A 144,179-nucleotide genomic window follows, 5' to 3' on the forward strand; every position below is an offset into this window, starting at 1 on the left:
AAAAAAATCATTACAAACATTGTACATATGATGATCTATAACAAACATAGAGTAATGCATGCAATAATAGAGTATTAGAGTAATAATACATCTAATAATAGATTTTTTTAGACTGATAGTACTCTTAGTCTATGATCTAGTGAACCAGTATCAGGATGTATTTATTGATAGATACTATAAAGCACTTTTGTAAGTCACTCTGGATAAGTGTGTCTGCCAGATGCTGTAAATGTAAATTTAATAATAACTGGATATTGAAATAACTGGAAATTACAGTACAGTATAGTAGCTGACAATTACCTTTTATCCTACAATTTGTCCTGTCATTCCTACTGGTCTGACCGCTGCTTTTCATCCACGTCCACCTAATGTTCTGTCTGGCTATACAAAGTGGGAAAAATCATTTTGCTTGATGCAACCACCCTATGTATGCCTCTGTCCACACATGCAGCATCAAATGCTTCCAACAATGACATGATGGTCATAAACTTGCAATCTCCAGGCAGAGAAAAATTTCAAGCAGAAAAAAAAAGGTTGAGGAAAGGGGAGTAGGATGCGAGGAACTCCATCAAAAATCATGGGTGTGTGGCAAGCCATTCCCAGATTAGGTATAGTGAAAGCTAACATTGTTCCAGACAACTGCATATTTTTGTAAGTCATTCCTGTCCAGCTCCCTACCATTCTCAGGATTTAGATCTATGTAAAGTGCATCTAAGAATGCTAGGAGACATTGTGTGTTCACAAGGGATCGCAAGACCCTTCAGCGGGTAGTGAGGACAGCTGAGAAGATCATTGGGGTCTCTCTTCCCTCCATCACAGACACTTACACCTCACGCTGCATCCGCAAAGCCACCAGCATTGTGGATGACCCCACACACCCCTCACATTCATACAACTCTTCACCCTCCTGCCATCTGGAAAATGATACCAAAGCATTCGGGCCCTTACAACCAGACTGGCATTCTTCCCCCATGCCATCAGACTCCTCAATACTCAGAAACTGGACTGAAAGAACACACACACACACAAACTGAGGGACTCATATGCAACTATTACAGAGGGTTCAAACATTCACTGATGCTCCAGAAGGAAAAACATGCATTAATAGCCGGGGGGGTGAAAACTTTTGAACAGAATGGAGATGTGTACATTTTTCTTATTTTGCCTAAATATCGTATTTTTACCGCCCTTCAGAGGCTACAGAAGATAGTTACATGTTTCCCAGAAGACAAAATAAGTTAAATTTACCCTGATCTTCAAATTCAAAAAGTTTTCACCCCCCCCGGCTCTTAATGCATGGTTTTTCCTTCTGGAACATCTGTGAGCGTTTGAACCTTCTGTAATAGTTGCATATGAGTCCCTCAGTTGTCCTCAGTGTGAAAAGATGGATCTCAAAATCATACAGTCATTGTTGGAAAGGGTTCAAATACACAAAAAATGCTGGAAAACCAAAGAATTTGTGGGACCTGAAGGATTTTTCTGAAGAACAGCAGGCAGTTTAACTGTTCAGGACAAACAAGGGACTCTTGAACAACTATCAGTAAACAAAAAAAACACAGCTGTGGATCATTCAGGTAACAACACAGTATTAAGAATCAAGGGTATGTAAACTTTTGAACGGGGTCATTTTTATAAATTCAACTATTATTTTCTCTTGTGGACTATATGTAAACATCTTTTATGTGAAATATCTTATTCAGGTCAGCACTAAATAAACAATAACATGCATTTTGTATGATCCCTCTTATTTTGGTAAAATAATAAACATTTTGCAGATTCTGAAAGGGATATGTAAACTTTTGACCTCAACTGTATGTGCTAACTGTCTGTATATGGTTGAAATGACAATAAACTCCACTTGACTTGACTTCTTGTAGGGCCCAATGCTGGTGCCCACCCCATACTCTGATACTGCAGTACCAATTGTAATGTTTCCCCATGCTGGCCTGGAACATCCATGTGGCTCTGTGACCTATGATGTTTCATCCATGTCTCCTGACTTTGTTTAGGTTGAAACCTGCTCCACCTACAATCACAAAAATACACAGTCTTTTAGCTGCCTCCAGCTGCATCATTCAGTACCATACATCATACAGATCAAATCTTAGAATACTATTAACACACACACACACACACACACACACACACACAATAGAATTTAGACAAATTGTGAGAAAATTGAATCTCAATACTAAGCAATAATCAATTCATCTCACATAGCAAACCCATATCACTAATATTTATGCATTAGATTTATTTGACAGTTTTGCCTATTGGCTGTACTATTTTACATGTAAAGATTTAGACAATGATTTTCAATTGTGCCAAAGCAACTGAGAAAAACTGAGAAAAAAAGTCCAGTGCCACTGTCTGACAGTTTGACATAACAACAATTTGTTGACAGACTTGTGTTGATTCCAAGCTGATAAAATGGAAATCTGTTTCTGAGTTCTTGAATTTTTGAGTTCTTTATTGAAAACTGTGTGTACACATGAGATTTGTAAACACATAGTGTATTACAAATGTTCTTTGTAAAGATTGTATAGAGAAGAAGTTCTCTATTGTATAGAGAAGAACTTTTGAAAGACATTTTAGTAGTCTATTAAAGATCGTATAAATTTAATTGCCTAGGCCCTTGCTTTATGATGTTGAAAATGTTGAGTTCATGTCCGCACAATGAAAGACATAAGGGTAAGCATGTTCTAAAGGTCTGCAGACTACAGTAATAGCAAATGTTATTAAGGGGTTAAGCTATTCTTGAAATACAGTAATAGGTCTCTAATATAAATATGTTAGTGGAAAATAAGTAATCAATAAATGACTGTAAATTTCAGAAAAGCAATAATGAGTCATATTTGAATTACTGCGATATGATGTAATATTTATACACAGTAACTGTTCTGTAAATAAACACTACTCTGCTGGTGAAACTGCTGCCAGATAATTACTGTAATTTTACAGAATTGTTTTTACAGTGTATGTCTCTATACTGAAATGGCAATGAGAACTGTGTTAATGTTTTCCACGTGTGCTCATAGTCAGGACTGCCAAGACTCTAGCATGGGCAGAAATCTCCAAATTTAGAAGAAATATGAAAATTGTCAATTGTGCCTTCCAAAGCTGGAAAAACAGACCCACCTCCAGCTTGAGTGCTCCTCCCCAGCAGCAGCACTTTCCAGATCCTCTCCTACACACACACTGGGTCACTGCCTGGGGTCATGGAGGCTCACACGCATGGAGCCAATCACAGTCATCTGGAGGATTTCCCTTTTACTTGCTATTAATGTATGCCAGCCTCTTGCCTCATATAAGGTAATAGAAAAGTTTTTGCTCCCCAAGTGATGCATCCTTCAAAAGAGAGGTTTTCTTGGGAAACTCCCTCAGTAGGGACAGTAGACAGTAGGGTCCATTTGAAGTGCACAGCTGCCATGGTCTACTCTTTCACATACTTCCACTAATGTCACATTTGTCCAAGCAGCAGCACCCTTCTGCCTAGGCTTTGTGTCGAAGACAGACCTTTATAAATTCCCTTCTCTACCATGGAACAGTCTAAGGTAAGTTTTCCTCATACACATCACATTGCTATAACTTCTTTTATTACCCAGCATGATTTATAGTGGTAAATTTATATTTTAAATTTGACTTTGAGTATTTTTTTATCTTATTTACAATATTTTTTTCACGTGGCACTTGGAACCATATCAGGTATGTCAAGCTTGCAAAATCACTAAAGCCATACCATTAATACGCTTGAAGCTGTGATTTAGCACCTTGACTTCTGTAGGTTATGGATCATTAGTTCATCAGTGTATGTATAAAACAAATTCATACAACCAAATACATCAAGCAGGTTATGTATTGTATCAAGTAAAAGTTCTAAATCTAAATAGATTTTTATTAAAGAAGTAAAGGACAAAGCTATAATATAAATGAATTGCATAAATAATATGAATAAAATATTTAATACTACATAAATAAAATATACTACAATAAAATATATAATACTACTAATTATCAAAGTTGTATGGGAGTCTCCACCCTATCTCATCTAGTCCAAGTTCAGAAAGTAAAATAGAGTATGAGGAGGACAAGTAGAGCACAAACAGTATCAGCTTTCTACTGTGCAAGCCAAAACTTGATTCTCTCAAAGAAAAAAGGTATATTAGGAAATGTTGCTTAATTAAATTGCTGCTGTCAAATGACAGTTAAATTATAGTTTAATGTAACTTCTTGAATTTTAGTGATATAATATGTATTGTTGAATGAACATGTGTGTGTATATTTGACAGATTAATAGATTAGACAGTGAGGTAGAGGAAGTTCATGAACTGGAAACTATGAAGGAGAGAGAGGAAGCACATTATTTTCCTAGAAGTCTGGGATCCATCAGAGCCAAGTGCTTTCACATGACCCAAAAGCCCCAGTTTTCCCTTACTGTCACTTGCCCCCCTTCTCAAGCCCCTTCAAATCCCTGATCCCAGGGTCACGTTCACATGAACAGAAAGGGGACTGGGGTTTTCATTTGGGATTTGGGATTGCCCAAAATCTTTAAATGACACCATCCCAAAATTAAACAAATGGCTTAGAGCCTAGGATTAAGTTATGTGTATATGTTTTGGAATGTTTCCACACATCCAGTCACTGCAAATTCTGATTACTTCCATTTAAGGAATGTGCTTAGGATTTATCCTTTTTTAAAACAATCTTCTGTGATTCTATCATTTCAGCATTGATTTTTAGAGAAAGGTTTCTCAAACAATAGGTCTTTTATTTCAACCCAATGTTTTTTTTTTATCAGTGTACAATAAGGAGAAGTAACAGATAAACCCTTGAAATTGTGATTTAAACTGAAAATGAGGTGGACCTTGTCATTAGTATCAATATGTAACAATGGAACAGAGCTTTCAAAACCTGAGAGACTGGGTGCCTAAGAAAGGTAACAGGGATTTCTTGGGCCTCCAGTTAAAGACAGCTACAGATCACACAGAAACAGACATCAAGTAGTTATTATTGATCCGAAAAGCAAAAGTATAAGTGTATTAGATTAAGAAAACAGACAGTATAGCTGTGGCATTATAGTACATATTATCCCCTTGAATATGATAGAGCAAAGAAAGAAGTTTTGTAACTAACAAAAGCTAGTCCACCACCCTGTACCCCTCATGTTTCTCGTTCGGATTATTTGTGGAGATGAGGAGAAATGAAAAATGACCTTAAAAGGCAATGTTTGCATGTGCAAGCACATTTGCTCTACATTATCAGCACAGTGTCTGTGACTATGTAAACACTGTTTCTCCCATGTTGGTGGAGGTGAGCACTTTGCAACAAGCCAAGTCTGAGACTTGAACAGTAGTAAATCTCATTTACTATCTGTCTGTCTCACTTTCACACACACACACACACACACACACACTTCCAATCAAATTCTTTCTATTTAGAGTAGCTGTCTGTATACTATGTTTGCATGAATGTGTGGCAGACACATATCAGTAGTTCAAATTCAGTTGTCTTTGTACACTACTAGCAACCAAAAGACATTTTATTTCCACCTTCAGCCATTATTGTATATTACTAAATAATGGAAAAGAATCTTAATTACCAAATATAATTGATATTGATGATGAAATAAATTACATTTGTTCAGCATAAGCTGTTATGTAGTATCTTAGTTTTACACAACATTCTTGCATAAAATATCCCAAGAACTCACTGTAGGAGTAGGAGTTAGATAAAAGGATATTATGTATATAATAGGGCTTATTTTTTTAAATTATTATTCTTGTTTTATGATATCATCCAGCATCTTCAAATATTCATGAAACTCAATCATGTTGAGTAAGACATCACTACTTAGGTTTGTTTATGCTTATGGTCAAGCCACATATGAAATGTCAGGTATAATGTTTTCAGTAATGCAATTATATAACATTTACCCCTTTGGCAATGGTCATAACTTCATTTCTTGGCTTTGCCATCACCTTTGCTCCTTTTTGCCTTTTATGTCGTACTGCAGCAGACTGTGACTAGAAAAGGGAATGTATGCAGTCAGCACAAGGAGACAGAAGGGGAGGGACAACTACGCTTAGAAGTGACAAACTATCTGCTTCCACAATCACTAGCCATAAGAGGTTGAAAGAGTGTTTATCACAACCACAGCTACATTTTCCATTATCCCAAAATAAGATTCCTTCAGAATTCCTTATATGGGCTCAGAGAGACTCCAGATGAGGTAGCCGAGGCAATCAAAACCTCCTGTGTCTTGGAGAATGCTCAAAAATAGCCCAGGAATTTTTGTGTTGCTTTTTTATTTCAATTTTTGCTCTTTGGACAAAGTACATACTCTGCAATTTGTGCAAAATATGTTGTTTATATCATCAAATCTAGACTATTTACAACGCTTAGTTAAAATTTTAACAAATGATATTATAATTTTATGATGAGTTCTTCTCAAATGCAGGTATGACAAATGCTTTCTTGTGGACCAGTGCAGGCAGTGACAAGTCAAGATGATGGAATAATGTGCTGCAACTGTACCCATGGTATTCCACATACCAACAGTGAGTCTGGCATGTCAGACTCACTGTTTGTCTTTCACCATCATTCTGTCTCTGTCTCCAAATCTCTCTCTCTCTCTCTCTCTCATTCTCTCTCTCTCTCTCTCACACACACACGCACACACACACACACACACACACACACACACAAAACTAATAGCTAGAATTAACTAACTGAACTATATATTAACTATATTTTAGAACTGACTAAAAAGTGGCAAGAATGTATAGTCCAGTGGTATTCAACTAAAATTAGACTATAAACATGAAAAAATAAATCAATTTAAAATGTTTATGTTTTGTTTCACAGTGGTGCTTCATGTTACTGCTGGTTAAGGAGCCTTGCTGTTCTGTGGATTGTTAATTCAACATTATGCATGCCTAGTGCCGGGAAAGTGAAGACCCTACACATGGTTTGTTTGTTCTGTGGTTCGGTGAAATATAGCTCACGAATTTACTTTGGTTGTGCCACTGCAGCTTATAATAAGTATTTTACTGTTAATTTTTCTAGATTACTACTTTTGTGTTACCGCTTTTTGACTGACAAAGCTCAGAGGCCTATCACAGCTTTTAATATCCTACAAGTACAAAAAATGGAATCAGCAGAGAGAAAAAGTGCCCTACAATGTGTGAAGAAGGAAGAATGAGAAATCAAACAGATATAGTATGTATTCAGCCTGGGGTTACTGTGCCCATTCTCTCAACATTCTCAAGGATGAGAATACATTTTATCTGCACAGAAAATGAGTGTGAATGTGATCGAGTCCTCAGGCCCAAGGTGCAGTGCTGCATCTCTGGTCAATTGGGAGTCTGAGATGAAGCACTGTAGCACGGGAAGAGGGACACTGCTACTGTAAACACACATCACCATTCGTATTAACTTTTTATTAGCCAAATTTAATAATAAAATGTAAATTAAATATCTTTAATGTAACTACTGTAACTTTTTAATTTTTAACACATTAAAGAAGATCAGTGCCCAGAATAGATATGCATTTGTGGCTCAATAAGGATCTGAGCTACTAATCAGAAGGTTGAGAGTTCAAATCCCAGCACCACCAGCTGCTATTGTTGAGCCCTTTAAAAAGCCCATAACTTTAATCTGTTTGGTTCAGTAATTCAGCTTGGATAAAAGCTTCTGTCAAATGAATAAATGTACAATGTTTTATAGATAGTATTTACCTCTTGGTGATTTCCTTTTGTCTAATACACACTTTCTTCCCTGTCCCCGGGGTCCAGTTTTCCCAGGAATCCCTTGGGAAATTACAAAGGGGATTCCTGGAAATACTGTTCTTGGGGGTGGGGTTAGACATCATGAATGTCATTTAAACTGTATCATATAACATTGTAATTACTTGTTAAGTTTGTGGTTAACATGGGATAAACAAACAATGTACTGTACATGCAACTGTAACTGTAAGTCTTCTCAGTATTTTGTTTTAAGTATCTTGTAATACAAATATTAACCGAATGTAACACTCTTAATAAAATTGTGCTTAATTCAAACCATAGATGTGTTGAAAGAAAGCTTATCTATCAAACTATCTTAAATGAGTTACTAATTGGTCTCAAATTTAAAGCATCATACTAAAGATATGGCATGTCAATCACTAATTACGGAAATCTTGGAATGATTTTGTGAATGAACACAGTTAAGCTTAAAGTGTTGCAGACACAAGTAAAAGTTTTTAGCCAATTGGCGTGCTCAGTCGTTGAGCCGGGACAACATGAACCTCAGCCATTCACTCTCCCCACGCTTGGGGTGCGCCAGGCTTTCAAAATAAAATTGGCACTGTAGCATAAATCCTTCCAGAAAGAATTCAGTACCCCTGTAGAGAGCTGGGGTGAGCATACATTGGGGAAATTGCATAGAGCAAAATTGCATAGAGCATTGAAAGAGCATAGAGCTGTGCTAGCATGGCTATCTGGTGCTGTTGCTCTCTGATGAGGTTGCCCTGTGTCAGCAATACCTGATGCCACTCCAGATTATCTGCTGCATCCTTGTTCAGGCGAAGTATTCTGTCAAGTGGCAGATACAGACGCAAATGCAGGTACACAACAACTTTATTTAGAAAGCTTACAACCAGATCCAAAATGTGAGGCAGAGACAAAGTCAAAAAACAGGCAATAGTCAGGTGATGTGCAAACAACATAAACAGGGCAAGGAATAGATCAAAAACAAGAAACCAGAACTAGATCCAAAACCAGAAAGACTATGATACAATGAACTGTTCAGTAAAGACTGGTACGAGAACATAGAGAGTATCCTTCTCAATGAACAAAGAAACACACAGGCTTAAATACAAAGACTAATCTAGGGGCAAACTGAAAACAGGTGAAAGTAATCATGACACACTAGGGAGACAACCAATGACAAGACATGGGCATAGACAAGACATGAACCAAAACAACATGCATATGACAACATAAACAAACACATGACAACACGGAAGTAGGCGCAACAGTGCTGAGAGCTGCGATGTATGATGAGAGCAGCAACATGCAGTGTTCAGTGAGAGGGGGAATACGTGACACATTTGAGTTGGGCAGGACTATATTTTGTAGGGGTGACATCAGGTCTACCAATTTACAAATGAAATTCAGCCATCTCCTAACTTACTCCATACAGAGAAACTGAACTGGCTTCTTTCCTGCTCACTTAGCCTCTTTGTGCCTCAGTGACCATGAGCAAAACTGCATCTGGTTAGAACTTTTAGCATTTTACATACACTGTTTTAGTGTAGCAGTTTATATTGTAATGGTAATAGTTCACCATTAACATTTTGAGGAGCCAAGACTTCAATTTCTGACAAAGTCTCATGTTACAAATGGAAAAAATCTTTTGATGAAATAAACAAAATGTCTGACCTGGGAAAAATGATCGACTGAAACATGAGCTAATAATGAGAAATTTGGCTAATATGCCTGATTTTGACAGCCTATTTCTTGGGCGCTGTAGATCGCAGAGGCGTGGGGGTGGTGTTGCATGAAAGCTACTCAAGTGCTCTTTTTAACCATTATAAGATGGTTGTGTAACCATATAATCTATAATGCATGTTGGTCTTTGCAATCTGGAGCTATCGGGCTATCGGCCACTTCACAAGTGCAGATGATCTTGCAGGCTCTCCACAAAAGTACACAATCATGTACCAGCATTCTCTTATTATATTTTAACTCTATGGTTTGTGCAGATTGGGAACACTGGGTTTAAACAGTGCAATTGCATTACATGCATAATTAACGGAATGCTGATATCACATATTTTCACAATGCACATCATCACATTTTTGCATTGAGATGCATTGTCACAATGTATTGTTACACCATTACTAAGAAGTAGCAAAAGACATCAAAAACTGCACAGCCTTTAATGACAGGGCATTCTGTCTGTCTTGATCCAGAAGTTCAACAGTGACATCTGTTTAAATTCTGCCATCAGATGAAAGCTCAAGCAACATCTCCCGTTCAGCACAGATCAGATCGTCAGGCATTCCTATGATATCAAGAGCGAAGAGGGTCCTGATCCACTTTGGTGTGTTATCAACTGGAAAATACTCTGAGAATTGTTCTTCCAATGACAAGAGACAACAATCAAACCATATGTGTGCAAATACAGAGGTATCATTTGGCTTGATTTTAATAACAAAAAGGTGCAGCTTTTTCATAGCACTGTCTACACAGTATACTGTTAATGCCATTGATCCTCACTGCTAGGTGGTGCTATTGAGTAGAGTTAGAGAGATTGAGTAGGAGAGATGCACCATGCAGACACAGTGTGAAGGACAGAGTTTTCATTAAAGCCAATCTAAAAGCATCTGCCATCTAATTCTTTATCTTTTCAGCTTCTCATCACAACAAATTGTCAACGAGGCAGTCTGTATTCATCTTAGTCAAGATGACAACACTTAATTCTCCTTTTCTGGAGCTTGCTTTCCCTTTATAACATGGACTAAGATGTTTCACAATTACCTTCTTGTCATGGGTGCCACTGAAGATGCTTGCTCATAGGAGAGAAAAAGGGCTTTATTGCTGCATTGTCTGGGAACAGAAGGGCAACACATTTTCTACACCCTACCAGAGGATGTTGGAGAAAGAGGTGCCACTTAAGAAACTGCTATTACTGCACTGAGTAGCCACTTCATGCCAGCTGTGAATGTAGTGATGGAACGTCATAATTTCAGAAAGCGTTTGCAAGGTGCTGCTGTGACTCCAGCTCCAAAGTCTTCAGCTGCACAGCCATGCATATGCTTCCACTGTGACTCAGACAAGCACCTAGCCAATGCAAAAGACTGCCCAGCAAAGAAGATGGTATGTAAGTACTGTAACAAAAAAAGACAATTACATGGGTGTGTTGTTCTGCTCAAATGCATAACCTCAGAGAAATTAAATTCCCTGAAACACTTTTGCTAGTTAAAGGGTCAGTGTCAGTCCTGCCCTGATACATTTATGATTCAAAAGGAAGCCCCCTGCAACCTGCAACTGTGCGACTGGTGACATAATCCTATTCACCTATTAATGTGCTTGGTTGAATGCCAATCACTGTCATTAAAGATAGCATTACATGTGCTGCATCATTCTTCATTGTGGAGTCAGGAACAGCACTAACGGGGATGGACTTAATATCTGCCCTTCAGTTGTGCATTGAGGTTAATAATGTTCTGCCTGCTTTGCACCCTAGCTCACCTAATTCTCCTTCTGCAATGCCTGTGATGCTGCTGTCCACTACCCCTGCTTCTTCCTGCTGTGGTCTGCATGAAATTTTTCATGCACCGAGTGAGACAGAAATTGTGACGTATTCCCCTCTCTGTGTGAGGTGCTGTGTCAGAGGAGCTGCAGTACCTTCTTACTGCTGGTGTCAATGAGAGAATCGATGCCTCATCATGGATTTCCCTTATTGTAGTAATCCAGAAAAAATCATAGAATCAGAATGTGTGTTGACCTTCAGGAGCCTAACAAAGCAATTATACTTGATAGCCACCCCCTATCGCACTACTTTCCACACTATCAGGATCTACTGTTTTCTCTACTATTGACTTAGAAAGTGCTTATCATCAGGTTCCACTACACCCTGACAGCTGTGACATTACCCATACCTTCATTAGCAATAATGAGTTATTTCGGTTCTGCAAGATTCCATATGGATTGGCATCTGCCCCAACAGTTTTCCAAAAAATTATGTTGATAATCTTGAAAAACATTCCAAATGTGCAGAATTATGTGGATGACATCATCTGTTTTTGGACATACTCATCAGGAGCATGACACAGCGTTAAAGAGTGTGCTAGTGTGGCTCAATGATGCAGGCCATCTGGTGAATGAAAAAGGTATTCAGCCAGATACAGAACACCTGCAAGCAATAACACTGCTCTGGCTGATGCTGTCTTAATGTGACTCGAAAAGGAAGACTGAACTGTAGCCTATGTGTGAAGGGCAACTTGACATGAGAAAAACAAGTTCATTGTTACCAAACAGCCTCAATTCCTAGGGCTTAGAGTTTGCACATAACTATCAGAAGAAGAGTGGAACAAACACATCGCCTAGGCAGGCTTCATTAAGTCTGTCTAATAAATTTAGTTTTTATCAGGCTATGCAGAAGACCTTGGGACTTTTAAGATCATGCATTATGATCAGCTGTTCAGTCTTCGCTCTTGAGACCGACCTCCTTTATTGCTTGGGTCTTCCTTTGTAATAAAGTTTCTTGCTGATTTTGAGAAGTTTTGGTTTCCTTGCTTATCCTCAATCCTACGTGTGAGATGGAAAGTATTGTCCATGACAAATTTGGCAAGCCAGCCAGGAGGGCAATAATCCAGAGGAGTGGGACTGAGTTGACTGCCCAGGCAGGGGGAAGACTGCTGGCCACTATAGGGACAAAGGTAAGCAGAGCCGGTTTTATCAAATCCTGCATTAGTAGTTGTAATTCCCGTGTAATGTAAATGTAATTTTTTATTTAGCATTTATGTGCTAATTACATTTTAATTTTTAAGCTAATTAAATTTGTATAATCAGCACAGAAGTTTTAGCATTTTTTATTTTGAGTGGGTTAATGCATTGAATTTTTAGCATTTTTCATTTTGAATGGGTTAATGCATTGTTTATTTGCTATCTGAATCCTTAGCATTTTTCATTCTAAGTAGGTTAATGCATTGTTTATCTGCTATCTGAATTTTTAGCATTTATCATTCTAAGTAGGTTAATGCATTGTTTATTTGCTATCTGAATTTTTTGGCATTTTTTATTATGAGTAGGATAATGCATTGTTTAATGATAATGATTTTGAGTGTTTTAAGTAAACTTGTATAATCAATACATTTTTTAGCATTTTGAGCTAAGTGTTACTTAATTGTATAATCAATCATTGTTGCTTGTTGGATATCTGAAATTTAGTATTTTTCATTTTGGATGTGTTACTTAAATTGTATAACCAGTACATTGTTTGTTGGATATCTGAATTTTAAGCTGCATAACTGTGTGTATGTGTGTCTGAGTTGTAGAGTGTGTAAGAGTGTATGGACCTGATTATTGATGAATCATAAAAGTGCTGCTGTAAGATTGTAGTCAGCTGGGTTATAATAACAAATAATTGTATTTGATAAAATACAAATTTGTCTGTTTAAAGGATTAGTGAAAATGTCATTTTTATTCTTTGGCTTATCACAATTTTTTTGTACTGTAGGTGGCGCTTTGTGTCTGGTCATGGAAAGACTATTATAATAAGTAATGTCAGTAACATCAAAAAGAGAGATAGAATTAAAACAGTCCACTAGAGGACAAAGAACCCATTTTTGGCTAGAAAAAAATTGTTATAAGGATGGAGTGGTGGAATATCAGACACCAGAGGACATAAATAGTACATTGTGGAGATTTAGTGGTATAATCTGAGAAAATTGACAGCTGACAGACTTAGAACAACAGGAATGTTTTTTTGTTATGGACATTGAGAGAAGTGTGGACTGTAGGGAACCTAACTGATATCTTAGACACTTTACTGCAGAGTGAGGTTGGAGCTAAGGTCAGATTACCCATATAGACTTGAGTGACACAGACTGGATATAGACTGGAGTGACACAGAGAACTGTAGTGACACTGACCCAACACATCACAGACATTCTAGCTTTGATATCAGACCCCTGTCCCCTTCCCACTTATAGGTGAGATCTGGATCACCAAAATATTTGTTAGTTGGAAAAACAGACTAATGGCTATCCTCAGGACAGGCTGTAGGAGAAAAATAGGAGAAACTGTAGAAGACATTTTCTGTAAACTAATTCAGTTAGGCTTAGGGAAAAATGAAGACCTCGTTGGAAGTTTTTGATAGCCATCCCTCAGAAGAGAAATATACCACTAAGCAGAGTAAAAATGGACAGCCAAGACTAAGGGTGTTTCCAACTGGCCTGAAAATGGCACGTTTGACCCCTCATGCATTGCAGAAGTTGTACAGTTTATAAACAGTAGCACTTCAAACCAGGAAATGCAGAGAAGAAGCTAAAAGTTTTACAGTTCTGGACGGACAAAGCTAAAGAAAGGAAAAGGATAGTTGAGGAAAAGACAAAAGAGGTGGGGTTTTTGAAGCCAGATGCACCAACTACACTGACAGGAACACCTCGGATATCCGCACCTCGTTATAAGAGTGTCTATCCACTGATAAAAGAAGAAGAGAGACTAGAACTGGAAGGAGATATGATGTTTAAAGGCATGGTAAGAATTGCCTGAGACTGTCCACCCAGAAGTAAGGGAGTGAAGGAGTTTACACTGTACCATTTTTTCTCTTTTCATCAATAATTTTTCGCTATTGTCTTCATTTGTTGTATTTTTCACTTTCCCTTCTGCCACTTTTTTTTTTTTTTTTGAAGCACAGGATGTTTAGTCATTCTTCCCCTGTCATTAGTAATAGCTTTATTTGTGATAAATATATATTAGTTAGCTCTCTGATACAGAAGATTGCAGCATTAGAGGTGCACATCCAACCTCTAGAGAGGGATAGCAAGAGCAAGAGCTACATAAACATATCTCTCCACCCTAATAGAAGATAACAAAAATAATCCTAGACTCTTATTTAATACTGTAGCAAAGTTAACTAGGACTAAGACCACCGCAGAAGCATGCACACCAACAATATGAAGTAATGATGAGTTGATGAATTTTTTTAATAACAAAATTGAAAATATCAGGCAAAAAATTCAGACTATTAATTTAAAGCCAGACAATTTGATAACTAATCATGCAGATGACAATATAACCATATCATATCAGTAATTAGAATGTTTCACTCCCCTTTGAGGGATTGAAATAATTTCACTAATTTCCTCCTCAAAATCATTAGCTTATGTACTAGATCCCTTACCTGCACGTTTCTTCAAACAGATAATACCAGAAGCAATCCAACCTCTTCTAAAAATAATCAATTCTTCCCTTAGCACTGGCTACGTACCAAAATCTTTTAAGCTAGCAGTTATCAAGCCCCTGAATAAAAAACCTAACCTCGTCCCCTGTCTCTAACTGTAGGCCGATATTAAACCTACTCTTTATCTCCAAATTCCTAGAAAAGGCAACATGGGGGAACATGCTGTGTCCAAGAGCAATCACACGATGGCAGCAGAGACACAGCTGGTGAGGAAGACAGTGCCTCTACAGATTATACAGACAGTGAAGCAACAAATGATGATGAAGAGAATGAAGACCTTCATGTAACAGAGAGGAAAATTAAAGGATTAAGGCAAGAAAGAGAAAAAGAGAAAACAACTATTAAGTGTCATGAGATCACCAAAGGGACACTGAACTACACTTCTCATCAGCCCCAGCACATCACATTTTCAATCAGGTGTCTCGTTTCACCTTGATTAGCACCACTATATAAGTTCCTGGTTTACGGCATCTCATTGTCAAGCTTTTGTTGTTGTTTGCATGTGTTGTCATGTGTGCCACAGTCTTTATTGTAGCCTGGATGTTTTTGCCTTATTTCCACGGTTCAGGTTTTTGGTTCTTGTTTTCATGGGCTTGGCTGGTTTGTTTGTATTTTCCACAATAAATTATCTGCACTTGCATCCATCTCCTCTACATATCCCTGACAGAAAGCTTGATTGAACATTGGTTGCAGCGGATTTTTCACTGTCCAAGAAGCCCTCCTGGAGAAGAACTGCCTGATGGCAAAATTTTTTTTTGAGGAGGGGGCTCAACCCAACTAGAACCATCTCCCACCCTCGCTGCCCCGCCTCCTTGCTCCGCTGAGGACGTCACTCTGCCTCCTTGCTTTGCAGAGGAAGTCTCCCTGCCCCTCTGCCCCACAGATGACACTATTACAGCTCACAGTTGCACTCATTCCATGGTCATAAGGAGTAAAGCTCAAGGGCTTTGCTGATATGAAAGGAATGGCAAGCGACCTACCAAAATTAGAAATGGGTGGACAGGACTGGATAACCAAGTTTGAGGCACAAACAGCAGGGTAGTGCCTGGCTCTTAGAGACATCAAAGCCATGCTGATGCTTGTCGCAGGAAAAGACATGACTAAAAAGGTTTTCACAGAAGCCAGCCTGTCAGCAGTTATTAACACCATCATAATCACCATGATGAGAAACCTTTTAAAATGCACAGGAATGCATTGTTGGACGTAATAAGGGAACAATGCCCCACTGAAAGGGACCCGTTAAGATTGGAACACTGCAAGCTGTCAGAACATGGAGACATCCTGGATTTCATCATAGATTTTCATACCAAATGGAAACAACAGACTGGTGAGCCATGGGACCATAGCAACACAACGAGAGCACTGTCTCTGGCTGAAATGAACAAGAAGGAAAATAAGAAATCAACTAACATGCAAGCTGTCGTGGTACCATATACTCCAACATCAGAGGAGTTGCATGATTCAGTAACCCCTAATACCTCTCCAGTAACCTCTAGTACCACTCTAGTAACCCAATACCATTCCTAATGCAATTAATACCAGAACCCCTAATACCATCCCTGATATTACCATCCCTGCCCCTGCACCTGTCCAAGTCTACATACAACCCCAAAATCCAAGGGGTTACAAAAGGAGTGCAAGCAGAGGTCAAAGTTCCAGTGGATGATGCCGAGGGAGGAACTACAATAACAATAATGGAGGAGATCAACTGAGAGGCCTCCAGTGCTGGGGATGTAAACAGTTTGGACATATCCAGAGAGAATGCAGTATGCAGAACGTCTCCAGGTTACGTATGTAACCATGGTTCCCCGAGGGAACGAGACGCTGCGTAACGAAACACTATGGGAACGCCCCCGCGTGACCGTGCTCTGAATCATGTGTCTAATCCGTCCAATGGATGGGCGAGACGTCACGGGCGGGGTGACGTAGCGACCCGGAAGCATAAAAGCCCGAGCGGCGAGCCCTGCGTTAGCTTACTGGAAAATGAAGCAAGCGCTGCAGGGACGCCGGAAGTGTGGCACCGAGACGCAGCGTCTCGTTCCCTCGGGGAACCATGGTTACATACGTAACCTGGAGACGTTCCCCTTCAGGAACTCGAGCTGGTCACGAAACGCTATGAGAACGAGTATACCCACGCCGCCAGACTTACAAGTCCCTGCCTCCAGGAGGAGGCAAGCCCAAGGACAGAGGAGCCGGGAGTGGCTCGCGTATCTAGGTCATAAAACCTGGCAAAGGTCAGGGGCATGGACCATCCCGCCGCGTTGCAGATGTCCTGTAAGGACACACCTGCCAGAAAGGCCTTAGAGGCCGCCACCGCTCGGGTAGAGTGAGCCTTGACCCCCAGGGGACTGGGGAGACCAGAGGACTCGAAAGCCAGAGAAATGGATTCTACAATCCACCGGCTGAGGGTCTGCTTAGAAACAGGAAAACCCCTCTTAGGGGGACCAAAGCACACAAGCAATTGGTCCGCCTTTCTCCACAGGGCAGTTCTGTGGACGTACGCGTCCAGTGCTCACACTGGACACGTACAATTGAGCTTCCGATGGTCGGGCTCCCTGAAGGGAGGAGGACAGAAAGCCTGCAGCACGCCCGGCCGTGGTGCCGAGGAGGGGACTTTCGGTACATACCCCGCTCGGGGGTACAAGAACGCTTTGGCCAACCCAGGCACAAAGTCTATATAGGAAGGGGCCACAGAGAGGGCCTGAAGATCCCCCACTCTCCTAAGAGAGGAAATTGCCAAGAGAAAGGCAGTTTTTAACGTCAGAAGACGATCCGAAATCTCCTCTATGGGCTCGAAGGGGGGTTTGCAGAGAGCCTCTAAAACCACGGCCAGGTCCCACGAGGGGACCCGAGATCGAGCTGGAGGTCTGATCCTCAGCGCACCGCGGAGGAAACGTGTCACCCAGGGGTGTCTGCCCACTGATTGGCCATCGAGAGGGGCGTGGCAGGCCGCAATAGCCGCCACGTACACCTTCAGGGTGGAGTGGGTCAGCCCCGCGGAGAGGCGGGCCTGCAAGAACTCCAGCACTGTACCAACTGGGCAGTGAACAGGGTCAAGCCGGCGGTCTCCGCACCAGGAAGTGAAAAGTTTCCACTTCAGGGCGTACAGTTTCCTCGTAGAGGGAGCTCTGGACTGGAGGATGGTCTCCACAACCTCGGTTGAGAGACCGGAAGCGCAGAGTTGTGCCCCCTCAGAGGCCACACCCACAGCTTCCACAGCTCCAGGCGGGGGTGAAGATGGCCCCCCGCCTGTGAGAGGAGATCCCTCCTGATCGGAATCTCCCATGGGGAGCCGTCTAGAAGGGAAGTCAGGTCCGAGAACCATACTCGGCCCGGCCAGAACGGGGCTACTAACAGTAGGTGAATTCCGTCCCGGCGCACTCTCTCCAGGACTCCCGGGAGCAGAGTGACCGGAGGAAAGGCGTACAGACGCAGCCTCGGCCACGGCTGTACCATGTCATCCAGTCCAAGAGGAGCTGGATGAGTCAGAGAGAACCAAAGGGGAGTGTGCGACGTCTCCTGCGTCGCAAACAGATCCACCTGGGCTCTGCCGAACATACGCCATATGAGCTCCACAGGGCGTCCGCTCCCACGTTGAGATAACCAGGGATGTAGGCTGCTCTCAATGAGAGGAGCTTCCCTTGGGACCACACAAGGATCTGGCGTGCCAGCCTGTAAAGGGGGCGCGAACGCAGACCTCCCTGGCGGTTGATGTAAGAGACCACCGTCGTGTTGTCGGTGCGCACCAACAACTTTTTCTTAGGTCTGGGAGAAAGTGTTTCAGAGCCAGAAACACGGCCAGCATCTCCAGGCAGTTGATGTGCCAAGTGAGATGGCGGCCGCTCCCCAGACCACGGGCAGGACAGCCACTCATGACCGCTCCCCATCCGGTGAGGGACGCATCCGTCGCTAGCACTACGCGGCGACCAGGAGCTCCCAGGACTGGGCCCTGAGACAAGAACCCAGGTTCTTGATCATGCGGAGCGGGTTTCCTCTGTTTCGGGAAAAACCCCTTAGTCTTGAGCCACCACTGTAGGGGTCTCATGTGCAGTAGGCCAAAAGGTATCACGTTGGACGCAGCTGCCAATAGGCCCAGCAGTCTCTGAAACTGCTTTACAGTGAGTGACCGGCCTACATTCACTCTCGCGACCGCTGTGAGGACCGACTCGATCCGAGCAGGAGACAAACGTGCCTGCATCGTAGTCGAATCCCACACGACACCTAGATAAGCGGTTCTCTGAGCTGGAGAAAGCACGCTTTTCTCGGCGTTTAGTCTTAACCCCAGTTCCTTCATATGGGCGAGAACGACATCTCGATGCCGAGCCACCATCTGCTCTGAATGAGCTAAAATCAACCAGTCATCGATGTAATTCAGTATGCGGATGCCCTGTAGTCGCATAGGAGCCAAGGCAGCATCCACGCACTTCGTGAAGGTGCGGGGTGGGAGTGCTAGGCCGAAGGGAAGAACCTGATACTGGTAAGCTTCGCCCCCGAAAGTGAACCTCAGGAACTTCCTGTGAGGGGGAAGGATGGAGATGTGGAAATACGCATCTTTTAGGTCGATCGTGACAAACCAGTCCTCGGACCTGATCTGAGACACGACCTGAGTGACCGTAAGCATCCTGAACTTCAGTCGTGCAACTGAGAGGTTCAATTGCCGCAAGTCCAAAATGGGACGCAGCCCTCCCCCCTTCTTGGGAACAATGAAGTACCGGCTGTAGAACCCGGACTCTCTGTCGTGAGGAGGGACCACCTCGATGGCCTCCTTCCTCAGGAGAGTGTGTACTTCCTGCTCCAATACCAGAGCCTGCTCGGGACCCACCACAGTCGGAAGAACCCCAGAAAAACGAGGCGGAGGCGAGCCGAACTGAATTCGGTAGCCTCTTTCTACAGTACGCAGGACCCAATGAGACACATTCGGCAGAAGTTTCCACGCTGCCAGAAAGCTCACTAAGGGAATCAGTCTCTCGAGACTGACCTCTGGTGTAATAGAAGCGGTTAGCTGGGTGCCCTGAGCCTTAGCACCCGAAGGGCCGGGCCCAGAGCGTCGTCGCGACTCCTGCTCCCGCCTCGGGGGAGCACGGGAGGCAACGCTCTGTTTTTGGGCCTCCCTGTAGGAGGGGGCCGTACATGGAGGGGGCTGCCCCCGCCCAGCAGCCCCACGAGCTAGAGAGCGACGGGGGAGGAACCGCTGGAACGCCGCTGCCTGAGCACGGGCCTGCTGGTATCTCTCGACAACGGAGTCTACCGCGTCGCCAAACAGGCAAGAGGGAGTAAGCGGGGAGTCCATGAGCACGACCCTGTCCTTCTCTTTCATATCGGACAGGGTCAGCCAGAGATGCCTCTCCGCCGCCACCAGGACTGCCATAGACCGACCGATAGCACGGGCGGTCTCCTTGGTGGCGCAGAGGGACAGATCAGCGGCCCACCTGAGCTAGCTACCTGCTCAGACGTCATCTCCCTGTGCTCATCCAGCTCTTTAAGCAGGTCGGCCTGGTACGCCTGGTGTGCAGACACGCACCGGCCTGACGTGCTGCCGTGTACGCCTTGCCTACCAGCGCTGAGGTGGTCCGCAGCGGCTTGGTAGGCAACACCGGAGCCTTCAGGGACGATGCAGCAGCAGGGGACAGATAGCTGGCTAGCGTCTGTTCAACACTGGGCATCGCCCTGTAACCGGAGTAGTCCAGCCCCGCCACATTAGCGTAATGGGAGGAAGTGGGGCTGAACAACCGGGCTGAAAAAGGCCTATTCCAGGACCTCGACACCTCAGTGTGGAGGTCTGGAAAAAAGGGCAGGCTCCAGGGCGGAGGTGGCGGCCTACTGCGTAAAAAACGCTCATCCAGCCTAGAGCACTGAGGCTCAGGCCGTGTCTCAGCGGGCCAGTCAATGTTCAGCTTGGCGACTGCCTGCGTAACCACCTCGAGCAGCTCCCTGTATTGAGGAGACTGCGGCTCTGGGTCGACGCTCTCCACATCGACCTCCTCGGAGGACGATAGGTGGAGAGCCAAGTCCGCTCCCCGGGGGGAAGAAACCGCATAACGTGCTTCCGAACCCAGGGAGGGGACAGTGGACCTGGAGGGTGAGGAAGGAGAAAGGGACGGGCCCGTCTCCATTCCCTCCGCCAGGTCCATCTGCGAGCCCCACGAGCGCAACCGCCGCTCTGCCTCGGCAGAAGCGGGGCCGGCACCGCGAGGCACGCTAGTGAGGGCTCCCTCCTCAAAGAGAGCCCAGCGGGAGCGGAGAGTGCGCAGCGGTAAACGCTCGCAATGTGCGCAGCCGGCTCCCTCGAAAGCCGACTGAGCATGCTCCGCTCCCAAACAGGCAACGCACAGACTGTGTGTATCCCCGCCCGTAATATATCGCGGACAGGGAGGAACACACAGCCTGAAGCGCTGCCCGCTCTCGCCCTTAGTTTTATCTTTGGCCTTTGGCATGCCGCCGATAAAACACAAAATAGACAGAAAGACAAACAATACACATAGAGCGCTTGCTGAAAACAGGAAGCTAACGTGGGGCTCGCCGCTCGGGCTTTTATGCTTCCGGGTCGCTACGTCACCCCGCCCGTGACGTCTCGCCCATCCATTGGACGGATTAGACACGTGATTCAGAGCGCGGTCACGCGGGGGCGTTCCCATAGCGTTTCGTGACGCAGCTCGAGTTCCTGAAGGGGAACTGCAGAATTGGTCAGCAATCAGTCAAAGACCAAGATGGACAACAACAATATCAACAAATTGGCCCGGCTCTCGATGCCCCAACCTCAGTGGCAGAGCCAGTACTACTATGATGGAGCACCCTGGAAATAGGGGTGCCTATAGAATGCCGGTGACCCACTACCAGTGAACACATGCACCTGCCAACTACCAGTTATAACCATGATTAAAGAACAAGAACTCCCCATCCTAGCTGGGTTAGGAGGCCTTTCCTGGTAGATACCGGATACTGGTGCAACCTATTCTTGTATAAACAAGCTTAAATCAACAGTAGAGCTTTCTTCTAAATTTGTACAGATGACTGGCTTCTCAGGACCACCTCAAACTGTCAGATTTACTGAGCCCCAAATACTTGTAGCGGAGGAACAAACAATAGTGTCACCCCTCTTATATGCCCCAGCATTGCCAATTAATATCCTATGGAAAGGCATTCTCAGCAAAAACAACACAAAAATTTAGTGTAAAGCCTCAGGGCTAACAGTGTCTTTCAAACAGGATGAGGCCAATATGGGGATGTACTTTTTATCTCCAGACCTCAAACACAACATTATACACAAGTATACTGGTTTGAATTATCTGATGACACAGAGCTGAGAAAAATATGGACGAGTTGGAAAAACATTGCATACCTGCAAGGTTATCTGGAAAACCCTGTACCATCTGCATCACTCCTGCATTGCACTATGAATTCTGACTCAAGAGACTATCAAAAGGAATACAGTCAACAATGGCAAGAATAATGGGGCAGTAAGCTACCTCTAATGGATGTAGTGCACGTCTATCTGAGACCAGAAGGCATTGCCTTATCTGATGACGCAGAGCTGAGAAAAATATGAAGTTGCAAAACATTGCATACCTGCAAGGTTATCTGGAAAACCCTGTACCGACTGCATCAATTACAACAAGTTTCTAATTACAAGACTGAATTATGTAACGTGAACGTTATCAAGTCACACAGTACAGGTACTACAACTACAGTATTTAAATTAACATGGTTTAAAGGGGTGCGCTAGAAAAGCGTACCGTATGGGTAATGTGGTCGCTGTAGAATGGCAACAATCTTGGTTTGTGCCTTAGCTCAGGTGGGATTGTGGGTTCAGTGTGCCTTTTTCCCGTGTAGAAAGTCGATTCATGTGTGCACGTGTAAAAATGAATATCCTTCCTCAAAGTAGCGTTGATTTCCATTTTCTCCTTTCTTGCCAAATGAAACTTTTGTTCTTTTCTTAGATTTAAATTACATTATATATTTAACACAGAATTAACATCATTCTCTGATAGTGTCTGATAACTGTTAACTGCAAGTTTAATGTCGTGATTTCGAGATCCACAATAAAATATGAATAAAAAAATTATCTAATAATGGACACAAATATGTAGCAATACGGACATTGGATAGTTGGTCAAATCCACTGACAGCATGAGTTTAACGCAGCAGATCATTATTTTATGTGCTTTGTAAAAGCACATTTCAATGCACTTTAGGTATTCACGAGATAATGTGTACATAAATATTACTCAATTCAGTGCGCCGATTTAAATATTACTCAATTAACAGTTGTGAGATATAAAGTGACAATTGCAGAGGTGCCCACTCTCACGCATTTACTGAGCCAGAAAACAAGACAATAGCGCGAGTGCTTGTGCTGTTTAATGCACTTTAGAGATACTTTTCTCCAACGCATAACTTACATTTCCTCTTAACCTGTAAATATTATGAATTAAAAGTCATACACATATTTCCACTTCGCAAAACAATTTGTCATAACAGCAACAGTCGTTGTTAAATGCGCGTGCATGTGTGTTAAACAAACGGAGCCCAAGACCGAAATGAGCACAATAATATTTGTTGTAGGACATCAAATTTAGTCAAGGAATGTTTTTTTTTTTTTTTTATGAAACAGTAACTGTAATTCTACCTCTGAGCTGTTACGTCTTAGATTGTGCTTTATGAAAATGAACGGAAATGTACAGAAATGAAAAACTCCCAAGCAAAGAATTCAGTGGATAAAAATGTGGAAAGACATGCATAATGAACATAACTATAACTCATGATAAGAGGTGGTGGAAGGAGAAATAAGCTATTTAAATTTTTCTGGAGTAAAATATGTTAAGTGAATACCAACGCAAATATAGTTGCTGTGCAATTTATTTGCTATTTTGTTTACTATATTTCTAAAGTCCGTAGCCCTCACTGAGTTTTTTTTATTCACATACATTTTGAATTCATAATGTGTACATTATTTAAAAATTACTCAACTCAGTGAGTACTACTCAATTCATAGTCTGCAACTGCAATAGTTATGAAGTATTAGTCCTAACCATTTTACTGTCTTGTGTGAAAAAATGAGTTTTTAATGCACTAAAATTACCTGCATAATAATGAGATGGAATTGAAAAAAGCAATGTGCTTTAAAATTACCATCATAATAATGAGATGATTACAAAGATTCGTGATGTGCGCATTTGAAATAAGTAAATTCAATGAGCTTTTTTTTCAGCGGGTGGACTTCAGTGTTCACTTTAAACCAGTTTTTTCAACAGTAAAACTGTAAAGAAGAAAAGAACTAAAGTTTCCATTGGCAAGAAACGAGAATTAATTCTAAGCTACTTAGAGGAAGGATATTCATATTTACATGTGCACACACGAATCGACTTTCTAAACAAAAAAAAAAACAAGCCAAACACTCACCTGAGCTGAGGCACGAACCCAGATTGCTGACATTTTACAACAATTACTGTTGCGCTATTCTACCACACACATTTTAGCTATGTTAATTTAAATACTATAGTTATAGTACCTGTACTATGTGACTTGATCACTTTCATGTTACCTAATAAATCTTATAACTAGAAACTTGTTTAAATTAGGTTTAGCATGAGCAATGCAATCATGTTTTGATAAGAAACATAATATTTTTTTTGTAAACCACACGTAATATTTTTTCTTTTCTCACCGACTGCACATTCCATGCTTGTTGCAAAACTGTCCTGAGAGAGGTTCACAGATCCGCTGGCCAAACACAAGCAGATCATGGGCTTCAGTACAAGAAACAGCACCGTTTGCTTGGAAAAAGAGTATGCTGTATACAGTATATGTCCTGGCAGAACTACTGTATCTGCTAGCAAGCTGTGTTTGTTCAAATGAAACATGACTGCCCCCTACTGGTCTTGTTTTTCCTGCACCCGCATGAAAAAAACATGATACCCACATGATACCGCATGAAATTGCAGGATCCCTTTTCCTTTGACGTGCATTCTCAATGGCCACATCTGTACACCAGACTCCCCCAGGGGTACTGTGAAAGTCCAAGCATCTTTAATAGGATGGTGAAGGAAGACCTCTCGTTCCTGGACCTAGAAAGGGAGGATACTCTTGGGAACCAGTAGGAAGCTGGCTCCCAACAGAATTGAACCCATGCTACAAATGCCTAAACGTGTTACAAAGAAACAGCTATTCTCTTTCCTGAAAATGACAGGCTTCTGCAGACAGTGGATTTGTGACTATGTGGCCATGAGCAGACCATTACTGGACATGATTAAAGAGTCAAAGCACAATCAGATTGTCTGGACTACGAAGTGGATGACATACAAACCTAAAACAAACAGCACTGGCAGTAGCCAACCCAGACTACACCAAATACTTCCTTTTGTATGCGGCCCAAAAGAATGGCTTTGTGAACGCTGTCCTAACTCAGTGGGACCCCCGACAACCACCCAATTGCACACTTTAGTTGTCATCTCAACTCTGTCGAAAGAGGCTTTCCCCATGTGAAAGATCTTTAGGAGCCGTAACATTTGCCTACAAGAAAGCTTCAACCATTATAATGGGCACCCCTACTACACCCCTGTACACTACCCATGGACTACATGCTCTGCTCAACTAGTTTGTAATAGCCAATGCCAGGAAGGCGAGCTATGAATTACTGTTGAACACACCTGAGCTGACATCAGAAATGTGCAGCTTTGTCAAGTCTGCTTAAAGTATGATGACACCCGCTGAAGGTACCCCCCATGACTGCATCAAGACTACTGAGAAATTTTTTGAAATTGCGACCTGACTTGTTTTGCAACTGCTACTGCGAAGTGTCAAATTGTTCTTTGTGGACAGCTCTTCATTTCGGAATGGCGACCAGAGATATACAGGGTATGCAGTGGTTGCCCCGGTAGACATACCAATGGGTTTGAAGTGGTCCTATCTGTACTACTTTCACAACCATTCTCAGTTCACAGAAGTAGCAGCAGTTACAGCTGCTTGCAAATTGGCAAGGGGGAAAACTTGTACCAACTACACTGATTCCGCTTACGCCTACAATGTGTGTCACGTGTATGCTGCCATATGCCGCATGGTTGATGACAAGCCCATATCACATCTGAATGAAATCCAAGAACTATTGTCAGCCATTCATGAACCTTCTCAGTTAGCAATGTGAAATGTGCTGCACACAAGACTTGAGCTGATTTTAACACAAGGGGTAATCCTGCTGCAGACCAAGCTGCAAAAGCCACTGCTAGACATGAATCTGTGCCTGTGAGGCCCGGGAGTAGTAGGTTGCAGTAGTCCAGTTTTGAAATAACAAGAGCCTGGTCTAGTAACTGTGTGGTATGATCAGTGAGATAGGGTCAGTTTTCTTGATGTTATACAGAATGAACCTACAGGACCATGCAGTTGTTGAAATGTGGTCTGCAAAGTTCAAGTGGTCATCAAAAGTCACCCCAAGGTTTCTGGCTGTCTTGGTTGGCTTGAGTGTGGTTGAGCCTAGCTGTACGGTGAGGCTGTGGTTGATTGAGAAGCTCTGTGTTTGCCAAATTAAGCCTAAGGTGCCATTCCTTCATCAAGTCTGAGATATCAGACAGGCAGGCAGAGATGCGTGCTAAGATCGATGGCCTGGAGAAAGTTGACAGGAGGATTCACAGTGTCAAAGGCAGCAGAGAGGTCAAGTATGATGAGGACAGATGATCTTGAGGTTGATCTTGCTAGTCGTAAGGCTTCAGTGACAGAAACAGTCTCTGTGGAGTGACTGCTTTTGAAAGTCAGACTGCTTGGTTTCCAGGAGGTTGTTTTTTTTGTGAGAAAAGTGGAGAGTTGTTGAAAGCTCTTTCAAGGGTTTTGGACAGGAAAGCGAGGAGGGAGATAGGTCTGTAGTTGTCATCAGCAGCAGGGTTAAGTATTGGTTTTTTAAGCAGCGGGGTAACCCAGGCCTGCGTATATGAGGTGGGGGAGGTGCCTGTGGAGAGTGCTGTGTTAAAGATGTGAGTGCAGGTAGTAGTGTGGGAGACATGGCCTGAAGAAGGTGAGAAGGGATGGGGTCTAGAGGACAGGTTGTAGGACAGCTAGAGAGGAGGAGCTTGGAGACATCCATCTCTGAAGAGGGGATAAGGAGGAGAGTTGAGAGTTGCATGTAGGAGAAGCATGTCTGTGGGTGTCTGGGGTGGAGAATTTGATTCCTGAGTGATGTAACCTTGTTGGCAAAGAAAGTGGCAAAGTCATCTGCAGTCAGAGAGGTAGGGGAAGGGGAAGAGAGAGACAGAGAAGAAAGGAAAAGGTTGTGAAGAGAGTATGGGTGTTAGTAGAATAGGCAATCTTCTCCTGGTAGTAGGTGTCTTTAGCGGTGGAGATACTGCAGGAAAAAAAGAAGAGTTTGGTAATTGGTTAGGTCAGTTGGATCCAAGAGCCAAGGGCTAGGGCATGACATGTGAGCTGGTCTGGAGGTTTGGGGGCAGATGCTGTCAAGAGAAGATTTTAGAGTGGATAGCATAGCATGTCTGTTGCAGTATTTATGTCCAGTGAGGAGAGGTGGCTATTGGAGAGAAGTGAGTTTGTGACGATGGAGGAAAAGTGTGTGGGGGAAAGGGAGCGAAGATTGCAACAAAAGTAGATTAAAGGTCGAGGCAGTTAGGGGGGTGAGAAAACGAAAGAGATAAAGCCTTTATTGAATAGTTTTCTTAGGTACAGGGGCAGGTCTGGAGGGTTCACAGGCATAGAGTGTTGTGGTGAACTGGGATGCTTGGATGCTGTCGCCCCCCCACTCTCACACGTTCACTCAGGTTTGTCGACGGTGGAGTGGCTGGCTGCCTTATGTCCCAGGGTGCCCTCATGTCTGTGTTAGCTTCTGGCTCTCCCTTTTAGTTATGCTGTCACAGCTAGTCCTGCCGGAGTCCCTGCTTGCACTCTGCATGCAAAGTACATTGTCCTTAACCATTAGAGGACAAAAGCTTACCTAACAATCTCTCCCTCTCTCTCCATCTCTCTCTCTCCCCCTCACTCTCTGTCGAGCTACACATGCTACTTCTGAGATGCCAGTGATCCTGACCCCTTTTGCTCCTCCTCGCTGCCTAACCCATCCTGATGCCCCTTCTGCTCCTCCTCGCTGCTTGACCCACCTTTCTTCCACATCTCAGGGAGTTTTTCCTTGCCACAGTCGCCTCTGGCTTGCTTATTAGGGATAAATTCACATATTTACAATATATTTTTTGTGATACAATACATTTATTTCTGTAAAGCTGCTTTGTGACAATGTCCATTGTTAAAAGCGCTATACAAATAAAATTGAATTGAATTGAATAAAGAAATGTCAGAGGTGTGAAGTGGAACAATAAGAAGACTGTGTGTGGTGCAGTTACATGTGAGGATGAGGTCAAGCTGTTTGCCGGCTTTGTGAGTTGCTGGGTTGGGGACCTGCTTGAGGTCAAACGTGGGCAGGAGAGCAAGAAAGTCAGCTGCGTGCAGTTTGTCTAGAGGAGTTCCATCATTCGGGATGGTGGATAGCAGCATGTCAACCTCTTTGTTGAACTTGCCCAGTTGACCTGGAGGATGATATATAACGATAAAGTGCATTTTGGCAGGGTCAGTAACAGTAATAGCATAAAAATTCAAAAGAAGTATTGGATCAAGTAGGAGAGAGATATGTAAATTTCCATGTTTTGGAGAGAAGAAAACCAGTGCCACTCCCTTGCCTGGTGGCATGGGGTGTGGGAGAAGTTGAAATTGGAGTCCACAGCAATGGGTGTTGCATTGTTCTCTGTTCAGATCCAGGTCTCAGTCAGAGCCAGCACACTGAGGTTGGAGTGGGTGGCAAAGGCAGGAATGAAATCAGCCTTGCTAATTGGCAGTTACATAGCCCGATCAAGAACGAGAAGGAGTCTGCTGAGGCTACCTGCAGACAGCATAGGTTGTCTCTTGACTCTGTGCCTATGGTAAACAACAGGGATGAACTGATGACACGTTAGCAAGTTTACAATAAAGAGTAGGAGAAAAGGGGTAGAGAAAGGAAGAAAGTGCTACTTAGCAGAGTGCTAAGCAACCATATGTAATATCATATCAACCACTTGGCAACACCCTAGAAACCATCTGGGTTAGCATTGCAACACCTAGGCTGTTGCCAGGTCATTGCTATGGTTACTGGGGTATTACTAGGTGGCTGCTGCTGCAAGTTGGTTGCTATGGTATTCCAGGGGGTTGCTAGGTCATTGATATAATATTTCAGGTGGGTGCAAGGGTATTGCTAGGTATTTGCTGTGCTATCCCACCTGGTTGCTAGGGTGTTGCAATGCTGACCCACACCTAACCCAACATTAGGTGTTGCAATGCTAACCCAGGTGGTTTCTAGGGTGTTGCCAAGTGGTTGATATGATATTACATATGGTTGCTATGGTGTTGCTAGGTGGTTGCTATGCTTTCCCAGCTGGTTGCTATGGTGTTGCTAGGTGGTTGCTATGCAAATCCAGTTGGTTGCTAGGGTGTTGCTAGGTGGTTGCAATGATATTCACATTCAATATTGGTTATTGTCATCACAGCCATATACAGTGTGCAGTACAAGTGAGATTAAATAACATTTTCCTGGACCCAAGGTGCAAGATACATGTATGACATACACAGTGCTGACATAAAGAAAGTGCAACAGGAATAAAAAGCATGCAGGGAGGGTGTATGTGAAACAGTGGGGGCAGTACTGCATAAATACTCATACACAGAGGGGAAGTAGAGCATAAACACACCAAAGACAAAGAACAATTAACATAGCAATAAGACACTGAAGTAACCAAAGGTCCATAGCTGTGACTAGAATGAAATTTAGTATAAACAGTGACAGTGCTGTAATGGTTGTGATAGCAACCTGAGAGTAATGAAGTTTAAGGGACATTGAAGTACTGTAATGAATCAGTACAATCAGTGTCTATGTGCTGTAAACAGTACATCAGTATTTACGTCAGCAGTAAATTAACAAAGTGATGTGCATCAGTATAGACTTAAAGTGTCTGTGCTGTGGAGTGGAGGGTGTTACTTTGGGGGTGACGTGTGTAGAGAGGGGCAGCACAGGAGTCTGTTCAGCAGTCTGACAGACTCGAGGTAGAGGCTGTTACCCAGTCTGGCAGTCCTTGAGAGGATCCTGCAGAACCTTCTGCTAGATGGCAGAGGGGCAATTAGATTGTGGGTGGGATTGTCCACAATGCTGGAGGTCTTATGGACGCTGAATGAAGGGAAAATGTCCTGAACAGGGGGTAGAGGCATGCCGATGATGCATTCAGCTGTCTGCACTATCCTCTGATGGGTCTGGCAATCAGAGATGTTGCAATTCCCAAACCAGACAGTGATGCAGCTGGCCATGATACTCTCTGTGGTGCCTGTAGAACATGGTGAGGATGGGTAGAGGGATGTTCGCCTCCTTCAGGCACCGGAGGAAGTGCAAACACTGCTGGGTACACTTGTCCTGTTCCAAATGTGTTTTCCCATGCTTTCAACAGACTTAGACTTTTTTGCTTGTGTAAACCAAGTCTAGTGTGTTCGCTCCTCTGGTTGCAAAGTCAACCTGTTGGAATAGTTTTGGCAGAATGGTTTTCAGGTTTGTTCCAGCTAGATGCTAGAGTTTTAGTAGGTGGAACAATGAAGTTTTTTATTGTCTTCAGTATATCTGAGTTACGAAGGGCTCAAATCAAATGAAAGTAGGACCAACAAAACCTTTCCTATGTATTCCTATAAAAAAGCATTTTGATGCATTGCTATGTGGCAACCTTAATTTCCTGGCTCAGTGTAAAAAATGTTACCCGTGAAAATGGAAAAAAAAATCTAATAAAATAATAATAACTAGAAGGCTAAAGTCTATGAATATTGATGTTGGCTTGACAAGGCTCACTAAACAATATGGGAGATGGTTGCTTGGGTGTTGCTAGACAGTTGCTATGGTATTATTGGATGTTGCTAGGTGGTTGCTCTGATATGCCAGGTGGTTTCTAGGGTGTTGCTAGGTGGTTACTACAGTATCCTAGGTGGTTCCTATGATGTTGCTAGATGGTTGCTATGCTATCTGAGCTGGTTGCTAGGGTGTTGCTAAGTGGGTTGTATCTTAGTCTGGTTGGTTGCTAGGGTGTTGCTAGGTGGGTGCTATGCAGGGGCAGATTAATGCACAGGCTATCTTAGGCTCAAGCCTAGAGGCCTAGTGCTCAGGGGGCCCCTGTTTAATCAGCTGATCTTGTTTATTAGTTGTTTATTCAATAAAGACTGTCAGCACTTGCATCGGACACCCTGGATTTGTGACAGACATTCTATGAGGGATACTTCAAATAAATTCTGGAAAATATGGGGTGCATTTTCCCAGTACATTATGGGGACCAATTTCCAGCATATAGACGATTACACATAGAATGGTTTGGGGTACCAATTAAAAGTTAGTTTTCTGTTCTGTGGCGTGAGTGGAGTGATCTTTGACTGACTGACCTTTTTTTTTAAAAAAAAAAAAATCAGTATTATACTGTATTTAATTTTTTTATGTGTTTTTTATAATCTGCATGTTTTCTGTGTGTTTTGTTTGTCAATCCACGTAACTTGTTCTCTTGCAAGAATTTCTCTGTATTAACATAAATTTGTTTAAAATAATAAACAACTATAAACAAATCTAATTTAGCAAAGTCCCCTTGTGCAGTTTTTTAAATTTTCCATAAAAGCAGCAGCATCTAAATAAAGCTACAAGCTTTTTTCAATTCTGTTTTCTCATTAGTTTACACATACATAAGGATGTATTTGAATTCGAATACGGGTACACGATTTGGACTAAACAGATAATATGTTCTAAACTAATACAAATACAGATACAAATAGAAAGTTCACTTTTCATTTAAGTTTAGAAAGTTTGCCAGAAAACCTCACATTGAGACTGTATGTGTACATCAGGACTGTGATCCCACAGGATGAAACAAAAATAGTCATGCGAGCACAAAGTTTTAACTTCCATGCACAACTTGAAAGGCACAGTGTGTGGAGCTCCTGGGCAGGATTGCCAAGTATAAACAAAAATTCCACCTCAACTACAACTCAAACAAAACTGCACAAAAAGACTTGAAACCAGCCCAAAACATTCATCACTTGCTATTTTCTATTTTTCTAAGTATGGAAACAAGTTAATAGTGATGGGCATTTCTGATTTATTTATTGAGCTGCCACTCCATAAAGCCCACGCAGAGCATGTATTGGGCAGCATACCTCTGCTATAGCCTCCCAAAATAATAATTTAATTAATTATTACACATGAATAGCATTTTGTAAATAAATGTTTCCTTCTCTTTAGTGTTTTAATTGGCCCTATTTTTGTTGGTGTGTTTAGATGTTAAATTGTTTTAAGTTGTTTTGCAGGTGCTGGAGACCATGGGCTGTATTCACAAGAATCTTAGGACTAAAAGTCCTAAAAACTCCTAACTGGCTGATCCAGGAAAAACTGTTTAGAAAATGGGCACATTAGTCCTGAAATTAAGACTCCTGTTTTTTTACTCTTAAATTAAAGCATTTTAGCACTAAAAGCGGGACCTAAGCCTACAAAAATGCTTTGATACTTCAAATGACTCCTTAGTCACTAAGATCTGGTCAGTCTAAACAATCCGGCTGCTGTTGTTTAATGGCACAATCAGAGTCATGTATTTGATATATATTAAAAGACAACAAGCTTTACAAAAGGTATTTTATGGGAACTGCATATTTCAATGATTGTGGAGTTGTAGGGGTAGTCACTTCACCTATTAAATATACAGTACTGGGGCAGCTGGTATAAATGTGCTAGCAGGGCTTAACCCCCTGTCTTTCGAAGATAAAAAGACAGATATAAAAAAGGTTTCATTTTTGGCATCCACATCAGTCTTAAAGTAGATTATTTGGACATTTTGTGGAACCGCAAAAAGCACCCGTCATGCAGACTGTTAGTGACATTCAATTCAGGTAATAATGCAGGGTGACACACTCCCAAGATTTTGTGTGTTGAAGAAATATTTTTATATAACATATAAATATTTTTATTAAATATTTGTATTTAATATTTATATTGACTGCTTTGCTGACGCATCTGTAACACATCATCAGCAGTGACTGAGAAGGCGCATGTGAAATACAGTAGCGTGTGTAATAAACATGAACGAGGTGGATTATTTACTCTATCATCATATTTTCCCTGCAAAATGCGTTTGGAGGAGAAACTAAAAGTAGATGGACAAAGCACACATTGTCCACTGAAAGTACAAATTAAGACAGATGACAGAATTGTCCTCGATGACACCTTGTGATATAATGCTTTGCTCAGGACTAATTGTTTAATTGTCAAGCTATTGATAGATATATTATCCATCTAATCTAATATCATGACCAGCTGCCACTCTGTAATACTGGGAAATCAGTTTACACAATTGTTGTTATGCAGCAAACATTTCCTTCAAATATTATCCACAAGTAGTCAGTTACATGAAACAATAAATGCCCAATAGATGGCTATGCTGACAATTTATTAGACATGTGAACATTTAGATGATTCTTTTGTTTTTCATTTTATTTATTTTATTATTTTATGACTGCACTGGAATTTCATTTATGACTTTACTGTGCAGGCCGCTACTGCATGGGCGAATCACATATCCATCCATATTTATATTCATTCATGAAACACTCCATTATCCGAAACTATTTGGATCTTTGCAAACCGGTGGAATTAAGCCTTTCTGGGCATCAAATTCTAGGATACATCCATATTTTAGCTGTGTAAGCTGGAGTTTACTGTTCCATATTCAGCTCTTTTCATGCAGTGCAAAGCAATCAAAATATTTAATTTTGATTTTGTAGGTACATTCATGTAATAATATCTGGAACTGATAATTGACTTTGGAAACTGAGGAGAATTGTATACAGTAAACATTACAATTTGAGAGGACAAAAAGTAGAAACATAATATAAAAAGCATTCATATAGAAAGTTACACAAAATCTTAAATAATCTATTTATGTTTACTAATCTTAAATGTAGCTGCAGTTCATGACTAAGTCTTTATCTCTTTTGCAGGGCTACCCTCATAATCAGGCATTTACTGTCACTAGGTCTGCGGTCTAGTGCAGATTGTCAAGCAAATCCTGAATGACCAGCACAAGATCTTGAAATGTGGGCCGTTCATCTGGTTTCTGAAATGAGAAAGAAAGGCTTGTATCAGTCACCACCTCCTTTGATTTTTTTTAGATTTTCATCAACCAGGATATCTCTGCTGTTTCAAGATAGCCTCTTGAACCTCTGTACCTCATGCCAACATTTGGTCATTATAGAGTAGATTCTGTCATTGGCCATCTGAGGGCGATACAGTCTATAGCCAGCAGTAACTTCATGCACTATCTCGGTATTATTCAGACGTTCATATGGCATTCTACCTAGTGTGTAGACTTCCCACATTAAAATACCTGTGGAAAGACAATTGCATTATTTTCCTTAATAATCCTATTCATTCAGCATATATATTTTGAAAGTGTGACACATACTAACCAAATGCCCAGATGTCTGACTTGCTGCTGAATTTGTGGTAAAGGAGTACTTCAGGAGGTGACCAGCGTACAGGGAACTGTGAGCCAGCAGAGCTAGTATATTCATCATTAAGGACATACCTATAGTAAGAGAAAGTACATTCCTATCAGTTGAAGCCTAAAGAGTGGTGTTTTATGAAAAGTACTTTGGAGGATAGTGAAGGTAAAAGGTGAATTTTTTTTTACCGTGACAGTCCAAAATCAGTCACTTTAACTGTCCCATTTGAAGCCACTAAACAATTTCTGGCAGCCTAAAATGACAAATCATAATAGTTTCCATACCACAGTTCAATTTTAATTTTTTTTTTTTTTAATGTTGCTGTGATTTTTGTGATAAAACGCACAAGGTCTCTGTGAATGTACTGTTGGGATTCTAGGTAGGCCATTCCTTCGCTCACATCTTTACACATCTCAAGGAGCTGAACAGCAGAGGGGTGTCGCAGGGACTCCCGTAGGTAGGTCAGTAGGCATCCATTGGGAAGAAACTCCGTTACTATGTAAATAGGTCTTTGTTTTGTGCAAACACCATACAGCTGAACTAGATTTTCATGATGAAGTTTCCTAATTTTATAAAGAACAGAGGTATTAATTGTGTGTTGGGGTGTGTGTGTATTAATTTTATATTATATTTTATATATATATATATATATATATATATATATATATATATATATATATATATATATATATATTACACTCACCAAGGACTTTATTAGGAACCAGAGAACCTACTCATTCATGCAATTATCTAATTAACCAATCATGTGGGAGGACAAAGATCATGGAGATATGGGCCAGCAGCTTCAGGTAATGTTCAAATCAACCACCAGAATGGGGAAAAATATGATCTCAGTGATTTTGACAGTGGCATGATTGTTGGTGCCAGACGGGTTTGAGTATTTCTGTAACTGCTGATATCCTGAGATTTTCATGCACAACAATCTCTAGAGTTTACTCAGAATGGTGCAATAAGGAAAAACATCCAGTGAGTGGCAGTTCTGCAGTTGGAAATGCCTTGTTCATGAGAGGTCAATGAAGAATGGCCAGACTGGTTTGAGCTGACAGAAAGGCTACAGTAACTCAGATAACTACTCTGTACAATCGTGGTGCGTAGAGAAGCATCTCAGAATGCACAAAATGTCAAACCTTGAGGCAGGGGAGCTACAACAGCAGAAGACCATGTCTGGTTCCACTTCTGTCAGTCAAGAACCTGCAGTGGGCACAGGCTCACTAAAATTGGACAGTTAAAGACTGGAAAAAAGTAGCCTGGTCTGATGAATCTCAATTTCTGCTGAGGCACACAGATGGTAAGGTCAGAATTTGGCACCAACAACGTGAATCCATGGACCGAACCTGCCTTGTATCAACAGTCCAGCCTGGTGGAGGTGTTTTAATGGTGTGAGGAATGTTTTCTTGGCACACTTTGGGCCCTTTACTGCCAATCAATCATCGTTTGGATGCCATAGCCTATTTGAGTATTGTTGATGACCATGTGCATCCCTTCATGGCCACAATTTACCCATCTTCTAATGGCAACTTCCAGCATGATAGTGCACAATGTCACAAAACAAAACTCATCTCAAACTGGTTTATCAACATGACAAGGAGTTCAGTTTTCTTCAGTGGCCTTCCCAGTCCCCATATCTGAATCCAGTAGAACTCCTCCGGGATGTGGTAACACAGGAGATTTCCAGCATGTACGTGCACCTGAAAAATCTGCAGGACTTACGTAATGCAATCATGTCAATATGAACCAGAATCTCAAAGGAATGAATCCAACATCTTGTGGAATCTATGCTACAAAGAATTGAGGCTGTTTTGAGAAAAAAGGGAGGCCCTACCCAGTATTAGTATAGTGTTCCTAATAAAGTGTTCAGTGAGTGTATATTCTCTTATTAAAAATATGTGACAATTTCAACTGACTCACATCATGACTTTAGCCTCTTCAATGAAATCATCCTCTGACATAGAACCCTCTTTGATCATTTTGATGGCTACGTCATGCCGACCCTGCCACTTTCCATACTTAACAACCCCAAATTGTCCATTGCCTAATTCTTTAATAAAAGTGAGTTGGCGGGGATCAATCTCCCAGACTCCTAAAGTAGATAAAGGAAACAATTTCTTAGCCTCTTAGAATTTAAACATTTAATAAAAGATCTAAAAATGCAGGTATATTAAACCCACAAAAAGAATTGAATTTTATGATTTATAAGCTGATTTGTGAAAGCTGAGCAAAGCCTATTCCAGTTAAAATACAAACTCACCATAACCCAGACCTGCAGTGGATGGAGCGTTCTGAGCTCGATTTGACACAATGTATTTTAGTCTGCTCACCAGTCCTGAAGCCACAGCAGGAATCAAACAACTGTTCATAAATTAGTCATTTAGAAAAGTGCTTTTGTATGTGAGTAGCATGATCAGGGGTTTTACCTGCAGCATTGTGCTGGTGGTAATTGATGAGGTCTGGAATATTACCGAAATAATGCTTCTCTGCCAGGTAAAACTGTCCTTGTTGAGTGGTTAATATGTTGTAGTGTCGGCAGCTGCCAACCATTTCTCTGAAGAGAGACCAGAAATACTACTGCACTCAGGCTACTCTAGATAAATTGGATTAGTTGTCCAACCCTGTGCATTATGTAACTGAAATTGGCAAATTGATTAATATATGAAAAGAACAACATATGCAATGAGAATATTTTGAGTGGAAACATATGGGGACACTGTATAGATTTATTTAACACAGTGACCCTTATTAAACTTGTGAACGGTCAAATTCCTTCATGAATTCTAATGACAATTTCCTAATTCATTAATATTTGGTGTATCTGGTGTAACTATAAAACTTGTCTGGTTAGATTGTGTGTAAAATTGTGCATACTATTCTAATATAAGCAATAACAATAAAAATAGCAAATAACTTTGATAATCAAAATTGCATGAATCTTATACTAAAACATGCTTTAGGAAATGGGATTTAGTGTTAAAATGAAATTTGTAAATGTGAGACAGAATGCTCAACCATACAGTCAGGTCCATAAGTATTTGGACAGTGACACAATTTTCGTAATTCTGTCTCTGTACACCAGCACAATGTATTTGAAATGAAGCAATCAAGATGTGATTGAAGTGTAGACTTTCAGCTTTATTTCAAGGGCTTTAATAAAATATTGCATTAATCGTTTAGGAATTACAGCCATTTCTTATATTTTCACAGGCTCAAAAGTAATGGGACAATTGAATAATAAGCAGTTTAATGGCCAGTGAAACAATAACAAATTAAGGAGATAAAAGGTCTGGAGTTGGTTCCAACTGTTTGCATTTGGTAGCTTTGTGGTCCAAAGAGGTGTCGATGCAAGAAAAGAGGCCATTGTTAGGCTGAAAAAACAAAACAGACCTATCAGAGAGACAGCAGAAACTTTAGGAGTGGCAAATCAACAATTTGGTACATTCTTTAAAGAATGCACTTGTGAGCTCAGCAACAGCAAAAGGCCTGAAAGACCACAGAAGACAACTAAAGAGGATGGTCACAGAATTCTTGTGAAGAAAAAAACCCCTTCACAACGTCTAGCCAAGTCAAGAACACTCTTGCGGAGGTAGGCTTATTATTGTTAAGGTCTACAATCAAGAGACACCTTCTCAAATTTAAATACAGATGTAAACCACTGGCAACACTAAAAACAGAAAGGCCAGATTAGACTTTACTAAAAAAAAAGAAAACTCTAAAAAACAACTTGTACCAGAATGATGGGAAGAGAAGAGTATGGAGAAGGAAAGGAAGGGCTCATGAAGCATAGTAAAGCATGCTACATCATGTGTCCAAAGCATTCTACATCATGTGTCAAACATGTGGAGGAAGTGTTATGGTATGGGCATGTATGGCTGCCAATGGAACTGGGTCACTGGTGTTTATTGATGATGTGACTGTTGTTAGAAGTAGCAGGATGAATTCTGAAGTGTATCGAGCTATACTTTCTGCTCAGATTCATTCAAATGCTGCAAAACAGATAGGACAGCGCTTCACACTACAGATGGATAATGACCCAAAACGTTCCCTGAAAGCAACCCAAGAGCTTGGAAATGGAATGTTCTTAAATAGCCAAGTCAGTCACCTGACCTCAACCCAGGTGAGCATGCTTTTCACTTACTGAAGACAAAACTGAATGCACAAAGTCCCAAAAACAAGCAGCAACTGAAGGCGGCGGCAATAAAGGCCTGCTATGCCTTTAAAACTCAGCATTTAGTGATGTCCATGGGTTGCAGACTTCGGGCAGACATTGACTACAAAGGATTTGCATCCAAGTATTAAAAATAATCCTAATATTTATGATTTGTCCAATTACATTTGAGCCTGTGAAAATGGAAGGAAGATGTAAAAAATGTCTGTAACTCCTAAATGGTTAATGCAATATTTTTGTTAAACCCCTTGAATTTACATTTACATTTATGGCATTTGGCAGACGCCCTTATCCAGAGCGACTTACAATAGTGCTTTGAAGTCTATCAAAAATACATTCTGATATTGGCTCGCTAGGTCACAAACTAGGAATACCATCAGTCCAAAACTCTGATGGGGAGGTGATTGTTTTTTTTTGTTTTTTTTTTTGTGAAAGTGCTAATTTAAGTCTTTAGACGTCGTTTGAAGGGACAGAGCCACTTCAGCACTGATGCTGTGGAAAGCGCCAGAGCACATGGCTATGAGGTGGAGTGCCAGAATAAAGCATGGCTGGCGGCCAGTAATGCAGGCGGCAGCTCCTCACCCTCACCAAGAAGACAGGAGAGTATAAAAGGTGAGAGGTGAGCAGGTTGTGCTCGTATGGTAGTGCCGACTTGTCTCTTTGTCTTCTCAGAGTCCTCTACTATGCCATGTCGTGAGAGTGCGACCCCCACGAGCCCTGTTGAAAAAGCTCTGGTTATAGGAGACTTACAGTATGGGAAATTAGCTAGGCCTTTAAGGGGACCAGCAGCACTAGTTAGGTGTTTTCCCAATATCTGGGTGTTGGACATAGCAGGTAATCTTAGGGTCTTAGGCAAGTATAGGTTTTCACTTTTTTTCTTAAGTTATTAAGAGTAACACTTTAGGGGTATGTAAATTAGTGAGGGCAATGTCTGATGCAGTAATCTGCTCTGGCTCCATCCCAATTCAGCGTGGCAATGTATCTTATACCAAGTTATGATCAATGAACTGCTGCATGTCCAGGTGGTGCTCTGAAAACAATATAGGCTTTATTGATAATTAGAGGGCTTTTGAGGGCAAGGCTGGCATTTTATGGCAGGATAGTATCCATCCCATTCTGGAAGGTGCTGCTCTCACTACTTGCAGCATAACTCATAGTCTATGAACAGGCCTAATTAATCAGTGGCAATCCAGAACCAGGACCTGCAGACAAATATTCAATATTCAAAGGACATGCTTCTTAATATCAGGACAACACAACACAACTGGATGATCAATGCCCGGTGTTTTTAACTCAATCTGCGGATTTATTAGTGCTGTTCCTGAAGTGTGCTCCTGCAGCTCTCCAAGCTGTGCAAAAAAGATGGTGAGGCAAGCAAGCTGGAGCACTTGTCAGATTGCAATCTCCACTCCCGTTAATGTTCCTGTCTAACGTCTCAATTTGTAACAAGATTGACAAACTCAAAATCATTGCAAACACAAAAAAGGACTTTTCACTGACTTCAGTGTACTGCTTCACCGAGATATGACTATGGAATTCCCAATGCTATAGTGAAATTACCAGGATTTCAACAATACAGAGCAGATTCTTTGCAATAACAAAAAAAGCGGAGGTGTGTGTTTCTATATTAATCAAGGCTGGTGCAAAGACATGTCATATCAAAAATATGCTCTGTCAATATGGAGGTAATGTTTCTAAAAATGCAAACTCTTTTACTCACCCCATTAATTTAGATCTGTTATACTAGTTGAGATTTATATTCCTCCACTGGCCAATGCTTACCAGACACCACAAGAATTAGCAGACAGGGTCACAGAGATTCAAAAAACACACTTGGAATCTGTACTAATTCTAATGGGCGATTTCAACCAGACAACTTTAAATCTGGATCTTCCCTCATTCCACCAGCACATTAAATGTGCCACCAGAGAGGGAAAAACTTTGGACCACTGCTACAGTCCCATCAAGGATGCTTACCATGCCTCTGCCCGTGCCCCTCTTGGACTGTCTGATCATGCTATGATCCACCTCATTCCTGCTTATAGACAGAAACTGAAAGCAGTGTAGTCTGGAAAACCCTAACCCTAACCCTATCCATAAACACATGGACTACTGATGCAAACTGAAAACTGCAACAATGCCTCAGTGCCACAGACTAGGACATGTTTAAATCAAGTATCTTAAATATGGATGAGCATACAGACACAATCACATCTTACATCAGCTTCAGTCAGGAAAACTGTATCCCCACTAAAACCATGATCTGCTTCTCCAACAACAAATCTTGGTTCAGTGCAGAGCTCAGACAGCTGCACAAGAAATAAGAAGAGGCTTTCAGGACAGGAGACAAGGAGGATTTCAAGAAGGCAAAACGCAAGTTTGAGAAAGCTATCAAAGTAGCCAAACAGCAATACTCTGATAAGCTGAATCAACAACTTTCTGCTGATTCCTCCTCAGACTGGAAAAGGTCTTCAGACCTTTGTGAGTTTGTGAGAATCAGTCAGAACATTTCTTGCCTCTTTTTCACTGAAACTGTTCGCGTTCTGGTTCCGGACCTGGTTCTCAGCCAGTGCTCGGCTGAGCGAATTGGAGCCTTTTGGGAACAAGCCATGAGTTTCCACAGACTTGAGAAAAAAATTGTGACATAATGGGTTTCATTGCTACATGTTTACGTGACTACGTAATCAGTTTCTGAATTCAATGCGCTGGTTAACTGACTGGCTGATGGGTGTCCGAGTACAGAGCCCAAAACATTGTAGTGCACAGTTTTATTGCTTTGTCCACTGCCACTTTTGCTGTGCTTCTCTTTCTGATCCCTGTACTCCTTCTTAAGTTTCTTTAGTTTGTTTACGATTTGTTTGATTGAAGCCAGCATTAAGCATTTCTTGCCATATCTCCTCATACACCTTTTTTCCCTTTGCGATCTCTCTAGTTTGTCTTGGATCCCCGTTGAAGACCATATCGACAGTAGAATGCACATTTCCACCATAGACCACTGCTGAACTACTTTTTCAGACATTATGTATCTTTTTTTCTATTGCAGTAGTTAGCGCGGTAGCTAGCAACCAAAACTTTTCCCGGTGATGCTAAATTTCCCCACCCCTGCACCGCAACCACCCCATAACTGGTTCTGGTGTTCTGGTCCAGCACGTTTTAAGGCCCGGGGTGGAACCGATATTTCTGGCCTGGATCCACCTTCTTTGTGGTGGAAATGTGTGGAATGGTTCGAGAACTGGCACAGACCAGGGACCCGCAGTGACACTTGTCCATGTCAGGAAAAACGGGGCCTTTGTTCACTTTGGAAAAGTGTCACTTCATTCAAGTTTCTGGGAACTATGATCACACATAAGAGATGCATATATCATCCATCAACAAGAAAGCTCAGCAAAGGATGTATTTCTTACTTTACATCTACCCCAGGCCACACTGGTGCAATTCTATACTGCCACTATAGAAAGCATCCTAACGTCTGTCACTATTTGGTTTGGTGCAGCCTCCTCCAGAGAAAAGAGGAAGCTGCAATGCACTATTAAGGCTGCTGAGAAAATCATTGGCTGCAGTCTGACACCACTTGAAGACCTGTACATTGCCAGGACAAACAAGCGAGCAGGAAAAATCATCGGTGACACTTCCCACCCTGCTAATTACCTATCACAAAAACTACCATCAAGAAAGTGATTCCATCACAGTTATTTATAATGATATTCTAACTGTCACACAAAAACCTGGACATGAATGCATGGAACATGAACTGAACACATTTGAAGTTATTTATAATAACATAACATGTAGCAACAAAAATTAATTCTGCCTAGTCCTTTCCACAAATTATTATTATCCACTAATTTTTTTTACTTAATAAGGAGCATACAGTATGAGAGTTAAATTTTTTCCCTCTTAACACCTAGACATTGCAACCTCCAATTCTTCCCCATTGGCCAATGTTGGAGATTTGCCTTTCAACACACTCAGTTTCTGCAGGAACTTCACTATCTAGTTCACTACCCTATAGTGTTTTTTTGTTTTCTTATTAGGGGCCCAAGCATGAAGTGCTGGAATTCTATTGTTTTTGTTTGGATTTTTATTATTTTTCTTCTTCTTTTTGCTACATTGCATCATATGCAAAACCTACTTTTGACATCTCCTAAGATTTTTGGTCTTCACAAACGTGGCGTCAAACTACGCAGTGGAGTCTGCATTTTTTTCCCGTTTTAAAATTATGGCCGATACTTGGCAATCATGTTATGTGAGGTGGAGCCTAATTTACCCAAATAGCTGTAACTCATAACTGCATGTGTGGATTCTCACTATATACTATAGATCCTGAGGTCATGAGCAAAGTTTGGGTCGTGGTCTAACACAGGTAGAGGCGCTAAGCTTAAATAACTGTAAGTCTGACCATGATAAAATTTGGTATGATGCATCTTTGGATTAATATGTGAGGCAATTTTAAAAGATCAATTATTCAAAGAACATGTCCACTATCAGCCCATCTCAGCAGGCATTTGACAGGGTTTCCACCACGCGATCAAGGCAAAACTTGAATGGTAAATTCTGGGTAGGGACTCGCTACAATCTCCTGCAATTTCAATCAAATTGGCCACTGGGTGGCACTATTCATGTTTTTGCCCACAAAAACAAAACTTTCTCTTGAAAAATAAGGTGTACACTTAAATGTCTTACTGATCTTGATTCTTTTGCTAAAACCATACAAAATTGATTCTTGGATCATATAGCCACTCTCACTCAAATTTATTATAATTTGCATGATATACAAAACCTACTTTTACTAAATACTCCTAAGAATTTTGGTGTATCATCAAGAAGTTGGTGTCAAACTACTCAGGGGAGGCTGTTTTCCAAAAGATAGCCCCCACATGCCAATTAAATTTTGCCTGGCGGAGCCTAATTTACTGAAATGGCTGTACTTCATGATAACCTAAATGTCCTTGCAGAAACCATGAAAGTTATTTTCAGGAAAAGATTGGGAGGTAGCCTGTAAAGTTTGGGGCATGGTCATCACTAGGAGGTGGGGTTAATTCTAATAATTGTTTCTCAAGATCAGTAAGTCATTTTGCAATTAAAAAAAAGCATATCCTTGGTAAATTAGAATGGACAATGAAATTTCTTTCAAGGCCTGATTTGCAGTCTGATGCCCTGCCGAATCACAATTAAGATCATTTGCATAATATGCAACACAAACTTTTGACAAATAGTCACAGAAATCTGAATCCTCCTTCACAAATTTGGTGCCATAATATTCAAGGAAGGCTAAAGCTCAATATTTTCAAGATATATTGAAATTACTACGCACTATGGCTACCACTACTCTTGAACCAATGACACTACTCTAAAGGGCCTCATCAACAACAGTGATGAGTCAGCATACTGGGAGGAGGTGAGGAGACAACAATCTATCTCTTAATATTGATAAGACTAAAGAGATAATTGTTGACTTCAGGAGGACCCAAGTGGACCATTCATCACTGCAAATCAACTGTGGAGAGTCAGAGGCTGCAAGTTTCTTGGTGTGCACATGATGGAGGACCTCTCCTGGTCTCTCAACACCACCTGCCCAGCCAAGAAGGGCCAGCAAAATTGATTATAAAATACTACTATTGACCTATAAAGCACTAAATGGTCTCGCACCACAGTTCCTGAGCAAACTTTTGGTCTTTTATGATCCACCATGCCTACTTAGATCAAAAGGTGCAGGATATTTGTTGGTACCTCGAATAGTGAGGGCTACAGCTGGGGGTAGAGCTTTCTCTTACAAAGCCCCACAGTTATGGAACAGCCTTCTACTTAGTGTCCGTGGCTCAGACACAGTCTCAGTGTTTAAGTCTAGGCTGAAAACATATTTGTTTAGTCAAGCCTTTTGTGAATATGGTGCCCTCATGTCTGTGTTAGCTTCTGGCTCTCCCTTTTAGTTATGCTTTCATAGCTAGTTTTGCCGGAGTCCCTGCTTGCACTCTGCACGTAAAGTACATTGTCCTTAACCATTAGAGGACAAAAGCTTACCTAACAATCTCTCCCTCTCGCTCCCTCTCTCTCCATCTCTCTCTGTCTCTCTCACTCTCTGTCGAGCTACACATGCTACTTCTGAGATGCCAGTGATCCTGCTCCCCGGACCTGCCTGACCCATCCTGATGCCCTACTTCTGGTTGGCGTTCTCATCAGTTGAGTTCGCTCGCTACTGCTGGGGGTGGCCCCATATGGACGGCATGAAGAACCATTTGGATTGCTGGGGATGGTGCAACCTGGGGTCTGTGGAGATGGCTTGGGGATCACATATGGGGCGCCGTACTGTAATGGCTTGCAACTGTGATTGCCTTGGTGGCTTTGGGGCTGCAGTTGCCATGAGCACCTTCATACTCAGGACTCCATTAGTGGACAGTGGATAGATTTTAACCAACCGGACTTCTTGCGAAAACTGTGATGAATGGCAATAATAGAAGGGATTTATTTATAACTGCACTATCCGTTGCACCCAGATGAGGATGGGTTCCCTTTTGAGCCTGGTTCCTCTCAAGGTTTCTTTCTCATATTGTCTCAGGGAGTTTTTCCTTGCCATCGTCACCTCTGGCTTGCTCCTTAGGGATAAATTCACGTATTTACAATATATTTTTTTAATCCATTTATTTCTGTAAAGCTGCTTTGTGACAATGTCCATTGTTAAAAGCGCTATACAAATAAAATTGAATTGAATTGAACTGAATCAAGGTGTAGTCACTCATAGGGGCAGAGTTAAGTTGAAATCTTTTTTTTAATGAGGCTCAACAAAAAAATAATATGTACATTATCATATTACACCACACAGTGGCAACATATATCTACAAATATTTATAAACATGCATCAGAAGACTACAGAATACTACATAAATGACAAACTACATAAGCATAATATTTAACTGACTATTGTAAAAATTATTTTAATGACTTAAAAACAGCAGAAAAATAACAATAAAATCCATTTGCATGTCTTGTTTTACATAATGTTTAGTTGACTATGAATTTAATAATTATAAATAGGCTCTGTGACAAAGGCCAGAATGGCCCACATTGTCAGGGTTGCCATTTGAGGATCATATTTTAAAAGAGTTGCCTTTGATTCTATTTTCAATTCTTACAAATTTTTACCTGTAAAAAAATATTGCTAATGTGTCCTGCCAGTTTTGATATATTTGCATCAATGGGCACCCCAGTAACAAACAGTTTATATGTCAAAAGGCTTGTGTTACATTTTAACACATCATGCAGACCAAACCGTACAGACATGAAACTCGGTCAGTACATAGTACTGTACTCCCTCCCCCTACTCAGGCAAGAGAGATGAGCCTGATCAGCCTAATGGTGGTGCTATAGAGAAGCATGTTTTTTGCTAAAAAAACATTTTGCTAAATTGCATATATGCAAAACCTACTTCTGAGAACCTGTCCTTGGATTTTTATCCTATATTCACAATTTTGATGTCAAGCTACTTAGTAGAGTGTGACCCTGAGTAAAATACCTGAGTATAATTTACTCAAACAGCTCTACCTCATGACATTTTGCATGGTTTTGCACGACACCTGAGACACCTATACAGGACAAGATTCTGAGGTGATGTGTGGAGTGTGGTCAAACATAAGGGCAGGAGCTAAGGTCAGATAATTGTTTCTCATGAACCAGTTGATCTGAAACATTGTGTACTCGGTATATCTGAAAATCTATGCTAATCTACAAGTGGATCTTTGATGATGGGGGTTGTAGCCTACCAAATACTATATACTCGGATAATGGCATAATTATGGATCCTGGAGTGTGTGTGTGTGCATACATAACCAGGAAAAGCAAGAGATGTGAGTTTATAGACTTTTGTTCTAAGCAGAGATAATCGTCTGTGTTAAAGAGGCTGTAGTCCCTTTAAATAAGCTTGATTGGATTGACCAAGCAGAGTGCACCATTCACAAGCACCGAAAAAGCAAGAGATGCAGCTACTGTGAGAGGAATAACAGACTTGCACGTTACAAGAACCACTGAGCGCTAAGATTATGAAGTTCGGTAAGTTTATTTAGTAGCTGGTAACTTTACTTACCTTCAGTAAGGTGTATTGCGCATGCATATTAAGTATGACTGTTGACTTTAAGCTGAATGCATAATAGAATTAGTATGGTTGTTATGGTGGGGGATATACCTGACACTGGCACATGCGCACTGCATCAAACACACAGTCAGCACATGAAAACCTCATGTTTGAGAACAGTCTATATTCACCCACTGGGGATGCAGTGCTTATTATCAGCTGAACTATTAAGCATCCAAGGCTGAGCCCAGATTCATCTCCATCAAAAATTTTTTAAAAAAGTACTTCTAAATAGACTGTTTCCACACATTATTTTTTTGCATGGGAGAGCTAAGTACATAAAATATGAAGATTGGAGAAGGAAGGAACTGTTTGGAATTGATTTACCATATAATCGGGATAATCGTGAATAATCCAGCCACTTGAATGTCTCAAACCAGCATCATATCAGATACCTACTACCATTATTATTAGGGGTACAGGAAAATCCTCAAAACCCATAATACAGTCAAATCCATAAGTATTCAGACAGTGACATAATTTTCATAATTTTCAAAATTGCCTCTGTACACCACCACAATGGATTTGAAATGAAGCAATAAAGATGGTTTGAAGTGTAGACTTTCAGCTTTAATTCAAGGGGTGTAACAAAAATATTGCATTAACAGTTTAGAAACTTCATCTATTTTTTCCTCTCCATTTTCACAGGCTCAAAAGTAATTGGACAAACTAACAATCATAAATATTAGGATTTTATTTAATTTTAATTAATTTTATTTAATATTATTTTTTATCCTTGGACACAAATCCTTTGCAGTCAATGACTGCCTCATGCTGAGTTTCCTCCCTTGAGATGCTTTGTTGGTCTTTCTGCATTCAGTTTTGTCTGCAGTAAGTAAAAAAGCATGTTCAATTTTGTTGAGGTCATTGGGCATTTAAGAATATTTAATTTCTTTGCCTTAAGAAGCCCTTGCTTTCGCGGTATGTTTTGCGTTATTCATCTTCACAGTGAAGCACTGTCCTATCAGTTTTGCAGCATTTGACTGAATCTGAGTGGAAAGTACAGATCTATACACTTCTGAATTCATCCTGCTATTTCGATCAGCAGTCACATGAATAAACATCAGTGACCCTGTTCCATTGGCAGCCATACATGCCCATGCCATAACACTGCCTCCACCATGTTTGACATGATGTGGTATTCTTTGAATATGAGCCTCTCCTTTTCTTCTCCATTATCTTCTCTTCCAATCATTCTGGTACAAGTTAATCTTGTTCCAGAACTGGTCAGGCTTTTTTAGGTTCTTTAGCAAGTCTAACCAGGTCTTTCTGTTCTTGAGTGTTACCAGTGGTTTGCATCTTGAGGTAAATTGTAGACTGTGACAATGATAAACCTACCTCCTCGAAAGTGTTTTTGACTTGGCTAGATGTTGTGAAGGAGCTTTCCTTCAACATGGAAAGAATTCTGCATTCATCCACTTTAGTTGTCTTCCGTGGTCATCCAGACCTTTTGGTGTTGCTGAGCTAGCCACTGCATGCCTTCTTGTTAAGAATGTACCAAACTCTTGATTTGGCCACTCCTAAAGTTTCTGCTGTCTCTCAGATAGGTCTTGAGCCTAATGGTGGCCTCCTTCATTTGTATCGACAGCTCTTTGGACAGCATAATGAAAGTTCCCTTGAGCAGCTAGCAAATTCAACACTTGGAATCAACTCCAGACATTTTATCTCCTTAATTTCCCATGAAGTAATGAGGAAACAGGCCATACCTGGCCATGAAACTGTTTATCAGTCAATTGTACAATTACTTTTGAGCCTGTGAAATTGGAGGTACTCTGTAAAAAATGGCTGTAATTCCTAAATGATTAATGCAATATTTTTGTTAAACCCCCTGAATTAAAGCTGTAAGTCTACATTTCTTGATTGCATCATTTCAAATCCATTGTGGTGGCATACAAAGGCAAAATTACAAAAATTGTGTCACTGTCCAAATACCGAATTCTGGTCAAATTATGGACCTGACTGTACAATGGCAATTTCATGAATGAGAGTTGAGAATGGCTAACTACTCAAAGTGCCTGATTGTTGCAAAATCATTCCTGATGGACCTACTTGGTGAAGATTGGACAAAATTTGAAGGAGGAGTAGCAAAAATGGCAGTTAGGTGTAAGCATTTTTGGCATGTTATTGTAACTTTTGACCAGCAGGTGGTGCTATCATGAAATTTGTTGCATAGCCTCAGGTCATATTCCTGAAGGTGCCTACCAAGTTTTGTGTCAGTGCACAAAGTCGTTGCTGAAATACAGCCTCAATTTCTGTTAGGCGGTTTCACCGTCAGATTCGTTGGCCCTTTACAGACAAACCATTTGGAATATTCGAAATTCTATTGAAAACTTTTGTGAGGCTTACTCTGAAGATGATGTGGTTGGTGATGATTGGACAAAATTTTTAGGAGTAGATTTTTTTTTTTATCCAAGATGGCAGAAAATCTAATTTTTCTAAGGCAGAAATTGACTTTGTATGACACATTGAACTCATCTCAACCCAGGGAATCCAGGGATGCCTGGCTTTTAAATTGGACAATTTGGTTCAAAAGTTATGACCACAAATGTACTTCCAAATTAGGCCTAAATCTGACCCGATGGTGGCGCTACAGCGTTGGCAACACTTAATATACCTCAGACCCTCCCCAATCAGTGAGCCAAATTTCACAGCTTTTTATCAGACAGTTCTATGGGCTGCCATAGACACACTAACAAGAAGAAGAAGAAGAAGAAGAAGAAAACATAGAATAACGATAGGGTGCCTATGCACCTTCTGTGCTAGGCCCCATAATAAGAAAACATAGAAAAACAATAGGGTGCCTATGCACCTTTGGTGCTTGGCCTACTAATAATGGCATCATCATAACACATAACAGCAATAACTCACGGTACCTTTGTTATGTTACTACATTTAACGCTTCTGCAGTGCAAAATAAGGTGGATTCATATATCACTTGTCCGGTCAACCCAGTCAGCAAAGTCCATTTCCCAACACACACCGCAGCCTACAAACATGGCCACCCCGGACTACTTTAGAACTCACACACCCTGCCCCATTCACAATCACCATCACAATTTTGATGAAGCACACCTGTTCCCAATCTCACACACACACACAAACACACACACAGACTCTTGAAAAGAGACTTTCATTCAACCACTACCTTGCAAAGTATACAGTCACTTTTGTCTCTGTGCACCTGACGATACCAAGTCTGCTGTTCTGGTTTGTCTTTGGAGTTAAGGAGTTATGGATGGAGTTAAGTCCTAAAATCTGTTTCTCAGAAACCAAAAGTCCAATTGAGCTGAAATATGGTGTGCATCAACCTGTTAATCTGTAACTGGATTTTCAATCATCAATCAAGTATGTTCATGTATGGTATCTTTATTGTTCTATGTATCTTGGCAAGAACTGGCTACAGGGGTAACTATTTGCCAAAAGTGCCTGGATCCTGCAGATCACCGCTTAAGGCTATATTTACGAATCCCTGTACCGAAGATGTGTAGACACCCTATAATAATTGTATGTTTTCTTATTTCTTCTTCTTTTTCTACTTATTATTATTTATATTTCCCATGGGAATATAGAAAGCTTCATATGCTTTTTATGATACAGGACAGTCTCAGCTACCTTCACAGCAATTTTGTTGTATGCCGCTCAAGCCCTCTATCCCCAGGCAAAATGGACATATGTTTACAATAATACCTCTGCAACCACATTCCTCTGATTCTTTGGGTCAAGTGAGTTCAACGGATCCCATGATGTGTTTTTCCTCCATATTGGATTTTCTGCCATTTTGAATTTTTTTTTTCTTCACTTCTCCAAACATAATCATAAGACTATCCCAAAAAAAGTTGCATCTTTGATTTTTTTTGTATATGGCACTTTCCTCCATAACACACAAATGAATTTGTGTGTTATATTCTGACCAAACTTTGCTGGATCTCACCCTTAGGGTGTTGAAGTAGGTTTTTGTAAATTCACCTCTAGGTGGTGCTATAATGAACACATTTTTAAGATTGCTTGTCATTTTTTAACCACTAAACTTTCGAGATACTTTTTCCACTTTATTCCCGTCAAGGTGCTGATGTTGTGGATGTAATGATTTTCATGATTTCTCAAACAGGAATTTTGAATTTTGGCCATTTTAAATTTTTTCAGAAACCAATTTTTTTGCTTGTTCTCCTACAATGCTTGTCCAATCACCACCAAATTTGGCATGCAGCATTGTGACACCACTCTGAAAAAAGTTTTTTCTTATATTTTTGATGTAAGGGACGGTTCCATAAAGTGCAAACAATTTTTTTGGCAACACCGCCAAACAGGAATGAGAGCATATCTCAGCAACAGTGTGACATACTTTTACCAAACTGAAGGGTCTCATCCTCGGGGTCTCCAAGAAGTTTAGTCTAAATTCACCTCTAGGTGGTGCTGTAATTAGCACATTTCATAAAACTGCTCATAACTTTTGAACTGCTCAACGTCATATCAAGATCCTTGAGTCTATTGATTCCCTTGAAGGTTCCAAGTGTGAGTAAGCTAAGGAATTTGTGATTTCTCAAACATGAATGTGACTTTTTTTTGTTTGTTTGCAATAAAAAGGGTTACAACATGTAGAACCTGTGGTTCAAGAATATCAAAAGCAAAAGCAATGATAAATTTTGTTCGGCATTTGAAACTGCACGGAGCAAAAGTAATTAAAGTGTAAATAGCACTTAATATTTGGTTGCATATCCCCTGCTTGCAATAACTGCATCAAGCTGGTGACCCACCTACAGCACCAAACTGTTGCATTCTTCTTTTCCTTTTCCTTTTCCTTTTCCTGGCTTGTATCACAGCTTCTTTTAGTTGTTTTTGTTTGTTTTTGGGGGGTTCTCCCTTCAGTCTCCTCTTCAGGAGGTGAAATGCATGCTCAGTTGGGTTAAGGTCTGGTGATTGACTTGGCCAATCTAAAACTTTCCATTTTTTCCTCTGATATGTTGACAGTGTGTTTTGGGTCATTGTCTTGCTGTGTGGAATTATTTGATTTTCCTTTACTTTTTCTTATGCTTAAAATCTGTTTTTTTGTCTTTATGCTGATTCTTATTATTTGTGAGTGTATTCTGTACAAGGATGTTCTGACCTGATATGTAACGCCATGACATAAGTGGACAGAATGTACATAAGGAGATAGATAAGCGGTACACATTGTCATACGAAGATCCTTTTAACATACAGTGAGTTAAGCCTCTCTGGATATGTTATCAAATAAATGACCTAAATACTTTCTCCATCTGAAAAGCTTCTGCAAATATAATTTATCTACTGTAAACATCCTGTCTCCAGATGTTTCCTTCCACCCTTTGCAATTGATTGAAGCATTATTCTGGTGTAAAAGACAGCATGCATGCTGATGTTCCTCCCAATTAGATTAGATGAATTTCTCTGGCCTTTCCGTCACTTTGGTAGAGGTTAATCTTGGTTCCAGAACTTTCGTGACTCATCTGTATTTCTTTGTGAATTCCAATCGGCCTTCTGATTCTTACTGCTGATGAGTGATTTGCATCTTGTGGTATGGCCTCTATATTTCTGTACTTGAAGTCTTCTTCACACCAGGGATTGTGATACTATCACCACTGCCCTCTGGAGGTTGTTGTTGATGTCACTGCCTGTTGTTTTTGGGTTTTTCTTCATGGTTCTCACAGTTTTTGTCATCAACTGCTGTTGGTTTCCTTGGGCAACCTGTTTGATGTCTGTTAGTACTTCTTTTTCAGGTCATTCCAAATTGTTGTATTGTCTATGCACAATGCATGTGCAATGGCTCTGATTATTTTTTTCTCTTTTCTCAGCTTCAAAATGGCTTGCTTTTGTCCCATAGACAGCTCTCTGGTATTCATGTTGGTGTGCCCTTTTTGACAACAAATGCAGTCTTCAAAGGAGAAACCCAGGGCTCAAACCAAGAGTAGACAATCAGCACTATTAATTGTTTAAACAATCAATCTAACAAAGCACATCTGATAAACAAGAAACACATGTCAGTCACATGTTCCATTATTTTTGATCACTTGAAAAATGGGTGCGTTCAAACAAAAGGTGCCATGTTTTATGTTGTTTAACACATCTAGATGTAAATATCAGGAAATTAAAGCTGAAATTCTGAGCTGTACTTCCATATTCATCTTTTTGCCTTGCTGTTCAAATACTCTCAGAGGGAACTCTGCACATCTATGTGTGTGTATTTATACAGTCAGGTCCCAAAGTATTTGGACAATGACAGAGTTTTTGTGATTTTGCCTTCATACACCACCACAGTGGATTTGAAATAAAATAATCAAGATGTGAACGAAGTGTAGACTTTCAGCTTTATTTTAAGAGGTTCTACAAAAATATGGCATTTACCATTTAGAAATTACAGCCATTTTAAGCAAAGTACTTCCATTTTCAGGGGCTCAAAGATATTTGGACAATTGACTGACAAGAAGTTAATTGACCAGGTGCACTCCATTCCCTTGTTACTTCAAGACAAATGAAGCAGATAAAAGGTCTGGATTTGATATCAGGTATTGAGTTGGCATTTGGCAGCTGTTCGACTGGAGCTACCAATCTGAAGTCCAAGGAGATTTCAATGCAAGTGAAGGAGGCCATCATTAAGCTGAAAAACAACATAAATCTGTAAGAGAGATAGCAAAAACCTTTGGTGTGGCCGAATCAGCGGTTGGGTACATTCTTAAAAAGAAAGAAAGCACTGGCGAGCTCAACAACATCGAAAGGCCTGGAATACCATGGAAGACAACTAAAGTGGATGATCGCAGAATCCTTTCCTTGGTGAAGAAAAACCCCTTCACAACATCAACAGAAGTCAAGAATACTCTGGAGAAGGTAGGCGTATCACTGTCAAAATCTACAATCAAGAGACGCCTTCATGAATGTAAATACAGAGGGTTTATAACAAAGTGCAAACCACTGGTAACATTCAAGAACAGGAACGCCAGATTAGACTTTGCCAGAAAACATCTAAAAAAGCCTCCCATGTTCTGGAATAAGATTCTTTGGACTGATGAAACCAAGATTAACTTGTACCAGAATGATGGGAAGCAGCAGATCCTTTATGTCCTGTAAGTTGCGAGGTGGGGCCTCCATGGATCAGACTTTTTTGTCCAGCATGTCCCACTGATGCTCGATTGGATTGATATCTGGGGAATTTGGAGGCCAAGTCAACACCTTGAACTCTTTGTCATGTTTCTCAAACCATTCCTGAACAATCTTTGCAGTGTGGCAGGGTGCATTATCCTGCTGGAAGAGGCCACTGCCATTAAGGAATATCGTTGCCATGAAAGGGAGTACTTGGGCTACAAGAAAGTTTAGATAGGTGGTACATGTCAAAGTAACATCCTCAAGAATGCCAGCACCCAAGATTTCCCAGCAGAATATTGCCCAGGGCATCACACTGCCTCTGCCAGCTTGCCTTCTTCCCAGATGGCATCCTGGTGCCATCTCTTCCCCAGGTAAGCAACGCACACGCACACAGCTGTCCACATGATGTAAAAGAAAACATGATTCATCAGACCAGGCCACCTTCTTCCATTGCTCCATGGTCCAGTTCTTACACTCACATGCCCATTCTAGGAGCTTTTGGTGGTGGACAGAGGTCAGCATGGGCACTCTGACTGGTCTGCAGCTATGCAGCTCTGTACGCAGCAAGCTGCAATGCACTGTGTGTTCTGACACCTTTCTGTCATAGCCAGCATTAACTTTCAGGAATTTGTGCTACAGTAGCTCTTTTGTGACGGGCTAGCCTTTGCTCCTCACGAGCATCTGTGAGCCTTGGGAGCCCATGACCCTGTTACCAGTTCACCGCTTTTCCTTCCTCAGACCACTTTTGGTAAGTACTAACAGCACCTGCCATTTTGGAGATGCTCTAATCCAGTCATCTAGCCATCACAATTTGGCCTTTGTCAAAGTTGCTCAGATCCTTACGCTTGCCCATTTTTCCTGCTTCCAACACCTCAACTTTGAGAACAGACTGTTCACATCCTGCCTAATATATCCCACCCCTTGGCAGATGCCACTGTAACCAGGTAATCAATGTTATTCACTTCACTTGTCAGTGGTTTTAATGTTATGGCTGAAGTTATATATATATATATGTGTGTGTGTGTGTGTTGGTAACAACATACATGAGCTATGACGTCGCACCCAAAAAATAGACAAATAATTCTTTTTATTTTTCTCTTAACACAAATTCTGTGTTGCTTGCAATAATTATATCACAGCGCAATTCAATTCTCAAATCAGAAGGGTTTGATTCATTTTCTGTAGAAGCACTGGTTCTGATTATTTATGACTGTAATATAAACGATAGGTTTATATTAATGCACTCATTCTAATACTTTATTGTTCATATAACAGCTCAGTCACAGGGACTTGCATGGCAGACAGTCCAAATAATCTAAGCCTAATAATAAATTGATTAAAATTTGTTGTTCTTTAACAAAGACAAGTATATTATTATTGATATGGAGATAGTTCCTGTTACTACTTATGTTATGGCAACTATGTATAGCCGTTCCCTCAACAGCCTCCCTGTTTTTCTCTCTTGAATGAGGCAAAAAAATCCAAAGCTTGTCATGTTACAGAGAAACCAGAAAGTGCAGACTCATCTGTCATGAAGAAACGAGTCTCGTGGATGTAATATTAAATGCAACTGTAAACAGTTAAAAAATGCACTATTTCCTTCATTAATAATTTCAAAATGTGATCATAGACCTTTTTCCAAATATCAAAAAATATAATGGTAAGATAGAAATATAAGAAGAACTCACACATGCTTATGTCTGCCAAGAATAAATATTTTCCTATAGTCTCCCATCTCTCTCATATTTGTGTTACATCATACTTTCTTTTTTTCAACATATTTGTAGGTCTCTATACCGGGTAATACATTTCAGGATTTAGAGTCAATCACTGAGTCATCTGACATGTTTCTGAATTTTTTAAAATTGCGGACAGGTGTTGATTGCATACAGCTGTGAAAATGTGAGCCCACAAAAGCTTTTCAGTGGTGCACATGGAACTTGCACAATCACTACAGTGTATGTCTGGTGTGAATACTGTGAAAACGATGAGTAGCAGGTTCTATGGACTGTTTCAACATTATTTTCTGCAAGTTTGTGTAGGCCAAATGAAATGTGGCCTCTGGTGTAAGGGGACTTGACTGTCTGACACTTCATTCAGTAATTCCCTTAGAAAAATTACAATCTTTCTTCCAAGTCTGCATACATTTACATGTATAATTCTGTGAATTCCACTTTTTATATTAACGCTTTCATATTGTGTATATCATGCTCACCCAATGCCCTTGGTGAAAACGGAGACAGTATATTTTCCAGTGTATCTTCCCGAGTCTCGCACCAGAAAGCCACCATCTTTATTCTGTATATAAAACAATGTTACAAAACCTTTAGCAAAGTGTTTAATGATAGCATAATTGTGCAATAAGAGTTCTATTTCACCCCTCCTAACCACCATAAGAAGTGCTTAACATCTGGATATGCTGTCACGCACATGAGCACCATGCTAAGACCTTCTACAAAGTCATGATTTGATGGTGACCTAGTTGTGGCAACAGGGGCATAGTTGAGCATCAGCAGCAAACGGAGAGGAGTCGGGTTGAACCGGCAGGTAATGTGTGATGATTCTCACCTCTAGGTGATTACTGCAAGGTTACTTTTACAGTATGTTCTTTGTTTTTCTCAGTGACTCAGTGAGCCAGAGAGATAGAAAGCTGGAGGCAGAGCAGCTGGAAACCTCTCTGCTCAGTGAACTAATTAAGTCTCTCACCAGCCTCCATCAGACCCAATATCAGGCCCACCTGCGATTTGAGGCCATCACACAGGAGCAGGCCAACGACCAACAGGTGCTCCAAATGTCAGGAGAGGCAGAACTTGCCAGCCAACATCTGCTGCCACATGTGCAGCTGGAGTACCGAAGTGTCAAACAGGCAGTAATGCAAAGGATTGGCCAAACGCTGGAGGAACACTGATGATGTTTCTGGTCCCTGTCACTCAATGAGGTAGGCCACTCATTTGCATTCACACAGCAGCTCAAGCACTCCTGTCGGCGATGGATGCTTGTGGAGGAGTGGGACATTGAGGGAATTCTAGGCCTGGTGGTTCTGGAACAGTTCGGCGCACGGCAGCCAACTGTAACCGCAGAATGGGTCCACTGCCACCGACTGGCATCACTAATGGAAGCTATCCAGCTAGCAGAGGACCACCTGGTGGAATCTAAGGTGATTTTTTTTGTTCTTCTCTCTCTCTGTTTCTCTCTGAGTTCAAGCTCTCTGTGACTGAGGTGCCAGGGTCCCAAAACCAGCATCCCAGACTCATTTTTCCCACTGATTTCCCTTGGTTTCTTCCCTCATGTCTCCCCCTGGTCCCTCTCTGTCCACACAGGTGAAACTGTCCATGCCCACCAGGACTGGGGCAAAGCCCAGGCACCATGAGGAGGCACTTCCAGGCATTTCCAGGATCAGGATTGATCTTCGCGTGTCACAAGCCTCCCCCAATCAAGCGGGAACATACTGCATACCTGTGAGTATACAAGGAAGTACACATCAGTCCTTGGTGGATTTGGGTTGTAACCAGACGTCTGTCCGCCAAAGCCTGAATCAATGCAGGGCATTGAGTAATGCATGATTGGTGAGAGTGAGGTGTGTGCACGGTGATGTTCATGAGTTTCTGGTGGTGCCAGACATTATTCAATTCTGGGGCCAAAAGCATAAAGTAGAGGCGGCGGTTAGTCCTCGCTTCACCCATCCACTAATTCTTGGGACAAACTGATTGAGTGTATCCATTCCTCTCTCTGTCAGAGCACTGGATGTGAATTATTGCTTAGCTTGTTAGTTCACACTAGCTAGGTTGCTGTTGCTAGCTTGCTAGTGATTCAATCTGACACACACTATACGAGTTATTATTGTTATTTTTCTCTCTCCACTGCCCTGTCTAGAAGCTCTCTCTGAGCATACGGAAATGTTGTCCTGGGTGGACTTATTGTCACAGATGTCACTCAGAGCAGCATAGCCACATAGAGCCTGTGGCTCAGAGTGGCATAGCCACATAGAGCCTGAGCCACATAGAGTCACTAAGAGCAGCATATCCACATAGAGCCTGTGGCACCATGTTGGTTTTGGCACTCACAGAGCTGGAGCCAGGACAGACATGGAGGACATCAAGTTGTCAGTACTGCCTGTCCTGGCCCCAGCTCTGTAAGTGCCAAAACCAACATGGTGCCACAGGCTCTATGTGGCACCATGTTGCTGTTGGTACTTACAGAGCTGGAGCCAGGACAGGCAGTACTGACAATTGGTTTATGAAAGCTTATATTTCCATGCACCTGAAATGCCTGGGTAATTCTTGGTGACTTTTCAGCTAGCACTGGAGAAGCTGCTCCAATCAGTAGAGGCTGGTGCCTCCAATAAAGAGTTGATCAAAGCCTCTCTTCTGACAGCAGGGCACATGGTATCATTGATAGAAAGCTCCCCATCAATTCAGTATATGTTTGGGGTTGGTACCTAAATGCCTAGAGGCTCTCTCTGAGTGTGTGGAGACATTGATTTCAGACATGGCTCAGCTAAGATTGCTGATATTGGATTGGAAGCCACACATAGGAATTCTGGTACAAGCACAGTGCAAAGTGGGGCTGGCAAAGCCCACACTGCTGGCAGCATGCAAGTGAACCTGTGAGCCAAGAAAATAAAAACGTGACCTAAAATAAGTGGACCCCATCATTCATAACAAGGTTCTACTCAGTGTAATTTCTTGTTGAGAAATAGGTCTGACAGAACTCCTGAAAAGTCCTCCCCTTTTACAGCTAAATTGTTCATGCCACGCAGACACAAGACCAGTCTGTTAATCTGTGCAGTACATACCTTCATAGCTATCCTTGTGGCAGAGATGTCTATCCAGATGTCACAACACTTGCCAGACACAAATGGCTATGTCCGAGCTCCTATTGAGGGCTGTCAGGGGTGAGTCAATAAACCTGCCGGTGAACCCCAGGCTCAGTCAACAAAAATGCAATCTCAGTGAAAGCGACCCTGACCCAGAGTGTTGTTCAGGTGTATAAATCACTAGAGTGGCACAAGGTCAAAAACACTCTCTGCCTCACGTGGAAGCAGTTACACTTACAAGTGGGTGTAACACCCTGGCAAATTTCTTCCTGGGTGGACCTGGGTGGAATTGTCACAGATGAACCGAGAGATTCAGCAACCCTGGTTAGACTACCTCCATATATGGGTTTGACTCCCTAGGAGCACGCTTGATGATGACATACCAGTCCTAGAGCCCATAGTACACTGGCTTTACGCATCAGGTGGAAACTCAACCAGTAATGTGCGCCTTGCCAGTTGGACCTTGTGCACTACCCGGTGCCTTTTTGCATGGACTACTGGATAATGGCAAGTTCTCATCTGCTCTGCCGCACCATTAAAGTCTGAAGTGGGTATCTCTGAAAACAACTTTTCTGCTGGCGATCACCTCAGCACAAAGGCGGGGGGAATTGCACACTTTGGTGATAAGCTTGACCTGCACATGGTGGTAGCTGGAAAAGGCTGAACACTGGGTTCCTGTCCAAGGTCTTGTCATCCAAGTCTGTGTACCAGGTGAATGACTTTGAAGGTCAAAAGATTCACTTATGTGTCCAGTACTTGTTTTATGGTACTATTTGAACCACATGGCAGCTGTTCATTTGTCAGACCAGTTATGTATCTGTCAAGCTATGAAGACATGAGCTGCTCCCTTGTCTAAGCAGAGTTTGGCCCACTGGGTGATAGAAGTCATCACTATGGCCTATGTACAGGATGGATGCTCAGCTTCTATAACAGAAGTCATCATCATGGCCTGTGTACAAGAGGGATGCTCAGTTTCTACTGAGAAAGGCCATTCTATGAGGAGAGTTTCATCCTCATTTGCATTAATGAGAGGAGTACCACTCCAGGAGATCTGCAATGCAGCTACCTGGATATCATCGTATATCTTCTCTAGGTTCAATAAGGGCAACTTTGCTAGTTACAAATGTGTGCCTCTATGAACACTGGAAAACAGCCCTGTCATTAAGAATTGCTGCAGATGCAAGTCAACAGTAGCTGAAAGTGACAGTATGATGGGTATTTACAGCAAACATTGTCTTTTTTTGACAGTCTCAGCATGGTGCACACACACAAGAGCAGATCCTGTTATTAAGCACAACCCCTGATGGTTATCCAGTGTTCCTAGACCCACAGTTACATTTGTAACTAGCACTTTGAAACCTCAGGCTTTCAACTTTCAATATGGCTGACCTGGTCCTATACTCACCTCAGACTTAAGTAAATTTTCTGCTTGACTGCGGTTCATGTTTTTGCAATACCATCTATACAGAGACAAAAAAACATATGTATTGTACGTTCAGTTGTGGCATTCAGTAACATCTGTCAAGAATCTATCGTCAATAAATGAATGAATCTCATTAAAACAGTGAACACAAACTGACAGAAGCATGAACTTCTGCACATACTAGACTGTTGATGTATGCATTTATAATAATGTTTACATAGCAATAGATTTTGGTAAATATCACAAGAAGCATACTCACTCAAACTTCTCCAATCCATTTAAGGCCTCAACAACATAGTTACTTGGAATATATCCCTCATTGCTGCAAAAGACATTTAGACTAATCATTTTTTTCTCACGACATTAGCATATGTTTGACAAGCAATGGTATTCATTTGTTGGTCACTGTTCCGTTTTGTCATCCCAGCCTTACCCATGTTTATCTCTGGCTCTAAACCAGTTGGCATCACATATTTGCAAAATTGTGTATTCGTCATCCTTTTTCAACTCCAGGTCTTGGGGTGCCATGGGAGTGTACTCATATTCAGCAATGACTGTCATACCCACTGAGAAGCCATGCTGCTTTGGTGGCTCTTGGGGCAAAGATGTAGAGGGCTTTTCCTGAGGCAACTATGTAAGCAGATAGATCAGAGATATAATAATAAAATATCAGATCCTGTGACATGGTGACAGAATGATAACTAGCTGACCTCTTCTGGTGTTGGTGGGAGAGGTTTTCTAGATTTACGCCGGGATCCTGTGGAAAATCCTTTAAAGGAGATGGAGATTAACATGGTTATTAGAATAGCATATTCCATACAAATTTATTAATACTATATCTCAATAAATATGTTTAGAGCTGTGTTCAGAAATGCCATTGAAGGTAAACTAATTTTTTCTTTTTTTTCCTTTACAGACCTCCATTTCTCATTTCCAGCACTTTACAGCCCATAGCCTGTTTGACTTCCTGTTGGCAACACTTCCATACGCCGTCCTCCCAAAAACAGGGGTGGTATTTTTGCATTAGGTCTTTGTTGAACCGCACCACTTTAACAGATACATTATAGGATATTAACATAATGTCTTATAATGGATTCAGAGATCTGCACAGACTTGAAAAAAAAACTTTATCCCATATATGAATAAGAAACTGACCATGCTTTAGTTTATGTATCCACTGCTTTCGTATATCATCTGTTTTGGCAAATATGTAGAGTGGTCCCTCGTCATAGACTATCTGTGATGAAAAATAGACATCTTGCATGACATAAGTTGAGAATGTAAATTTCATATTGTTTGTAGATGAAAGTTTCACAAACATTTACATTTTATTCTATCTTTAGGTCTTTAAACACCTTATAAAACATTTGACATATACTATTCTCTACTTTTATCATTAATAATTATTTAGACATCCATTCTGATTTTAATTCTAGTTTTAACAGAGTAGGCTTTAATGAACTATTCTCCAATGTTAATAAAATAATTTGATCAAACTTCAACGGAAATAGTTTTTTAATGCAAATTTTAATATTACATAAACATCTAAGTGTTGCTTAGATAATTCAGTTGCTTAAATTATGTTGATATCCTTCATGCTCATTAGCAGATTTTTCTATCCTCTTTTAGGGATTTAATCCACACTGATTGCCCAATTTATTTTCACCAAATACCATACAGTCATGGGATAAAGAAAGGTCACCCTCCTTCAATTCTGTGTTTTTAATTATCAGGGCCTAAATTACAATTATGTAGTCTTCACCAACTTCTATAAACAAACAATTAACCTCAGGTAACAAAAAAAAAAAAAAACAGGTTTCAATGTGTAGTCATGTTTTACCAAAAAGTAAACTAACATTCAGAAACCAGTTGGGAAAAAAGTACATCCTATAATTCAGTACCACGAAGAACAGCTCGTTTAAGCATAGCATCTCATTGGTTGAAGTCTTTACTTTGACTTGCATGACCCAATTTCGTCCCAGCTTAAGCTGCTGGACAGATGGCATCACCTTTATCTTAAGAATATTCTGGTATAAATTGGAGTTCATTGCTGTCTCAAAGTTTCCCAGGTCCTGTGGCGATAAAACAAACATGGCACGGTGCATGATGACCAAACATCTCAACCTTGGTCTGATCAGTCCAAAGGATATTCTCTGACCATTAATTGGTCTGACCTTGGACTGAATTTGCTGGGACACCCACTCCTGGGAAGACTGACAACGGTCTTGAAGGCTTTCCTTTTGTAAACAATCCTTCTCACTGTAGAATGGTGAATTTCAAATTGTTTAATGAAGGCCTTGTCTGCATTCATGGCTGATGTCCTTTCTTCATGGTATGATGTTGTGGAAGATAATCAGAAAATACATTTTATATTTTCATATTACCTATTTTATACTGCATATAATCCATTTTATAATGTTTGTCTTAATGTGACTCGGGGAGTGACTCTGAATTGTGGTCTACGTGTTAAGGGCGACTTGACATGAGAAAAAAGTTCATTATTATCAAATGGCCTTAATTCCTAGGACTTTCAGGACTATCAGAAGAAGAGTAGAACAATCACATTCCATCGCCTAGGTAGGCGCCAGTAAGTCTGTCTAATAAATTTAGTTTTTACCAAGTCATGCAGAGGACTGCTTAAGATGAGGAGAAGTAAAAAAAAACCTTGATAGATTAACAGGCAGAACTCACAGTACACGTAGGAGCAATGTACATCAAATGTCACTAAGGAGGTCAGCCTGATCCAGTGTGGTCTCAGCATGCTATAGAGAGCAGTAAATGGGTGATTTATAGGGATGGGGAGACACCTAGTGGCGGTAAGTGAGTTAGCGTGAGTAAGACAAATTAGAATTAGCCAATTAGATGGGGCAAGTATGTCACACCCTTTGGGTTTTTAAGATCATGCACTATGGTCAGCTCTTCAGTGTTCGCTCTTGAGGCCGACCTACTTTATTGCTTGGGTTTACCTTTGTAATAAAGTTCTTGCTGATTATAAGAAGTTTGGTTTCCTTGCTTATCCTTGAACCTACATGGGAAAAATTCCCCACTACAATGTAGACACACACCTGAGTGATCCAAAGCACGAAACTGCCAAAAGTTTTGCTTTTATAGAGGTAGTCACACTTCTTGATGATTAATTATTCTTGTACATTTCATTATTTACACCTGACTCTTAATTACTGTCTTAATGATTGTGGAAATAGAAAGGGTGTCCTTATTTTTTCCCACCTGGTTTCTGAATGTTGGTTAACCTTTTGGGAAAACCACTATTCTGGGAAGGCTTTCCACTAGATTTTGGAATGTGGCTGTGGGGATTTGCCCATTTAGCCATACGCACTGATGTTGGGCAAGAAGGGCTGGGGCACAGTCGGCATTCCAGTTCATCCCAAAGGTGTTCAGTCAGGGCTTTGTGCAGGCCACGCCAACCATTTGGCAAACCATGTTTTTCCACTCCAACCATTGGCAAACCTCGTCTTCATGGACATCACTTTGTGCACAGGCGCATTAACATGATGGAACATGTTTTGGCTAGGCCTCTTAGTTCCAGAGAAGGGAAATTGTAATGCAACAGCATACAGAGACATCCTATACAATTGTGTGCTTACAAACTTTGTGATAACAGTTTGGTGAAGACCCACTTATTAGTGTGAAGGTATCCACATACCTTTGGTGATATAGTCTAATTCAATGATTAAAAACTTGACTAATTGTCAGGTGGGGGTGTGGCAAAGTGGACCCACATGCAGAGTGAGGAGGCAGGTTAAAGTTTAAGAGTTTTAATGAAGCTTAATGACAAATCACAGTCACATAAAACTTAGAACACTCGGTAGCAAAAATCTCCCAAGAACAGAAAACACCAGGTCTCAATCTATAGGTTCCTCTACACAGAATGTCAATGACAAAAATCCACTGCAATAGAGCCACAACAGTGAAAACAGTCTCGTTACCTGTAGCACGACAACATCAGGAACCAGGAAGTCTGTAAAATCCGAAGGACAGAGCAAGATCAAAGCCAAAAAACAAACCAGGTCTGAGCCAATAAATCCACAGAGAATAATTCCAACGGGCCAAGACAAGTGCGAGAGTCGAGGGGCGAGGCGAGGTTGAGAACGAGAAAACAAAGAACAGAAACGTGAGAATATCAGGCAAGAAAGGCACACAATAATCCAGCAATGTGTGGAAGTGTGCGTAGCTTATTTATACAGGTAGCAGTAAGTGGGGAAAATGGGGAACAGGTGTGCTCACGTTTCCGCACGGCAGATGTCGAGGTGGGATCAAAATTCCGGGCTGGAATGCGGAAGTGCCGGTGTGGTGTCAGAGCGGAGCGTGACAGTACCCCTCCCCCTACGAACGCCACCTGGACGTTTGTGAAAGTCAGAGATTAGGGCAGGGTCCAGGATGAACCTGGCAGGAATCCAGCTCCTTTCTTCTGGTCCATAGCCCTCCCAGTCCACAAGGTATTGTAGACCACTTCCTCGGCGACGAGACTTCAGCAGCTTGCGGACAGTGTAGGCTTCTCCTCCTTCAATGATCTGAGGAGGAAGAGGGTGGGAAGAGGGGGAAAGAGGGCAGGTTACCAGGTGTCTGAGCTGGAAGACATGAAAGGAAGGGTTGATACGGCGCATGGTCAAGGGTAGGCGCAGCCTGACAGAACTTGGGGGGATGGAACAGATACCTCCACTTCCTGGGTGGGGAACAGGGGAGGCTGGTAATCGAGGCAACAATGAAAGGGGGACAGCCCTGCCTTGCTCCATGAAGTGGGGTCCAGTGAGGCCATGCACCTAAGGGTGTTTTCCAGATTTTTATTAGTTCTCTCAGTCTGTCCATTAGTTCGTGGGTGATACCCAGAGGACAGGCTGGGGGCTGCGCCGACCAGTTTGCAGAATGCCTTCCAGACCTGGGCGGAGAACTGTGGCCCCCTGTCAGACACTATATCGATGGGGAGCCCATGGAGGCGAAAAACATGAAGCACAAGGAGTTCAGCGGTCTGACTGGTGGAAGGAAGTTGAGGTAAAGGAACAAAGTGAGCGGCCTTAGAGAAAACATCCACCACTGTCATAACACAGGAGTTCCCCTCCGAGACAGGAAGGCCCGTGACGAAGTCGAGCGCTGTGTGGGACTAGGGATGGTGGGGGATAGGGAGAGGTCTGAGGAGGCCTCCCTGGCAGATGTACTCCTTCATGGTGGCCCACCAGAAGGGTTGCTGAATGAGCAAGTGGATGCGGGCCCCTCCCGGGTGGCAGGCTAACTTGGAGTTGTGTCCCCTTTCCAATACCCATGGGCGCATGGTCACATGCAAGAACAGGCGATTCAGGGGAACGTTGCTGGGACCAGGCTCATGTTCCAGGGCCCCTCTGACTTTTTCCTCAATATCAAGGACGATAACAGCCACCAGGCACTAGGAGGGCAGAACAGTTTCAATGGGTGAGGATTCTTGAGGAGGAGCGAACTGCCACGAGAAGGCATCAGGACCCAGGGTGGTAAGAAATGGTGAAGTTAAACCTTGAGAAGAACAAGGACCAACGGGCTTGACGGGCATTGTGTCTCTTAGCTGTCCTGAGATACTTCAGATTTCAGTGGTCCATCCAGACTAGAAAGGGAAGTTGGGTGCCCTCCAACCAATGCCTCCATTACAGTAGTTCCATTCGGAGGGTGTGAGATGGCGTGAAAAGAAGGAACAGGGATGTAGCTTGTTGTCCTGGGGATTTCTCCGGGAGAGAATGGCTCCCACTCCGGTCTCAGATGCGTCGACGACAAATTTTAATGATGGGTCGGGAATGGTAAGGATGGGAGCAGAGGAGAACCTGTGTTTGAGGTTAGAAAAGGCTTTCTCGGCTTGAGTGTCCCAATGGAAGGGGAGTTTGGTGGAAGTGAGGGCTGTGAGAGGGGAAGGCATGGTGCTACAGTTTCTGATAAATTTCCTACAGAAGTTGACAAAGCCCAGGAACCGCTGGAGTGCTTGTCGGGATGTTGGTGTAGGCCAATCCAAGACTGCCTTGAATTTAGAAGTTTCCATTTCAATCATGGATGGGGAAATCTTGAATCCTAGGAACGAGACTGATGTTTGATTAAATTCACACTTTTCCGCCTTGACGTCCAGTTTATTCTCAAGAAGTCTTTGCAGGACCCGGCAGACATGATTCATGTGTTCCTTAAGGGAACGGGAGAAAATCAGGATGTCATGCCCAGTAGGAGGTCAATGGCGCAATCATAGGAGCGATGCGGTGGAAGAGAAATAGCTCGTGACTTGCTGAACACCAATCAAAGATTAGAGTAGTCGGAGGGAACTTTAGAGAGGTCAGAGAACTCCTCCTTGGAGGTAGATGGAGCAGAGTCAATGGCGGCAGAACAGAGGCAGGTAGAGAGACTTGATGGGCTCCAATCAAGAATAGCATTCTTGATCCATTCAATGCATGGGTTGTGGCGGGTTAGCCAGGGACGTCCCAGAACAATTGGAGCATGTGTATTTTCATCACAAGGAATGAGAGGGTCTCAGTGTGATTGCCAGAGACCCTTAACTGAACAGGAACAGTGCGCTGGGTGATGGATTCAAGGCTGCTGCCATTAAGGGCTTGGACGGCGAGAGGATGTTGCAGAGGAACAGAAGGAATCTTGAGGTCAGCTGCCGTGGAGGCACAGATCAGATCTTGATTGGCTCCAGAGTCCATGAGCGCCTTAGTGAAGTGAGTTCTGTTGTGGTGGGAGATACATACATTCAGTCAGGAATGGGTTGTCGAGGTACAGTTCGAGTCTGGACCCCCTAGTGTCCTCAGGTGTACTAGGGGGCCTCCCCTTTTAAAGGGCAGTTCTGACAAAAGTGGCCAATTTGTCCACAATAGAAGCACGCCCATTCTCTGAGCCAGCGTTGGCTCTCTTCCGAGGAGATTCGAGCGTGGTCCACTTGCATGGGCTCAGGCGAGGCTGAGCAACACCCCCTGGGCTTGTGCCTTTTCCTCTGTTGTCGGAGGTGATGGTCGATCCGGCAAGGTCCATGAGATCCTGTAATTGGTCAGGTAGCTCTCGTGAAACTAGTTCGTCTTTGAGAGCATCATCTACACCGTTAAAAAAGGCTTCGCATAAGGTGCGATTGTCCCAGCCACAAGAGGCTGCCAATGTATGGAACTCGAAGGCGTAGTCATATGTGGAGCGTAAGCCTTGTCAAAGCTGAAGAATCGTCTGGTGTGGGAGCGATCGAACACTCAGCGCATCTTGCTGGTGAAGGTTGCAAAGTCTATGCAGTAGGGGGATTGTGCGTCCCATAAAGCTGTTGCCCACTCCCGAGCTCTACCGGAGAGAAGGGTGATGATAAATGCCACCTTAGACCACTCAGTGGGGACCGACGAGGCTTGGAGTTCCATGACCCGCGAGCACTGGGATAAGAAGGAGCGGCAGGTACTCGGTTCGCTTTCATATGGGCGGGGCAGGCAGACGAGGTTCGAAGCCATGGCGCGAGTGGCAGCTGGGCCAGGAGCAGCGGATGGAGGTGGAGATGGTGCAGGATTTTGTAGGTGGTGAATGTGGGAGATCTTGTTGGTGGGAGCCAAGGAGAGCACCTTGGCTCTCGACTGCAGTTTGAAGCTGGTGCAGCTCTGCTGGGTCCATATTGGCAGGATTATTCTGTCAGGTGGGGGTGTGGCAAAGCGGACCCACATGCAGAGTGAGGAGGCAGGTTAAAGTTTAATGAAGCTTAATGACAAATCACAGTCACATAAAACTTAGGACGCTCGGTAGCAAAAATCTCCCAAGAACAGAAAACACCAGGTCTCAATCTATAGGTTCCTCTACACAGAAGTCAATGACAAAAATCCACCGCGATAGATCCACAACAGTGAAAACAGTCTCGTTACCCATACCGTGATGATGTCAGGAACCAGGAAGTCTGTAAAATCCGAAGGACAGAGCAAGATCAAAGCCAAAAACAAACCAGGTCTGAGCCAATAAATCCACAGCGAACAATTCCAACGGGGCAAGACAAGTGCGAGAGTCGAGGGGCGAGGCGAGGTTGAGAACGAGAAAACAAAGAACAGAAATGTGAGAATATCAGGCAAGAAAGGCACACAATAATCCAGCGATGTGTGGAAGTGCACGTGGCTTATTTATACAGGTCAAGGTAAGTGGGGAAAATGGGGAACAGGTGTGCTCGCGATGTCGAGGTGGGATCAAAACTCTGGGCTGGAATGCGGAAGTGCAGGTGTGGTATCGGAGCGGAGCATAACACTAATAGGATATTTAATAATAACACAGTCAGATTATTATTTCATTAGCCTTTATTCAATTTGGAGCTCCTCTTAAGCCCACTTTACACAGACTGAAGTGTCAAACATGCTGTCATGTTAATCCTTTACACTGGGCACTGGCAGCACACAGAGCAGCTATTTAAAATAAAACTAAGCATACTTTTGCATGACATCATCATGGTTTCTAGGTAAAAACAGTACAAAATACAATAATTATGCTATATTTTTTTGAGTGTATGCCCATAAACTAAGTACATTGGTGATATTTCAGTCTGTAACTTACTGTAGTAGCACATGCTCTGATGTTGGTTAAATTCACGATTGCACATTATATTTACTAAACCAGCACAAGAAATCACAGAATTAAATGCTCCACACCCTGAAGTGTGTGGGCCACCATGCTTTTGGTGTAAATGTGATTTACCCTCATGAAAATATGTGAAATGCAATTTGTGAACCTAACCAAACCAATGCATCCAATCACTTGCTACCACTTACTTATGGGGTGCAGGCTTCAGTGCACTTGCATCAACTCAAAGTAGTGATTTAGGTTGGATGTAACAGCTGCAATGCGATTTTGTTTATATCTACTCATTTTTATAAGCTGCAGCGCATTGCAATTGAGTGCAGAGTGCCTGCAGATGTGGGCTTTTACACACAATTCATAAAAGCAACATTAAATGTGTAATCTTCCCATGTGCTACCTTTCTCTGAAAAACATATTATTGTTGTAACTACTGCACATGAGCATTTCTCCACAAAGCAGAGCAAAGACAGTGACAGATGAATAGTTGATTTGATTTGAAAGCTCAGCAGGTTCCCTGTCATGGAACACTGCAAAGTCAAGAGATTGGTTAACAAACTTGGGTATAAAGCCACATTTTGCACACAGGATTTTGGAAAAGGTTGTACCTGGGGTGTGTAGGGTAAGTTGAGATATTCTGTGCGTGCTTCCTTACACATGCCCAAAATCTGACTGTGTTACATAGGGTAGGTTTTTAAGGATATATTTACATGTGTCCAGTTTACATATTTACTGTCCAAACCAATTCCCACCATTCTTAAAACAGATTGATGGAGAGCCTAGCCCTGGTGTACCACGGTCAGGATTGGGGTTTTATTCAGCTCCATCATAGCTGGATCAAAACCTGCAGAGGGGGGATATCATTCTAATGCGAGCAGCAAAATGTCTAACAAATTCCTTGTTCATGCTATATGCAGTATGCAGTGACAATGATGTTAGACCACCAGAATGTCATCAGTTCATCTGCATTTGGTGTTTGGGCAGCATATGTCTGAATGTAGTTCTTCATCTGGTGAACCCACTGTTGGCACAATGCAAGTGTGCCATGTAGGCATGGTAGGCATGAGGCCTAGGCCAAACTGATCATAATCTGCTCTTTAGATAAAGCACATGCTGCAGAGCTTGTGTGTGATACAGCAGACGGTCCAACCCTCTCAAAATAATTATTGCTCTCAGTATACACTCACCAAACACTTTATTACATAGCAACACTTGTACATCTTTTCATTATCTATTGTCTATCAGCCTATCATATGGCAGCAGTGCAATGTATAAACTCATGCAGATACAGGCCAGCAGTTTTGGGCATGTTCACAGCAACCATCAGAATGGGAAAAAAAATGTAATCTCAGTAATTTTAACCGTGACATGATTGTTGGTGCCAGATGGGCTGGTTTGAATATTTCTGTAACTGCTGATCTCCTGGGATTTTCACATACAACACTCAAAATGGTGCAATAAAGAAAAAACATCCAGTGAGTAGCAGTTCTGCAGACGGAAACGTCTTGTCAATGAGAAAGCTAAACGGAGAATGGCCAGACTGGTCGAGCTGAGAGAACAGCTACAGTAACTCAGATAACCACTCAATTTGTACAATTTGTTTTGAGCAGAAAAGCATCTCAGAATGCACAACACGTCGAACCTTGAGGCAGATGGGCTACAACAGCAGAAGACCACATCCGGTTGCACTTCTGTCATTGGCCTTCCCAGTCATCGGCTCTGAAGCCAATAGAACACCTTTGGGATGTGGTAGAATGGGAGATTTGCAGCATGAAAGTGCACCTGAAAAATCTGCAGGAATTGCGTGATGCAATCATGTCAACATGGACCAGAATGTCAAAGGAATGTTTCCAACATCTTGTGGGATCCATGCCACGAAGAATTGAGACTGTTTTGAGAGCAAAGGGAGACCCTTCCAAGTATTAGTATAGTGTTCCTAATAAAGTGCTCCATGAGTGTAGTTTTAACACTGTGGCACAGTGAAATCATTTATGACCTGTGCTGCACATAAGAGTGCATTTGGTGCTATAAGCTTTATGTCAACCTGCAGTACAATCCACTGCGTTGCAATTTTCAGGGTGGTTGCCACAACTTCCTTGGAGCCTGACAGTGGTGTATGCGAACTGGTAGAGGCCAATTCAGATTTATTTCTGGATTCTGCTGAAGCTGGAGTTAGACTTTACAGTTAAACTGTCAGGTCACTGTCAGACAGGAAATGTTTCTCAGGTACAGCCCATTTATCAGTTGGCACTGGGCATAGATGCTTATGATTAGGTTGTTTAAGCTGCAGCATTGGATCAGATCCAACTCCAAATCACAGTCACAATCTAAATCTGGGTATGCTGTGTCAGGATTGCTGCACAGATTGTCAGTGCTGTGGCACAATGCATACTAACCACAGGCCCGCCAGTCAGGAGATACAGGGGAATGGAGGGAAACTGTAGCCTTTGTATGTATGTTAGCAGCTAACAAGGGAACCCAACTCAAGCTAGGAGCCACAGAGATCTGAATGGTTCCAAAAAGTCTGAAAAGATGAAAGGACAATATAGGAGCCTATCACTAGCTTTGGAGGTCAGGTTACCTATAGCTCTGACCCCAGTCACAAACTGTTATGCAGATAGCTCCAAGATACACATGACGTCTGGCATGTATATGAGGTGACAAGAAGAAAGGGAACAATGGTCATATATCAATGGTATTTATTGTCAAATTCTACTTCATATGGTCACTTTGTGGTCTTGGCATGCATGTGCACAAGCCAAGTGATTCTCACCACCCCTGGTAGTGAGGAAGGGTCACAAAGAACCACAACAAACAGTATTTCCTCTGTATTATATTCATAATATCGAGTGGACAGGCTAGTTATAAAGTTTGACAGCTGCTTTTGATATAGAGAGAAAACTAAAGCATCATATGTCTGTTATAAGAAAGTCTACCACATTAGTTAGACAGCAGTGCATTAGTGTAAGAATCTGACAGGCCTGCCTATTTTCTCATTACACCTTTACCAAAAGATTGGCTCTTTTCTTTGAAGAGCAGGACTTATGTAATACAGCTGCCATGCTAACTGTTACATGCTGTCCCATTCATATTTCAAGCAATGACCTGTTACTTGGTGCTTGGATCTTTTTTCCAAGTCTTGTGTTGGATGTTTCCAAGTTTTTATAGTATAATTGTTATTTAGTCTGAACAAAATATTTTGTCACAAGTTCAATCTTTTATATCCATTTCGCTGAGGTTTTAAACAAAGTTGACAAACAGCAGCCCTCTTGAGAAACTTGTTTATGTAGCATAAATTTTGGTTCAAAGCACTACAAAAATGTCCAATTATACAATTAAATCTTATTTAATTTATAACACTTATGCTTACTCAAGACACAGTAACAGACAATTATATTATATCACAGTTCCAGATATTATATCTGATATTATAATATCACAGATATTACCCCCCCCCCCCCCCCCCCCCACCCAAAAAAAAAAACAAAAAAAAAAACTTCAGGATTGCATATAGCATATCAGTGACATCAATTCATTATACTGACACACATCACTACAATCACAAAACTTATTCCATGGTGCTGTGTGACCTCACCTGAAATGGGAACAATCTTTCAGGAGGAGCATTGTCTTCTGGTATCACAATCTCAACACATTTAATCTTGTCAATGTCAACAAATCCCTTTAATCCTTTCTTTTTCTGTATTCAGAAGGATTAACTAAAGTTAGTAATACAGTAATAGCAATAAAGTAATTAGATTGCACTGGTGTATGATTATTACATAAAATACACATCTCTCTCCACTAAAATATAAATTATTCTAATGAACATTTAAAATATTAAAATACATTTCTTACCCCTTTTTCAAAGTCATAGTCGTAGTATGCAATCTTTTCCTGTGTGAGTACAAACAATCTCTCTTTGAAGTTTAAGGGTGAAGTTTTCTTCTTTTGCTGAGAGCGCTTTATGAAAACCTCCTCCAGCATGTTATCTGACATTGTTCATTCAGATATGACGTTATCTTAAAAACAAATATATGCTGTTAAACAAAGGAATTGATGAAATAAAACTATATTGAGACTACCTTCAGGAAAACCAACACACACAAACTGGCAATCTCTATTCCTGTGTGCTTTCTCATTCATACTCTCACACTCTCAGTGACTGAATACTAACAGTGTATACAGCACCATGCTACATGGATCATACGGATGGGTCCTTCAACACTAAATATTTCCAAGAACAAATCATAATGAACCTTATTGTCATAGCCCACAGATGCCCTGCCATGATGCCACTTCCTCTTTCTCTTCCACTACCCACACCCTGGGCCAGACTGGGACAAAAATTCAGGCCGGCAGGCCTCCCCATACACCTGCAACAAATTTTGAGACCACTGACTACCTACTGTATGTACACTCACTGACCAGTTTAGGAAACCCTGTATATCCAATCATTCATGCAAATATCTAATCAGCCAATCATACTGGGTTGACTGTCTCCACCTTATTGTGAGAAAAAGGTTTTGAGTCACACAAATGGATGGCATATTAAAAGTGATTTTCTAAATAACCCGCATACATGTAGCTACAATGCTAAATCAAATCATTCCATTTATTTAGTGCAAGATCACCATCTTAATAATAAAAATTGAGATTGCTCTTGTGACAAGTGAAACATTTTTTATCTGTCTGCCCTGTAACTACAATTTCACTCCCTGCTCTTGGCTGATTGTGAAATGCAGGCCTTACTAACTGCAAACTAGCTAACTAATCCCTGACTATCAGTATTGGATACTACTTTAAATTTACAGGGAAAGAGAGAAAGTGAAAAAAGACAGAAAACTTTACTCTAGTGAAGTTTTCTTTCTGAGTTGATATTGGTTGGTGGACTGAGTAGCTGGCCGTCTCACACTCTTTATTTCTCTCTCTAGTTAAAAGTCCTTTCTGAGTCACTCTCTGTTTCCCTCTTGCTTAATTTTGCGCTCTGAATCATCTTGATTCACCTTTTGGTGTATTCAATGCACTGTATGCTGCCCTTCCTCTGTAGCTCACTCAGTCACTCAGTGCTTGATTCTGCCCATTTGTGTTCAATCCCTTCAGTCACATACTCGCTCACTTGTCTAACTCTGTCTGTTCTCTAATCTCCCTGGTTTTCTGGCATTCCTACCACACAATTTGTTAACTCTGCCTGGTGGCTTAGTGGTATAAGCTCACTTTCCAGTTGAACCCTGACGACCAGGTTCAAGTCCCACAAAGCACAATTCTCACTTTTGACTGGCCAAACTCTTCTATTGGGTCCATTCTTTGGTGTTCTGCACACAAAAGTTGTTAAGACACTTATATGGAGAGGTTTCTTAGAGATAATCTTGCAAAATATCCACTGACTTTCAGAATAAATTGCAACAAAAATATGTTCCAGATAGCCAAATAATGCCAATTATGCAACGGTATGCCAAGATTTACTGCAATGGTATCACGGTTAATACAGCCACAGATAACGTTAGCTACATTCAGATCAGACTGACCAGCACTTGAGGTTAATTTAAAAATGCCTGTTAGTTTGCTGCATTTTGCAGCATCATCTTGGCTCTCCTTGGCTTTCCTTTTTTGTGCCCTTTTCCTTTCTACTCCATCTGGCTGCTTCTTTCCCCTTCTTCTGTGATGAACTCACTAAATTAGATTAAATTCAGATACATTTTAGTTAAATTGAGTTTTTATGTGGACTAAGTATTTTCCTTTTGAGATTAGTAATGAAAATTGCAAACATTGCTAGGTTTTTCTGCTACAAAACAGAAAACATCTTTTAGCATAACATTACTGGCCAACATTACTGACCAGCACTTGACGTTAATTTAAAAATGTCTGTTAGGCATGCTATGGCAGCCTTTGCAATGTGACTATTGTACATGCAGAGCAAGGTTAACACGGGCACAGGCTCACAGAAACTGGGCAGTTGAAGATTAGAAAAAAATCACCTGGTCTTTTTCCAGTCTTCAACCGTCCAGTTTCAGTGAGTCTGTGCTCACTGTGCAATTAAAATTCAAATTAAATGAAAATTAAAATGAAAAACCCTATCTTGAATACCACTACGCAAGAAAAATGTGACAACTTTGCAGGTGTGAACTACATGCAGGCAATTTGCACAATCTGAATGTGGCACCCACAATGTATTATTTAAGCATGTGCTTAATACCAATAACTTTCCTCACATATCTTTGTCACTTTAGACACCAACCCTGAGGAAAGCTCAATATGTTCATACTGAACATTCTTATGACACACTTAGCAATGTTTCCTTTAATCTTATATATCCACACATTGTAATGATTTATAATCCCTCCCTGTCACCTAAATGTGGATGAGTTTCCCTTTGAGTCTAGTTCCTCTCAAGGTATCTTACTCATGTTAACTCAGGGAGGTTTTTTTCTTGCTACTGGAGGACTGGTTACATTTAGCTCAGACTTTTGTCACAAGCTTTTATGTAGATAGCTCCAAGGTGTAACTGATGCCTAACATTTACAAAGTGGGCCAAAGAAAGGGGACAATGGCTGTATGAGAACAGTAGTTATATCAAATAATATGTCATACGGTCACTTTTTAAAGAGGACTAACCCAAGCAAGATGAATAAAAACATAAGCACCAGTTATTTATCCATTGATTAGAAATAAGATACTTGTCTAAGAGAACACTTATATGCAGTGACAGGCTCCTCAAATATTATTATTTTAGCTTTTTTTCACATCTTTCACAAAATGTACTTTATTCACATTACTTACCCTTTTTAGTCAAATGTTGAGTATTCTTCTGCTACCTCTGTCTTCGCTGCGATAGAGGAACTGAATTGCCTATATTAAACACCATCTCAACATTTCCTGGTGTTGATTGTTTCCTGGTTTACCACTACTACTGCCTCATCACACCTCACCACCACTGCATCTCACAAAATAGTCAGCCTTTCTTTCATTATTTCAAGTTGAAAGTTGGACCTTCACTGTGTTTGGTTAGTTTATTAACTAAAATCACATTAAACAAATAATTTGTTGTGATAATGTAGCATGTTACATACTCATCAACCCTTAAAGCAGTTGTAAACATGATATTGGGGCATAACAATTGTGATAATTTCTAATAACCTTGTTTATTATATGTTCCTAATTTTTGTAATGTCTACTTATGTATGTATCCTCTGGGAGTGGCGTCCCTACTTGCATGCAGAGCACGCACACTGTGTACCCTCGCCAATATTTCAAAATGAATTTTGTAATATCATTTCTAAACAATGAAAGGCGATTTGTGTAATTTTTTGGATGTTAAAATACATTGGAAAAAATATTGCACACATAAGAAACGAAATTAAATTACACACTAAATAAAAATACATCGGAAAAAATTACAAGCCAGATAAAATGAGGCGAAACCTATCAAATTCTGACTGAACTAATGGCGTGAGTTTGGGGTGGGACAATCTGTTTGCTTAATCAATTAAAAACGAAGACAGGGCATTAGAGGCGGTATGAGTTTTAGACAAACCTAGCAGACAATATCTGAACTTTTTAGCTCACATATGCCCAAAGATAAAAGAAAAAATGTGGCAGCTGAAGCAAATGAGTCTTGGAATACAGTTTCAACCAAGTTGTCAAGAATCCGAGGAGCAGCACACACCGGACCAAGAAGAAACCAATGCATACACACCAGACAAGGAGCAGGCGTCAAGCGGGGAGGGTAATGTCCATGCTACAGTTATGCCAGCTCAAGCAGAGCACAATACTCTCTGTACAGAGCTCTTAGTATCAGTACTGGCTTAGTCAGTGCTGATGTTCTAAACCTGACTCAGTAAAAGAGCATGTGTTGAGAAACAAATTTAAACCAAGTCAAGACTGGGCCATGCCTAAACGGGACATCTGTGGATGCATGAGAAGGGTTCCCGACGGATTTTTCAACGATTTGCTGTACCCCACATGGAGTTACAGCAAAGATGGTGTATTCTGTGTGGCTTGCATGTTATTTTCCAATGGTGACACAGTTCTTAGGACCAAACCACTAAATGACTGGAGCAATATTAAAAAGTTCATAATGAAACACTTATCATCATACATCTGAGTGTGCAGAAACGTGCAGCAGAATTTTAATCTGTTTGTGATGGCAGTAAGGAGTCCATTATTACTGCATTGGACCATTCACACAAAGACAGCATCGTACGCACGTGATATGGGCTGAAAGCTATCATAGACTTAATTGTAGTTTGTGGTAAACAGAATATGGCTATTCAGTTTCACACAGACAATGTGAGCAATTTCTGAGCCCTTTTGGAGTACTGTGAGAGTGGCAATGACAACCTGAAAGAGTACTTACAGCTAGTACCTTTAAATGCCAATTACTGCACCCACCGGATTCAGAACAAACTTATTGAACTTTGTGGTAGGCAAATTCTGAATGACACACTGGATAAGAGCAGGCAAGCTCAGTTTTCTTCTGTACTCGTTGATATGACTGCTGATATCAGTAACACCAAGCAAGTAGCTTTAATTGTGCATTATGTGGATGCAGATGCTGGCCATTACACTGTACGAGAAGATTTTTGGGATTTGTGACACCACAGACACAACAGGGATAGCTCTAACAGAACTGATTCTGGACTATCTAAAGAGATCTGGATCTAAATAACCTCATTGGTCAAGGCTATGACAGTGCGGGAAATACGAGTGTAAAGGTTCGGGGTGTACAAACTCGCATCAGAGAGATTTACCCCTGCGCAATATGTGCACTGTAAGAATCATGCCTTGAATTTGGCTATTGTCCATAACAAAAAGCTCCCAGCTATTCACAATTCACTTGATACAGTGAAAGAAACAGTGTCTTTTGTGACTGCCTCTCCGAAAAGCCTGAACTGTTTTTTTGAACAACAGCGAGGACAAAAAAATGACTGAAGAAAGTTTCTGATACGCGTTGGTCCCAGCATGGAGTCATTCGGCTTTATAATCAGTGTGATAGTGTGTCAACGTTTGCTGCAGTTCTTAACCCCTCTAAGCAATGGGCTTCAAAGTGCACCTTGTGATCTTGTGAAAGCTAGAGAACAAGCAAGTAACACTGTCTCACTGCTTGAAAAAGTAAACGTGGGGATATGACATTCAGTAGCATTTGGAGAAAAGCCTGTGACTTGGCCAGAAAACCTGATGTGATCCCCTCAATGCCCCGAGGTGTGAGCACTCAGTCTATGTGATCAAACACCCCAGATGCCAAGCCTGAGGAGTACTGACAGATAAATATTTCCCTTCCATTTTTAGATCATCTATGTACGGAATTACATAATCGATTGTGCTGCACCCTGCCTCAACTAAAAGCACAGTATCTAATGCCTGACAAACTTGTCATGCTAATGGAAGAGCTGTGGAATGACATTAAACAGGAATACCAGTGAATGATGCCCAGTGTTGAACTGGCTGATGTTGAGTTAGAACTCTGGAGACAGAGATGCACAGCAATGTAAGCCGACAGTGATATATGCACACTACTGAGGGACACTGTTGATATGTATCCAAATCTTCACACCATTCTGAAAGTCGTTCTTACAGTGCCTGAGTCCACTGCTTCTGCAGAGCGCTCGTTCAACTGTTTAAGATGTTTAAAAACGTACTTAAGAAACAGCGTGACGGAGACCCAGCTCACAGGATTGGCAATAATGAACATTCACAGAGATTTGGAAATAAACACAAAGCAAGTACTTAACGAATTTATTGTAAGGCAGACACTGGTTTCTTACTCCACCCAAAAATGTAAGACGCATTTCTTTGCTGGTATTGGTGTTGCTGGTGTAAACGAATTGTGCCAATTAAAGGTTTAGTTTTAAGCTTATTTTTTACAAATTTAAATTAAGATTTATTTAAATTATTTGGTTTAAATAAAGTTATATTAAAACATTTTAAATTAGGATGGCTAAATGTAAAAAAAAAAAATAGATGCTGTGGCCCAAATACAACCTATGATTAAATTATTTTTTTCTGCTTACCCTGGGTGAGAACCCTGCAGGCACCCTGTCCTCTGGCAGACATTAGACAAAGCCAACCTGTACATCTATTTTCTATTATATTAAATACTGAGAAGTCTGAGCTTTTTGGAAATCTTTACACTTTCATACATACCCTCCTTTCTACTGGTAATACTGAATCAAAAAATAGAAAATAAATAAAATCTATTAGCTTTTTTCTTCTTGTTGTTGTTTTTAAATATATACTAGATACTGTATGTGGAACGCTGACAACTGTGTCCTTCCAGTTTAAATTAATTAGCCTATTGTTACTCATAGTAAAGTACTCTGATTCTTCCTAAACGTACGCTAAAGGCCAAAAAGTTTGGAATAAACACTAAGACATAATGGGCTGTAATATGTTTATTAATATGGAACAAAAGTCTAATTCTAAAAAGTATAAAAAAAATCTACAGCAATAACATACAGCTAACTGAATCTTAATATGTGTTTGCAAAATGCATTTAAAATTATGCATGATGAATTTACAGTTTTACTGCAACCTTAATAATATACACTTCACATTAAGGTTCTGGTACAGTGATGAGAAAAAAAGTACACTCTCTTTCAGTTCTGTGGTTTTATATATCCAGAGATAAAATATCATCTGGATCTCTTCAGGACCTAAAACTTCAAGACCAAAAACAGATTCTACAGTGTCATTATTTATTTACCAAAAATTAGCCTATATGTACTAGCCCTGGGTGAAAATGTACAGTGGCGGAAAGTAAGTATTTAGACACTTTTGTTTTTGTTATTTAATATACTTCCAGTACATATATCTACTTCAAATTTACACACATATCTTTTGATCTTGTACTTACAAAATTATATGTAAGTACAAGATCAAAATAATATGTACAAATTATAAATATGAACAAAAATTATTCATAAGTATAAAAAGGATAAGATAATTTTCTTTAGAAAAAAAGTGGTTACAAAATTGATATGGAAAAAGTATTGACACTATTTTTAAACATCTCCTTAAGTTCTCAGGGTTCTCAACAACACTTGAATGGAAAAACTACAGAGTCAGAGAAAGGACCTTAAACACCGCCACTAATCGTCCTTGGACAGGTGCACCACATAAGCCTTAACAATGTGCTCTCAGACTAATGATAAGGGAGCTAATAATAAGGGGGGTGCTTCTCCGCAAAAGAATACTGAGGCACTACATATCATTCAAAGAAGCATGAATGGAGTGATGGACCAGGACATATTATAGGAGAATTTAATAAAAGATGTTGGTGCAATGAATGGTGCAATAAAGAAAAAACATCCAGTGAGTAGCAGTTCTGTGGACAGAAAAGCCTTATTGATGAGAGAGGTCTGCAGAGAATGGCCAGACTTGGTTCGAGCTGTCAGAACAGCTACAGTAACTCAGATAACTACTCTGTACAATTATGGTGAGCAGAAAAGCATCTCAGAATGCACAACACGTCGAACCTTGAGGCAGATGGGCTACAACAGTAGAAGACCACATCTGGTTCCACTTCTGTCATTGGCCTTCCCAGTCACCGGCTCTGAATCCACTTGAAAACACTTTTGGGCTGTGGTAGAATGGGAGATTTGCAGCATGAAAGTGCACCTGAAAAATCTGCAGGAATTGCAGGCTGCAGTAACTCTGTACCATTGTGGTGAGCAGAAAAGCTTCTCATGTCGAACCTTGAGGTGGATGGGCTAAAACAGCAGAATATCATGTTGAGTTCCACTTCTGTCAGCCAAGAACAGAAAGCTGAAGCTGCAATGGGCACAGGTTCACCAAAACTGGTCAGTCAAAGACTGGAAAAATGTAGCCTGGTCTGGTGAATCTCAATTTCTCCTGAGGCACACAGATGGTAGGGTCAGAATTTGGTGCCAAGAGCATGAATCCATGGACCCAACCTGCCTTTAGTCAACAGTCCAGGCTGGTGGAGGCGGTGTAATGGTGTCAGGAATGTTTTCTTGGCACACTTTGGGCCTGTTAATACCAATCAATCATTGCTTGAATGCCACAGCCTATCCGAGTATTGCTGCTGACCATGTGCATCCCTTCATGGCCACAATTTAACCATCTTCTAATGGCTACTTCCAGCATGATATTGCACCATGTCACTAAGCAAAACTCTCAAACTGGTTTCATGAACACGCCAATGAGTTCAATGTTCTTCAGTGGCTTTCCCAGTCAAGATCTGTCAGATCTGACAGAACACCTTTGGGACTTGGTAGAACGAGAGATTCGCAGCATGAAAGTGCACCTGAAAAATCTGCAGGAATTCTGTGATGCAATCATGTCAACATGGACCAGAATGTCAAAGGAATGTTTCCAACATCTTGTGGAATCCATGCCATGAAGAATTGAGGCTGTTTTGAGAGCAAAGGGAGGCCCTACCCAGTATTAATTTAGAGTTCCTAATAAAGTATTCAGTGAGTGTAAATCTTCCCAGCAGTGGATATCTTAGTAGACTTCCTGTCAAGGTCAGACTGTTTGATGATCACAGAATTTGCAAAGAACCCAAGAGTTATAGCTAGGGATCTGCAGGATTCAATTAGATATTAAATGTTGATTCATACTTTACTATCAGAAAAGACTTTACAAGGATGGCTTTAATGAAAGGGCAGCCCAGAGAAAGACTCTTTTCTCCAGAAAGAACATGCAAGCACTGCTTAGGTTTACAATATTACATCAAAAGAACAACATTTTTCTGAAGTAGGAAACCCTTGTTCAGAAATATGGAGTCTACACTTTTGATTGTGACTCTGTCCAAAAGGGAATTAACTTCTTGGAACTGCACCACAAACCTGGTGGGTTTTACAATTTATGAGGCCCTCAACACTGAAAAGATTAGTGGTCAATGGTGGAACTGAGGGGGGACAGAGTGGCTTAGTGGTTAACATGTTTGCCTCACACCTCTGGGGTTGGGAGTTTGATTCCTGCCTCCACCCTGTGTGTGTGTGTGTGTGTGTGTGTGGAGTTTGCATGTTCTCCCCATGATTCTGGGGTTTCCTCCCTAAGTCCAAAGACATGTGTTGTAGGCTGATTGGCATCTCTAAATTGTCTGTAGTGTGTGTGACTGTGGGTGTCCCCCACCTTGTGCCCCAAGTCCCCTGGGATGGGCTCCAGGCTCCCTGTACAGATAAGCAGTACAGAGGATGGATGGTGGAACTGAAGTTTGTACCACTGCACAATTGTCATCAGGACCCACAGTCTTGATGTAGTCACTGCCCCATGAGCAATGTTTTTGGCTGTAAAGTATCCCACTACCAGCTCCTGTCCTTAATGGACTGTCTAGAGCCCAAACCACATAAATGCAGGGCATTCAGGTACCTTACACTGATCTGAGTGCGTGACTTTGTCCATTTGCAGCTCAGAAATGATGGAACTTTCACTATATGTCCAAAGTGAATTGTTGACTGTTCCATTCCAAAACCATGGCCATTAACATGTAGTTGGTCCTCCTTTTGCTGCTATAACAGCTTCCACTCTTCTGGGAAGGCTTTTCACTAGCATACAAAGACATTCTAGACCAGGGGTCTTCAATCTTATTCGCATAGGGCCACTGTGGCTGCAGGCAGGAGTAAAAATTGGCTTTTGTGCTGTAAGGAGGATGGATATGCACAGCTTCAGTTCCAAAATCAACAGTATTAGCTGAGCTTTGCCTGATGCTAGGTTATTCACATGCCAAGAAACAGATTCTGATTGCTTTCTTGGCTTCATACTCTGCTTCTCCGTCATTGGTTGGCAAAGTAATTTATAATTAGCAGAGTTTAGAATGCAGTACTTGGGACACATTCAACTCTGAATCAAGATCAAAATCTTCTAGCAGGGGGTGTCGTGTCGGTATCATTGAGCCGTTCAGGGAACATCCGAGCTTCTTAGGCATTTAGACTTTGTATACTATGACTCTGTATACTATGTATAAACTATATACAGTGGAAACCAGCTAATTTGATGGCTAATTACAAGAAGTATGCGTTATGTTGGGGGAAAAAACACTACAACATGCTAGCAGAATGATGTCATGGGCCCCCTAGTTTTTGGATGATAGGGGATGTGAAATCTGAGGAATGAAAAAAACAGAAAGGAAAAAAACAGTTTCGTAGAGAGAGAAAGTGTTTAAATGAGGAATTTTGCTCCAGACCCAGTGTGTAGTTAGTAATCCACCTAATGTATTATGTTATCTATGAGCAGCAACTCAATGCACTGGTAGTGTGTATTCACAGGTCCACTGGTTGGCTAGAAGATGAGGCATAGGAAGATAGAGCAGAGTGGTTGAGGGAGCATAGGAATCCAGCTATTATCTCAACAGCTCAACAGTGGCCAGCAGCCATACATTGAGGGAGACCAATCAACTGTGTTTAGCATTCTTTGTCACAGGGCCACTACTCTGGGGACTATGGGGCTGCACAACTGAGCCAAAGCTCTTACTTGGTAGAGATATGAAGAACTGCACGGAAACATAAGTAAAGCTTCTGTAAGTATGTTAGCGGAGTCCAGCTAACTTCACAAGCTCAGTGGTGGCGAGCATGGTATGGTGAGGGAGAATTACTCAAACATACTACCATGGTCAACCACTCAGATGGTGTGCCATGTGAAAAACTCAGAACACTGTGGGAAGATGCATGCAGTAGATGAGTGCCATACTAAGTAAGAGTACAGTCAGGCTCACGCTAGTAGCCATGTCATTCTGAATGACACCAAAAAGTATAAAAAACATTCTATACCTCCATGAAGTGATGAAAGGATATGATAGGAGTCTATCAGTAGCTTTGGAGGACAGGTTACTTGTAACTCCAACTGAAGCTGTTATGCAGATAGCATATGAGATGCACATGAAGTCTGAGTACAAAATAGAAGAAGAAACAAAATTATGGCTGTATGACAATTGTATTTATATCAAATTCTACATTAGATTGTCACTTTGTGAATTTGCTGAAGGCCTCGGTATACATGCGGACACTCACAAGGGGGTATCCAAGTGATTCTCACTGCCCCTGGCAGTTAGGATGAAACAGAACCAGGTGACAGACTACAGCTTACTAAAATTGGCGAGTAAAGAGATTAAAAGCTTCTGATGCTTACTTCTACTTAATTCTTACAAGACAGAAGTGCTTCTACCTAGGGTCACAGGCAACTGTAAGTAAGCTTTCTGATTATGTAGCAAATCTGGATGTCCTTTTAGTTGCATTATGTGCAGCAAGTAAGAGTTTAAACCAGTTTATTCTTGAAGCTCATGTAAGCAACATTACTAGGACCATGGCAAGACTTATGAACAGGCTAATCTGAGCTGTAGCCCAGGTCCTCTTGCCCCCAAATTAATCAAACCTATTAATAAATATTTTGTCTTTTAGGCCAGTGATCAGAATATTTTCAATGAAATATTGCTGCTGGCACTTACAATTTTACCACTTTGTTGAAATATGTCCTGTGATTTAATTAGCTGTACATCGGTTGTATTTGGCTTAAATTTTTGCCAGTGGGAAGGTTACATAAATGCAGGTGCAGTCACATGGGCTTTTGATATTAGCTAGCTAATTGCCAGGATCAGATAACAGAAAATACGATAGTGATGCACTCAGGTAGATTTTTCAAAAACTTTGCTGCAAATAAATCCTGATGACATAATTTTGAAAAAAAAAAAAAATACAAACCTACCTTTGTATTTTATCTTAGGGATTTCGCATGGACTAACTTTATTGTGGCTTATGTTCGACAGACTACATTGCTGTCTGGTAACAATCCATTTATACTAGAGTGTGGGCTATTTAGATGTTTGGTTCAGTTAAGGTGGTGGCATTCTGTCGTTTGCTGTAGTAAAGTTAGTTACATATTTAGACATTCAAATATAGGCCACAAACAGCAAATAAAACAATTGTAACATAAGATATGTTCTGAATGTGACTTCAAAAGGAGAACCAACTACACCTGTTTAATCAAGTCAGAAAATTTTGTTAAAGCATCGTTTACAGGGTGTGCACGAAGACAGTATCTCGGAGAGTATTCACAGAAAATGGTCTTCTAACTCTGAATCAGGAAATTTCTGACTTGATTAAAGAGGTGTTGTTGGTTCTCCTTTTGATGTCACATTCAAAACATATGTTATAATAATTTTATGTGCTATACTTGAATGTATGAATACAGCACTCAGTGTTTTTGGGTAAGAGTCTACCAACGTAGCACACTGATTTGGCAATTTAATTCCACTCTTCCTTGCAAAAATGTTCAACAAATTGTGAGGGGATCTCCTGTGAACAGCCCTCTTTAAATTATTCCAAAGGTTTTTGTTACGATTTAGACCTGGGCCAATCTAAAACTGTCTTCTTCTTCTAAAACCATTCCTTTATGTGCCAAAATAGATTGGTATTTGGAGCGTTTCAACAGGGCTGTGTAGACTTTTTATATCCACTGTATAATAATGTAATCATATTGACACATAGGCATTCTAATGCACATTTTAACAATAAACTAATTCTTACCTGGGAATCAGTTCAGGAATTATAGTACAGAAACTGTTGACCAGATTAAACAGAATACCAGTAAGAAGTGCGAAATTCAGAGTAAGAAGTAAAGTCACTTACAATTACTCCAAAGTATAAACATTTATTTTAAATCAGTATGAGATTCAATATTTTAAAACCCTCTAAAATAATACTGAAATCAACTCTCCAAAACATATATTTTGTTTAACTGAATGTTGAGAGCATATTCTGTCCATCAAGAATTCAACTTAGGTCTGTTATAAAACATCTTAACAGTATTCAGTATACTGACAATCTACAATGTTCTACACATGGCCCTAGAATAAATTATAAAAACAAAAAACCCGATAAGTCAAGAAATTAACAAGAATTGAAAATATTGTTCGAATACTTTTTCTTGTCACAAGTTGTTCCATTTCACCTACTCACCATTCCCATTTTTCCATTATCTCTATTTTCCCATTGCCACTATTGTGCTACAATGACCATCATTTCCATATACAAAATCTATATCATAAATTATTACAAAAAGGTCTTCTATTCAATATGTATTCCGGATGAATTTTAATGCATAATCACATTATCATAGGTCCATAGCATATTCAATATGTATATGCATATTCAATATGTTCTTTACGGTGAAAAATAAGGTAATGAACCAGCAAATAGTCAAGTTGGAGATTTATCACTGTCATCATGACTATTTAGCAACTGCAGCTACTTAAAAAGGGGGGGGATGGGGGGGGGTGTTCTTATTGGCCATTGTTAACACACTAAACATTTTATCTGTACTGTAACCAGGGCCGGCTCGTATCTAACTGCCGCTCTAGGCAAAACATGATCGTTCCGCCCCCCCCACTTGACATCAACTGGACACAACCTTCAAGATACCTTTGAGAGACTGGAAATTTTCTTTACTGATAAATTTACACTAAAATTAAAACATGTAATTCGAATAAATTATAGTTTACAAGCATTGTTTCTGATTCTTTCATTTGGTAAAGTTCAAAAACAAATTCAGCAAGCAATCACTTCCTACACCTGCAAATTATATATTATATCTAAAGTATATGTACAGAATTTAAACAAACACATGTAAGCTACAAAATTGAACTCTAAATTATAGGGGGTTCCGATTTCCATTTAGTGACTGACCTTTCAGAAGCGTGTGCACTGGGCTTTCATTGCGGCAAAAGTTTTGATTGCCTCCTCGATATTAAATTTCTCTGCAAGTTCATGTTCAGTTGCAATTGTTGCTAGTCCATTAAGTCTGTCCTGTGTCATTGTACTGCGGAGATAATTTTTAATCAGTTTTAGCTTTGAGATACTGCGTTCTACCGAAGCCACAGTGACAGGGAGCGTGAGCTTTTTTAATTAAAAAAAAAAAAAAAGATTCCATCCCTTTTTCACAAATGAACTTAAGCGCTTCCAGTTGTTTAGATGCAGCAGCCAGGCGTCTGCTTAAAGCAGTCAGCTCTACATTTCAAGCCCACCAACATCCCACGTGTCTCTATGAGTCAGGGCTTTTTTTTTCCAGTGTTACGCATTCCTGATGAACTACCGTCGTCTCCTTGTCTTTGATAGATGCAATGTCATATCAAAATCCAAATATATCCTCATGCTAACGGAGCAGAGAAAAGCGCTCTTCCAGGGAAGGGATCGCAGAGTCGAGCACTTAGTTATAGAAGTCCACCTTGTAGTTTTGTTTTGCGTCCATGAAAGGCACTGCCATCTTCTTCGTAAGGAAAAACTTTCTTTCTTTTTCATTGTCGCACTGCACTTTGTAGAGGATCTGTCCCTCATCAGACGAGCTATCTGCGGATAGGATCTCTGCCTCCACTTCTTTACTAGCAACATCCTCACCTTTATCTTTGTTAGCATTGTCGCTGCTGATTCTAATACCGTCATCTTGACTGCCAGAGGCGATGAATTTCAAACAGGAGCCTCTTTGGTTTTGTAATGCCTGTTCTTTTAACAGCCGCCGTTTTGAATTCATGAATCCAGAGAGTTTTAATCGTTTTGATTTAATCGTTTTGACATTTTTGGATGTCCATCGGGGTGTTCTACGTGTTCCGATACTTTCTCACAGTCACGACTGTACTGATCAAGTTGATGCCGCTCTAAGAGTGGGGGAGGGGCGGGTACTAGGTAGAATGAAGTAAAGTTAATTTAGATTTACAACTAATGGTGTGATATAACGTTTTGATATGACTGCGATAATTCCAAATGGATTAATTTTTTTCCTTTTAAAATTATACTCTCTCTCTCTCTCTCTTTCTCTCTCTCTCTCATTTTTACCGCTTTGGCTGTGCTGCCGCCCTAGGCTACTGCCTAGTTCGCCTATAGGTACGCGCCGGCCCTGACTGTAACAGATACAGTACAGTCAAGGAAGTCAGGTGGTAGTTATGCACTCACTACATTACAGTAACTATGATTTCCAACAAACATAAGCGTTTACTTAAATCTTACAAATGTTAATTTATGTCTGGTCTATATTTGTTGCAAATATTACGTCACCATTTTTTTTCTGTGTAGTATCCTTTTGCTACGTTGCATGAGCTTAAACATGTAGCTATGTTGTGGATCTTCTGATATTAGCAATAACAATCGAGGAATCAAAACATATAAACATATATTAAGAAAGCATTAAATTAAGTAGTTAATGGTTATTTAGATATAGCGGGATATTTAGAAACAAGATATTTGCATACATGCCTTATGGGTATATCTTACTGTTGCCTTAAATAACTCCTCATTAAACTTAGCATATTGTGCAGCACATTTAAATTAGCAGGGGACAGTGAATTTAATATAAAAGCTTGTTGTCTGTTTGAATTAAAACAAGGTATAATGAACACAAGGCCAAAGAAATAGGGGGAACCATTCGGCCGTTAGTGAAGCCATTAAAAAGATCTTTTTGTGTATTCTGTCACAGCATATGAAGGTTTTGAAAATATAAGGAAACAGTGGAAAGGAAACTTATGAAAATATTACAGTAAATATATTAGACTGGATCATTTGTTTTATCTTTCAAAAGGTTTTTTTTTCCCAGTAAACAATTACAACTTGGTCTAAGAAACATATAGTTTGAACTTTTTCTTAGATGCTTAATGTAAAACTAAGTCCAAACTTAATTTTACTTCCTACATCAACAGACCCCAGAATGCCTACCTGATAGTTTTTCTCCAATATGTCCTGTGAACAGTTTTTAGAGGCAGTCTTGGTGGTGACTTCTCTATTCCTCCTATTCAGAAAGTGTCTATGTGCATAACAGTTGACTAAACCCCACCCTTTCACAGGACCTCTTTACCAGTTCCTCTTTTGCTTCCTGCTAATTTTCATATCACCAGTTGTTTTGCTCTTCAGCACCTATCAGCAGACATTCCTATAGTCTGTGTAACTGTAGACAACTGCAAATTAATTGTAAGCTTTAAGTCCATATTACACTAGTATATTGGAAATAAATTATGAAAAGTAATAATTTGTATTTAGATATCTGGTTTTCTAATGACTACATAAGTCTGTACTTACAGAAAGTATATACATATATATTTATATATACAGTACCCTCCAAAAGTATTGGTACAGCAAGGCCAATTTTAAGGTGAGCAAAATTATTGGAACAAATAGTTCCAAAGTAAATTAAAGTAAATAACACTTAATATTTGGTGGCATATCCCTTGCTTGCAATAAGTGCATCAAGCGGGCGACCCACTGATATCACCAAACTGTTGCATTTTTCTTTTGTGTTGTTTTGCCAGGGTTGTAAAGCTTTTTTTTTTTTCAGTTGTTGTTTGTTTTTGGAGGGTTTCTCCCTTCTGTCTCCTCTTCAGGAGGTCAAATGCATGCTCAGTTGGGTTAAGGGCTGGTGATTGACTTGGCCTTCCACTTTTCTCCCCTGATGAACTCCTTTGTTGTGTTGCCAGTGTGTTTTGGGTTATTGTCTTGCTGCATGATGATGTTCATCCCAATTAGATTGGATGCATTTCTCTGACAGAATGTTTCTGTAGACTTCGTTCATTCATTCATTCATTCATTCATTCTGAGTTACATCATCAATACAGATTAGTGAGCCAGGCCACTACTTCCACAGTGCTTGACTTATGAGCTCATATGTTTTGGATCATGAGCAGATCCTTTCTTTCTCCTCACTTTGGCCTTTCCATCACTTTGGTAGAAGTTAATCTTGGTTCCAGAACCTTTGTTTACTCATCTCTGTATTTCTTTGCATATTCCAATCTGGTCATCCCATTCTTACTGCTGATGAATAGTTTGCATCTTGTGGTATGGCTTCTATATTTCTGCTCTCGAAGTCTTCTTCAAAAGATGGATTCTGATACCTTCACCCCCACCCTGTGGAGGTTGTTGGTCATGTCACTGACTGGTGTTTTGGGTTTTTCTTCACAGATCTCACAAACACAATCTTCCTGTCATCAGCTGTTGTTGTTTTCCTTGGCCAACCTGTTTCCATGTCTGGTTGTTAGTACACCAGAGGTTTAGTTCTTTTTCAGGACATTCCAAATTATTGTATTGGCTATACACAATGCTTGTCTTTGTAGGTGAAACCCAGGGCTCAAACCAAGAGTAGACATTCAGCACTATTAATTGTTTAAACAATCAATCTAACAAGGCATGCCAGGTCAACAAGAAACACCTGTCAGTCACATGTTCAAATATTTTTGATCACTTGAAAACTGGGTGGTTCAAACAAAAGGTGCCATGTTGTAATTGTTTAACACATCTAGATGGAAATATCAGGAAATTAAAGCTGAAATTCTGATCTATCGTCTCATATTCATCTTTTGATCTCAAACTCAAATGTCTTCAGGGTATAGCAAAAAAAAAAAAGAAAGAAAAAAAGAATTGGACTTGCCATTCCAATTTTTGGAGGGGACTGTAGGCCCTTGGTGGGCTTGCGGTACAAGCCAATGGTGTACACATCAAGCTGTGATGCACTGTGTGTTCTGACACCTTTCTATCATAGCCATCATTAACTTTTTCAGCAATTCGTGCTATAGTAGCTCTTCTGTGGGATCGGACCAGATGGGCTAGCCTTCGCTCCCTGTCTGGGCGCTGTGACCCTGTTGCTGGTTCACCAGTTGTCCTTCCTTGGACCACTTTTGGTAGGTACTAACCACTGCATACTGGGAACACCCCACAAGACCTGCTGTTTTGGAGATGCTCTGACCCAGTCATCTAGCCATTGCAATTTGGCCCTTATCAAAGTCGCTCAGATCCTTACCCTTGCCCATTTTTGAATAATATTGAATAACATTGATTATCTTGTTACAATGGCACCTGTTAAGGGGTGGGATATATTAGCACTGTTATATTATTGCATTGAACATTTAAAGTATTTTTACAAATATTTATTTATATATACAAATGGTTCTAACAAAGAAAATAAGTGTTTTTACAGCTGGTTTATAATCAGTGTAGGGTTTGAAAATTTTGGGGGCCCCTCCAAAAATGGTAGACTACTTCCCCAGGCAACTTCCTCTGTGTTGCTCACAATCCATGAAAACAGGGTAAGACAAAGTTATGTCCAGTTGATTTAATCACAGAGCAAATGTTGAAACCAGTAAAAGGAGTTACACTGTAAAATGTGTAAGCTTAGAAATATAGTTATGATAATAGCTTTATATTTTTCAGATACATTAAAAATGCAGAAAAAGGAGAGCCAAGAACATACACTTTCACAGTGATCATTTACCTCTGCTTCTGGGTAATTCCACAATTGGGCTGCCCATATAACCGTCGTAGCACTTAAAAACTTTAGTTTTTAATCATTTTTAGCATTGAAGTGAAAGAAACCATGCATTTAACCACCCCAAAATGTGTTAACTTATATCAAGCAACAATCTCATTTATTTTCAACAATTTCAAGTTGTCTTTGCTGGAATTTGCTCTTAAATGAGTAATGAGGGGTTTTTCACTTTTAAGCATAGAACTAGCAAATACATAAAAAGTGGGTTAACTATCTGTGGTAATGGCATATGGAATTTAAGGGCATTCTAATGATTTACTTAAAGATTTAATTAATGATTTACTTTCAATCTATAATTTGGGTGATAGTGCTGTACTTTAAAGTGATCTTGCCAGTCAATATCACAATATCACTGACAAAAAAGAATGAGAGGATTTATTTTCCTTTCTTCCCATGAGCTTGGGGGTAATTTGGATAATGCAACCTCCTGATGAGTATGTGGCTTGTGGAGTATTCCAAATATTTAATACAGGTGAATATATTCAGGTAACAGGGCTGAGTGAATGTTATGGGACACATTGTTTATAAACTATAATTGATGCTTCATCCACATAGCCTGTGGTGAAGGACATATTGCTTTTACATTACATACATATTTGTAAATGTAATATCAGTAGGACACAAATGGCACCTCAACTGTGGAATCATCCTTTTATCTATTTTAGCAAAGCATTTACCTCTTGGATTTAAGTCTCCTTTGTTCACAATTAAATTTTAACTTAAAGCTGAAATAAACTTGGTATGTATCGATTTATTATTTAAAATATATTTAGTCAAGAGTTTCACAAGTTTGAATCCCAACGATGCCACAGCAACCTGTGGCTGGGAACCAAAGGAGAAATTTTGGCCGTGCTGTCCGGGTGGGAGGGATGGCATCATTCTCTCCCTCCTGCCAATCACAATGACACTAGCCAATTATGGGCATGTATAAGCTTGTGTATTCAGATAAGGGCAGATAACACTTTCCACCAAGTGCGTTATGCTGCCCTGTGATGCTGCATAAGCAGCAGTTTGAAAAGATGCAAAGGTTGGTTTCACATGCCTTGGAGAAAGTACTTGTTTACCCCACCCTCCCCAGTTGGTAGCTGTTGAGTGATGGTGGATTAAGTTAGCTAGTTAGAAATTAGGGAGGTGGCAAGGGTCTCAAATCTTTTTCAGCCAGGGACCCCTTTAACTGTAAAATGAATTCCACCAACCCCCTCAGTTCATCTTTTTTTTTAAATTAACATAATCCAAATCCATCTCAGTCTAGAGTCTTTATATTTAAATTCATAGGCGTATTTGTTTTTTGAGTTATTGAGGTTTAGATTAAAGCAATTCAATTCAAGTGACCAGTAAAATAATTTAAATAACTATAAAAACTCAGCTTTGATAATGGTGGGTTGTGATTTCCACCACTTTAGCAAGTTTTAAAAACCATGAACCCCTTGCTTACCATTTACCTGAGCCCTGTGATCCGAGCACAAGTCAATAGCTGAGTAACTGTTCACACTTGGTGTTTTCATGTGTTTAGACTGCGTCTTCACTGACCACTTGTGAACGCATTTTGTGACAAGAAAATACTAATCTCCCAAAAGTAATCAGATGTCACTTCAAAACCAGTCCCGAAAATATTAATCCAACACCAAACCATGAAAGAAGTGTATATTTAGCTGTCGGCCATTCAGACTGGTCAATATACTTTGTCAATGGTAGACTATGCAGCATTTGTGCAGCTTTTACTCGGCTAATCATACGTCATGTGCTTTCAACAACCACATAAAAGTAGCTCTTAACGGAAAGGGAAGGAAGTAAATGCAGAAGTAAAGTGTGAGTCCTTCACACATACAGCTGTCACAAACTTGATCACAGTGCATCCTTTAAAGTATTGAAAATTTATGCTGTATTTTATTTTTGCATGAATCTCTTAAATTATTTAGGAGACATGTCTCATTGACCTGTAGAGAAGGCAGCTCATTTTGAATAGTCTGTACCTCCAAAGTCCATTTTTAAGACTGGCCTAAATACATTGATAAGTGTTGCTGTATTGGAACCGCTCTCTACATTTTGACATAAGCTTTATTTGTTGTGAGATTTCTGACCATTTCCTGTGCTCAGCGGCTTGAATACAGTTTCCTTTAGCAATAAGAAATGCTATACTGTTTCCTTAACTGTGCCATTTGATGGGTAAACATATACAAGGTCAAACTCAAAATATGCTCCATCCAAAGTCCATTATGCCCAACATACAGACCATTATTGCAAAATGCGTTCTAATAAAAAAAAAGAAACATCTTAAAGTAGTATTAAAAACACATAATGTTTTTTTAATACTCCATTTATACAGTAACAAGCAGAGATAATGTTAAAAACTAAAACGAGAGAATGCATAAGAGAGGAGACCACCTTGTGTGTGGATGCCTCCTGTCACATGGTCTCGAGGAACTGACTCACCAATGGTTGATTAGGAAGGTGTATGGAGATGAACACTGCACTCATACCACTGGGAAGGGGGGCAATGTTGACCTTGTACAGTCTGGAGAAAGTACAAGTTGCTGCACAGGTAGCCACAGCACAGACCTCCTTGATGCATGCCTCTCAGTAGTTCTCAAGAGGATGAAACACTCCTCATGGAATGGCACATCATGATAGGAGCTGAGGGCGTTCGTAGGCAATTGGTGACAATTTCTGTCACCCAGTGGGTCAGTCTCTGCTTAGACAGGAGCACCCCATGCCTCTGCACTGTGACAGATGAATAACTATGCCAATGAGCTGTTGTGTTTTTTTTGTTCAAATAGTACAGTGAGGCACAGTAGTGAATGTACTGCAGATTGACCTTTCTAGAACACTGTAAGGTCAGTTGTCTGGGTAACAAACCCTGGATTCGGCCACAATGTTACTCTGGAATCATTTGGTCACCAGCGCATGCGGTTCTCCTACTCTTTAACGTAGGTGATCACCAGCAAAGACACCCATTTCAGATTAGCATCCTGTATGGGTTTTTATGGAGATGTCTTATAGGACTGCACCATGAGGGGGAGATCTCACACTTGGCTCTTGGGGGAGCATGGCAGATGGAGGTACCTAACTCCTTTCAGACATGCAGTGGTAAGTCTATGAGTCCACAGTGAGGTGCCATCTACTGTGCTGAGCCAAAATAGCTGCCTCATAGACTTTCAGTGTAGATTGGGACTTCATAACTATCTAATAGCCCCTGCAAGAAGTCTAGCACTTTGGGCATTGGGCAGTGCACAGGATACAATCAACTTGGCACATTACGGGTGGGCGGTCTAGCAAAAATGATTTATTTAGGCTGGATCACGAGCCATAATATGAGCACAATTATTTTTCATGTAAGTTTTTAAGACTATTTTGCAAGTTACTGAACAGAGCAAACAGACTAATTTCCCTATGTATGAAAATACTGTATAGTTCAACAAGGAAACAACCTCAAAGAAAAAGAACAACAGAGATCACTTAGGCCAAGTATCTTTTCCAACAAATTTTAATAAAGCACACTTCCTGATAAAATGTAAACAATTCTAAAATTAAAACAATCAAGCATGGATAGCATATTAAAAAAAATAAATAAAAATGTACATCACCTCTACTAATATCTTCAGTGTTTAAAAATGCAAGTATGTTTATATACTGACTACATTAGCAGAGTTGGTTTATATTTTTATTTAACATTTGTAAAATAAACAATGCATGGTTCATTGTTTTGGCATTCTGTATACAGCTGAGGAGTGGCTGTGTCAGGAAATATTTGTGACTCAGCAAGTAGTAACAAGATGAACTTTTTGGAGGCAATTAAAGCCCTAATTTCCAACTATTTTGATGGGTATTATATCCTTGGCCAGGTACAATGTCACACTATCAGTGATGTCTTTCCAGCACGTACTTGTTTTTCTCATAAGTAGTGCCTTTTTTTCCAAATGCATTTATCATTGTTTGCTTCAGCCCTGTGTGTGGCTGCAGTGCTGTTACACTCATTTACGATCCCATGTTAGACAAAATGAAGCAGTTACATGAGAACGACTGTACAGGCTAAAGCACCTATAATGTAATCAGTAACAGGAACTAACTTCCTTGTAGGGGAACCTACTGACTTTTACAAAGCGCCCACACTTAAGAATCTTTCCATAAATGTTAAATAAACATCTTCTAACAGAAAACTTCACCATAAGAATTATGCATTGGTTTTTGTGGCGCGTCCGCCATACAAATCTCTGAGAATGAGCTGCAACAGAAAGGATTACGAAGTCGATTATGATTACAAAGTCGATTACGAATAGAAACGAAGTCCAGAAAGGCAATGAGTTTTTTTATGATCTGAAGATAACAAAAGTTGTTTTCTCGAGATCACAACATATTTTTCTCATGGTTTCACAAAAAGGTATTTTCCGAGATCACTTAGCAGTAGTTTTCCAGCATTAGATTGTTGTGGCCCAATGGCATAGTCGTATGTTGGTGTTATGGTGATTCTGCAGTAATTAGATCCTATTTATGAAGACTTTGATCACTGTTTGTCTTGTGAGCCGCAAAGCAGTTAAGCAGCATCTCTCAAACATCATATGATAACCATGGAAGACGTCCCGATCCCTCAGTTTAGTTGGCAATGAAACTGATCACCTGATCAGGATCACTGTAGTGTCCACAACGGTATATTTGCAGATTTCTAAGTCACATTCTCAAATGATGGACACAAATGTGAAAACTGTCTAGCACTGACAAACATAAGACTAGATAAATACATGTACTTTATTGATCCCGAAGGGGAAATTTGGGCAAAATATAGTCAAACAGTCACTCAAGCTCAGGATTGAACCCTGGAGTTCAGGGCTGTAAGACAGTAATGCTACCACTGCACTACTACTACATGCTACTTTCCCCTAAGGTAAAAATGAATAAAATGGATGTACATCATGTATGCCTAATCATGCATTTCAACATCATGAGAAAAATAAGTTGTGATCTCATATTTTCACCAGAAAAGCCTAGCCGAGGCAGGGCCAAAATTATTTCCAGGCTACAACAGCTTAGCCCAGAGATGTACCCATGAAAATTAGTAGAATCAGTCTACCACATACCATGGTATGAAGATGTCTATGGAAGTATACTAATGCAGATTGTGTCTTGTGGCTACATGCATGTGTTAATGACCCCGTTCACACCTGAACTTAGTGCTGTCCACTTGTGATCCATTCACCTGAGATGGTGGTTAATAGCATGTCTGAAGTGTCTTATACAGCTTGAAGGCTGAAACTAAATACAGGCTATTTAATAATAATAATAATAATAATAATAATAAAGAGGTATTTATGGGATACATTAGGGTTTTAATAAAACTCCTACAAATTAATTAACATCTAACACTAAATTGATGCTAGTAATTCTGTTTTCAATAAACATATTTCCATTATTCCATTTCATGCTTAAATTTGTGTTATATCCAAACTTTTGCCCTGGAGTTGGTTACACTTTATAAATTTTAAGGGAGGTTTCAAGTTTTCTTTCCTTCCTTAGTTTCTCCCCTAGCAATCAACAAGAGCTGATGAAAGCCTCCTGTATACAAGTATATGTTCATATTCATCTTTTTCTAAATCAAGATCCTTCTAAAAATTATGTTACACAATAATCAGGCACTTTGAGAGAATGAAAAATGTTTTCTTTGACTGTTTAATGACAGTTATTTCACAAGGGGTTTGGGAACAAAGTTCCAGCTAGTCTGTTATGGTCTCTGAGAATGAGTCTCTTGTCTTCTGAGTTTGTTCAAGTCTGTTGAGGATGAACTGGCTTGTGTCAATGAAACGTTCAACACAATTTATAAAACACACTTCTGTCCTTGAGTCAAGCTTCGGACCAGGCTTATCCATGCACTTCTCCTATACAGGAAAAAACAACACCACACAAGTATAAAACCACAGAGATTACAAATACTCACGTTGTATTTAGATAGGTCAGAATTACAGCATGTTCAAAAACTGATGAAGAGAACCGCAATAAATAAGAAAAAAAGGAACCTATATGACTCTTCCTGTAAATGTTAGAAGAACATTAACATAAAAGGAGGCATTAACATAAGGAGGTAGCTCCCATATACTGTACAAAAGCTCTGTAAAAATGCTAGCAGAATCATAGTCAATAGGCTCTCAACGGTGGGATGGGGTTGTAGGAGATTAACAAACATTATATGATCATATCCAGTAGTAATGCATGTTTATAGGTAAAAAGTTATAGCATTCCCAAATAGAAATAACATTCATGAAATCTATCAGTCAGGATTTAGGCCTCATCATAGCACTGAGAGAGTGCTCGCTAAAACCCTCTGATCAGGGTTGTGTTTCCTAGCTTGTGTTGCTTGACCTCAGCTTGACACCATTGATCATATTATTCTTCTTGATAGACAAGAAAATGTTGTTGTAGTTAAGGGAACAGCCCTCTCATGGCTCAGGTCTTATTTGACTGAACGTTATCAGTTTGTAGAGGTAAATGCTGACTTCTCTATGCATAGTATAGTAAAGTTTGGTGTTCCACAAGGCTCTGTTTTAGGCCCACTGCTTTTTTCTCTATGTGTTATCTCTAGGTAAAATGATTCATAAACATGGTATTAGCTTTCACAGTTATGCAGATGACACACAGTTGTATACTTCAGCAAAGGAATATGTAAAGGACATTAGACAATGGATGCTTAGTAACTTCCTTCTACTAAATTCTGACAAGATAGTAGTACTTGTACTAGGACAACAGGCAGCTAGAAGTAAGCTTTCAGAGTAACTCTGGATGGCCTTTCAGTTACATCATGTGCAGCAGTTTTTAAAATTTATTTTAATTTTGCAGAATTTAAAGTACCAGTACTTGTCTATAAATCACTTCATGGTTTAGGGCCAAGGAATCTGAATTATAATTTAAACTTTTCAATTACACCAATATTATATATATATAATATTATATACACACTTTCCACTCCCTGTCACAAATACATTCCATTTTATTAGAGCAGTCCTATGTGGCTATTCAAAAACAAATTTTATTTTAAAAGGTCAAAATTTAGGTTAGTGAAGATGACGCAGTTTCAGTTAAGAACTGAGGTCCCACTGGATTTTAGTGTGTTTGCCACATGTGGGCCATATAAGGGCCAGAAGTGAGCCATATAAACAATCCACATAAAGCCCAGATGTGGACCATATAAGCTTTTCTACAATGGTTCACTTCTGATTGAGAAGTGGCTATGTTGTTGCATTGATCTAGCTGTACAGTTATAAGCCATACATTTTTACAAATTTTCTTATCTGGCTGTCTCCTAGTAGAGGTGTGGCTGTGTTATGGCATTCCTCTGGCAGTACGTGTGGGCTGTCATTCACTCTCATACAGTCAGGTGCCTAAGTATTTAGACAGTGACACATTTCATAATTTTGCCTCCTTACACCACCACAATGGATTTGAAATGAAACAATCAAGATGTGACTGAAGTGTAGACTTTCGACTTTAATTCAAGGGGTTTAACAAAAATATTGTATTAACCATTTAGGAATTACAGCCATTTTTAATAGTCCCCCCATTTTCACAGGCTCAAAAGTAAGAGAACAAACTAACCTAATCATATATATATATATATATATATTAGGATTATTTTTAACACTTGGATGCAAATCCTTTGCAGTCAATGACTACCTGAAGTCTGGACATCACCAATTGCTGAGTTTCCTCCCTTCATATACTTTGCCAGGCTTTTACTGCAGCTGCCTTCAGTAGCTGCTTGTCTGTATGTTCTTCTGCCTTCAGTTTTTTCTTCAATAAGTGAAAACAAAAAAGAAAAGCATGCTCAAATGGGTTTAGGTCAGGTGACTGACATTGCCATTTAAGAACATTCCATTTCTTTGCCTTAAGAAGCTCTTGGGTTGCTTTCGGAGTACTTTTTGGGTCATTATCCATTTGTACTGTGAAGCGCTGTCTTACCGGTTTTGTATTTGACTGAAACTGAGCAGAATTCATTGACTTCAGAATTCATCCTGCTACTTCTATCAACAGTCACATCATCAATAAACAGTAGTGACCCAGTTCCCTCGGCAGCCATACCTGCCAAGTTAATCTTGTACCAGAACTGGGCAGGCTTTTTTTTGTTTGTTAGTTTTTTGTTTGTTTTTTTTAAAGCAAAATCTAATCTGGCCTTTCTGTTCTTGAGTGTTACCAGCGGTTTGCATCTTGAGGTAAACCCTCTGTATTTACTTTCATGAAGGTGTCTCTTGATTGTAGACTTTGACATTAATACGCCTACCTCCTCCTGAGTGTTCTTGACTTGGATAGATGTTGTGTAGAGGTTTTCTTCAACAAAGAAACAATTCTGTGATCATCCACTTTAGTTGTCCTCCATAGTCTTACAGAGTTTTTGGTGTTGCTGAGCTTGCCAGTGCATTCCTTCTTTTTAAGAATGCCAAATTGTTGATATGGCCACTCCTAAAGTTTCTGCTAGCTCTCTTGTAGGTCTGGTTGTTTTTTCAGCCTAATGATGGCCTCTTTCACTTGCACTGACACCTCTTTGGACCACACATTGAGAGTACCCATGTACAGCTCCCAAATGCAAATTCAACGCTTGGAATCAACTCCAGACCTTTTATCTCCTTACCTTGTCATGAAATAACAAGGAAACAAGGCAGACCCGGCCAATAACCAGTCAATTGTCCAAATACTTTTGAGCCTGTGAAAATGGAAGGACCATGTAAAAAAAAGTCTGTAATTCCTAAACAGTTAATGCAATATTTTCTGTAAAAACCCCTTGAATTAAAGCTGAAAATTTACACTTCAATCACATCTTGATTGCTTCCTCTCAAATCCATTGTGGTGGTGTACAGAGGCAAAATTACAAAAATTGTCTCACTGTCCACATACTTATGGACCTGAATTTAAGTGCTCCACAGGATTGCTGTTTTTTTTTTTTGTAGTGGTCATCTAGGCCAAAGGAATTTTGTTTACTGGTACCACACTGACGATAGACTAAGAATAGGACTGTGCGAGCTAGGCTTCTTTATCTGTATCGTATTGCGACACATCTCACTTTACACGATGTCCGATTAAATTTATCGTGCATCGTTTCACGCGGGGCCGCATCACTCCATCCCATCGTTGCTTATTTTCCTATAACAGCTTGTACTTACTTAGCTAGGTACCAGTTCGTTAAACTTAGTTCGAAAGAACAGGAGCAACTTTACCAAAAGTGTCGCTGTATCATATTAACTCAAACGGCTAAAGTAATTTTATGCTAATATGGTCATTAGCTCCTTGCTTTGACTTTGCTTACCCAACAGACTTCTGTCATTTGGTGAACCAGCTGCTGAAACCTTTGCTTTTGAGACTCAGTTTCAATGAACTGCTGAAGCTGGGGGTCAGTTCTCACGCCTTCACTATCCATCAGATTAACGTAAATCAAATTTATAATTTAATGGAAGATAGCACGCTTAAGGTTCGTGATCCTGCCCTTCACGCGTTAACTTAACCGGACATGCCTTACTTGGCAAAAAAAAAAAAAAAAAAAAAAAACGGGTTTTCTTCTTGAGCTTTATTGTGGTAAACCATATGTGCAATTACCGCCATCTACTGGTATGGAGTGTGTGTTTACTGCAAATAAGTGTCAATAGGTGCCTTTTTTTTTTTTTAACCCTAGGTTTTACATATTTTCCATTTCGTTCCAACGTCAAAGTGCTTATACCGTGCAGTTCCCATACATTTGTCCGAATTTCTTCAATTCAGTTCAGTTCTAATTTATGTTACTCTTTACAGGTTGAGGGTGCAAACAGAGACCCTGAAGATTCTCAGCTGTTATCACACTTCTTGCAGTCTGAATCCTTGCAATTCCCATACAGTGCAGCTCCCATACAGACGGTCAAGACCAACGAATTTAGATATGAGTGGACAACATGGCACCATTTACTCCCATTGTGAGCTTTTGAAGCCTTTTTTGGTCAAACTGAAGGTTGCCTTCTTGTGAAAATTGGATCCACAGTCTGCGCAGTAGAGACCTTAGAGCCAGAGCATGCGCAGCAGATTCGGCCAGTGCGTCCGCCTTTAGCCCGACCATATTGCTAGTGGACACGCCCCTGCTTCAATCCGGTAGCATGCGCACTTAGAGCTTGAAGTGCAACTTAAAATGGCATATCGAACACTATCTCAAAAGAGTGAAAGTAGAGCGTTATAAATTAATTAATTAGTAAAATGCTAAATTCTAGTCATATAATTTGTGCAAATATGTTAATTTTACCATCGTCAGGTAAATGATTTTAGAGCTTTGTCATGACTGTCTGAGCTACTGTTTGCTAGCTAGCTGACATTGACAAATCCATTATGGATCCATTAAGTAATGTAAGTATATTTAACTAATATAATGTATCAACTAAAAAATATAGCCTACTGGTAAACAGCAGTTAATACTTTTACACTTAACACATTTGCACTTAACACAACATAATTGTTGAGGGGGAAAAAAAAATCACTGCTCTTGATTTTCATCCGACACCTACAGTAAACTATGCATCTGAATGGAGAAGTGGGCTCTTTTATGCTCTTCTCGTTCTGTTCGTTGCGTATGTTTATAAAGAACTGACTGGCTAACCTTTCCAAGTTACTTTGAGTGTTTGCTAAGGTCATACAGTCAATAGTAAATTGTTATAAAGTTTGGCTAGTGTTAGCTGCCTTTGTTTATGCCATCACTTCACTAGCTCGTTGTTATAATACCAGTACAACGAGCTAGCTTAGACATGAAAATGAGCAACAAACCGGACAAACTGCACTCCCTGCTGAATGTCTGTTACAGCAGTTTACAGCAGAACAAGACAAGGCTTGTCAACACTGTAACACAAAGTTTTAAAGATGTTAAATGAAGTTTGCTAGGCTCAGTAAGAGCTTCAAGTCTGTGTTGGAAAGTGTGTACGCATGCATAAGGCTCAACTCTCCTTTCTAGCACAACTCTAATTATCGGAAGGAAAAATATTGGGAGACATATCAAGGTCAACTGAAATTGTAAAAATGACAGAACATTATTCCTGAAAATAATTTGTGTAGATGTAATTTAAAATGTAAATTTGGCTCCTTTCACATTCACTAACGAGAATGGGTGGGTTTAAAAATTGTACTGCAGCCATAGGGAGTGGAGATGCTGCTGGGCCGTCTTGGTTATGCAGGTGGTGTTGTTTGGCTTATCATTTTCTTAATGACCTGGAAAATTAGTGCCAAAATACAATGAATACTTTGTCTTTTCTTTTTCATAACATTAGGCTACATACCTGAAAAAAAGGCAAAGTAAAAAAATAAAATGGATAAATAATGTCAAAATCAATCAATTAAAAATAGCTAAGTTGTGATTCCATTTTCAGCATGCACTTGCTGTTTCAACCTGCTCCGGCTTGCTGTTCCACAATGCCAAAATGACAAAGAAAATGTAAATGATCACTGGTGCCAACTGCTGGGCATTTACTGTTCATTTCCCACTTTATTTCATTTTCAAATTCACCACTATTAGTATGAAATTTTAGCTATATACACTATATGGTCAAAAGTTTGTGGATACCTGACTATCCTACCCAGATGTGCTTTATGAGTGTATGTGGACACCTGACCAACACACCCCCACAATTGCCTAGAATGTCTCTGTATGCTGTAGAATTACAATTTCCCTTCACTGGAACTAAGAGGCCCAAACCTGTTCTAGCATGACAATGCCCCTGTGCACAAAGCGAGCTCCATGAAGACATGGTGTGCTAAGGTTAGAGTGGAAGAACTCGAGTGACCTGCACAGAGCCCTGACTTCAACCCCACTGAACACCTTTGGGATGAACTGTAAAGCCGATTGCACCCCAGGCCTCCTCACACAACATCAGTGCCTGACCGCACTAAGGCTAGGTGTGATGGTAAGGTGTCCACAAACATGTGGAAATATAGTGTAGCTATGGCTATGTCTAATTCTAAGGCCACACCTACTCACAGTTTTATGCTGAATATCGAGCTAAACAATGTGGTGGATGGCTTGCAAATTAATGGATTTAGCAAATTGTCAGGATGAAGATTTTGTTTTATTTGTAAAGTGTAAAGTGATATCAATTTAATTTTATTTGTATAGCGCTTTTAACAATGGGCATTGTCACAAAGCAGCTTTACAGAAGTACTTAAATTCAGGATCTAAATTTTAAATTTATGAATTTATCCCTAATAAGCAAGCCAGAAGCAACGGTGGCAAAGAAAAACTCCCTGAGACAATATGAGGAAGAAACCTTGAGAGGAACCAGTCTCAAAAGGGAACACATCCTCATCTGGGTGACACCGGATAGCGCGATTAGAAATAATTCCCTTCTAAACTGTATACTATATGGTTAAAAGTGCAATTGTGTAACCACGAATGTACATTGTAGTTTACACATGAAGTCTATTTTGTTGAAGTTATCAACTGTTCAATGATGGAGACTTGAGTGCAAAACTGTTGTTGGGAATTGCAGTCCTAAAATTATCAAAGCAATTGTAGTGCTAAGCCATTTTAGCAAATCTGTTCATATCAATTGAAGTCCAAAGCCATCTTCATGGTTTCTAAGTAGTAGCCTCCACAGTAATCTCATGTCACTTTAGGCTGTCTGTGTGGGGCCATCCTTGGTTTCCAAATAATGAGAAATCCTACCAGAAGTAGGGCTATAGGATGGATTAGGCAGGACAGGAGAGCAGAGGGGGTCAGGGATGCACGTGGGGAGCGAAGGCTAGCTTGTGTGGTCTGATCCCACAGAATAGCTACTGTAGCACAAATTGCTGAAAAGTTAATGTTAGCTATGATAAAAAGGTGTATAGGGCTATGTATTCACCGACAGGTCAGAGCACCCATGCTGACCCGTCTACCGCCAAAAGCGCCTACAATGGACATGTGAGCATCAGAAATGGACCATGGAGCAATTGAAGAAGGTGGCCTGGTCTGATGAATCACATTTTCTTTTACATCATGTGGATGGCCAGGTGGTTGTGGGGCGTTTACCTGGGGAAGAGATGGCACCAGGATGCACTATGGGAACAAGGCATGCCGGGGGATTTTTTTGCTGGGAAACCTTCATGTAGATGCTATTTTGACACATACCACCTACCTAAACATTGTTGCAGACCAAGTACACCCCTTCATGGAAACGGTATGCCCTAATAGTAGTGGCCTCTTTCAGCAGGATAATCTGCCCTGCCACACTGCAAAAATTGTTCAGGAATGGTTTGAGGAACATGACGAAGAGTCATCAAGGTGTTGACTTGGCCTCCAAATTCCCCAGATCTCAATCCGATCAAGCATCTGTGGGATGTGCTGGACAACAAATCCGATCCATGGAGGCCCCATATATATATATATATATATATATATATATATATATATATATATATATATATATATATACACACACACACAGCCATAGCATTAAACTCACCTGCCTCTCGAGGGATGGACTCCACAAGACCTATGAAGGTGCGCTGTGGTATCTGGCAACAGGAAGTTAGCAGCAGATCCTGCCATTAGGGCATACCATTGCCATGAATGATCTACATGATGTAAAAGAAACGTGATTCATCAGACCGGGCCACCCATTTCATTGCTCTGTGGTCTGATGCTCACGTGCCCATTATAGCCACTTTCTGTGGTGGACACGGGTCAGCAAGGGCACTCTGACCGGTCTGTGGCTACGCAGCCCTATACGCAGCAAGCTGCGATGCACTGTGTGTTCTGACACCTTTCTATCATAGCCAGCATTAGCACTTTCAGCAATTTGTGCTACAGTAGCTCTTCTGTGAGATCGGACCACACAGGCTAGCCTTCGCTCCCCACATGCATCAGTGAGCCTTTGGTGCCCATGACCCTGTCGTCGGTTCACTGGTTGTCCTTCCTTGGACCACTTTTGTTAGGTACTAACCACTGCATACCGGGAACACCACACAAGACCTGCCGTTTTGGTAGAAGCTTGGAACCAGTCGTCTAGCCATGACAGTTTGGCCACTTAGATCCTTATGCTTGCTCATATTTTTTTGACAGGAAGCATCACAGACTGGTTTGGGAACACCACCAAGCAGGATAGGCAGACTCTCCAGCAGGCGTTGTGATTAGCTGAGCGCACCATCTGCACTGAGCTCCCTGACCTGCAAGTGGTGCAGGACAAGGCCAGGAAGACAGTGAAGAACCTCAGCCATCCGAACAATGGACTCTTCTCCCCGTTGCTTTCATGAAGCACTTACACTCCCTGAGGGCCATTACAGAGAGAATGAGGAGGAGCTTCTTCCCACAGGCCAGTTAATATACCCGTATTACCCCGCATTTCCCCGTATTTATAAATATTTATTATATATGTTCGTTATTTCACTGCAACTATCTCTGATGTTGCACAACATTGTATTGCACATACAACTGCATTTTATTCCACAAATAGTTTGTATTTTTTCTGCCATTTATCTTTCATATCCTTGCAAGTAAATTCTGGTTTATGTAAATACAGTCGAAAAAAGCATTGCACTTATATTTTTATATATATATATATATATATATATATATATATATATACATATGTTTACTCTTGGTTTGAGCCCTGGGCTTCACTTGTGACCACTGTATGTGTTGTTAAAAAGAATACAATACAAATTGTATTGAGATACACCAATACAAATACAACAAGTAGGAATGTCCTGAAAAAGAAATAAACCACTGTTGTACTAAAAACCAGCCATCAAACAGGCCGCCCAAGGAAAACAACAGTAGCCGATGACAGAAACGTTGTGAGAGCTGTGAAGAAAAACCCAAAAGCAACAGTCAGTGACATCACCAACAACCTGTACAGGGCAGGGGTGAAGGTATCTCAACTCCATTTGAAGAACACTTTGAGAGCAGAAATGTAGAGGCCATACCACAAGATGCAGTAAGAATTAGAAGGTCAGATTGGAATTCACAAAGAAATACAGAGATTAGCCACAAAAGTTCTGGAACTAAGATTAACCTCTACGAAAGTGATTCAAAGGCCAAAGTGTGGAGAAAGAAAGGATCTGCTCATGATACAAAACATATAAGCTCATCGGTCAAGCAAGATGGAGGTAGCGGCATGGCTTGGGCTATGCATGGCTGCTTCTGGAATGGGCTCACTAATCTTTATTGATGATGTAACTCATGATGGTAGCAGCAGAATTAATGCAGAAGTGTACAAAACCTTAAGTCGGCCAAATTTACAGAGAAATGTATCCAATCTAATCGGGAGGAACTTCATCACGCAGAACGACAATAACCTAAAACACATTGCCAACACAACAAAGGACTTCATCAATGGGAAAAAAGTGGAAGGTTTTAGACTGGCAGACCTTAATCCAATTGAGCACACATTTCACCTTTTAAAAAGGAAAATGCCACACCTGAGAAATCTCCCAAAACAAACAAAAGCTGAAAGAAGCTGTAGTACAAGCCTGGGAAATCATCACAAAAGATGAATGCAACAGTTTGGTGATGTCAGTGGGTTGCCAGCTTGATGCAGTTATTGCAAGCAAGGGATATGCAACCAAATATTAAGTGTTATTTACTTTAATTTACTTTAAGACCAGTCTAAGACTTTTGTTTATCTAAAAATTGTGTAGTCTGCCACAAAAGGTGCAGTTGTTTAACATATCTAATATCAGGAAATGAAAGTGGAAATTCTGATCCATCTTCTCATATTCATCTTTTGATCTCAAACCGAAATGTCTTCAATGTATAGCAAAAGAACTGGCCTCCAATAGTTTTGGAGGGGACTATGTATAAAAAAAGTACACCCTCCTTCAATTATATGTTTTTATTTATCAGGGTCTAAATAACAATTGTGTGGTCCTCCCCAACAAATAAACTCAGGTAACAACAAAAAGCAACAGATTTCAATATGAAGTCATTGTTTTCCAAGTGAACCAATATTAAGAAACCAGGTGGTAAAAAATAAGAACACCCAGTGATTCAGTAACATGTACAACCACCTTTAGCAACAAAAATAATAAAACATTTTCTGTAGGAGCTCACATCAGTCTCTCACATCATTTTGGAGAAATTTTGGCCCACTTTTCTTTACAACATTGCTTCAGTTCATTAGGGCCTTTCGCACCGCGGGAACCTTTTCATAGTACCTGAACTAATTGTGGAACTACCCACTTTTTGGCGTTTTCGCACCTCCGGAACTGGGTGTGATTTTAGTACTGGACTGCCTTTTTCGAGAACCAAATTAGCTCCTATTAGCAGGGTCTAACCAGCACAACTGGTACTATCCGTGACGTAAGTAGACGTTGATTGGCCAAACGCATACGAAAGCGCCATGATTTAAAATGCTGTGTAAACATACCGTTCTTTCAATCGCTTTACATATACGTCGACATTCCATGTCCATTATTGTGAAACCCGCGAGACACAAAAAAAACACAGCTCCGATCACAGCGTCCTCCATTCTCCGGTTGTTTACGTTGTTCTTCTTTGTTTCCGTTGTTGAACGCCGCGCACAAATGACGTCGCTGTCGACCGGCTTACGTCACTTCCTAGTGCCCACTGCAACCCTTTAAACGGTACTGGGAAACAGTTCACACAAAATCGCCAAGTACTTTAGTACTGTAAATTTAGTTCTGGAACTAAACGGTGCGAAAGGCCCTAACGATGTTTGAGGGTATTCTTTTAAGCACAGCCTTCTTAAGATCCCGCCACAGCATCTCAATGGAGTTGAGGTCTGGACATTGACTTGGCCATTCCAACAACAATTTTTTTTTCTTTAGCTATTCAGATGTTGATTTGCTGGTGTGCTTTGGATCATTGTCCTGTTGCATGACCCAATTTTCGGGCCAAGCTCAAGCTGTTGGACAGATAGCCTCACATTTGTCTCAAGAATATTCTGGTATAAAGTGAAGTTTATCTTTGTCTCAATGATTGCAAGTTTCCCAGGCCCTGTGGCTGCAAAACAAGCCCAAATCATGGTGTCGTGCTTGGATTTATCTTTATATCTCTGAGCATTAAATGGTCAGACAATTTGCTGGGATGCCTACTCCTGGGAAGATTGGCAACTGTCTTGAATGCACTCCATTTGTAAACAGTCCTTCTCACTGTAGAATTGTGAATTTCTGAATTGTGAATTGTGAATTGTGAATGGCTGAATTGTGAATGGCTGCTAATTACTCTCTTAATGATTGTGATTGTGAATGATTGAAGTAGGAATGGTGTACTTATTTTTCCCACCTGGTTCCTGAATGTTAGTTTACATTTTGGGGAAAGTGACTGCATAAAACTTTTTTTTTGTGTGTGTGTCACCTGAGGTTTTTTGTTTGTTTATAGAAGTTTGTTTACACACAGTTTTTTTTTTAGGCCCCGATAAATGAAAACCATATAATTGAAAATTATATACTTTCTTTTTCTTATGACTGTATGTATATTAAAAACTGAGGTAAAGAATTACAAAATAAATTGTTAAACAACTATTATACATTATAATAATAATAATTATACATATAAATAGGGTCAAATAAAATAATATAAAACAAATACAATAATTTACAAGGCATTTTAAAATGCAAACACTAAAATTTATGCTTCTTTTTTTTTTTTTAATTAAGCAAACCCGTCAAGCTGAATTTAGCTTAAAAATGTACCATTTCAGTTAGTTCAAACCCTGACGACACCCAAAAATATTTCTTATTATTCAACAGTTGATTCTGGTCCACTAATTTGATTGGTTGAGCAGCATTCCAAGAGTGACTATATTTCCTATAACCACACTGTTTGTATTATTCCGCTCGTCGAAACTTGCTAGTTCGAAACCGTTAGTACAGTAGTGTTGGCGACATCATCAACAGGCTTTTGACCTGATAAACAATACTTTTCAGGTATACAACCTTTGGCTTATGAAAGCTCGTCAGTTGAAGATGCAAAAGAAGAAGGGACGCAAATTTTACTGGAAACACCTTTAATGGGAATGTACAAATCAATATGATCTAGCTAGTGAGCTAGCCGACATGTTATAAAGTGAGTGTGGCTTCTTCAAAATCTATTTCCGCTAGAGGAGCAAAATAAACGAAACATTTGGGCATATTGTGTACTAAATGTCACTATTAATTACAATTAATTAATTTATAGAACTTATAGTTGTATAAAAGCAATATTACCTACAGCACGTGGCCTGCGGGCTTGTGCCTGCTTCATTCGAAGCACAGCCGTGCCAATATTCTGTATAACCGCACTCTTGCTTATGTGATATTGCTTAAATAGGACTTGAAAAATTATTCTCATTTCACCTGCTTTCGTAACTCCCAGAATTCCATGCCACAAAAAAATACCCTCATTGAATTTCCCAGCAGCACAACAGCCCTTTGCTGTTGTGTTCTTCAATAAAACCTGCATTTGCATTCCTGACAGTGGCTACTTAGGTAAAGGTATTGAAACAAGGAAAATAATTTCTTCATTGGCTGCGAGTGTCTAAGTTGCTATAATTCCAGAAAGAACTGTAGGATGATTGACGTTTCAACCACCTGAGTGGTGCTTATCTTTAAAGTCAACAAGCTTCTATTGTAGCAACTTAACGTTCATTAGCCTAACACTTCTTACACTAGATACTAGATAGTTAGCTTTAGATAGTTAGCTAACTTTATCCATTTTAATTACATCAGCAACTGGAAGCAAGAAATAGGAAGTTAATTAGTGTTCATTACTTACTGGTGCTTTGGCAATGTTTCTCCTATTCTGGATTTTCTTTTTTGCATTTTTCCACCCCAGATATGAACACTTCACAATCACTGTTTCTTAATGACCTTCTGATATTAGTTATGCCGGTTACCTAATTTAGTTACGTAAATTGTAGTTTCTGTTCTTTTAACACTGCAAGGGAGCTCCCTGTGACTGCCACACACATAAATCTTTTAGCCAAATGATAGTTAATGGTGCTTTTTTGTATATTTTAAAAATCATGGGGCCCCCTGGTGGTCCAGGGGCCCTAAGCGACAGCTTATAGCAAAAAACAGGTCTGCTGTTACTTATGCAAGGAAATGTAGACCATTATCACCTCAAGTAACATAAGAGTTAGCTTGCTGGCAGATAGCCTAAATCTGAACAATTATTAAAGACTACTCTAGTACAGTTACTGTGTGTAGAACATATCGATTATCAACAAATAATATTCTTAGGTTCAATCTGTTGTAGCATCAAGTGAGTTGTAATTAAAATTCCACTGATTTGCTGTTAGCATAGCCTGATAGAGAGTTAGCATTGTGCTAAATTATGATGCCAATTTGTCAGTAACAACTGGCATATTCTGCAGAAAGTGGGCACATTTGAGAATGCTGTAAACAAATCAAAATAACAAAATTTCATGAAGTTTTTTTTCAAAAAAGTTTGTTCTGTGTGATTGAAACTAAAATAAAGTAACTGTATAAGCAATCACAGTGTTTTTATATTTGTTATTTTTCAGTTAGAACAACTTTATTTCAGAAAATACTTTGAAAGTGGACAGAAAACAATCTTGAAAACAATGTTTTATGCCAGTTGCGAAAGTAACATGTTCATCTGTCCACCTGCGTCACATTAGCCCTCGCTGTTCATCACAAGATGGAGTCACTAACACTGGATGACACAGGAAATTTAACTCATAACCACCTTGCTGATATCATCTGAGCAAGATTTTGGATTATCAGTTAATAACGTTTTGGCAAACGTTAATTCTGTCTACGACGGAGGAGTAATACTCAGGATCATTTGACCTTGATGTCAACACCTGTAAGTAAGTAATTTGCATTAATTTTTCCTCAAAATTAATTAAAAATATTCTGTCCACTGAAGTAATGATCACTTCAAATAATGTATGCATCATTCAAGAAGAGAAATATGTAATCTACATTAAAAAATTTTTTAAAAATGGCACAGCCATGGACTGTGTAGATGAATTGAAGAACTCTTGTGTACACACAAGGGATTGTGAGCTTCCCTGTGGGAACTTTACAGACATACCGAATTCTTCTATGCGAGCTTTACAAAACAATAGATTTTTTTTTTACATTTACATTTACATTTATGGCATTTGGCAGACGCCCTTATCCAGAGCGACTTACAATAGTGCTTTGAAGTCTATCAAGTACATTCTGATATTGGCTCGGTAGGTCACAAACTAGGAATACCATCAGTCCAAAACTCTGTTGGGGAGGGTTTTTTTTTTTTTTTTTTTTTTTTTTGGTGAAAGTGCTAATTTAAGTATTTTATGAAGAGGTAAGTCTTTAGCCGTCGTTTGAAGACTGCCAGTGACTCAGCTGTTCGGACATCTAGGGGAAGTTCATTCCACCACCTTGGTGCCAGAACAGAGAAGAGTCTCGATGCATGCCTTCCTTGTACCCTGAGAGATGGAGGGACCAGTCGAGCAGTGCTAGAGGACCGGAGGGAGCGTGGTGGCGCTCGAGGTGTGATAAGTGCATAAGTTTTTATTTACAATTGTTACACTGGACAGAGTATTCAATCATCAGCATGGCGAACATTAAGAGTTGGACAGACTGTTTTTTCCCCCTGATTTGCTAACATTAACCTGGACAGTCCTGTGTGAAAATAAATACACTGAAGGTGATTAGTGATTGTCAGATAAAATGTCCAGAAATAAAATACCATGAAAATTGCTGCCTCCGTATTAACACTTGTAGGGGCACATCCCCAGAATGACGTAGGTCACCTGGGGTCGGATAGACCCCAATTAAGGGGATTGAATAATGAAACTGGTGATTCATTTCAGCAAATTTTGTGATGCAAATTAGCCCATCCTTTGTTTTACACTAAATTACAGAGGTGAAGATTGAGTGAATTTGCTTTAAGCCTCGATGGGAGAAGATTTATATTTTATGTCAGTACTTAATTATTTGGAAATCTGTTAGAAACTACTGAAATCAGGCAAAAATATTGTGGAGATTTTCCAAGTTCAGTTGGGTCTGTATGTTGTTATTGGTAATTGGCGTCTACAGAATGCTAATCCTATGCAACATTGATTGGTTAGGATGAACATAAAAATTTTTTTGTTTCTCATACTGAATGCATTTCCCCCTACTTTTCAGGATGGTTAGTTGCAGCACATAACTACGTCGGCTCATGAGGAAAAAAAGATCCAAAAGATACTAAGAATATCTCAATAAACAAAAGCAAAGAGCAAAACAAAAAAGAGATTAATTAAAGGAGAACTTGCAGAAGAAAAGGCCAGTGGCAGCAGCAAAGGAGCAGCACAAGAAAAAGAACAAGTTCGCCTTTGGCAGAGGAGATTCCGGCTGAAGCAGATTGAAAATGGTACTCCTAATTCCCACTCCAAAGGTGAAAACTCGTTTGGTTGTGAATGCACAGAGAGAGGTTTGGCGTAACCTGAGCCACCAAAAAAAAAAAAAAAAAACAGAGAAGCTAAACAAAAAAAGAAGTTGGAAAAATTTGAGACTACCCCATCAACTGGTTTTGCATGTAAAAAGACCCAGTATAATGCAGTTACTAAAGTTAGGGGATCCCTACCGAAGGATCCTGAAAAACATGTTGTATGTATGCATTTTGTGTCCAGGCTTGTGAAGAATAGCATGCACAGTCCCAGGAAGTGCAAATTATTAGAGTCCACTCATTCTGCAGAACCACATAGAAAGAAACTGTTTTCTGCTGAGGCAAAGGAAGCCATTCTTGCAGTGAAGTCAACTTTGGCTGGTAGAAAACTTGTCAAGGAAATTGCAAAGAAGTTAGTTATCAAAGTTGGCAGGTGCCTTGTCCAGTCTGAAATGGTTCAATCCATGCAAAAGGAAACTGAAAAAATGTGTAAAACCTGAAAATTGCATACAAGAATTCTACAAATAGGAGGACATAAGGGACAATCTCCCACAAAAAAAGGTATGCAACTAAACATGGCCCTGGGTTTCTAATGCAAAAATCAGTCAGACATTCAACATGAAGTTCTGTCCATGTAACATTAGCAACACATCACATTTTCTATAAATTGTAACCATTAGAAGGTAAAATTGGACACTGAATGTTTCGATGTCTATATGTCTATATATATATATATATATATTTGTTTTGAAATATGTTATTCTTTTAGTTTGGTAGTGCTGAAATGGGTCGCAGGCTCTTGCCAAGCTGATGTGTTGCTAATGTTACGTAAAATTCTGTCCATGTAACATTAGCAAAAGTGCAAGTTTTCTCTGAAGCCCCATCTAGCTGTTGATGAATCAGCTTGAAACAGATCCTAAATGTGTTGAAATGGTCATATATTAATTCACTGTATGTCTAATATTCAAACTTGCAAACATACAGTCAAGGATTTCAACTGTTTTCTGTCCACTAAACACCATGAATTCAATCGACGTAACATTATCAACATAACCAAAAATTTAAACCACTCTGTTGACCAGATTATGATTGGGCCAGGTCTGAAATTTGATGTGAACACTCCTTTCAGTGAAAAAAGACCAACTAATAAATAGATATTAGAAATAATAGATTGCTTATAGATTTCATCAGCAAAAATACATTCTCGTCCACTTTATTAGGAACACCTGTTCACCTGCACATTCATACAATTATCTAATCAGCCAATCATGTGGCAGCAGTGCAATGCAAAAAAAAAATCATGCAGATACATGTCAAGAGCTCCAGTTAATTTTCACATCAAACAACAGAATGAAGAAAAAGTGTCATCTCTTTGACTTTAATCATGGCAGGGATTTTGGTGCCAGACGGGCTGGATTTACTATTTCAGAAACTATTGCTCTCCTGGGATTTTCACACTCAACAGTTTACACAGAATGGTCACATCCCATGTGCAGAGGGTCTGCAGACTGAAACAGCTTGTTGATGAGAAAGATCAGAGGAGATTGTTCAGACTAGTTTGAGCTGACAGGAAGTCTTTAGTAACTCAAATAAGCACTATTTACAACCGTGGTGAGCAGAAAAGCATCTCAGAACGCACCACACATCAAACCTTGAGGTGGATGGCCTACAGCAGCAGAAGACCACATCAGGTTCCACTCCTGTCAGCCAAGAACAAGAATCTGAGGCTATCATGGGCACAGACTCATTGAAACTGGATGGTTGAAGACTGGAAAAAGACCAGGTGATTTTTCTAATCTTCAACTGTCCAGTTTGGGTGAGCCTGTGCCCATGATAGTGTCAGATTCCTGTTCTTGGTTGACAGGAGTGGAATCCACTGTGGTCTTCTGCTGTTGTAGCCCATCCATCTCAAAGTTTGATGTTTTGTGCAGGCTGAGATGCTTTTATGCTCACTGTGATTTTAAAGAGTGAATATTTGCATTACTATAGCCTTCCTGGCAGCTCGAACCAATCTGGCCATTTTCCTCAAGGTGTTTCCACCCACAGAACTGTTTTGCTTTTCGTACCATTCTGCGTAAACTCTAGAGACTGTTGTGTGTGAAATTTCACTTGAATTAAAAAAAATTCCAGTACTTGAAGAGAATGAACCTTCTTTTCTCATCTTCTGCATTTTTTGTCAAAAATTTTGTTAACATTACAGTATAATCAAGAAGAAGAAGGAAAATCAGTCCATTTGGCCACTACAGTATTTCCATTTTTTGTAATTAATTTTAGTTAACTTTACGTTCAGCAAATCACAACAAAGCTCAACTTTTGTTGTTTTTTTTTACAGACCACCTCCAGACAGTCTGAAATTCCCCTTTTTACAGCTAGGAGGTATACCAGCATATGCAGGTCTCCATTTCCTGCAATGCCTCTCTACACCTTCACTCTTGCCCTAAATGACTTCCTGTTGACTCCTTATTTTCTTCATATTTTTTTGCAAGGGTCTAAAGTTTTTTTTTTACTATTATTATTATTACGCCTTCTACCATTTTTAGACAGCTACTATAATTTCTCTGTAAGTAAAGGAATAGTGCACATTAGGTGATGTTAACATCACCTATACAGTAATGCATAGAAGTTTGAAAGGAAGTGGCTCAAGTGGGCTTGAAAGGAACAAACTAGGCTTAAATGGGACAGCTATAATAATTAGAGAAAAAGTTATAATACTACTTTATCTGTGAAAGTTATTTAAAAAATACATTTCAAGCGCACACATTTACCAGGGGGACTGAAACATATTAACTATTTTCCAAATAATATGTAAAAAAAAAAAAAATTCTCATTTAAAGTCAGTTAAATAGAGCATACTTCATGTACCACTGTACCATTTAAGCCCACGTGGGAAAAAAAATGCTGATTTATAAAAATATTTGTTTAAATCAAACATAATAGAAACATTATAGTTTATTTCTAACTAGAGTTATATGAAACAAATTAGACTGTACACGACATTATTCCAGTGTCTTAGCTAACTTGGAAAACAAGTTAGCATTTTCTGGCCTCATTTTCTGTTTGACAAGAAATAGTATTAAATCGTTAATTATTTTATTTTTAAAAGCATTACATCATATACATAAACCAAAGCATTAATCTCCCTATTTTACATGCCATTACATTATTTACCACAGGAATAGCTGAAAATGCACTTTTTTTAGGTAGCTGCTAAACAGCAAAGATTTTGTTATTCTCTTCAAGATCACCAGGGACTGCATGCACATTGCATGTCTTCACTCAATACTGGCTAATCTGATATCTGCATGCAACAAAAACATCAATCTAGTAACAAATTGCAAAGCTGGCTAAAACAACGTTTGCTTTCTTTCTTTCTTTAAACTTTGTCAACATTGAAAGAGGTCTTAAAGAGTAAATGGGCTTAGTGGGTGCACTTACCTACATTTTATATATACATACATATATATAAAATTTGTCTCCAGTCGTCCTCTTGCTGGAGTAACCTGGGCTTGGATGACCGTCCATGAGGGTTCCACAGGCTGTAGCCCATCCCACAAATTTGTGTGTGTGTATTAATTTACTTATATTCTGTTGGTTATCTCAAATTATTTTGAGGATCATTTGTAATAACATAGAAAAATGCAGAACGTCAGCTGACTGCGTAAATGCGTATGCTGGAGCATAACCATTGTTGGCAGCCCACATGAGGCCAGTGTCATGAGGCCAATGTGACACCAATGAGAAAATCACCAAATGTCCTGTGTGGGCTGCCCATATTGAACCAGAAAAGGCCTCATGTGGCTGCCCACTGGGGTTTTCATTAATATGATTCAAGTGAAGCCATGATCTCTAGCTGCTGGCATTCATACTTTCATCTGAAAATTTAGCCAGCCTAGCGATAGACCTACTCTTGACAATTTGTAGATTCAATATTTTTCATTACATTTTCATTTTTGCAATTTATGATTTCAGCAAATTAATTTAATTAATAAAGAGAAAGGAGATAATGAATAATGAATTTCCAAAATTCCAAATATTTTGAAAAACAAACAATTATTTTTAATTTTTAGTTATTATTATTTTTTATTATTTTAATAATTGCTATTATACCATTTTTAAAAATCATTTTTGGTTTTTCATTTCAGTTTAAAAATATGATAATGAATGAACACAAAAGTACACAGCCCATTTAAAAGTAGCAACTGATTCCACTTTTGATTTACTAGGATTTTGACACATGATCTATACTTTCACATATATATAATTTTTATAATTCTTATATATAATATTTTCACTTATAAGTATAATTTCTCAGTGCATTTTCCATCCCTGAGTGTGCGGTGTACTCGCTGAGAGAGGGGAATTGAAAACTTGGTGACTGAAACTGAACTGATGCCCTCTGCAAACCCAGGCAGCAGAGCCACCACTTCCTGTGGAGACAGAGCAACATCTTCTGCAGAGCCAGCTGAAGAGCTGAACTCTGAAGAGTCAGGAGCCAGACACTGGTCACCCAGGCAGGATGGCTCAGGAAACCAACACCCCAGCTGGTCAGTGAAGGCGTCAGTGAAGTCAGGAAGTGGAATGATTACAACCCCTGGCAAAAATTATGGAATCACCACACTTAGAGGATGTTCATCCAGCTTTTTTACTTTATAGCAAACAAATAAATCACAGATATGACACAGAAAGGTTTTGTTCAATAGCTTAACATTCTGGCTTTGTGAAACATACATCAAAAAAATTCACTGACAAATTCAGTTTTTTTATTAATGGCATGTCTTTTTCCAAATCAAGTAGAGGAAAACTTGGAATCAGCATTGGAATCACTCAATGTTGAGGAAAATATTATGGAATCATCTTAATTTTCATGCCTTTCTTAATTTCCACTTCTAAAACAAATACCGGGACAAGTCTTAAAATGCTAATTAGTCAGCAGTTAAAAGGGAGTGCTTACACACCTTAACGAGCTGTTGGACTTGGCTATTTGAAAGGAAACATGGCTCCAACGAGAGAGTTGTCAGTTGAAACAATGGAACGGATTATAAAACTCCTTCAACAAGGAATTTCAATGCGGAGTGTGGCCAAATAAGTTGGTTGCTCTCAGTCAGCTGTGTCTAAAATTTGGTGCAAATATAAACTTAATGGGAAGGTTATAAAAGGAAAACATACAGGCAGACTAAGGAAGACGTCAAAGCGTCAGGATAGAAAACTGAAAGCAGTATGCCTTGAAAAAACAAATGGGCAGAAACAGGAGTCAATGTTTGTGACAGAACTATAAGAAACCGGCTGAATGAGATGGGATTTACATATAGAAAAGCCAAACGAAAACCAGCACTAACACCAAAACAGAAGAAAACAAGGTTACAATGGGCTAAGGAGAAGCAATCATGGAGTGTGGATGATTGGATGAAAGTGATATTCAGTGATGAATCATGAATCTGCACTGGCCAAGGAGATGATGCTGGAACTTTTGTCTGGTGCCGTTCTAACGAAACATATGAAGATGACTGCCTGAAGAAAACAATCAAATTTCCCAACTCCTTTATGATATGGGGTTGCATGTCAAGTAAAGGACCAGGGGAGATGGCAGTCATTACCTCAGCAGTCTATGCACAGGTGTACATTGAAATTTTGGACACTTTTCTCATTCCATCCATAGAAAATAAGTTTGGTGATGAACTAATTTTTCAGGATGACAATGCTTCTTGCCACAGAGCAAAGAGTGTTAAAGCTTTTCTACAGGAAAGGCATATCAACTCAGTGACATGGCCAGCAAACAGTCCGGATCTCAATCCAATTGAAAATTTATGGTGGATATTAAAAAAAACTGGTCTATGATAAGGCTCCATCCTGCAAAGCTGATCTGTCAACTGCTATTCGAGAAAATTGGAACCAGATTGATGGAGAATATTGTTTTTCATTAGTGAGGTCTATGCGTCACAGAATTCAGGCTGTCATAAAAGCCAGAGGAGGAGCAACAAAGTACTAATTGTGTTTTTTTGTTGATGATTCCATAATTTTTTCCTCAACATTGAGTGATTCCATACTTTTTTCCTGTACTTGATTTGGAAAATGACATGCCATTAATAAAAAAAAAATGTCAGTGAATTTTTTTGATGTGTTTCACAAAGCCAGAATGTTAAGCTACTGAACAAAACCTTTTTTGTGTCATATCTGTGATTTGTTTGTTTGCTTTAAAGTAAAAGCTGGATGAACATCCTCTAAGTGTGGTGATTCCATAATTTTTTTGCCAGGGGTTGTACATCATCCACAAAGATAGCAGGTGGTGTGACAATTAGTAGTTAATAGGCAGAGCAACAACTTCCTCACTGAGGTCAGGAGAAGAAGCACCGATGTCCTCATTGGGGTCAGGAGGTGGAAAAACAACGCTCTTTCTGGGGTGGACAGGTGAGGTCTTGTTATAAGCCTCAGGTTTGGATGGAGAGGTTGCTTTGCTGGCCTTATGCTTGGCTGGAGGGTCCTTGGCCCAGGCCTCAGTCTTGGCTGTAGAGGTCTCAGGCTTGGCTGGAGAGGCCTCAGCACGAGCCTCAAGCAGGGCAGCCTCTGTTCTCCATCTGTCTCCAGTCGTCCTCTTGCTGGAGTAGCCTGGGCTCAATGAATGAACACAAAAGTGAGGGTTCCACAGGCTTTAGCCAATCCCCCAATTTTTCCAAGGAAGACTCTCTCTGGTCAGTGGGAACACCTTGCTCAGGAGACTACAGAAATCTGCCATATTCTCTAGGCCTGAATGACCTTGGGTGACAAGGTTTTTTGCCCATTCAGGAGCGTTACCATAAGCTGTGATAGCATGAACCTCACTCTCACCAGGATTGGCGTCCACCAAGCATTGAGAATACAGTTCACACTGCATGCTTAATCCATCTGGGGAAAACTTTTAACCATCATATTCTCTTGGTGCAACCCAGGGAATCAAGGGCAGGAAAGGGAGTATGGCTTACAAACATTCTCTTCAGCCCAAGAGTTCTTTGCGTGGGCTTGTGGGCAGTGGGGTGGCTTTAGGAGCAGCGACTGGTGCCTTTCTGTCACTCCACCTAAAAAATCCAGGCCTGTCACTTTCCTGCAAGATCTCCTGCTTCTTACACTGAGCCTCTGCATCCTTATGATGCGAAGTCTTCTGTAATGTCAATGTACTGAAGGCAGGACTCAAGTGTGTAAAATCAGCAAGCTGTTTATTGAGGATAATCTAAGAATAATTGTCATTGTTCACAGACGGGGGTCAAATAACAAGCAGACAGCATCAAACATGGAATATCCATAGTCATAAACGAGAACACGTGATTTATCAAAATCAGGGAATACAATACAACACACAAGACTAGAAACAAGGCTGAATAACTCACAATAACATTGATGAGACAGCCTAATCAAGAGCCAAACCTAGAACACTCGGAGATCAGGAAACATGCCAGGACAGGGATAGAGACAAGACTATAGTCATGACAAAACCACATGACACAAACTCAAAGCAAAGAGACTTTAAACCTCTGGAAGCTTGGCTTTTCAGAAGTCCTTTTAAATGTTGTGCATATTTTATTATGCATTTTAAGTGCAGTCAATACTTGCTTTCATTTTGGTTTTGGCAGAAAACAATACCTGTTCTAAGAATTCAAGTACTTATCAAAAACTCGCAGAAGTGGTTTTGGTGAAAAAAGTGCTTCCTGGATTGTTTCTAAACTGAAGAAAAAGCACAATAACAAGATTTTATATATACACTGCCTGGCCAAAAAAAAGTCGCAATCTAATATTTTGTTGCACTGCATTTAGCTTTGATTACGGCACGCATTCGTGCTGGCATTGTTTCAACAACCTTATGCAACTTCACAACATTTATTTCCATCCAGAGTTGCATTAATTTTTGGCTGAGATCTTGCACTGAGGACAGGAGAGTCTAACCACTCCGTAAAGTCTTCTCCAGCACATCCCAAAGACTTTAAATGGGGTTAAGGTCAGGACTCTGTGGTGGCCAATTCATGTGTGAAAATGATTCCTCATGCTCCCTGACCGACTCTTTCACAAGTTAAACCTGATGAACCTTAGCATTTTCATCCTGGAATATGCCTGTGCCGTCAGGGAAGAAAAAGTCAATTGACGGGATAACCTGGTCATTCTGTACATTCAGGTGCTCAGCTGACTTCATTTTATTGCCAATGAGGCTGAGCATAGAGCTGACCAGTTGATGCAACCCCAGATCATAACACTGCCTCCAGAGGTTTGTACAGTAGGCAGTATGCATGATGGGTGAATCACTTCATGCATTTCCCTTCTTACCCTGACACTGCCCATTGCTTTGGAATAGGGTAAATCTAATTCTATCAGACCACATGACCTTTTTCCATTGCTCCACAGTCCAGTCTTTATGCTCCCTAGCAAATTGAAGTCATTTTTTCCGATTAGCCTCACTAACAAATGGCTTTCTTGTGGCCACACAGCTGTTTAGTCCAAATCCTGTAAGTTCTCATCACATTGTGCGTGTGGAAATGCTCTTACTTTCACTATTAAACATAGCCGTGAGTTCTCCTGTCGATTTTCTTACGACGTGACATCACCAAGCGTTTTAAAGATCTCCGACCAATATCCTTCCAGGCTTTAATAATGCACTGGACTTTTCATAACCCAGTTCCAGTGATTTCAGCAATCTCCTTAGTTGTTTTCTTTGCTTGATGCAGGCCAACAATTTTCCCCTTCAGTAACATCTTTTCCACGACCATGGGATACGTAATCTGCCATGGTTGTTTAAGAAATGAGAAGCTGCACACTGTATCAGTTAAGGTTAAAATAATTGTTGTCAGCTGAAACATATTAATCACTGCAGTAATGATCCAATCATAGGCTCTTAAGTATTTGCTTATTTAAACCCAAACAGCGACCTTTTTTTTATTTGGCCAGGCAGTGTGTATGTGTATATATATATATATATATATATATATATACATACACCAATCTGCTATAACATTATGACCACTGACAGATGAAGGGAATAATATTGATTATCTCGTTACAGTAGCACCTGTCAAGGATTGAGATATATTAGGCAGCAAGTGACCAGTCGGTTCTCGAAGTTGGTGTGTTGGATACTGGGCAAGCGTAAGGATTAGAGAGACTGGGCAAATGGGCAAGCGTAACGATTAGAGAGACTTTGACAATGGCCAAATTATGATGGCTAGATGTAAAAATTGTTCATTAAAGGTTCAATGAACATGACAAAGAGATTGTCTGGGGAAATTGTCTGGGGAAACGTTCAGAGCATCTTTAAAACGGCAGGCCTTGTGGGGTGTTCCCGGTATGCAGTGTTAAGTACCTACCAAAAGTGGTCCAAAGAAGGACAACCGGTGAACTAGCAACAGGGTCATGGGTGCCAAAGGCTCACTGATGCGCGTGGGGAGTGAAGGCTAGTCCATCTGGTCTGATCCCACAAAAGAGCTATTGTAGCACAATTGCTGAAAAGTTAAAGCTGGCTATGATAGAAAGGTGTCAGAACACACAATGCATCGCAGCTTGCTGCGTATGGGGCTCTGTAGCCACAGACCTGTCAGAGTGCCCATGCTGACCTCTGTCCACTGCCAAAAGTGCCTACAATGGACAGGTGAGCATCAGAACTGGACCATGGAGCAATGGAAGAAGGTGGCCTGGTCCGATAAATCACATTTTCTTTTACATCACGTGGAAGGCCGAGTGTGTGTGCATCATTAACCTTGGGAAGAGATGGCACCAGCATGCACTATGGAAAGAACGCAAGCTGGCGGAGGCAGTGTGATGCTCTGGGCAATGTTCTGCTGGGAAACCTTGGGTCCTGGCATTCATATGGATGCTATTTTGACACATACCACCTACCTAAACATTGTTGCAGACCAGGTACAACCGTTCATGGCAACGGTATTCCCTAACAGAAGTGACCTCTTTCAGCAGGATAATGCACCCTGCCACACTGTAAAAAGTGTACATTAAAGGTTCAAGGAACATGACAAAGAGATTGTCTGGGGAAACGTTAGATTCATATTGTGTAGGGCTGGCCCAAACCAGGACTGCTGGTTAAAAATGCTGGTTAATTTTTTTTTTAATACTGCTGGTATTGAAAAAGGTTTATTTGAATGTAAGAATAAACATCGCAGTGACCAAGGTAATGAAGGCAAAGATTGAATTCAAGGTCTTAAAGGTACACCATTAAGAAAATAAAGTAACGCCCAAGATGACGCATGCATCCGAAAATATTATAGAAGTATAAATCTCTTAATAGGAAAAGAGGGATAGACACACCTAAAATCAAATGCAAATCATGTGAAGCTAGACACCATGCACAGTTTGACTAAAGACTGGGTTAAGACAGTGGACACTGCATTCACACCTATCCTCAATAAATAGGATTAAGTCATATTATTTTCCACCTAACTGGGCATAATCACAAAGAAATATATATTTTCCAATGGTTTTCTAGTTGCATTTATGTGAAGACAAAGCCAGTTGGCCTAAGCACATCATAATGATGGAAGAAACTGAAAAAGCTATTTAGTTTTTGATGTGTGGCAGAGACCTAATCCTTTTTACAAAGCTATACTTGTGCAACTAAGCAGGAAATGTGCTTTATATGTGACTTAAAAGAAAATCAATTTGTAATGTCAAAAATCAGATCAGATTTGTCTGATTTGTAATCAGATTTGTCCTCAATATAACGACAACTTAGATATTTATTCTAATTATTCTTGTTAATAAAAAGATGTCCTGTAATTTTTAACACGTTACTAAATTCAAGATACCTATTTTGATTTCAGGACTGATATCAGAGAAAAGTTGAATTTTCAAACAGAGAGACAGGTCAGTGCAGAAATGTTTTGAATATTTATTTTGAGGGGGAAAAATTAAATGCTATGGAGTACTATTTCATATTTATGGTGGAAGCAGTCTTTAATGCGTCATTAAACATTTAATTATATTAATAATGCATATTATGAATGTGTTACCAAACCTATCCATGTAGTTTTACAGGCTTCAGTTTTGAATTCAAGAGTGAATTAAATCCTACAAGCAAACTAAAATATTTGTAAAGTGCAATGCATGATCAGATCAACATACATCACATGGGCATTTTACAATAATCTTTTATCATTTGTAGTGTGCAGAATTATAATAAAGTGTGTTTTTCTGTACAGTATACTGCCGTGTTAAATGTATTATATCTCGATGTCTGCAGTTCCTGTATTATTATTATAATTATTATTATTATCATTATTGTTATATCTATTATCTGTGTTTCTGTGACATTTTCTCTAACATGCCTGCTTCAAGTGTAAGGATGCATCAGTGTAATCACTGTGTCTTAATCATTCTGTGGTGAAGTTCTTCATTCTTCTAATCCAGAGTCTTCATTTTATTCCTATACAAACATATACATATACATATGAGAGTTACACAAATTCAACTTTACAGTTAAAAAATATGCAGAAAGATACAGGTATGAGTTAAGCCAAGTAATAGATAGGTTATACAACCCCTGGCAAAAATTATGGAATCACCACACTTAGAGGATGTTCATCCAGCTTTTTTACTTTATAGCAAACAAACAAATCACAGATATGACACAAAAAAGGTTTTGTTCAATAGCTTAACATTCTGGTTTGTGAAATATACATAAAAAAAATTCAAGGACATTTTTTTTTATTAATGGCATGTCTTTTTCCAAATCAAGTAGAGGAAAACATTATGGAATCACTCAATGTTGAGGAAAAAATTATGGAATCAATTTTTAATTTCCATTTCTAAAACAAATACTGGGACAAGTCTAAAAATGCTAATAAGTCAGCAGTTAAAAGGGAGTGCTTACACACTTTAATGGGCTGTTGGACTTGGCTAATTGAAAGGAAACATGGCTCCAATGAGAGAGTTGTCAGTTGAAACAATGGAAAGGATTATAAAACTCCTTCAACAAGAAATTTCAACATGGAGTGTGGCCAGAGAGGTTGGTTGCTCCCAGTCAGCTGTGTCTAAAATTTGTTGCAAGTATAAACTTAATGGGAAGGTTATGAAAGGTAGATATACAGGCAGACTAAGGAACATGTCAAAGCATCAGGATAGAAAACTGAAAGCACTATGCCTTGAAAATAGAAAATGCACAATAAAACAAATGAAAAACAAATGGGCGGAAACAGGAGTCAATGTTTGTGACAGAACTGTAAGAAACCGGCTGAATGAAATGAGATTTACATATAGAAAAGCCAAAAGAAAACCAGCACTAACACCAAAACAGAAGAAAACAAGGTTACAGTGGGCTAAGGAGAAGCAATCATGGAGTGTGGATGATTGGATGAAAGTGAAATTCAGTGATGAATCATGAATCTGCATTGGCCAAGGAGATGATGCTGGAACTTTTGTCTGGTGCCGTTCTAACAAAACATATAAAGATGACTGCCTGAATCAATCAAATTTCCCAACTCATTTATGATATTGGGTTGCATGTCAGGTAAAGGACCAGGGGAGATGGCAGTCATTACCTCAGCAGTCAATGCACAGTTGTACAGTGAAATTTTGGACATTTTCTCATTCCATCCATAGAAAATAAGTTTGGTGATGATGAAATAATTTTTCAGGATGACAATGCATCTTGCCACAGAGCGAACAGTTTTAAAGCTTTTTTTCAGGAAAGGCATATCAGCTCAATGACATGGCCAGAAAACAGTCCGGATATCAATCCAATTGAAAATTTATGGTGGAAAGTAAAAAAACTGGTCCAGGTTAAGGCTCCACCCTGCAAAGCTGATCTGTCAACTGCTATTCGAGAAAGTTGGAACCAGATTGATGGGGAATATTGTTTTTCATTAGTGAGGTATATGCCTCAAAGAATAAAAGCCAGAGGAGGAGCAACAAAGTATTAATTGTGTTTTTTTTTTGTTGATGATTCCATAATTTTTTCCATAACATTGAGTGATTTCATATTTTTTTCCTCTACTTGATCTGGAAAAAGACATGCCATTAATAAAAAAATGTCAGTAATTTTTTTTTATGTTCCACAAAGCCAGAATGTTAAGCTATTGAACAAAACCTTTTTTGTGTCATATCTGTGATTTGTTTGTTTGCTATAAAGTAAAAAAGCTGGGTGAACATCCTCCAAGTGTGGTGATTCCATAATTTTTGCCAGGGGTTGTAGTAGGGAAGAACAGGGTAAGAGGAACCACCCCAAGTTTTTAGGCAACCATGTACAGATCAAATCATGTTACAGGAAAAGACAACCATTTTGATTTCAATCCAGAATGAATAAGGCCATGTGGAGATGTCATGAGTTTTAAAATGTTATACATTACAAGACCATAATGACAACATATGCAAAAACATTTAGTTCAGTTTGAGCAAGAAGACAGACATGGCTTTTTTCTTCTTATGAACCCCACCCCCAGCCACAGACTACATCGCTCTCTCTCTGACAAACAGATTTCTTTTAGTCCTCCCCCCCCGAATAGGTCCTTCTAAGCATGAGATCCAGAAAAAAATATTTTTTTTTTTTTTTTTTTCAACAGATGGCTTAGGAAGAACTGGGGATCCAGCCAGGGTAATGCACTGGGTAATGTGCCAATTCCTGCAGTGAGTGAATTCTCCTGGTTCCAACTCGCGTGCCTTCACCCTGCCCTCTGCCCTGAATGGCGCCAGCAGGACTTCCCAGCTAGCTTTGCAAACATCTGGTGTCTGGGGCTGCCAGCAAGAGGGGGAGGAGCGCCTGGCTATTTTCCTTCTGACTGTGCTTTGTGCAATGGTAGCACATTATTTCACACATGAAGCAGATTCTTTTTTGCAGTATAATATAAAAATACAGGTAAATTATCTTTGCCCTTCAGAGTGTCATCTCTGTTCCTTCTCAGTTTCTTGTCAAACAATTTAATTTAATGCGATTACTGTTAAAATAGAGAATGTTATGCATAATTAAACTAAATTTACAACTAAATTTGATACTTGTTACTCTTCCTCAAAAATATTACAGACTAAAAAAATTGAAAATATGTAAAGAAAATGTTCTTGTAAGACAACAACATGTCCTTGGGGCAAGAACAGAAAAAATATAATGTAAAAAATATATATAAATAGAAAATAAATATAGAAAAATTATTTAAAAAAATAATACAAAGGTTTCCATTTAAATCAGTAAATCAGGTTTGTCAGGCTGGAATTACAAGTCATTAAATTTCTTTCCCTTGCTTTTCTGATTAAGAGGGTATTACTTCAGGTAGCTGAACTGGGGCATCAGGATGAGCTTTTAAAGGTTTTAACCAGCAGAATTTATATAAGTATAATTTAGAGGTGGAATGCCAAGACCCACATACAGATCATTAGGGAAGAAAACTACCAATATCTTTTTTTTTTTTAATTCTAAATTCTTGGATTAAATATCTAAATTGTCTAAAGTGTAAGGAATTGTAGATTGCTACTACAAGCAAAAGAACATTATATTTTTATAAGCAGTGAAAATAACTTTGAATATAACTAAGAATATAACTAAGGACAATTGAGAGGACAATACTGAAATGAAAACTTGAGAATACCGCTAAAGTACAAAGAGATATGATGACTCTTGGTGGGACAGTGGCACAACCATACTCTGTACTGCAAGCATGGCTCGATTCCTCAAGACACAAGGAAGACATGCATCAACATTGTAGTGACACGGAGGTGGTGGAATGAACTTCCTCTGGCTGTCAGAATAGCTAAGCCACAGACTAAAGACCCACCACGTCACTAAACAAATGATAAGCCTACTCTGAAAAGGATAATAATAATAATAAAGTTTATTTACAAACTTAATCATGTTGTCATGTTAATACACGATAGGTCAAAGTGCTGTGCAATTAACTAAAACCGAAACAGATAGTAATGATATAAAATAAAATGCACACATAATGTGAAATGTAAATACAAAAATTTAATATAAAGTAAAAAAAAAAAAAAAAAAAAAAAAACTAAAGTAAAATAAAAGTTAAAAGGAAAAAAAGTTCAGAGTTTTAAAATGCCAAAAATTAAGATTAAAATTGAAATATAAACACTTCAGTATTTAACAAAAGGTATTTCTAGAAGGCTAAAATTAGCAGATCTCAGATCACATAAGGGGACAGAGATAAATGGTTTACCACCAGAATATCTAAGCTTTAAAACCAAGAAAAACAATTTTAACATCTATCCTGGAAGATACAGGAAACCAGCTCTATCAAGACCTGTGTAATATGTGCCTCCTTGGTTTGTTTTGGTAAAGATTGGTGCTGTTGCATTTTGTTTAAGTTGTAGGGGAAGTATTGTATTCTTGGGGAGCCCACTAAGCATGAAGTGATGAATGAGCTGAATGAGCTGAATGAGCTGAATAAGATGAATGAGCAACAAGAACTGTATACTCATCAAATATGAATTAAACACTGCCTCTGAGACACCTGCTTTCCACTGCTTTTATTTTCAGGCAGAAACGTCCCATGAATGTTTCATGTACCCGTACGCACTGTTTCAAAAGTTTTAATTGCGTGGTCTTCTAATGAAACTTCTAAATGAATGAGAGATGAGACCAGGATTGAAGTTATGAAAAACAGCTGCTTTCATATCTGCTGTTACAGCATTGTCTTTATCAATTAGCATCAGAGAACTCTATTGTTCATCGAGATTTCCAAACAGTCTTGCAATGATTACATATTTTCCAGCATGGGCAATGACATAGTCAATTAGTCAGCACTCCTTAGTTGCTGTCTGGGACGCATCGAGATGCATGCATGTTAACACTACAAATGAGATGTGGCCATATGGGTCCCAGACCAACTCCGAATGTGGTTTGAGTTATTGGATCACAATGTGTGTTCAAGATGTATTTGACCCTGTTCACACCTGTACTTAGCGCTATCCACTTGTGAACCAATCACTCAGGATGCATGTTAATGTCAGATGTGAACAGGGTCTATAAATCACACTGGATCAGGGTGTCTGCTAAATGCTGTAAAGGTACACAAGACTTGACTTGACTTGACTTTATTCATCCAGGAGGAAAATTTCTTGCCAACCATTACAAAAGCAGAAGTAACAGAAATCACTACAAAACAGCAGTGTTTGTTGTATTTTGCAAATTGTTACAGTTTACTGGATTACAAGTTACAGTTTTCTGGCAGTGAGTATGGTGAAGAGTGCAGGCCAGTGCAAAAGTACAAAATTGTCCATAGCACAGCTCCACATTCACACCATTGATAGAAACAGGGGTCAGGTATATTTCTGTTTCTGTTGAACTGGTGCAGCTCATTGGCCCTTTCCAGAATGCACTCTATCTCAGGTCCCAGCATCTGCTTATAGCCTGTGATGGTCTTCATGCCCCTCTACACATTCTTTGTATTATTATTCTGCAGTGACCTTTCCTTTCCTGATCTTGACCTTCAGTTCTTTCTAAGCCTGTTTCACCTTCTCCCTGTTCCCCTGAAGAAAGGCTGTCTTCTTCCTTTTCAAAAGGGTCTTAATGTGTCTGATGTCCCAGGGATTGTTATTCAGGAAACAGTGAACAATCTTTGTTGGTGTAATGCTGTCCACACAGAAGTTGATACAGTCTGTTACACGGTCTGTTAGAACATTGATGTCATCACTGTGTGGACTACAGAGTACCTCCCAGTCTGTCAACTCAAAACAGTGCTGTAGGGCCCAGCAGTCACCTGTGACCATTTCCTCACTGTTATGGTGATCACAAACTGCTGCTGAGTAAAGAGTGAGTGAGAAAGAATGAATCTCTTTTTTAAAAAATTGGTCAATTCAGTGGGGTTGGAAATCAGCAAGGCCTGGAGCCCTGAAAAGGTTGGAGGTCACTGGCAGAACTGAAGTTTGAATCCCTGCTACACTGTCCTCAGGACCCACTGGTCCAATGTAGTTGTTACCTAGTGAGCAATGCTGCATGGCCATTTTGCCCGATTGTGCTGGTTACTAGTTTCTGAAATCTGTACTATCTAGGGCTTCCTTGACCATGTGAGTGAGCATGGCACATAAGGTAAGTTTTGCAGAGTTGATTTGGATGTGTCCAGCAGCATGAATTTGCACTAACCACACCTGTCACCAGCTGAAAACCAGATTATATCTTACTGCCACAAGTATAGTTTCAATCAGTTCCCTAGCTGATTAACTAATTATTAGTACGATGCATGAGTCAATGAAGACCGCATCAGAGTGTCATCTGTACGGCTGCATTCAGTGCTTGAGCAGCATATGGTGGGGCATAGTGCTTCATCTGGTGAGACCACCAATGATGCCATGCATGTGGCCCAGGCTGACCAGCTCACAATCCAAGCCACACACGCCAGGGTACCCAGATGCCAGGGGTGCTCATTACTTCAATCGTGATCGGCCAGTCGATTGCAAGACAACCAATGGTCGATCTTCTTAATAGGGAAATGTAGAACCCGAAACAGGTCTGTCCCGGACTCGCAGTTTTCACGCCGTCAAGTTCAAGTTCACGCTTCATGGTGTGTGGGTGTCTCGCAAGCTCTGCCAACTATATCACACACACTGTCTCTCTGGTTACGGCAGTTACTGAATGCACAAAGAGACACAAATAAGTAGACTGGAGGTAATAAGACAAGGGTGAGAGTCATAAACCTGCCTCCTCACCATCCACCACTGAAGCTCAACCATGCCCCTGATGCTGTATATTACTTTTGCGATTTGTTTCAATGAAAATTGATTGCATAACATTATTTGAATAAAAACAAATCTCTCAAAATAATTTCTCAAACTCCAAATTTAGAGTGTACGTGCATATTTTACATGGTGGATCTTACCATAATAATAATATGAAAAAGTTGATCTCTTGCCATAGAAGTGTGAGCACCCCTGCCAGATGCAATTCAACAGATGGGTCAAAGCCTACTTTAACATTCTCAATATAGTCTTTGCACTGTGGCAGTGTAAAAACTTTTGTTCTCTGCTTCTCTAAGGTGATCAACACATCAATGCATCAGGCACAAAACTTGTGCTCGGCCCCGCCTTCCAGAGAACTTAGCCATTGTCTTCACAAGCACGAATTCTGCATCCTGACTTGTTAATCACTTGGAGCTGTGACTGTATAAAGTGGATTCGGTGGTTCACCACAAATAGTGCTCCTTTGCAGGAAACCCACCCAGGTATAAGAATAAGTGAAGCCACAGGCCCTCTACTCTTCAGGTGGCAGAAACTGAATGAATCACTGAGCAAATAACCAGCTCTATTACCAGCTCTGAAAGACAGATACCTCCAAGATGTACAAAAAGGTCTTGCCTATTGAGTATTGCACATAAGGTAGAGGAACCTAGGTAAGGTAGACATAAGGTAGAGTTTATGCATATTGTCTGCACACACTTTGTGAAAATGTCAAGCTAACGCAGTGTGTTTTAGGCTCACTTTGCTGCTTTCACTTTTTTCTCTTTCTACCCAGCTCTCTTGCTCTCACCCTCCAATGGCATGTATGGACAATGGCATTTCACGTTAGTTTGGGCACGCCTTTATATTTCTCCTCAGTAGTATGACTCTGTATAGACACACCAGGTCGGGGGCGAGTGCCACATGTGGTAATTTTGGTTAGGCAGGCTCTTTAGGCAGGGTAGGTGTTATTTTCTTTTCATTTCTTTGCCACCGTCTGTAGTCCACCTTTGCTACTTGGTTGGGTCTAACAGCATTTCAGGGTAGCTCTACCCTAATTACAAGTACTATTATCTTACTCAACTTTTCCTATTTAGACTTTACTCCTCCACTCACTTCATGTACTGTTGTCCAGTTGGCCTTTTATTACCTACTTATAATATTACCACTGCTTCCTTTGTGCTGGGTGATTTTACGATGTTACCATTGCCACTTATTTTGTCTTTTTTTATTGATGTATTGATCCATTCATTACCTCTATTGTAACATGTAAGTGTGGAAAGAAAATGTAAAGCATTAGTTTAACAATACTGCTGTTGTCTGTGTCCTTCCCTTCCATCATCCATCACGTATCCTCCCAGGTTACTCCGCTTTAGACCTAGACACCTCAAGGGGAATGTAACACCTGTGTATGAGGCGAGGAGAAGAAAAGGGAAATATATCCATTGACAATGGTAATTTATAGGAAATAATTTGTCATAGAGTGACTAGATGATTTTGTGGTAAGATCTGGCATGTGCATTTAAAAAACAAACTAACAGATGTTAATGTGTTGAAAACACAATATCCATATTTTATGGCCAATGAGGGCTGGGCAGAAACAGTTGGACACATCTGGACTAGTGATAGGCACAAGTGGCAAAATATTACCTATAAAACAAAAAAGTACATATATAAAAAAATATGTAGTGGAAAAATATGTGGTGGAATTTACATCATGTACATAGAGAAGTAGGGGGTACAGTGTCATTATATTGTAAGCTAAGTAAGAAGTGAATAGGAAGCCATTTCACTTGGACATTGGATTTTTTTCGGTGGATTACGGGTAGTAAAAGTAAAATGGAAGTAAATAGCAACAGGAATATAACTGTGGGTAAATGAATAAAATGAAATGTGAAATCATAAATGTGATGTTGACTCTTTAATCTGGTAGAGAAAGGGCATTTAAGAGAAATAGGTCACCCACACTACTACAAAATTTTATCAGGCCGTCACACTACTACAGAAAGTGCTGTTCCAGTAGAAACTCTGTCCTTGCCAGAGACATCATGAGGACAATTATATGACTATGTGTTTGACCCAAGACCAGAATGAGTGAATGTGCTAAACCTGTCTGGGAAAAGAGACATATGCATTTACACATGTTAACAGGGTGGTTCAAAATTTAACTAATTTAATTTAACTGTATTTACACATGTTAACAGGGTGGTTCAAAATTTAACTAATTCTCTGAGTATTCGTTCATTAACTGGATCATTGTAAGATTTTCCAACAGAAAAGCAATCAAAAGTGTTCCTTCAGAACCACAAAAATGGGACAGAAAGCACGAAATAATGGTATTAACTTGTATGTAATTGCTAAATATTTTTTGTATTATAGTACACACCTCTAGGACCTGTGAGATGAGGCCACAAGTCAGGACCAATGACTGAAAGATCAAGAAAGCTATTCAGTGGTATATATATGGGCATTAAAATTATGTTAATCATATGCTATTGCCTTCATAGTCACTAGATCTGAATTTGATGGATTATCTGTAGAAGATTTTGGACAATGCTTTCCACCATCATCAAAACCCCAAATGAGGGAATCTTCTGGAAAATGGTGTTCATTCCTCAAATACAGTTCAAGAGACTAGTAGAATTTATGCCAAAAGTTATTGAATTTGTTCTGGCATCACGTAGTGGCCTAAAACATTAATAAGTCATGTTAGTTTTTCCCTCTGTAGCTATAATTCAATGCAACTCAATTCAATTTTATTTACAGTCAGCAAATATGAGCTGTATATTATATGATTATGTGAACAGTGTAGGAATTAAAGCACTTTTTTATGTGGACCCCCACTTTTAAGGGTACAAAAGTAATTGGACAAACTAATACAATCATTAATTATATTGCCATTTTTAATACTTGGTTGCAAATCTTTTGCAGACAACAAAGTCCACCTGGAACCCATAGACGTCACCAGGTGCTAGGTTTCTTCCCAGATGTTGCTCTGCCAAGTCTTTACTGCAACCATCTTAAGTTCCTTGCTTGTTGCTTGTTACTGGGGCGTTTTGCCTTCAGCACATGGAATGCATGCTCAATGTGTTTCAGCTCAGGTGATTGACTTGGCATTTACAGAACATTACACTTCTTTACCTTAAAAAAGTTTTGAGCTGCTTTCAAAGTATGCTTCAGGTCATTATCCATCTGCACTATGAAGCACTGTCCAATGAGTTTTGATACATTTGGCTGAATCTGAGCAGATAATATAGCCCTATACACTTCAGAATTCATCCTGTTCCATTGGTATTCATACATGCCCACACCGTGGTATAGTTTTTTTTTTATTTTTTTTTTTTATCATGAGCAGTTCCTTCCCTTCTCCATGCGCTTCTCTTCCCATTACTTTCGTACAAGTTGATCTTTGTCTTCTCTGTCCATAGGATGCTGTTCTAGAAATATACAAGCTTTTTAGATGTTTTTGGCAAGGTCTAAACTGGACTTCCTGTTTTGAGACTTATCAATAGTTTACCACACCTTGTGGTAAACCCTCTGTATTTACTTTGGTGAAGACCTCTCTTGATATTTGTCTGTGACACAGCCACACCTACCTCCTGGAGGGTGTTCTTGATCTGGCCAACTATTGTGAAGGGGTTTTCTTCACCTGGGACAGAATTCTTCTGTCATGCTCTACAGTTGTTTTCTGTTGTTTTCCAGGCCTTTTGGTGTTCCTGAGCTCACTGGCACATTCTTTTTTTAAAGAATGTTCCAGATAGTTGATTTAGCAACACCTTTAGCCACATAAAATGTTTTTGCTTTCTCTCCATTGGGTTTGTTTCAATTTTTTAGCTTAATGATGGTTTGCTTTGCTGGCACTGCCAGGTCTTAAAGAGTTAACAGCAACAGATTCCGAATGCAAATGCCACATTTGCGAAGAACTCTACACTTTTTATCTGCTTACTTGTAATAGTAGTGAAATAATGAGGGAATAACACACATAGAACAGCTGAGCAGCCAACTGTCCAATTACTTTTGGTCCCTGAAACAGGGTAGGACCACATATGCTGTAACTCCTACACAGTTTTGGATGTAAATACCCTCAAATTATACCTGAATGCCTGCATATACTGTCATTTAATTTCAAATTGTAATTTAACTTCAAAATGTTTGTGGTAGACAGCTAAAATAACAATAACTTTGTCAACTTCCAAATATTGATGGGCCTGACTGTATATAGAGCTTTAAACAATGGACATTGTCACAAAGTAGGTTTATAGAAATCCAGATATAGATTTAGATTTAGGTCCCTAATGAGCAAGCCAGCGGTGACAGTCAAACGAAGTGTAATATAGTTACATGTGAGCATGCATTTTTGGGGCAGAACATTTATTTTAGGCTTTGATCTGAAAATTATTGAACTGCATGCTTTAGTAGCTTACTTTCATTATAAAAATACTTTACTAAAGAAATATTTAGTTCAATTTCAAAAATCTGAAAACCTCCTGCAGCTCTATTTACCTTTCTTTTCTTGGAGCGACCCTCAGCCTGCAGGGTTCTGGTGCACTGCTCAACACACTCCCTGAAGCTCATGTTGCTATGATCTGGTGTATAGTCCAGATCTACAAGTTGAGCCAGTGACAGGATATAGTTGCAAGCAATTCTTAATATAGCCAGCTTGGAGAGCTTCTGTCCATAGGAGTAGCAGGGCACCTACAGAAGCAGTGTTAAACACAGAGTAAGAAGTAACATGGCATAGTTTTAATACATTAACACCATTAATGTATTTAATGTATTAGAGAATTATAAAAATATCCTCATACTTTTCACTTTAAGACATGTGTAGTATTGGCCAAGCAATTCTAAAAGGTTTTCAAAATACAACCGGACTAAACTTTGATTACATTCTAAAATATTCATCCTCAATAACTGTTTTACCCTGGGAACTTCAGTTTGTAATCAGATATTGGCTATGAAAATGTCCACATTACACCTGCACCATTACATCATTGTAAAAACACAGAAGAGCACTCATACACTCTAAAACAGTGGACAATGTTTTAAGACGTTTGAATGACCTAATGAAATATGAAGTATGAAAAATTCAGCTAACAGAACAGAACTAACTAAACTGATATAAGAACAGGTGATCAGCTGATATGAAGAGTGACTGCTTCTGTTTAAATCCTGTGAATTTTACCTCAGATGCTAAGACTAGAGAGACTAGAGAGACTGAACAAAGTGAATACACATTTCCTATCACAAACCTGTAATTGTTTAATAATGTATGAGCTATAGTGTAAATGTAGCTAATGATATTTTTCCATAAGTAGATTAGGCTTCAAATGTAGAGGTAAGCAGGGTATTTGCTTGCTATACTTTGTTAGCTCAGGATAATATTAAAACAGGTTAAGATCATTCCAAATTAAATACAAAACAGATATGATAATAAAGTCACTGTATATTTATGTTATGACTACAAATGTTATTTGCTATTTTCATATAAAATAAATTATATTGGTATTAAACTGCTGGACAGGCAGCACTTCTAAATAGGCTGTACTTGTGAATATGTCTGTAGGCTGTGAATAAACACTGGAATGAAGATAAACACAAGATTTCATTGTAATATTTATAATTTGTTACATATTAAATGCAAATTATATAAATAACTAGCTATAGCTTTTAGACAGGTGGTGTCCTTCAGTACACACAATGCTATAACTTTACTTCTGGATGCATGAAAAAGGGAAATATATTTCAGAAAGAAAAGAATTCAGAAAAACCTTTAACTTTCAGAACGATGTAGTAGAAAATATAGTAGGACATATGCCTATTCTGTATATGTCACACTAAAAGACAAGGAAAACATGAGGAAACACAAAACATAATTTTTCATTTATTGAAGAAAAAGGTTTTGACATATCTTTGGCATCCATGTGAAAAACCTGACTGGTTGTGCCCCCCTTTTGCAGCAACAACTGCAACCTGTCATGTCAATGCCAGAATCGGGGTCAAACGTCAAACTAGAGTTCCCAGAGAACAATGTGGCCTACAAACATGGCTAGCAAGAATTCCCATCACACGTTAGCTCACCTGATTACTGATTACATGCACCTGGACTCAATCACACAGCCATAGTATAAAAGGATTCTTAGGGTGTTTTCAGACCTAGGGTTAGATCTGTGCTTTGTTCCGAAATGGGGACTTTAAGTTGATACAAAGTTATATTTTCTCCATGGCTCTGTCAGGTGGTTTAGGACCGATTGTTTTGGTGCAGATCTGAGCGCGATTGCCATGTTCATATATGTCTAAACGAACCGTACCAAGGGAGAAAATGCAACAGGTTCCAAAACAAATGCTCCAAACAAGCCAGGTGTGAAAATGCTCTTAGTAACTCTACTCATGTGAAGTATACACTCTGTGTTTACATATCAGTCTATACCAAGCTGTTTGTTTAGTGATTGTCTCTCTGGTTTTTGATCTCATTTCTGGTTCTCTATTTTGCTCTTGCCTGCCCTAGTTCATGATGTTTGTTGATCACCTGACACTTGCCTGGATTTTGACACTACTTCTGCATTACGTATTGATCTTGTTTGCAACTTTCAATAAAGCTCACTACACCTGAGTCCGTATCTGCCATCTTGACACAACCAAACACTTCCAAAAATTAGCGATCAGCCTTTCACATCACTGTGTAGGAATTTTGGCCCACTCTGTTTTGCAGAATTGCTTAAATTCAGCTATACTGGAGGTCTTCTGAGCATAAACTCATGTTTAAGGTCCTGCCATAGCATCTCAATGGGGTTCAAGTCAGAATATTGACCACTCCAAATCTTTAATTTGTTTCTTTTGAGCCTTTCAGAGGTGGACTTGCTCTTTTGCTTCAGATCGTGGACTAATGAATGGGCATTCACATTCTGGGTTTTTGATTCAGAGCTGGAGGCAGAATTTATGGTCCTGTCAATTATGACCACTCACACAGGCCCGGAAGCAGCAAAACATCACACCATCACACCATGTTTGACTGTCAGTATGATGTTTTTATTGTAGAATGCTGTGTTAACTTCATCCAAGTCAACTCTCCCATGGATACCATTTTTTTGCAGTGTCTTTTTCTAATGGTGGAATCATGAATCCTGACTTTATCTGAGGTGAGCGAGACCTGCAATTTATCTGGGTTCTTTTGTGACTTCCCGTATGAGGTCATCGGTGCACTCTTGGAGGAATTTTGGTAGGCTGGCCACTTCTTGAAATATTCATCACTGTTCCAAGTTTTCTCCATTAGGAGATAATGGCTCTCACTGTGGTTTGCTAGAGTCCCAGAGCCTTAGAAATGCCTTTGTAACAATTTCCAGACTGATATATTTCAACTACTTTCTCTTTTATCTCCTCTGGAATTTCTTTTGTTCAGAACACAATATACTGCTCATTAAGATCTTTTAGCCGACTTGATATTGCTGTAAAGGTTTTGTGTAAATTAAAAAAAAAATTTTAATTATATGGCCAAAAGTTTGTGGACACTTGACAATCATACCCATATGTGGACCTTCCCCAAAATGTTGCCATAAAGTTGGAAGCACACAATTGTACAGAATATATTTCTGAACATTGCCCAGAGCACCACACTGCCTAAGCCGGCTTGCCTTCTTCCCATAGTGCATCCTGGTGCCATCTCTTCCCCATGTAAGCAATGCACGCACACCCAGCCGTCCATGTGATGTAAAAGAAAACATGATTCATCAGATCAGGCCACCTTCTTCTATTGCTCCATGGTATTGTCCTGATGCTCATTGTAGGCGCTTTCAGTGGTGGACAGGGGTCAACAAGGGCACTTTGACCGGTCTGCGGCTACACAGCCCCATATGCAGCAAGCTGCAATGCAGCTTGTTCTGTGTGCAGGTGTGTTCCGACACCTTTCTAACATAGTCAGCATTACCTTTTTCAGCAATTTGTGCTACAGTAGCTATTCTGAGGGATCGGACCAGATGGGCTAGCCTTCGCTCCCCACATACACCAAGAGGCTTGGGTGTCCATGATGTTGCCAGTTCACCGGTTGTCCTTCCTTAGACCACTTTTGGTAGGTACTAACCACTGCATACTGGGAACACCGCACAAGACCTGCCTTTTGGAGATGCTCTGACCCAGTCATCTAGCCAAAATTTGGCCCTTGTCAAAGTTACTCAGATCTTTACAACTGCCTATTTTTCCTGCTTCCGTCTGTCACTTGCCTAATATAACCCACCCATGACAAGTGCCACTTCACCTGTCAGTGCTATTAATGTCATGGCTGATCTGTGTGTGTTTTATATATATATATGCACACACGCACACAATATACAGTTGAGGTCAAAAGTTTACATCCCCCTTTCAGAATCTGCAAAATGTTCATTATTTTACCAAAATAAGAGGGATCATACAAAATGCACGTTATTGTTTATTTAGTGCTGACCTGAATAAGGTATTTCACATAAAAGATGTTTACATATAGTCCACAAGAGAAAATAATAGCTGAATTTATAAAAATGACCCTGTTCAAAAGTTTACATCCCCTTGATTCTTAATACTGTGTTGTTAAAAACCATGCATTAAGAGCCGGGGGGTGAACACTTTTTGAATTTAAAGATCAAGATCATTCTGAAAGGGGGATGTAAACTTTTGACCTCAACTGTATTAAATATTATATATTTAAATTATATATATATACATACACACACACACACAGTGGATATAAAAAGTCTATACACCCCTGTTAAAATGGCAGGTGATAAAAAAAAATCATGTCAGAACTTTTTCCACCCTCACTGTGAAATTACAACATATAAAAATTAAGTGAAAAACAATCAAATATTTTAGGGAAAAATAGGAAAAATAACGTTCTAATAACCAGGTTGCATAAGTGTGCACACCCTTTTATACAGTAATTGGAGATGTTGCTGGGTTCAATCTCATGTTCAAAAGTAATTATCATACAGCTGTCATCAATGAAATTATTCTGATTAAGCCCAAATAAAGACCAGCTGTTTCTGTAGGATTTTCCCGCCGTCTTCAAGGTTTAATCTGACTGCTGAAGCCATGGTCCACAAAGAGCTTACAAAGCATGTACAGGGTCTCAAAAGGACAAGACAAAAACTTACCAGGGAGGCTCCCAAGAGACCTACAGCAACATTAAGGGAGCTGCAGGAATATCTGACAAGTACTGATTACTCTCTGCATGTGACAGCAATGTCTCTCATTGTCCATATCTGGACTATGGGGTAGGGTGGCTAGACGGAAGCCCCCTCTCACAAACATCCAAGCCCAACTAAATCACCCCAAACCATGTGGCAAAATGTGTTATGGTCTGATGAGACCAATTCCAAAAGTCTAATAAATGTATTATACTTCTAAAAAAAAAAAAGTATATAATAAATCCATAATTCCAAAAGGTATGTTTGGTGCAAAAAAGGCATGTTGGTGGCAGCTTCATGCTGTAGGGCTTCCATTCTTCAGCCAGAAGGGGTTTTTAATCATGGTGGAGTGAATCGTGAAGAGCTACAAATACCAGCCAATTTTAGTGCAAAACATTCAGGTGTCTGCTATAGAGCTGACAATGAAAAGGAATTTCACTTTTCAGCATGACATTAACCCAAAGCATACATCCAAATCAACAAAGGACTGGCTTAACCAAAAGAAGATCAATATTTTTGGATGGCCTAGCCAGAGCCCAGTCCTGAATCCAACTGTGAATCAAAAATCTGAGGGGTGACCTGAAGTGGACTGTGCACTGGAGGTGCCCTCACAATTTGACAGATCTAGGGTGGAGGCAGGATTCAAGCCCAAAGCCCCAGAGATGCGAGGAAACAGTGCTAACCACTAAGCCACTGTGCCCCCTTTTATTTGTAACTTTGCAATTGCACATGAAAGGTGGGAAAAGATCTGACATGATTTATCTTAGTGTCATTCGTTTACTTCACAAAAACCTGCCATTTTATATATATTACATATATTACACTACATATTATATATTAAGGACAACCCATGAACCAGTGAAAGGGTCATGGGCACCCATGGCTCACTGACACGAGCGGGGAGTGAAGGCTAGCCTGTCAGGTCCGATCCCACAGAAGAGCTACTGTAGCACAAATTGCTGAAAAAGTTAATGCTGGCTATGATAGAAGTGTGTCAGAACTCACAATGCTTTGCAGCTTGTTGCGTATGGGGCTGCAAAGCCACAGACCGGTCAGAGTGCCCATGATGGCCCCTGTCCACTGCCAAAAGAGCCTACAATGGGCATGCGAACATCAGAACTGGACCCAGGAGCAATGGAAGAAGGTGACCTGCTCTGATTAACCAAATTTTCTTTATATCATGTGGATGGCCGGGTGCGTGTGCATCGCTTACCTGGGGAAGAGATGACACCAGGATGCACTATGGGAAGAAGGCAAGCTGGCGGATGCAGTGTGATGCTCTGGGCAATGTTCTGCTGGGAGATCTTGGGTCCTGGCATTCATGTGGATGTTACTTTGACACGTACCACCTACCTAAACATTGTTGCAGACCAAGTACAACCCTTCATGGCAACAATGTTCCCTAATGGCAGTGGCCTCTTTCAGCAGGATAATGCTCCCTGACTCACTGCAAAAATTGTTCAGGAATGGTTTGAGGAACATGACAAAGAGTTCAAGGTGTAGACTGGGCCTCCAAATTCCCCAGATCTCAATCCAATCGAGCATCTGTGGGATGTGCTCGACAAACAAGTCCATGGAGACACCACCTCGTAACTTACAGGATTTAAAGGAACTGCAGCTAACGTCTTGGTGCCAGATACCACAACACCACTTCAGAGGTCTGGTGGATTCCATGCCTCAATGGGTCACAGCTGTTTTGGCAGCATAAGGGGGACCTACACAGTATTAGGTAGTTGATTTTAATCTTATGGCTGATCAGTTTGTATTGTAAAGGTTTTAGTTGCTCTGAGTTCAGTCTGACTCTGCTGAATCTGAGGTGCTTATTCACGATTCCCTCAGTACTTCTGGTGTTTCTTGTTGCCCAGGTGTGCCCTGTTAGATTGATTGTTTAAACAATTAATAGCTCTGAATGTCTAGTCTTGGATTGAGCCCTGGGTTTCTCCTGTGAAGACTGCATTTGTTGTTAAAAAAAATAAACCAATATGAAGAGCAGAGAGCTGTCTATGGGAGAAAAGCCATTTTGAAGCTGAGAAAAGAGGGAAAATTAAGCAGAACCATTGCACAAGCATTGGGCATAGCCCATAAGCACACTTATTTGAATGTAGAATTCTTGCTTATATTTGTGAAATAATAATATCACATTTTTGGGACTTCATATAAGCTACAGTCTCTAAAAATAATAATTACAGTGGCTACAGTCTAATAATAATTTAATGCCACTTCCTCCAAGGAATTTACAATTACTGAAATTATCCTGTTAGAACTGCTGAAATTATGTGAGCTAAAGCAAATGATACTGCCGTTAGTAAACACAGAGTAATCTGCCTAGCACTTTATAATTCAAATGTGTATTTTTTTTATAGTTACAATCCACAAATTGCACCATGCTGTTTTATATTTCAGATCAAATCAGAGCACATCGCATTTGGCACATCAGAAATAGTCATGCCTCAATTAGGCAGATTCTATTTGTTTGTGTTGTATTTGGTTAATAATTACATTTATGAGTGAAAAAGGACAACTTTGTGATCAGTGTATATGGGAATTGCATCATCTATCAAATGCAATACATCTTTCCAAATGCAGAAGATACTGTGTGGACATCTCTTCTGTCTTGGTGCTGACACCTTTTGCTACTCGTAATAGTTTGAGATACCACTAAGACACACCTAAACACTCTCCATTTTAAAAGAACAGTACTCCCATTATTAGGCCTAATTGTATGAGAAAATGTACTTATTTTTACTATTTCTTTGCACACTTAAGACAAAAGTTTACTCTAACTGGATTTATACTTTGAAAATTTAAAGGTGTATATTATCTTTTAGCATACACCAAGCTTACCAAGCCTCTGCAAAAAAATTATCTTTTGATTAAAATACATCATTCTGGTTTCACGTCTAGAGACCAGGTCAAATTAATAAGCTTATTATGGTTACTTCAAAAATCAGCTCACTACTTGCTTGCAAATTGTTGTCAACCATTTGAACCACAAATCAAACTCTAGCAAACTGAGCTACACTGAATTCAGCTGTAAATCATTAATCATTAATTATACATCTGAAATATACAATTACTGAGCACTTTATTAAGAACACTACACTAATACTGGATAGGGCCTCCCTTTGCTCTCAAAACAGCCTCAATTCTTCATGGCATGGATTCCACAAAATGTTGGAAACATTCCTTTGCGATTCTGGTCCATGTTGACATGATTACATCATGCAATTTCTCCAGCTTTTTCAGATGCACTACCACATTCCAAAGGTGTTCTATTGGATTCAGAACCGGTGACTGGGAAGGCCAATGAAGAACATTGAACTCATTGTCATGGTCATGAAACCAGTTTGAGATGACTTTTGCTTTGTGACATAGTGCATTATCAAGCTGGAAGTAGCCTTTATAAGATGGGTAAATTGTGGAAATAAAAGGATGCACATGGTCAGCAACAATTCTCATTTATGGCATTTGGCAGACGCCCTTATCCAGAGCGACTTACAATTATCTCATTTATAAAACTAAGCAGTTGAGGTTTAAGGGCCTTGCTCAAGGGTCCAGCAGTGGCAGCTTGGTGGTACTGGGATTTGATCTCTCAATCTTCCAACCAGAAGGCCAACAGCTTAACCACTGAGCTACCACTTCCCAATACTCATATAGGCTGTGGCATTCAAGCAATAACTGATTGGTACTAACGGGCCCAAAGTGTGCCAAAAAAACATTCCCCACACCATTACACCATTTCCACCAGCCTAGACTGTTGACACAAGGCAGGTTGTGTCCATGAATTCGTGCTGTTGGCACCAAATTCTGACCCTACCATCTGTGTGCCTCAGCAGAACTTGAGATTCATCAGACCAGGCTACATTTTTCCAGTTTTCAACTGTCCAGTTTTGGTGAGACTGTGCCCACTGCAGCCTCAGCTTTCTGTTCTTGGATGACAGAAGTGGAACTCAATGTGGTCTTCTGCTGTTGTAGCCCAACTGCCTCAAGGTTCGATGTGTTGTGCATTCTAAGATGCTTTTCTGCTCACAACAATTGTGCAGAGTGGTTCTCTCAGTTACTGTATCCTTTCTGTCAGCTCAAACCAGTCTGGCTAATCTCCATTAACCTCTCTCATCAACAAGGCATTTCTGTCTGCATATTACTGCTCACTGGATGTTTTTTCTTTATTGCACCATTCTGAATAAACTCTAGAGTCTGTTGTGTGTGAAAATCCCAGGAGATTAGCAGTAATAGAAATACTCAAACCAGCCCGTCAGGCACCAACAATCACACCATGGTCAAAATCACTGAAATCAATCCCCCCCCCCCCCCCCCCCCCCCCCCCCTTTCTGATGATTGATGTGAACATTAACCAAAGCTGCTGGCCTGTATCTGCATGATTTTATGCATTGCAGTGCTGCGACACTATTGGCTGATTAGATAATTACATGTGTGAATAGGTGTTCCTAATAAAGTGCTCAGTGAGTGTACAGTCCTAGTCCATGGGATAAGTGAAACCATTATAGGTTGCCTAAAGTACCTAATCCTACATTTGTGTAAGAACATACATTCAAAAATGGTTTGTCAAGGGTTCTTTAAGGGACTTTAATTTCTTGGATAATTAAGCATTCTGAGCTTCTTAAACAGTTCTTCTTGAACCTTTACTGATAGGCAAACACTCTGCTTTAGGACTCTACATTAGAATCTTTAAGGGTTCCCCCAAAGGAACAACCAAAGTACCCTTAAGGGCTCTAAATTTTCTGAGAGTGAAGAGGAGCATTTCAAAGCACAAATGAACTTAAAAACATACACTATATAATATAATCAACGAATTAGCTGTCGAATTAGCTTAATTAAAAGGAGAATTAAGCTAATTCGACAAATATATTGATATGCTGTCTTTCAGCAAATGGCTGTCCTGAAAGGTGCCAAGTGACTTGCGCAGTAGAGAAGAGAAGTGTATAGCAAATGATTTTTTTTTCCAAATAGTAAATAAAATAGGGATACCTGCTTTCGCAGAGCCTCAAATGCTGCACTGATCGTATGCACTCTGGTCCTCTCTCTAGCATTTGCCAGGAGTCTTCGTGTCTGCTGAATTGCTTTGATCTCTGTGACGACGCCAGCAGACTGCTCTTCCGATCGTTTCCTAAGTGAGTCGGTAGGGTCAACATTGTTATGGAGGTATGAACCACGAGAGGTTGAGCAGAGAGACCTTTCAGAGCGTTTGCAAAACAGAATACGC

The 144,179-nt window shown here is 40.1% G+C and overlaps 3 protein-coding genes and 2 long non-coding RNA genes across 17 annotated transcripts in view; 2 read left to right on the forward strand and 3 right to left on the reverse strand.

Annotated features, from left to right (window-relative positions):
• Window positions 1-3,204: 3,204 nt before the first annotated feature.
• On the forward strand, window positions 3,205-8,065 carry LOC113542795 (uncharacterized). Its single transcript, XR_003404354.3, has 3 exons — window positions 3,205-3,554; window positions 6,458-6,539; window positions 6,865-8,065. It is a non-coding gene; the product is annotated as an uncharacterized LOC113542795 (long non-coding RNA).
• A 25,380-nt stretch (window positions 8,066-33,445) lies between these two features.
• Window positions 33,446-88,445, reverse strand: btk (Bruton agammaglobulinemia tyrosine kinase). 8 transcript variants are annotated; one of them, XM_026940669.3, is made up of 20 exons: window positions 88,315-88,381; window positions 85,141-85,173; window positions 83,389-83,503; window positions 72,515-72,678; window positions 72,252-72,356; window positions 61,271-61,352; window positions 61,034-61,162; window positions 60,826-60,884; window positions 60,549-60,745; window positions 60,375-60,437; window positions 60,098-60,152; window positions 56,092-56,174; window positions 36,912-37,039; window positions 36,746-36,820; window positions 36,406-36,577; window positions 34,823-35,039; window positions 34,665-34,729; window positions 34,441-34,559; window positions 34,201-34,358; window positions 33,446-34,088 (listed from the first exon to the last, which is right to left on the reverse strand). In XM_026940669.3, the coding sequence occupies exons 4-20, from the start codon at window positions 72,653-72,655 to the stop codon at window positions 34,017-34,019; spliced, it is 1,920 nt and encodes a 639-aa protein (XP_026796470.1). In that variant the 5' UTR covers window positions 72,656-72,678; window positions 83,389-83,503; window positions 85,141-85,173; window positions 88,315-88,381; the 3' UTR covers window positions 33,446-34,016. The 8 variants fall into 8 exon arrangements, with proteins under 8 accessions (XP_026796470.1, XP_026796469.1, XP_026796473.1 ...); XM_026940668.3 differs by lacking the exon at window positions 85,141-85,173 and having other exon boundaries at window positions 88,315-88,409; XM_026940672.3 differs by lacking the exon at window positions 83,389-83,503 and having other exon boundaries at window positions 88,315-88,351.
• An 8,110-nt stretch (window positions 88,446-96,555) lies between these two features.
• Window positions 96,556-100,420, reverse strand: timm8a (translocase of inner mitochondrial membrane 8 homolog A (yeast)). Its single transcript, XM_026940609.3, has 2 exons — window positions 100,191-100,420; window positions 96,556-96,777 (listed from the first exon to the last, which is right to left on the reverse strand). The coding sequence occupies exons 1-2, from the start codon at window positions 100,299-100,301 to the stop codon at window positions 96,616-96,618; spliced, it is 273 nt and encodes a 90-aa protein (XP_026796410.1). The 5' UTR covers window positions 100,302-100,420; the 3' UTR covers window positions 96,556-96,615.
• Window positions 100,421-100,683: 263 nt separating this feature from the next.
• Window positions 100,684-127,115, forward strand: LOC117597625 (uncharacterized). 4 transcript variants are annotated; one of them, XR_008302056.1, is made up of 5 exons: window positions 100,684-101,248; window positions 104,928-110,640; window positions 111,180-111,310; window positions 111,950-112,175; window positions 125,711-127,115. It is a non-coding gene; the product is annotated as an uncharacterized LOC117597625 (long non-coding RNA). The 4 variants fall into 4 exon arrangements; XR_008302057.1 differs by lacking the exon at window positions 125,711-127,115 and adding an exon at window positions 114,523-119,434; XR_008302055.1 differs by lacking the exon at window positions 125,711-127,115 and having other exon boundaries at window positions 111,121-111,310; window positions 111,950-113,945.
• The window catches only part of atoh8 (atonal bHLH transcription factor 8), a 21,799-nt gene continuing 638 nt past the window's right edge, over window positions 123,019-144,179 (reverse strand). The window contains exons 1-3 of one of the 3 annotated variants that reach the window (XM_026940795.3): window positions 143,945-144,179; window positions 134,307-134,498; window positions 123,019-123,576 (exon numbers count right to left, since the gene is read on the reverse strand). The exon at window positions 143,945-144,179 is cut by the window's right edge and continues 624 nt beyond it. In XM_026940795.3, the coding sequence (XP_026796596.1) occupies window positions 123,571-123,576; window positions 134,307-134,498; window positions 143,945-144,179 (433 nt within the window). In that variant the 3' untranslated portion in view covers window positions 123,019-123,570. The other 2 variants (XM_026940794.3, XM_034305621.2) reach the window with 2 other exon arrangements.

This window comes from Pangasianodon hypophthalmus, chromosome 7, assembly GCF_027358585.1.
Source record: "Pangasianodon hypophthalmus isolate fPanHyp1 chromosome 7, fPanHyp1.pri, whole genome shotgun sequence".
Taxonomy (NCBI): Eukaryota; Metazoa; Chordata; class Actinopteri; order Siluriformes; family Pangasiidae; genus Pangasianodon; species Pangasianodon hypophthalmus.

Excerpts from the sequence above, each read along its gene's own strand:
- timm8a (XM_026940609.3), bottom strand. The coding sequence starts at position 100,301 with ATGGATAGTGAAGGCGTGAGAACTGACCCCCAGCTTCAGCAGTTCATT. Across the intron at positions 96,778-100,190 it reads AAATGACAGAAGTCTGTTGG|GAGAAGTGCATGGATAAGCC; the intron begins GTAAGCAAAGTC and ends TTTCCTGTATAG.
- btk (XM_026940667.3), bottom strand. The coding sequence starts at position 72,655 with ATGTCAGATAACATGCTGGAGGAGGTTTTCATAAAGCGCTCTCAGCAA. Across the intron at positions 72,357-72,514 it reads ACTATGACTTTGAAAAAGGG|AAAAAGAAAGGATTAAAGGG; the intron begins GTAAGAAATGTA and ends TTCTGAATACAG. Across the intron at positions 34,560-34,664 it reads ACTGATTTTGGACTGTCACG|GTATGTCCTTAATGATGAAT; the intron begins GTAAAAAAAAAT and ends CTCTTACTATAG.